Below are 144,179 nucleotides of genomic sequence, written 5' to 3' on the forward strand. Positions count from 1 at the left end.
AACCGGCCTCTACCCCGTAGCTCAGATGGGACTAGACCAAAATTACTAGAGTTTTACAAACTTAAGGCTTTCTCACTTAATAGGAGATTCCTTTTGAGTTCTACTCAAGTGAGTTTTCCCATTACCCAAGGTGGGATTTATAGGGAAAATCTCTCATGAGTTTCCGTCAACTTTCCATGTGGGAGAGTTGGTGAAATGAGAAAGTAAGCAATTAATTTAATTCCAAATAAAATTAAATAAGGTATACAATAGCCAAATGACAAGTGTCAACATGAGGGAGGGAGTGGGTAAGGACGACCACAAACCCTCAAACCCTCCCTTTGGAGAGCAAGCAAGCCCCGACAACCCCATGTGCACGACATGCCCCTAGCCTTGGGCCTCAAGGCATGCCGCGCTGGCAGCCTTGCCCTTTGGCTGGGCCTGCTTCGCAAGCCCAGCTCGCTGCTGGTGCTTGCGCCATTACGGGCTGGCCTCGCTGCCTGGCAGCGCACGCAAGCGTGCTGGGCTAGCAGCCTTGCCGCAAGCAACGGCTTACTGGCCTGACACACTTGTTGTGTGCTTGCAGGCTGGCGCTACTAGCTAGCCTGCTCACCCAGCTCGCTCAGCCAGCACACATGCGTGGTTGTTGGGCTTGCAGCCAAGGCAAGCACATGTCTAGCAACCTTGCTAGCCTAGCGCCTTGCCCTCGCTTGGCTAGGCCAAGTTAACTTGTCATTTGACTTATTTTCTCGTCTTCTCAATTCGTCGAATCGACTCAACGTTCGACGCTCTAAGATCACAATCCGACGTCTTAGTTCGTAAAATCTCTATCGACTTATTTAATCCTCTAGATTAAATTGTCGCCTCTCGGTTACACGTTTGGATGTGACCCGAAGGGTTCAGTCAAGTGCAAGCTGTATTATTAATTATAAATTAATATTATTGATCGAAAGCGGCCTCCAACTAGGCATTCCGATCACTTGACCTCACTGAATAATTAGTTTTCCTAATTAGTTCCGAACCCTCTATCGGAATAATACACTTAGCTTTTTTGAAGGACACTATTCCTTTCAATCTCCGACTTGTCCTTCCGGACAAGTGTACTGTTTGTGTATAGCCTATTTTCCTATGTCACTTAATGCCTTTTCATGAACTATAAGGTAAGATTCTTCGTCATCGATCCTTATTATGTCCAGAAGTGTTTCTCGATTTCCGAGTTCGACTGTCAATAAGCAGATGATTTCTAAAATCCATCTGAGCATTGCCATGCATTTTCACAGTCTTGCTCTTTGAGAGGCCTTGTAAACAACAAAGACATATTCCCTACTGTTAATAGGGGGACATTCTCAGTCTTGCATTGTTAACTTCCCTTACTAAGAGGCCCTAGCCGCCCGAGTGTTGCCTTTATAATCCCCTTGTATGGAAGACGTTTGACAACATCAAAACGGACTAGTAATCAAACAAGAGAACTAACAATACTCATGGTCGAGGAAAGAGGTTCCAATAGCCATAATGAGTAATATACTACTTATGATGATTGTTGAATCTCTTAAAGTATTCTCATAGGTCGATCCGGTACAGTTCTAAACTAATACCTGTGCAAATGATTTATGACAATCTTGTCCTTGTAACACAAGAAACGGTGCTATAAATCATACTACACACTAATCTCACATGGTCATTAGTCGTCCAACTTTCAAATGACCTCGATTAGGGATAGTCTCGATATGATATTCAACGTTCACTTAATAGGTGTTTCTTTATCCAAGACATTATCTTGATACCCTATTTTGAATATCGTCAAATCGAATGGACTCATTATTTAATTCTAAACCACAATTAAATAGTTTGTGGAATTATTAGTAAAAAAAAAAAAATGTATTCCACTATGAAACTTTTCAACGTTTCATCTTATGATAAATGCTTTTCTCTAAATGTTTGAAGAGTAATACTCTTTACAAAACATTTATAGAAATCACACCCATATCTAATATGCTTGATTTCTTTTATGCAACTGTGAATGTTGTGGTTCACTCATTGCATAGGTTTAGTTATCATTACTTTGCAAATCTTAGCATCTTCATTATCGAACACTTTTATAATAAGATAATAAAATTTGAGTGTGTTATGGATTACATGTGATCTAGGATTTATTGTCCAAGTGATGGCTCCCACTCATTTTCATGATTTGAGACCTTTAACTTGGCAACCTATAATCATCAAGTTCAATAACGAACTATCCATTAAACAACATCCCTTTTATTGCCTTTAAGGCAACAATGTTCTCAACATATATTTCAGAAGATTTTCTAATGATGCTTTGCTTGGATTTTACGCCAACCAATTCACAATGATTTGGGATCATTTGTGATTATGGAATTTTACCTTAAATTAAATTTCCGCACAGTATACATGGACATAAGTTCATGTTCCCATTCTCAAGCCACGATGCGTCTTAACCTCGTGCTTATACATGGCTTCCTCATTAAGGATCTAATCCTTGCTGAGGTTGTGCTTGAAACACCAATACTCAAATTATACTTGTTTCCATGCCTCAAAAACTCATTCTCTTACTTAACCAAGTACTTTGGATGTTCTTGATCATAATCCAACGATCCATTGCTTAGATTCAAGTCGATTGGTTATTTATACTTGTCATGCTCTAAGCATGCAGATCATGTGACGATTCCATATCGTAGCACACATGATAGATTCAATTGCAGATATATTTCCAATTTCATCCCATTGATATGACTTTTAGCTCATCCAGTTTCACCGAGTAGTCTTGCTAAATTGTTTGCTATATGATATGGTTGAAAGTCTGTTTGACTTAGTATTTGCCTAGCTTATACTTAGTTCAAACATTTACTTTATTTCATACATATGGGTCGAAAGCCTTTTCAGGTCCTTCATGTTTAACATAGTAAATTCCTTTACCCATTCAAACGTTTTCATTAAGTCTATTCAATAGATCTTAATTCCCACTATGTACTAAGTGTCGTCTTAGCTTGGTCCATTATTGAAAAATTCTTTTCAAATCTAAGCATTTAGTATTTGATAGTCATTTTACAATAGAGTTCGTAAACTTCTTATTGGACCTTACAAAATTGACTTTAACTCCCACTAAACTTCTTATTCAAAGAAATTCATGTTTCTTAATAAGTCAAACCTTATATTAACTTTATGAGAAAACCCATTCCAATTCCTACATGCTTCCCTCAATCCACCAATGGATTTCTTGAGCTTATATTCAAATCTAGCATTATTTTGATTCACAAAACCCTTGGACTATATCCATAGTCTCTTCTAAAATCCCATTTTTAGGAAGGCAGTTTCGATATCTATTTTGCCATATTTCATATGCCCAATTTTGCTAGAATAATCACGAAAATATTTAAGCATTCTGATTGGTGAATAGGTTTTATTTAATCAACGCCGTGAATTTAATTGTCACCTTTTTAACCAATCTAGATATGTATGCATATACATTTCCATATTTGTTAGTTTTCTCCTTGAAAACTTATTTGCGATTGATGGGTCTTTACCCTTCATGCAAATTAATCAAGTTTCAAACATGATTTTCAAACATTGAGGCCTCTAACCATTTCCGGAATTCAGATTTGTCGTAGCTATCTTACAAGACACTATTCCCTTACTATCCAATAGTAAATAATATACTTGTAAGTCTTAGGTTCATTTCTAACTTAATAGAAACTTTACAGGATTCAATCCAAGGCTTTTGGTGAATTCTGTATCTATACAGGGCAATTGCATCAAACACTGAGCCTCAAGGCGCTTCTAAAGCCCTTTGATTGTTTTGATCTTACTCCAACACTTTTAAAGTTTTGTAAGTAATGAATTCTCTTTAAAGCACTTGTAAAGTCCTTTGAGTATTCTTGATCAATGATTCTCATGAAGCCTTTCTAAAGTCTTCCGAGATTCTTAGTTTTGGTTTGTTGCTCGTCTCGATAGTTATCGAGTTCATTTTTCTCCCACTTGTCGTTTTGAAAATGTGTTACTTTCCAGAAAGATACCACTTAGAGCAACAAGTACCTGTTCTCAATTTTGGTTGTGGAAGTAATGCCCCTAGTCTCAGTTGAATGCTTACAAAGAGACTTGTATATTGTCTTTGGGTAAAATTTCGTTGTGAAACAAATAGTTAGCTCCCACTTGAGCTATCTTAGCTCTTATTGAGCCACTTAGCTTCCACTGAGCCAATGAGCTCCCACTGAGGCTAAGAGCCCTAGACATATACTTGAAAAGACGCTAGAAACTATTTCTATCCATAATTGAATATGGTTTCTTTTCTTAGCTTCGACAATTTTGTTTAGTGTAACATTAGTCATTTGTGTATATCTCTAAGAACGTTATAGGAAGGGATGTGATTCATCATTGTTCGAGTCATTTCCAAATGGTTTCGAAGTCTCTGTCAAGATATACTATATTCTTTGTGGAGTTGATTATGAAATTCCAATTTCATAACCTTGAGATTATCACTCTTGGCTCAAACAAACATCGCTCGATCTAATCTAGATGTTTTGATATCTTGCCACGTCGATTCTATACTTCACTAAACTTTTGAGCTATTCAAGATCCAGTTTGTTCACATTTGATGAATATATCCATATTCTTTAAAATTCTTGTGAAAACGTTGAAGTAATGGAATTCTCTTTTTCTTTCGGAGTCAATTGTGTATACCAAGCACAATAGCTTCTTCCTTTGTCGGTTTCAACAAGTAATACTTCCTTGCCTTAGAACGATTCCGAATCGATCAACTTTCAATAGTTTATCTAATAGAGCCTTGAGTATGTTCTTGTTGATGTAATATTGCTAAATATAGACGGAACACAAATCATGTCCATGACTTGTACCTTGTGAGTTTACGTTAGGAAATGTTTGTTTATAATCAAGCATCCTTGACTCATGGCCTAAACAACCATGCCATTCAAATAAAACCAACAACTATTGTTCTTTTTCTTTAAATGTGACTCTTTCCGTGTGTAAACAGAACATTTGTTGATTATGAAACACAATAACTATTATTTGTTTCAGCCTTAGCTTTAAAAGGTCTTTAAACAAAGCAGATGATCTTACAGCTGATGTAGCACCTACTTGCTTCATTCCAAGCTCGTAAGTCAATAACTTAGCTTAACGTCATTTGTTTTGAAGTCACTTCGAAAGTGGAACTCTCAAGAAGTATCTAATACTTGTGAAGATAAGTTGCTAAGTTTAACTACGATAACATGAACTCTTAGGTAGAATTGGAATCTCAAATTCCTTTTCTTTGTTCCTTGTTTCCTATATTTCTTATCATGAATCATCTCATAACTTTAAGAACCTTTTCTTTAAGTGTTTTAACTTTTACACTTTGTTAGGCATAATTAAATATCTAATGTGCCGTAAAACAAGGTTCCATCTTTTCCTTTAATACGTACTTGAATTACTACATCAATTAGTCCTACTCATTAGTGTATAAAGCGAAAAGATATGTTGGTTGTCAACTATTGACAATTTGAGTTTTCAACTCAATACTTCATGTTTATCAAAACTACCTAGTATTTTGAATACATGATGTCCAACCGTCCTTTCGGACTAAGCCATAAAAGTCATTTATGAAAAGTTGTATTTTAGAAATGCCTCTTCTTTCTTTGAGAACCATTCTCAGAAGATTTTCTTTTACTAATCGTTGGAAACATTATAATTTGATTTAGAATTCTACAAATATAAGTGCAAAGTATAACCATTTATCAAGATAACATAATAAGCATTGAACTACATGCAAACTAGCAATTTCAATTAACTTATTAACGTTCTATTCACACATTTATAAATTTGTCCCAATTAGGCGAGAATAAAACGATTCCAAGATCCTAAAAATCAATAAGTGATTAAGCATGCTTTGGCTTGTCTTAACACTTAATATTTTAAGGTAAGCAATCTAATTGCTAATAGCTCTAAACTATTCTCGGTTCAATAAATCGTCGCATCTAATGCTTCCTTGACGATTATCTCCTTTGCCACGACATCTAAGGACTCCTTACTGATATCATTGAGTTTAACCAAAACTGATGTGTATATGATGCCTTGCTTTAACAAGCCCACCAACATACCTTACTTCCCTAAGAAAGTGGTAATGCCTTTTTTTGGCATAGCCCATTACCTACTTTCAAAGTTTCGGTAAGTGTTATTCTGGAATGGCAAATTTCAACTCAATATTCTTTGGGACTTAGGGTTTCTATGTTGATTATTTAACTGAACTAAATTAATCATTCAACATTCGAAATCCTAAACATGCATCTAATATCGCAATTATATATAAACAAAATATATAAGGCATAAATAAAGATGTATTGGCAAACTAGCATGAGCCCCTTGAAACTTGAATCTTCAAATTTTCAAGGCCTTCATTTGCATCTTCTTGGCTTCGTTTTCTTAGAAACGCCGTCTTTTAGACATCACCACCAATTATGCAACTACTAGAAAAGCTAGAATTAATCTAAATAATTTAAGTACAAAAATACTTAACGGTCGGCCGGTTTCGGTGGTTAAGAGGGAGTAGCCGGCCGGTTTCCGGCGAGGTTAGGGGTGGGGTTAAGGTTCGACGGTGGAGAAAGGGTGTTGGGATTTTTTTTTTTATGTTTTAATTTTTTTTATTTTTATTTTTAATTTTGGACCAATCGCACGTTGACAGGTGTCGTGGTTACCTATTATAACAGGTCGTTGACTTAGTGTTGATCGGTTGGGACCATTGGAGGCAAACACATAGCATAGTTGGGATTTTTAGATAATAAACCTTAGTTGGGATTATTAAAAGTAAATCCTCCATAGTTGGGATTATTAAAGTGTATTTTTCCTAAGTTATTTAATAGATAGAAAAAAAAAATTGAAAAATAAATAAATTGAAAACTCACTATAAAATATAAGTCCACCTAAGTAAAGTATGACATGCTTTTGTAGCTAGAGATTTTATCTATTTTCTGTTGTTGTGGGAATCAAAAAACCAAACACTAAACTTAGAAAATGATGAAAATTTAATGGTTCTTATGATGGTCGCTTGACTTGTGCGCAAATCTAAGCAAATAATACATCCATGTCTATTGGTACAAGTAAATTATACTGCAATTCTTGAACTTGTCTCATGAACAATGGTCAACCTTGTCTTCTTAATTTTTTTAAGGAGGAATTTTAATTTTAATTTTTGTTATTATTATTTTTTAATTTGTTCTTGTTATGCTAGTCCTTAAATTGAAGGATTGATTTGTTGAATGTCTTAGTTTACTTCTTAGTTTTCAAGATTGCATCCACTTTCTTGTACTATTACCTCCCATTCATTACTTATTTTTCTACTTACTAAGTTCATGCCAATAAAAATCGAGAAAAGGAGCGAATAGTTGTGGCAAATAAGTCCATTTCTTTACAGGAAAATACAAGTTGATCTCTGAGATTAACAATTTTTGTTTATCACATGACATTTTTGTAAATAAATTAAGAACTTTTATCTAAAAATGGGCTTCACAGTGATGATAACTAGATAAAGTTGTTGATTTATTTACCAAAAGGTCCAAAATACCATGTGATAAACGATTTTTTGTTTATCACAGAGATTAACTTGGGTTTCTTCTTTGTTTACTTTTTAGATAAAATAAATAAAGTTGTTTAGAGACAATACCATTATTGTGGCAAATAGAGGATCAAGGAGTGGAAGGATGGTTAGTCCCTTCATCTCCCCCCCCGATGTGACCGGGGTTCGATCCTCACCCCCAACACCCCTCCTGTGATAGGAGGTGTTTCGGGGTTTTCTGATGTCCTGCGGGAGAGTTACAATTCCGAGACTGGAACCGGACGCCTGTACCTGCAAAACAAACGGATGCTCCGGATGATTGGAGATCCGCCTCCGACGGTCAAGTTAGTACTTGATTAAGGAGTAATTAATGCGGAAATTAAAGTGATTGGGTCTCTCTAGGTGAGAGTGTTTAATGTGTGTAATCTGCGTAATCTCCCTTAATGAGGATTAAGGGAGGTATTTATAACCTCGGGAAACGTGCCAATCTAGGTTTAGGTTAACCTTGGGCTGATTGGGCTTCCCTCGGAAGTTGGGCCTAGGTGGCCGACTTCTCCATTAGGCATGGAGTATGCCACGTGTCATGACATAATAGGTCCAAGGCGGACGAATAAGCGTGTGCCACGTGGCAAGCCCTGAGAGGTCCAACTGGGGAACACTTGGCAGGACCTGATTGGCCCACGTGGCGCATTCCGATTGGTGGGAGCAAAATCCCCTAATCATTTGCCCCTCACAGGTGGCACGTGACTGGTCACGTGTTACCTGTGACAGGTGTCGCCCTGTAACAGGCGACGGCCTGCACTCGGCGAGAGGCCGAGAGATTCTCCCGCCAAAATTTTGAATTCTAGAAGTGACCCTTCGCCTTCTCACTTTGCCTATATAAAGGAGTGTTGACTTCGGTCATTTTCACACTTGAAAACTTTGTGAGAGAACATTCGGACCCCTGAACTTGCTCTGACATTTTGGACCCTTTCTGCCTACCGCCTGCTCTGACAAGCCGACTGCAAAGGATTTTCAGAACTTCATCAATCGTCACTCGTTCAGGTAACCGTCGGTTCTCTTACTCTTAATTTTCTCTTTACTTTATTCTTTTTTGAAATGGCACCACGGAAGCACACGACACGACCTAGGTTAGTGATCAGCCGGTCACCGGGGACGGCTGAATCTAGGACTAGGAGTGCCGCCTGCCCTTTTCTGGACCCATCTTTGCCCTTTATACAAAGTCCGACTGTATCTGTGTCTATGCAGAGCATGATGGCCAGAACAAAAAAGACTGCCAGGATCTCAAACTCAGACGGATCCTCCCACAGGGTGCCGATTAGTGAAACATCTGACCAGGCGCCAGATGTGGAAGTGAAACAAAGCGGCTTGAAAGCCGGCAGTTCTGAGGGAGGAGTCAAAGTGACCCCTTCCCATTTTACAGTTGACAATTCTACATTCTCTCCTGCTCCTTTTAAAGGAGAAGAGGCGGGCCCCTCCGGGAGAGGGAGGAGTCGTCCTCTTCGGACTCGTCAGAGGACGAATCCGAGTCTAGCTCTTCTGGCCATGCTTCTCTGGACACAGAAGAGAAAAACAGTCGCCTACAAGAGGCGAGGCTTTCTCACGCAGTTGAGAAGGGGGACGATTGGGCGGAGCCATCCGCCTCTCACCGAGAGCAAAATACCCCCTACTACTGCACGGTACCTCGGGGCCGGATCACGGCCATGCAAGAGAAAGTGGGGAGCTTTATCGCAAACCACACAATGGGCCCCGACTTTTTAGTGTTCGTGCCGGATCCAGAAGACACAGTCGTCTGGCCGGCTGGTACCAGTTATGATGGCGCCTGCTTTGGCTGCTACGAGGCGCCCATCAAGGCTGGGCTGCGCTTCCCACTACATCCGGCTGTTCAGCGGATCTTGGATGGGTATGAGTTGGGGTTATGGCAGTTAGCCCCGAACTCCTGGGTCAACGTACTCGGCTATGTGGCCGGGTGCGAACTGCACGGGGTGGAGCCGAACTTCGAGGCTTTCGCCCACATGAACTACCTCAGCCGGACCCCTAAGGCAGGCGGTACCGGCTGGTATCAATTGACGAGCCACAGGGGCTACCTCATGACAAGAGGTAAAGCAAACAAATGGAAGGACTGGCGAAGCACCTTCCTTATCATTGAGAGTTCGAACACAGAGCTGAATAAGCGCTTCAACAGGTGGAACAGGAATCCGCCCCTTCTTGCAGGCGGCCGCAGCATGCCGCCTGTTCCCCCCAAGGCTAAGAAAGAGATCCTAGATAAAGGACTCTTCAAAGTAGAGTCGAAGGTGAACTCTACTTCAGGGGTACAAGAGCAAGTACCCCTGCACTGCGTCCCGAGCTTCAAATGGCTCTACGACGAGTACTTTTTGGCCGCCTGTGGCCTCAGCAGTCGGTGCTCAAGAGGTAGCCGGCCTGTCGAATACTCTGTTGTTCCGTGCATTTCTTGTTATGACTTTTATTAACTTTGCTATTTGTTTTTGCAGCGGACGCCATGAGCAAAATTACCGCTTCCAAGACTGCGGCGGCCATGTTGCTGGCCTCCATCATGCAACAGTCTTCAACCGACTCCCCCAACAAGGGGGCACCCTTGGTGGGCTTCGAACCTTTCACCCTCTTTTTGTAGTTGTGTTTATGCATATACTGACTCTTTTCTTCTTTTTTAGACGGGCGCTCCAAGAGCTTCTTCTTCCCAACAGCCGGACCCCAAGGCCCGGAGGACGACTGTTGCGAGCTCTCCTGGTTCTGCTAGGAAACATGCGGCGGCTGAGAAACAGCCGACCACTTCTTCTAAAACTCCAGCTGGGCCACCTAGAAGTATGAAATTATCCTTGTAAATTTTAGACTTGCTCCCTTCTTTACTAGGTCTAATCCGTTTGTTTATGCTTGATGCAGCCGGCCCTCAGGAGCCTGACTTGGTCGAGGTGGCCAAGTCTATGATCAAGGCCGTTCCTCCAGCTGAAAGGGAGGCGGTCAGGGGTGTCGGCACCCTTGACCTAGACGGGATTGCAGGGGTCCTTGCTGAGGTATACTTAGCATATTTTTGAGTATTTGAATTCCAGGACTCCTGTTTTCTTTTTTGTTTGGAAACTGACGCCTGTTCCCCTTTTTACTTAGGCCCTGCTCAGAGTGAACGGCCTTCGCAAGCCGCTTGACCGGAAGAACAAAGAGGTAAAGGCTGCAAAAGCTATGGCCGCCTCTGACTGTGATAAGGCAATGTTTCAAATTGCCCAAAATGAAGTTCTGACCATTGATATTCTTTATTATCAGGCGCAGGCTACCGCCGCTATCCGGGCTCAGTTAGAGGCGGCCCAGAAGAGGAATAGCGAGCTGGAGGCGACCATCAACAACCTCAAGGCCGAGCTGAGACCTCTTCGCCAAAAGATGTCCTCATACGAAACCTTGGAGAAATCCTTGGCGAGCGTAAAGGAACGCCTGGTGACCCAGGAGAAGAGTCTTACTCAGGAGCTCTCGGAAAAGGCCGAGCAAGAAAAGAAAGAGCTGGTCCGGGAGATGATGGAAGACTCTGCTCAAATCCAGCGCATGACTTGGGGCCGCCTCTTCCCCAATGCCGACTTTGCCAGCAAGAAGAGTGCTGACCAGGCGGCAGCTGCTAATATTGAAGATCTGCCCCCTTCTTAAGCTTTATGTCTTCTTTCCACGGCCTGCGTGCCGTTTGTTTGTATTTACCCGGCCAGGGGGCCGGGGCTCTGAATATTTTGCCGGTCTTTAATGACCGGCTTCCTTTTAATGAATATTTTTGTTTTGCTTCAAATTTGTTTAAGTATTGAATATTCTGATATCCAATTGTACACTATACCGACTGTTTTACATGGCCGATAGTTGCAGACAGGTACGGATAGTTAGTCACGCCGCCTATGCCCCTGGACGACTGGTTGTCTGTTTCCAGGCTAGACGATCAGTCGGCCATTTATCCAATCGGTATTCGAACCATTTTAAAGACTGGATCCCCTTTAGGCAGGCGGTCCTGTCATTTGTAAAATTAACCAAGTAGGAAAGTGGTTTCCTACTTGTCATGTTTTTAGGCTAGAGACTTTAGGCCGTCTAGGCCGACTGTTCCCCGCCATATTTAATCTAGTGTGAACAGGTGCTGTATGAACACCTTTTTAGTTTCATACTAAATTTTTAAGGAGTGACCAAGTAAACATGATTGTTACCTAGTCGCCAATTAACTGAGTAGTAGAGGTATCAAGCGGTGGGTACCGGTTGTTCCCCTTTATTCGCCAATGTTTGTTGGCTATTAACTCATAAAATACCAACTGTTCTTATCCCAAGTAGTTCAGTCGGTCGGTTGACCCGGATGGTTACTGCGAACACTTGCTTGACATGATTAGTCAGTTAAGTGAGATATCCTTGTCCGGGAAACGGCTACGTGGTTGTCTTGGTTAGACAGTCGTATAGGTGCCGTGTAATGATTTTATAGAACAATGTTCCACCCAAAAAGGGAGCTGCTCTTTGCGACGAATTTCATCCGGATGGATGCCGTCGGACGCCTGCTATAACGTTGGGACAGGTCGAATTGAATTTTTATATTTTGATCAGTTGGCTTGGCGCCTGGTCTGATCATTTTAGCCATGAGCCTTTGATAGTTCTTGGTGAACTGTATTATGGGAGTGTAGCCGGTTGAGTGAAACAAGCGGCGTGCCCCTCTTAAGTAAGAATAAAAATTAAACATGGAGAGTAGCCGACTGTTTGTCAGTAGGCATGCCCCTCTTAAGTAAAAATGAAAACTGAGTATGGAGAGTAGCCGACTGTTTGTTAGTAGGCGTGCCCCTCTTAGTACAAAATTGAATGAAACAGCAAACTTTAATTAAGTAGCCCTAGACTATTTACATCATTCAAAAGAAATATTTCTTAAGATTATCTACATTCCAAGTTTGAGGCAACGGTTGTCCGTCTGGTGTTCCCAAACGGTAGGTACCGTCCCTGACCTCTTCACAGATTCGGTAGGGTCCTTCCCAGTTGGGAGTTAGTTTGCCAGACTCATTAGCCCTACCAACTGCTTCCATTTTTCTAAGTACAAAGTCCCCCACTTTGAGTGGACGCCTGTGTACTTTTTTGTTGTATGATCTAGTCATTCTCAGGCGGTAAATTTCATGGCGCAAGACAGCATTGCCCCTCCTTTCAGGAAGTGAGTCGATGGCAACAAGTATGTACCTCCTTCCGCCTGTAGCAGGCGTATATGGACCCAGAATATCCATGCCCCACTTAGCAAACGGTAGTGGGCTATGAATGGTAGTGAGGTCAGTAGACGGACGGTGAATTAGTTTGCCAAACCTTTGGCACTTGTCACATTTTTTCACCATCTCCATCGCATCTGCTTCTAAAGTAGGCCAAAAGTAGCCCTGCCGCCTTGCCCGTTGAGGAAGCGTCCTACTGCCTATATGGGAAGCACAGTAACCAGAGTGAAGATCGTCCAGTATCTCTCGCCCCTCTTCTGGAGTAACACACTTTAGGAAGGGTTGAAGGTACCCCCTTTTGTGAAGTTCTCCCTTTATTATTTCAAAACTGGTTGCTCGTTTTTTCAGTGCTGCCGCCTGTTGATGATCATCCGGCAGGGTACCATTTGTCAGATATGCCCTGGGATCCATCCAGGTTGAACTTCTGTCTAAGATTCCAATAGGTTCTTCCTCAATGCTTCTCCTCTCCATTACTTCCCAAAAAACAGTTCGAGGAGTATCACAGGAGGCGAATGATGCTAATTTTGAAAGTGCATCCGCCTGGTTGTTTTCTGATCTCGGCACTTGGGTCAGATGGAAATCCTCAAGGGAGCCGACTGCTTGTCGGACCGCCTGTAAATACTTGATCATGGCCGGATGGGTTGCTTCGTATTCGCCATTGTACTGACTCACTATCAATTGTGAATCGGAACAGGCGTCTATTTTTCTTGCTCCTGCCGCCTTGCACATGCGGATTCCGGCTAGTAAAGCTTCATATTCTGCCTCATTGTTTGAGGCCTGAAAACTGAAGCATAAAGCATACTCGTACCTGTCGCCCTCTGGCGACTGACATATGACTCCTGCTCCACAACCATTTGAAGTAGAGCTTCCATCCACATATACCTTCCAGACTTGGTCTGTAACTTGAGAGTCAGGAGGACGAGTCATCTCAACAATAAAGTCAGCAAAGGCTTGCCCCTTCACTGCTTTTCTAGGCTCGAAAGTAACTTCGAGGCTCTGTATTTCTATGGCCCATTTGATCATTCGGCCTGACGACTCCATGATGGTCAGTGGCCGCTTGATAGGTTGGTCTGTATACACAACGACTGCATGTGCCAAAAAGTAGGGCTTCAATTTTTTAACAGCCATGAAGAGTGCAAGACCAAATTTCTCCACTAAGGGATACCTCAACTCGGCATTTTTCAGTACATGACTGACAAAGTAGACCGGGAGCTGACAGCCGTCTCTTTCAGCAAGGAGAACAGCGCTTAACGCATGATCAGAGACGGCCAGGTACATGTAGAGTACTTCTTTGGGCAAAGGGCTGACCAGCCTCGGCAAGGAATGCAAGTGAACTTTCAATTTCTGGAAGGCCGCCTCAGCATCCGGCCCCCATTCAAACCTTGCCTTTTTCTTAATTGCCTGGAAAAAGTATAGGCATTTGTCGCCTAATCGGCTTAGAAATCTTCCCAAGGCCGCCAGACAACCTGTTAACTTCTGAACCTCTCGGATGGTACGAGGCGACTGCATGTCGATGACCGCCTGCACCTTCTCAGGGTTCGCCTCTATTCCTCTCTGATTGATAAGGAATCCGAGAAATTTCCCAGACTCAACTCCAAAGACACATTTCTTGGGATTGAGCATGACATGGTGCCGCCCGAGTGTGGCGAAAGTTTCTCGGAGGTCCGACAGATGATCTTTCTGAAGTTTAGACTTGACAATCATATCATCAATATATGCCTCGACATTTCTCCCAATCTGATCAAAGAACACAGTGTTTATCATTCGCTGGAAAGTGGCCGGGGCATTCTTAAGACCAAACGGCATGACCGTGTAACAGTATAACCCCTGATCAGTGACGAAAGCCGTCTTCTCCTGATCTTTCTTCCATAAAGGAATTTGATGGAAACCAGAGTAGGCGTCCATAAAGCTCATCAAAGCATGGCCGACTGTTGAGTCGACTAGGTTATCAATTTTAGGCAGAGGGTAACTGTCTTTGGGGCACGCCTTGTTTAAGTCTGTGTAGTCTACACACATTCGCCAGGTGCCATTCGGCTTTTTAACAAGCACCACATTTGCAACCCATTATGGGAAGTAACATTGCCGAATGAACCCTGCATCAAGTAATTTTTTAACTTCGGCGGCTGCCGCCTGACTTCTTTCTTCGCCATGGTTCCGCTTCTTCTGCCGTACCAGCTTCTTTTTCGGATCCACGGCCAGTTTATGTACCGCCAGATCAGGACTAATGCCTGGCATTTCATGGACTTCGAATGCAAAGATGTCCTTGTATTCTTTCAATAGTTTGTGAAAGTCGTCACCCAGGTCCCTTAGAGCAGTCGTCCCAACCTTGATTGTTCTGTCAGGACGCGAGTCATCTAACATCAGGTCCGTATGCTCACCAGCTGGCTGAGGGCGGAATTCATCCGACCGCTCCTCTGCCAATGATTGCTATTTTCTGTCTTTTCTTGCGGCCCCTGTCTGGGATGCCTTTCTCTTCTTGCCGCCCGCTTCTTGAACAGGCGCACTCTCCTTGACATTGTCAAGGTCTATTTTTCCACCACTCGACCCAGTGGCCATAACAGTGGACTTGACATCCGAGAGATAGCACTCTCGGGCCATCCTCTGATCTCCCCTTAGGGACCCGACTGTTCCATTATCCCTCTCAAACTTGAGCAACATAAGAGATGGGATTATAACAGCCCTGGAATTATTCAGGGTTGGTCGTCCCAGAATCATGTTGTAGGCCGAGAGTTCTTCTACTACCAGGAACCGGACTACCATGTGTCGTCCTTCCCCTTTTTCGCCCAGGCGGATGGGTAAATCCACTCGTCCCACTGGGTGGACGACTCCTCCTCCAAACCCTACTAAAGGGTGGGATGCCGGTTGTATGCAATCAGTCTGATATTTTAGTTTCGACAGACATTTGCTACTGATGAGATCTGAGGAGCTTCCGGTATCTATGAGGATTCGGCCAACTCTCTGGTTGGCCACTTTACATTCAATAACGATAGGGTCGTCATGCGGCCCTCTTACCCCTCCTAGATCTTCTTCAGTGATGACAATCTCAGGAAATGAATATTTGGAGGGCCGTTCTTGGTGAACGGAATTTACATCTAACCGTCTGATATTGTCTTTGTTGCACCTAATAGTGGGGCCGCCTCCTGAGAAGCCGCCTGCAATGGTGTAGACGACTGCATCATCTGTATCGGAGCTGTCGGCCTGTTGATTCTTTTTGGTCGACTGCTTTTTCGAGGAAGTGTTCCCCGTAGATTTCTTGACATAAGTGTCAAGATCACCTTGCTCAGCCAGGCGGTCCAGATACCACATGAGACTGATTCATTCATTGGTGTGATGACCAACATCTTCATGATAATCACAGAATTTTTCTTGGTTCCAATTGTTTGCAGAACCCTTCATGGGGACCGGCTTCTCAATTGAGATCCGTCCCTTGATTTCCTTTAGGATAAATTGGCTATCCTTGTTAAACACATACTTTGGGGAGTATGGTTTGAATTCTTTTTTCTTCTTCTGGGACGGCTGTTTAGAGGAATCAGTTGCCCAGACCTCTTTTCTCTTCTCGTCTTTGTTTGACGACTGCTTCTGTCGTCCTTCTCTTTTGTCGGACCTTTTCCCGTCTGACTGTTTTACCGTACTACAAAGATCAGTCGCCTGTATATAGGCTTCCGCTTCAATCAAGGCCTCTTGAAGAGTCGCCACCCTCTTTCGGACCAAATCAAATTTGAAGGTCGACCCGTCTTTGAGACCTCTGAAAAAGTCAGTATAGGCTACTTCATCCGGTAACCCTTGAATCTGTATTCTCATCAGGTTAAACCGCCTGATGTAAGAATGAAGCCCCTCCTTCTCGCCCTGCTGAATTGTTCCTAAATCAAGGGTCGTCTTCTTCGCAGGGATGTTCATGGCGAAGTTGGAGGTGAATAAGCAAGCGTCTTGAAGTTATTTACACAACTAGTCGGCAGGTTGCCGAACCATTGTTGTGCGATTCCTTTGAGAGTCGCTGGGAAACACTTGCACCAAGTGGGATCATCCAACCCTTGAAGGTACATCAGGTTGGTGAATGCCATCAGATGGTCTTCTGGGTTAGTAGTGCCGTCATAGGCGCCTACTAATACATTTTTCACTTTGGCCGGCTGAGCGGCTTCAGTAATTTCCTTGGAGAAGGCCGACGGCTGTTCACCAAGTCTAAGCAACCGTAGCTGCCAGTCCACAGGTTGGACATTTTTTGCTGCATGTCCACCAAACGGAGGTGGCTGTAAAAAATACTGTTGTTGCGGTACAAACGGTAAGTTTGGTACCGCCTGGTCGCTATGAAAGCCGGACTGACGGGAGGTGCCGCCTGACTGATTCTCATGATACGACTGAGTATGCCTCATCGAGGTATTTCGCAGACTGTCTTGGAAGTTTGAAGTAGAGGCCGACTCTGACAATCGGTCACTCTTCTTCTGCTCTAGCAGTAGCCGAGCGTGCATTGAACTGGCCCACGTGCATTGAGTTGGGCCTAGGTGGCCGACTTCTCCATTAGGCATGGAGTATGCCACGTGTCATGACATAATAGGTCCAAGGCGGACGAATAAGCGTGTGCCACGTGGCAAGCCCTGAGAGGTCCAACTGGGGAACACTTGGCAGGACCTGATTGGCCCACGTGGCGCATTCCGATTGGTGGGAGAAAAATCCCCTAATCACCATGGACGATCCCCTTGTTCGGACGGACCAGGATACTGATAATGAAATCGAAGTCGAGACTCACACGGCCTCTAACGGGACCTTAAGAGCTCGACGCACCCGTCCCACCGAAAGGAGGGAACGGGAGGACCAGGCTGGACCAAGTCAACCAGCCGGCTTGCTGTCTGGTCATCAGCAAGCGACCGAGGGATCTGCCCCTATTACTAGGAACGAACTCATGACCCTTATGAGTAGTTTCAAGGGGGAGATCCAAGACTTGATAAATAAAAGGGCGCCTGTTTCCCCAAAAGAACAGTCGGCCAGAAGGTCCTCCCAACCTGGGAGGACGAAACCTGTAAAGGATCGTGAGGCGACCCCTTACCCAAAATCAAGGGCAAGGCACTCACCAGTGATCGACCTAACAAAGTACTGCTTTCCTTCTCCAGGGAAGAGGAAACCCATCCGTCTTGTTCATCCGGCCAGGTGTAACCACCCCCAATTGAAGTTAGATGCGCCTAGCATCACTCAATGAGTACAGCCGGCAAGATAGCAGCCTCTAAGCATTCGGCCCGGCAGCCGAGTACTACAAGCGTCATACGGCCGAATGTCAAGAGTCGTATGGATAGGTTTGTAAGCTATTGTTATCAAGTCATTATTACTCATTTTTATTAATCATTATTATGATTGTTAAAAAAAAAAAAAAAAAAAAAAAAAAAAAGAAAAAAGAAAAAAGAGGGAGCCGCCTAACTTACTAATTCTATGGAAAAACTCCACTTAAAGCCTTAGGTGGCAATCCACTACACAATTAAAAGCCTCTCATTTTGTACATTTAAGAGAGGTGTCAAAGAAGTGGAGCCCTTGGGATTTGACGCCTGTTTGCATTAGCTTATCAAGGCCACAATCAAGTTAATTTTTTATTTATGAGGCGGCATTTAGCCTAGCCCCTCATGATTATAACAAACAGCGGGCAGCTTCACAAATGGAAAATCGCCGGCATGCTCCACATGTAAAGCTCAAGCTAAGTGATTCTTGGGAGTATTCAGGGAGTCGGCCCTCCATGAGTGTTCAACCAGTGTAATGTGTCTAGCAAGCCACTAATAGAGCTCTCGGCAACGAATGGACAAGCATAATAGGCAACCGTATATCAAGGAAACCCGGTAGTACTGCTTGAGTGGTTGACCAGCTGCGCTAATAGGAGCAGCACATATAGGTGTTTGCAATGCTAATATCGAATGATTGTATACCGAGACGCTAATGCTCCTCTTTGATACAGCCGGCCCAAGCATTTCAAAAATAGGCGGCCAAATGCCGAGTTCGAGGCAAGAAACCGAGCCACACGTGAGAATTGAGAATAATCGTGCGGCACTCCAAGCATTTGGCCCTTTAAGAGCAAAGCACCATATGAGTCGACTGTACGAGGCCCTGTTTCAAGGAGAAACAGGCGGCACCTACCCAGAAAAAACAACCGCAACTACATAGCAACCAAAATCAACGCGCGGTTGGTTTAATACAATCGGCTCTATAATCATTCAACGACAGCCGAGAGAATTATTTTAAAATAAAGTGCTTATCTCATACTATCAGCTAGCCTACAAGAAGGATACCGGCCATTAAAACCATTCGCAAAGAACGAAGCGGCATTCGCAACCATTGATTATTAAAAGCATAGCTAAGCTCAAGTTCTTATAACCATGGAAGCAGCCAGCCTACTCCTCATGTAAGTTCAGGCTATGTGATTCTTGAATTTCGAAGGGTCATGGTCGAGTAAATTCAGGCTATGTAAGTTCAGACTACGAGTTTTGTGCTTGGACTGAGCAGGGGCTTGAGTAGGCGGCACCAGCCCTCATCCCAGCCAAAACATCGTTCAGCCATATTTTACCCTAAACATTCGGCTCTCCGCTATTGAAACTTGTAAGCGAGAGCTTGATGGCTCTCATCTCAAACACATACAAGCGTTAAATCAAGACTCGAATGGCTCGAAACAGCCGGCACTCTTTTATGGACAGCTACAAATATCTAATGGGAAGGAACGATACGGAACAGCCGTCACCTCATAAAAAAACCAGCCGGCCTTCATCATGGTTTTGTTACTTGCAAATTCTACCTAGCTTGCATTAAGAAAACTAGGCAAGTCTGGAGGGCCGAGCATCTCACATCTCAATGGCCATCGCAAAAACAGTCGGCTATGGTTTACAAGAGCCGTCTAGTTCATATAAGCAGGCGACATTCACAGCTAACTCAGTAAACGAATGCGGGACTATGGAATGCGTAGCATACTTCCCTACACATGGGAGTTTAAGAGTGGTCGCACAGGTTGTGATACGGCACTTCAAGGACAAGCGTCTCTAATAAGCAGCTGAATGGCTTCGCTCATATAAACAAGGGCTATTTGATGTAATTGTCTCTCCTAGACGCTTGATATATCAAAGCTCCCAAGCAGTGTGGGTCCTAGGCTCATAAAACTAAACCAATGAACCATTGAAATTGCATAAATTTGTGCCACAAGCTAGCAAGCAAAGGCACAGCAAGACAAGAGTGTGTTCGTTATGCATGGCAAAATTTTTTTTTAATCATAATACACAAGACGGGAGTGGACGTCTAATCTTGAGAGTTTGTAAATTTTCATAACAGGCGGCTCTCGCTACCATCACAAGTCAGGCTATACGGAAATTAAAAACAGCCGGCACATCACGGCAGAACCAGCCGGCCTTTGAAATCATTGACAAAGTACAAGGTGGAGCATGGGCACCTATGATTAAAGCATCCGGCAGTAGCACAAGCAAGGGGCGAAAGCCGTATGTTTGATAGACTCCTTGCTGAGTGGAAAACTGAAGATGAATTAGAAACACAAGCGGCATAATAAGCCACCTGTGAATATGCAAGCTATATACAAGTGGCTCGGCAATCGACATCATACAACAGGCGGCATGCCAAATGATTATTGAAAACACCCCCTCGTATCTTGGTGCTATGAGAGAGCCAGCTCTCTTTGATCAACCACCAAAGGAGACCGGCACCATGCTTGGCCGGATGTGAAGCTTGAGCAGGCGGCATGTAAAGCGTCGTAGCTCAAGCAGCCGGCCTCAAAACCCAAAGAGTAGTCGATTGCTTGTTCATTGCAAGCATGTGTGGGGCTTGACGCCTTGCATATCGTATAAAACCTGTCGCATGATTGTTCAGGAAGTCTCATCTTATGTGTGAGTTGTCACCATAAGCACATTATCATTATTATGATTGCAAAAAAAAAAAAAAAAAAAAAAAAAAAAAAAAAAAAAAAAAAAAAAAATTGCCTAAGGTTAGTAAAACCGGCTGTTTAGGCGGCACCCTATTGAAGACCGTCTCCCTTCTGTTTAGGCGGCACCTTACTGAAGACCGTCCTCCACTTATTTGTGTGACAATCTATCAAGCAAGAGAGGCGGCATGAATAGTAGTCGGCCCCCTATACGACGAAGTCTCGAAGCTATGAAAGCAGTCGACCCTCATTAATTTCACTAAGGGGCTAAAGACCGGCGGAAAATGTGTGGGCCGAACAGCAAGGTCGCAAACCACATTAAAACAACTGTTCCTATTCGAAGAAAGTAGAGTCACCAATCCTCCATGGAAGGGAGCTAAGTCCTCCATGGAAGGGAGCTAAGTGATCTATCTACTCTAACACTTGAAATTATTTCAATACTTGATACTAATTCAGAGGGGCATGTCGCCTGTACCTTTACAGTCGGCTACTCTCCATTGAGTATTTCACTCTATCATCAGAGGGGCATGCCGTTGTACCTCTACAGTCGGCTACTCTCCATTGATTATTTTACTCTATCACCAGAGGGGCATGCCGTCTGGACATATAGTTGGCTACTCTCCATAAGAAAAGGGTCGACTGGTTCCAAAACAGACAGCTACTCCACTATACTCAGTTCACCAAGAACTATCAAAGGCTCATGGCTGAAATGATCAGACCAGGCGCCAAGCCAACTGATCCAAATATAAGTTCAATTCGACCTGTCCCAACATTATAGCAGGCGTCCGACGGCATCCATCCGGATGAAATTCGTCGCAGAGAGCAGCTCCCTTTTGGGTGGAACATTGTTCTATAAAATCATTACACGGCACCTATTCGACTGTCCCCAAGGGCAACCACGTAGCCGTTTTTGAGACAAGGATAACTCTATCACTAACCAAACCGGTGGTAGCAGTTGACATCTGAGTCGGATGACCCCCTGTATTACTTGGGATAAATTCAGGGGGTACCTCTTGAGTTAATAGCTAACAAACATTGGCGAATCAAAAGGTTCAGCCGGCCTCCGCCGCCTGGTACCTTTACTACTCAAGCAGGAGTGACGGCGACTGAGTAACACCAAAGTTAACTCATAGTCACTCTCTCAAACTTAGTATGGAGCCCAAAAGGTATGAGTCGTCCGCCTGTTTTTAGCAAACAGGGGCTCTCAACCACTACTCCTGCTAGGTTAACAACCTTTGAGTTAATAGCCAAGAAAAACTTGGCGAATCAAGGGGACTATCCGGCCCCCGCCGCCTGGTTTCCCTACCACTCAAACATAATAGGCAGTGATTGACTAACCGCAAGGTTAACCAGTCGCCCTCCTTAGTACGGAACCTAAAAGGTATGAGGAGTCCGCCTGTTTTTTGGTAAACAGAGGTACTCGACCACTATTCTTACTAGGTTGGCTATACTTAAAGCTGTCGTCTGTAACCCAGCAGGCGTAGCTACTTTGGTTGGACGTCCTGTCTAACGCCTGCTTCTATGCAGCCACCAAAGCAGACGACCAGCCATCCCCCAACGAAATAAACTAAGTACCAAACTTAGTATATTGAATCAAAAGAGGCCAATGGCCGAATAATGCTAAATGCTTACCCCTTATGCAATAGTTGAGAGTCCACCTGATCAGGGGCTATCTGCATAGTGGGGCAAATAATCGGCATCTGTCTAGTTCGGCGGCAATCATTATTATGATTGATTAACTTTGAAAATGTCATACCGCCCAAGGTATCAAAATTTTCTAAGTTAATCAAGTCCATCTCCCATTAGAACTAGACAAGATGCCGACCTAGCAAAGCTTCGAGGGTCTAACTTTCGAAAGGAGCAATCCCTCCTGGAAAGAGAAATTACTCATTCCGAGGGGCAAATGTTTAGGGTAAAAATTACCCATGACAAATGGACCAATTCGGACCTGCCACGTGTCCACCACGTGGGCCAATCAGCGTCCGCCATTTGTCACCCTAAGAGGTCCAACATGGACTAATCAGGCCACGCCACGTGGCCTCCCATATGCCAAATAGGCAAAATGGCCACCAAGGCCCAAAGTCCGAGAGAAGCCCAATTTTGCCCTGGTTAACCTAAACCTAAAATTGGCACGCTTCTCAAGACTATAAATACTTAATTAATCCTCATTAAAGGGGATTCAGCAATTAATGACTCTCACCTAGAGAAAACCAAAACACATTGATCACTCCTCCCCTAGAGGAACCAGATCTCCTACCTTTACTTTCCGCATTTATCACTCCTCAAACAAGTACTAACTTGATCGTCGGAGGCGGAGCTCCTACCACAAGGAGTCTCCGTTTGTTTTGCAGGTACAGGCGTCCGGTTCCAGTCTCGGAATTGTAACTCTCCCGCAGGACATCAGAAAACCCCGAAACAGGACCCGCCGCCTAGATCCCCCCACCCCCGGCGACTTACTTCCACCGTTGGCCAACCCTCCCTATCCTCCTTATCCCCGCCGGCGACCACCACAAGTAAGCAATTTTCAATTTTTGGCTTTAATTAACTCAAACATGCTCAAATCAAGTCCAGATCAATTGCAATTTGCTTCTAACTTATCCTAGCATCACATACATACATAAATCAAAAAACCAAAACAAGCATCAATTGCAAGCAAGATGCACAAAATTAAAACCCCCCAAATCTATTCTTCTAGGGTTTTCGGACAAAATAATCGCAAAATTCGAGCAAATTATAAGATAAAATCAAAGCAAGAATACATTGATTGTGTAGGAGAGCTTGATTTGAAGCTTCCAAGAAAATCCTAGCAAATTTTGGTAGTGTGTTTGAGAGTGAAGAGAGAAATGAGAGTTAGAAGTTCGAAGGGAAGTGGAGGATTGCAGCGGGTTGGGGGTAAGGGGGAAAGGGGGGGTCGGGGGTAAGGGGAAAGGTGGGGTCGGCAGACAGTGAAGGTGGGTCGTCGGGGATAAGGGGTTCTAGGCGGCGTGGGGGAGGAGGGCTGTTGCAAGGGGAAGGGAAGATGAGGGGGGTGGCTGGCTGGTTGTGTGGGGTGATGGTTTTTGTTTTTTTTTTTTTCAAAATTAATTTAATTATTAAATGGTTCGGTGTGTGTTAGAGGATAATTAGAATAAATTAGAGGTTAATTAAGCGAATTAGAGGCACTTGGTTGTTTTCAACAAAAAAAAAACTTCACAATTAGGTTTTCTTTTGCCAAAATGCTAATTAGAATAAATTAGAGGTTAATTAAGCGAATTAGAGGCACTTGGTTGTTTTCAACAAAAAAAAAACTTCACAATTAAGTTTTCTTTTGCCAAAATGCTAAAAATCGGGTTTTTTTTGCCAAAAAACTTTTAAAAGGTTTTTTTTTTTTTTTTTTTTTTTTTTTTTTCCGCAAAATGGTGCATCTAAAAGGTTTTTTTTTGACAAATTCTCCTATCAATTTTAAGTGAAATTTATACTAAATTGTCATTAGAGGTAACCCCATGTAATATATGGTCAATTTTAACCACGTAGAACCGACAGAGAATACTAAGAATAAGAATATATATGGTCTAATTTCCCATTCACTACATACAATCCAATTAATCTTTGCATTTTTGTTATAAAGGAGGTAAAATACTTACCATGATTATTGCTTTGGAAGAATTTGACAAAGTATTCATACTAGCAAAAAAATTCTTCTTTTAGGGAAAATTACTCACCATATATGTCATACTTTTAGAATAGATTATATCCTTTGAAGTTTCCGTAGGGGGCGTATGAGAACAAAATGCGTTGATTTAAAGGGTTATTTATTATGTTTCAATGCACATTCCGTGATAATAAGCTTTACTTCAATAAGGATTATTGGGGTGTTGATAAATTGATATATCAAGAAATGTTCGAAACAAACACAACATTTTAAGACACCCAAAAAAGATTACAACTTTACAAGAGTATAAACATTACATGAAGAAATTTACTAGTAAATGAAAACGGAAAGTGAATAAAACTTTAAACGCGCCTTCAGTATACTACACTCATACACTATAATAATAAGAAATGATTATCGTACTAACTTCCACGTAAACCAAACAATTCTCACACTCCAGTCTCTCCAGTCGGTACATTGTTTGCTGGTCTTCGTCATTTAGCACATTATACCCAAACCCAAACCCAAACCCAAACCCTTCTTCATTTTCTCTCTCCTCCACTTTCTCTAAAAAAAAAATTTAACTACACTATTCAACTCTTCTTCTTCTGTAGTTAAATTCAAAATCTCAAAATACAAAATTCACCAAAAAAAAAAAACCCAGAAAATCATCTCCCACAAGATCTGTGCCTCCTAATATTCTCTCTTAAACTTTTTGTTTTTCTGTCTAATTTCACCGGATTTTCCCAGGTACCCTTTTTTTTCAATTTTATTTTCCATTTTCAGACACTTAATGTACCCTTAAATTGCTGCAAAACAATCCCAACTTTCATGGGTATCTTCCCGATTTGCTTAAGAATTGAAATACCCTTTTTTATTTTTGTTTTTTTGAAGCATTTGGGTCTTTACAATGAATTTAGCAAAAATACCCATTTTGATGAATTTTAGTGATTTTGGATTTTTAGTAGCATTTCCTTTTTTGGGAGTTGAGTGTTTATTAGATCTGGGATTTTATCTTCACTGGTTACTTTTTATAGAATTTGATTTTAAAAAAAATTTACCCAAGACAATGAAGAAAATTAGTTTAAATTTTATTTGAATTTGTTGTACTAACAATGCAATTATGTGATACGCATTTCAGTTTTTTTTTGGTGGTGTTGATATCTGAACTTCTTCGAATCGTTGAAAAATGGATTATGTCACATTTCGAATTTTGCCAGAAAACAGGTTAGATTTGTTCATCTATTTTTTGCTTCAAATTTGATTGTTGTATATTGTAAATTAGTTGAATTAGTAGAAAAGTTAATGCATATGCTTATTTGGGTTTTTTTTTTTCTTAATTAGTGTTTTTTTCATCATTATAATGATAAGATTATAGATTTTGGGCAGTGGGGTCAGTGAATTTATTTGAATAATTAGCTTTATGATCTGGAAAAACTTTGGTTACAATCAAATGTTTGTCTTTGGTTCGAGTTAGTGGGTGTCGAAAAAGCTAATGTTGCATTCAAAATTCAAAAGAAATGAGGAGAGTAAAGTGAATGATTTATGATTAATTGATTATGTGTCGGCAGTTAAACTACTGTTTTATTTATGGGACATCGTGGATTAAGCCGAATGTTTTAATTCGAGTTTTTATGACTACGAAACTGATCTTCGATTCAAGTAGTGTTGGATGTTGTGAGTTGATGGTATAAAATGTGCATAAAAATGTGAGGTTCATTCATAGAATTAGATCTGTAGTTCTTACTTAATGATGAATAGAAGAGTAAATGGTTTGTGTTTGATTTTTCGTACCATATGTTAAGTGTGAAACTTTGATGTTATAGCTGGAGATCATTGACTTTGGTTTATTTTGGGTTATAATTATTGGCAATTATGATCCGTGAATCCGTGATTGACTGGTAGATGAATTCAAATTCCAGTGAGATGTTTGACTAAGTCATTTGTTTTTTTGTTATGAATTGTTACTATAGTATTTATTCGACTACTTTGTAGAATTTCATCTAATATTAGTTGCCTATGCTTAAGGGTGTTTCATGTTGAAGTCCTAAACTCTGAACTTAAAGTGCCTGAAAGTCGAAGATATATCTTTCGTTTCAGGTATGGTGCATGTATATGTAGCAAAGAGGAAGAGGAAATGGTTGCAGACGGTCCTCTTGATCAACTCTTGGAACATCTACCCAGCATAAAGGATCAAATTGTGAAAGGATCTTGTGATAACTTCATACTAGTGTTACCAAATTCCGTTGGTGACAGGGGGTGGTTCACAAAAGCCACTTTAGCCAGGTCTTGATCTATGAAGTTGCTCGTTTCCTCTTTTTAGCGCTCTTTGCTCTTGCACTGATTCCAGTCCAGGGGCAATGTTTAAAGAATTTATTTTTGTGCAGGTTTCTTCAAATAATTAATTCACCTGATGCCCTTAAGAAATCAATCACTATCTGTAATGAGTTGTCCCAGTTGGAGGAAACGAGGAAGTTTCATCTTTCGTTATATACCCAGGTAATGTATACAACTTACAACTTTTTTTTTTTTACTTTGTGGCTGCCACTTGATTCTGATACTAATGTGTGCTGCAATGGCATTGTTTGCCTACAGGCTGATCGGGTTACATCATCAGATAACTCAAAGTAATTAATCTTGACCCCTAGTTTCTATTCATTGTTTTATTTTTGCAAATTTGAGTCTGGATTCGGAATATGTTTACTGAAGCATGTATGTGAATGCTACTGCTAGGAATGAATTACTTCGGGCAATGGACTCCAGAATTGCAGCTTTGACAGAAGAATTGGTTTCAACTTTTAACGTAGCAGCTGGAGCTGCATTATCCTATCAAGAAATGAATTGTCTCCAAGAATTTTGTCAACACTTTGGTGATGTAGATGTCAGGTATGTCATATCCCTCTTGTAATTATTGCCTCAATAGTGGAAATGCATAAAAATATTTAATTCTCATTTTACTTTGTTTCTGAATATTTATTTTTTCAGAACTCTGTTGTTAAAATTGTCAGAGAGAAGCCAAAAAGGTCAGACTAATGTCCCTGTGAACAATAAGAAGTCTCCTGTCCCAACGATATCAAAGAGTGACTATGAAAACAAGATTAATGCATTTATCCAAACAGCGGGACAAACAAATTCGTTGAAACCTGTACAGTACAATGCATCACCAGCAAAAGCTGCTGAACTTGAGAGGCAAAGTTCAACAGGGAGTGATAACTCGTCTTTCTCAAGTGAGGATGATCGGCCTTCTGCTACTGAAAGAAGTCGAACTCTTGTAAGATCTGCATCTCCACGAAGATCAGCATCTCCGATGCGAAAGGTCCAAATAGGTAGATCAGGATCTCGTCGGACTCCTGCCCTAACTATTAAGAGCCTTACACACTTTCCTGCCAGAGATAAAACCTCATCTTACAGGGACACATGTGAAGAGTCTGATGAACCAACTAAAAAGACTGAGATCAATGTGACTAGGATGAGTGTTCAAGATGCTATCAGTTTATTTGAAAGAAAACAGAGAGATCAAACAGATGAGGGTCAGAAAAAAACAGCAACTGATAACTCTACAAACCCAAACAAGGCGGTGTTGAGGAGATGGAGTTCTGGGATGAGTGAGTCTCAAAAGTCCATGACTCAGGACACAATGGAGCATACAGCTTCAGAGAATAATGCTGAATATGAGGACGTTCAAAGAAGTGCAGAAGTGAAATTGGATGCAGTTCCTGATACTGAGGATCAGGATATGGAGGAGAATATGAGATCAGAGGGGGGCAAAACTATTGCTCTGAATCCAAGTGAAGATGAAGGCCTAGTGTGTCAGACAGAGGAGACTTTTGAAAAAGTAGATTCAGCTGAATGGAATAGGCAAAAAGAGGAGGAATTGAACAAGATGCTGATGAAATTTGCAGAGTATAACATGAGCAACCATAAAATAACAGAGCCAGATAATAAAAAGAATCGTGTATCTCGCTTGGGGCAAAGCGGTGGAGTTAACAGTCATCACAAAGAGAAGAAAGACGAAAAAATGTCTAGGGAGAAGTCTGGAAAGAGGGTAGAGAAGCAGGCTGGCATTAGACCTAAGCAAAGAGTTCCAGAGAAGCCTAAGCCAGAAAAATCCACTGCTAAGGCTAGTGATATAGTAAAGAAACTCCCTGCAAGCAGAACTCTGAATGCTAACAAAAATTCGCCTGTTTCTTTGAATTCCAAAAAGGAATCTTTAAAACCAGCTGTGCCAAAGAAGCTTGCATCTAGGTCATCTTCCTTGCCTGCCACTAGGAAATCATGGCCATCAACGCCTTCACCAAGAATGACTGAAACATTACCAACTAAAAGTCCGACAATAACATCTTCAGTTACTTCAGTACCTCGTCAAAAATCCCAATCTCTAGCACCTCGTCAGAAATCCCAATCTCCTGGTCCAGTATCGCGTCCTAGCCCAAAGTTGGAAAAACCTCAATTGCAACAGAAAGATGTCAAGAAACAACAGATTGATACTAAAAAAAACTTGAAGAAAGTGGATGACAATAAAAGCCGTATGGTGCCAAAAAGTGGGAGATCAATGATTAAAACGATGGCTCCTGAAGAGGATGCTGCTGCTGTCAATCCAGCTAAAGCAGTCGTGCGTAAGAAGGTGACCAAGAAGAGTAGTGTGGTCCCACTTGAGGTGAAGCCATCTGTTCGCAAAGTTTCGGAAAAAAGCCCTGCAAAATTATTGGAAAAAAGTCCTACAAAAATTTTGGAAAAAAGCCCTGCAAAAAATTCAGCTAGTCGAAAGAGAGGGATTCTCCCTCAAGCAGAAGAAATTTTGAGCAAATCTGTAGATCCTCTTAATATCGCAGATAATGTTGTGACTGTTACTTCAGATACAGTTCATCTGGAGTCTGAAGATTTGCAGACTCAATATGATCATCTTGAACTTGAAATAGAAACAGAGGCAGAAAAACCTGAAGATAGCGGTGAAAAAGAGATTTCTGTTGAAGCCCCTGCTCAAGATGATGAAGTTGTTGACAGAATGTTGGAGTCACCAGCTAAGATTCAGATTCCACCTGCGCAAGAATCACTAATATCACCAGCTGCCTGGGAGGAAAGCAACCTGCCAGATGCGGCTGGTCCAAGTACTGACAGCACTGCTTCATCTCTTCCCAATCCTGATACTGTGGATTCGGGAACCAGAGTTCGTCATTCACTCTCACAGATGCTTCTGGAAGAAACCAGTGAACCTGACATAATTGAGTGGGGAAATGCTGAACATCCACCTTCCATGGTTTACCAAAAAGATGCTCCTAAAGGCTTTAAGAGACTTTTGAAGTTTGCTCGAAAGAATAAAGAAGCTAATGGAGGTACTTGGGCAAGTCCATATACATCTGAAGGAGAGGATGATGGAGATGAATATCGAAACCTTGGTAAGAGAAACTCAGACAATTTGCTGAAGGTTGCACTCCACTCAAAGAACTACGCAGAAGGATTTCTGTCTGATTCCGAACCACATTCTGGTAAGTTTGCAGCAATTATAATTGTCATCAATTTAATTCTCAATTAAACCTCACAAATGATAGGAATTTCAATCTCATGCTTTTAATGGTTTATATCGACAACATAGCTTGGTATACTACTGTTTCTGAAACATTGCTGTTATTAATTACAATTTTTTTCTTGTATGTAGCTCGATCAAACACAAGCAACACCTCTGCTAGAAGTTCAAATAAGTTTCAAGACGGCCATGCTTCTTCGAGAGGTAAGTCATAATCATACTTAAATAATTACTGCTTCTAAGCTGCTTCAACTATTTGCTAAATTATCTTTGCTGTTATTTTATTAGGTTCAAGATCTTTCTTCTCTTTGTCTGCATTCCGTGGAAAAAATTGAGACATAGCCTTGTGGACTTCAGGGAGACGCCTAATTTTGGGACAATCATTTGTTGTGTGGTTTACTCCCCTTTGTATGCTAAATATTTACCTTGTGCAGTTTATTAATTTGTATCAAGCAATGCAGTGTAATGTTTTGATTCAGTGGCATTCTTTGGGGATCTGGATAGGTCCAGGATGTATATGTAAAATGTAGAGCAAGCAACAATAGCGATTCTCTAGGACATAGAACAGTCTGTGTAGAAATTACATGTTTTCAGTTCAAAGTTACAGTACTATCTAAATAGTTTACGCCTTATTTTCATGCAAGGTAATATGTTGCATGTTACAGGCCATATTCTTCATTTCATTATTTTGATTACAACTGATGTTTCTTAAATCGAAAAATGGCCTGGCCAAAGAGAACAATGCATTGCTCAATCTTGAAAGATGACAATTCTCAAGAGGTATTATCCTGACACAGTGCGAATCGTTAGGTGCTTGTCCCAGGAGTCAATGTGAAATTGTTGTGGCCTTGGTGGAGCAAGTCCTGAGACCACCATCAACAGGCTCAATCCTCATCCTCTTTACCCTCTCTCCCCATTAGACGACTTTCATACCATGGTATTTTTGTACATAAAACAGAATAGCAAAAAAGGAAAAACTGTTACTTATAAGGCCACTCAAATTTTATAAAATACTCCGTATTTCTCTTTGATTCTCGTGTTTTTTGGGTCTAGTTTAGCAGGCCAAGCACTTGGAAGTAGAGGGGAGGGTAAGAGAATCCTTATCCCTAAGCACCCTCACTTGGTAGGATTTGAACCCTAGATCTCTAAGGTACGAGACTACGAAGGAAGAAATTTACCAAGTGAGCCAACACTTTGTTGGTAATGATATCAATAAAATAACTACTCCTTTTGTCAATACTCTTTGCAATTTGAAGAATACTCCTTACACTATTTCTGTTACAATGTCAATACTTTCTCTATTTTTTTTAATAGCATTTTTTTTTTTTTTTAAATTTTAATGGCTACCAATGAGAAATTCCTTATTTAATGGGCTACCTTCTTAAATTTTGGTTCTATTGATACCCACCCAAATGGACATTGGCGCCACGGTCAGTTGCTCTTATGCGCATTTTTCTCTACTTGCCACTCTTTCCCTCTACGAGCAACCCCCATCACCAACATGTGTTTATTCTCATTATACTACCCCCCTCTCCAACATGTGTTAATTCTCATTATATAAAAGGTTCGAAATTTACAATATACCGTATTAGGGGGAATATATTCCGCTATCACTATATCAGGTATGTGCCTAGATCACCTTGGTGTAGCTCAAGTGAAAACACTTTGTAAACTTAAATTTTGGGAGGTTTGGCTGTCAGATTGTGACAATCTATTACCATCCCATATTCGATATTCCCAAACCATTTCCTCCTCCATTACCATAGCTGATGCGCCGCGTACTATAGAGTTAACAATCATCCTACATCAATTTCAGTTAGTTTGGCTGGTGCTCTACGGGCCTACGCAATTCATAGTGTGCTTCTATTCACAAATTTACACAAAAACTGCACAGCAATTGAAAATAAACAGTTTGGATTACTCAACCAATATCGCCATATGAACTTATGTCACATGCACCAATCTTATCCACGTCTCTCCCCATCTCTGCCCCCCAGCATGAAAAAAAAAAAAGATAGCAGCAGCATAAACTGAGTTATCCAGGTACTGTCCTATGAGCATGCATTTGATGTATCATGATTTTCTTCCATCGGCAAGCTTGTGAACCACCCCCCCTTTAAGGTATTGCAGATATGGAAACATCAACTCTGCATGCTTCCCATAGTAGTTTGAGAATATTATATTCATCTGATGTACAGTATCTACAGCAGCAGAAGCATCACCCAAAGCTAGCTGTAGTGATGATAGCTTTACAAGCTCATTTCCGACAGCAATGTGACCAGGACTGTAAAGCTTCTTAAGAATCTGTGGGCAGAGAAGTAGAGAGGTCAGTTTATTAGAACTTAGATGGTATTCTAAACTCAGGAGCAATTTTTTCTTTTGTTTGAAAACATTCTATAAAAAGTAATGTTCCCATCGTTCACAAAAACCAAAAACTGACACTGATACCAAAAAGGTCCCAAATCTGTTCCCTCTTGGTCCAATAACTGCGCTTTACTTTGCATATTATACAAAAGGAAAAACTTTCTACTCCGTATAACATATAGAGCTTCACAAGGCATTTACAAACTTCTCAGTTGCTTTCTCATTGAATGAAACATGAAAGAAGTGCACTCAATTGTATGTCAATGAAAATAAATTTTAGGCTAAATTAGAAAATAACACCCAATAAAAACCCCGATTTTGATAATAATACCACTAAAAAAAAAAGTTTTATTATAACACCACCAAAAAATCCCAAAATTTTGGTTTCACCACCCACTAACGGATTTTTGGATGGAAACCATTAGTGGGACCCACTAGGGCCACGTGTCAATAAGGTATTGGCTTAAAAAAAAAGAAAGATAAAAAAAAAAAAGTAAAATAAAAAAAAAAAGAAAAACCCCTAAACCCTAACCCAGCCCCACCACCGGCGGCCGTCACTCCACCGCCGGAACCCCTTCCTTCACCGGCGAAATCACTGGCCATCACCCCCACCGACATCAGCCCCCCGCAGATCCCACCAATCAGTGGAAACTACCACCACAAACCGGCGAAAACAACCAATTCCGTTCGCCTCCACCGCGAAATCGATAGATCTGAGGCTTCTAAGGTCGATTTCGGTTGGTTTGAAGGTGAGGGGTAATTCCAGGGGTGGTTTTCGGCAAGGGGGCGAACTGGCTAGGTGGTTTTCGCGGGGGGGCTATGGTGGGTGGGGGTGATTTTTCGGGGAGAGGGAAGGGGGAAGGGGATTTGCGGGGGGGCTAATGTCGGTGGGGGTGATGGCCGGTGATTCTGCCGGTGAAGGAAGGGTTTCCGGCGGCAGTGGGGTTCTTCGGTGGTGGAGTCACGGCCGCCGGTGGTGGGGCTGGTTGCTGGGTTAGGGTTTAGGGGTTTTTCTTTAATTAAAACCAATAAACAACTGACACTTGTCCCTAGTGGGCCCCACTAACGGTTTCCATCCAAATATCCGTTAGTGGGTGGTGAAACCAAAATATTGGGATTTTTGGTGGTGTTATAATATAACTTTTTTTTTTTAGTGGTGTTATTATCAAAATCGGGGTTTTTATTGGGTCTTATTTTCTAATTTATAATGCGTAATTAACCGAAATAATTTAATTTCTGAATGCAGGCATTGGATATATGATTCATAAACTATAAAACGTTTTGCGAGAAACCTAAGTGGAATAAAAGTCTAACAAAGTGGCAAGGGAATGTTATATTTTTCTTCACACAGGAAGGAGAGTGAGGAGTTATGCAAATGACATTCATTGTATCTTATGTTGCAAACCAAGTGATGAATCTCTGCCTGGCACTTAGTTATTCAAACTCAAAATCACAAGCATTTATAGGCATATTGCTATTTTCAGCAGAGACAAATACTATAAACACAGATGAGTGCATGAAGAAAAAACAAAGTCATAGCCTGATAAAAGCAAATTCACCTGAATGGATATTGTACAGTGATCAATTGCTTGTTGCATCTCCCCAACTGAACAAAATACCTCAGCAAGAATATCTTCAGCCTACAAGAAGTCAGTTATTTCAATTTCGATGCTATCGTATTCGCAGAAAACTATACACAAGCAAATTTCCTATATATCTGCAAATATCCTTATTGCACAAACTAAGCACGAGTTGAAGTGGGCAAGAGGTGAAGTACATGATTCTCTAATAATATTTACTCCCACCATAGTGGATAATGCTATCCCTTTAATCAGGATTCCAAAACAGTAAGTCAGGTGCGGCCAGAATGGTTTCTAAATCGAGCCATGCAATTTAGTAGTAGAGAGAACCTGCTAAGTACAAGGGGGGATATGTTGAGGCATTCTCAAGGGAAAAAGCAGTAAATCTTACCTCCGCAAGTTTCTTGTTATATGAATGAAGCGTAGATTTCAGATCATTAAGGGAACTCAAAGCATTTGACAAGAGACCAGCAGAAACCTCATTAGAATTAACAGCTTCCTGCAAACTAGAAACCCACACCCCAAAGATTACCAATCAGAAAAAAGTGGATAGATTTAACATTTGCACTACAAGGCAACACTTCCCTTTCACTTAAGGTTATACCTTCGAAAATATGTATCAGCTTCATCAGTTGTCGCATGCAGATACTTCAGATCATTAGTGGAACCACATTTCAGGCAACATCCAGACTGAATCTCACGGCAGTGACTACTATGTTCAGACATGAGGCAAGCAACGTTCTTAATCTCATCATGCATTAACTTGTCAACCTTCATATTGAGGTCAAACAAAAGAATTAGAAATTCTGCAAGAAATTAGTAATAGTAACACGGTCCAATAAAGAGCAAATCAAATTATCAGAGAAAGCAAAGATAATATTCCCTAAGAAGTGAAGCACACTATACAACATTTTTTATCCATAAGATAACATTAAGTTACAATATTATTAAATCTTGAAAAAAAGTTACACAAACTGTGAAGAAGTTGAAACTATAGGCTTTCTTATTTAAGAACATAATAATTGGGCCCACTGATGATGATGCACAAATACTTGGTTGATTTGTTGAATGAGGTCAATTTTTTGTCTCAGTTTCAAGAAATCTCCATGTTATAGAAAGGGCAATTTGATTTTTTTACGAAGTCAATATGTATCCAAGCCTTTCAGTTCAAATTCCAGACTAGTCCATTCTGTTACTTTGAACCACAGGTTTGACAGTACATCAAGCTGGTCAACACCTTTTGGACATTTTTGTGTTCTATTCTCAACGACATTTAATTGCATAGATTGTTTTCATCATTTAAGAAGACACATTTAGTGTTTCATACTTCTATGGATCTTGCACATACCTCTCGTTGATGCTCCATACTGTGATTTTCAGGTGTCTCTGGTAAATGACAAAATTTATGTTTTTCATACTCCACCATAGAGTCATCAAGAACCACACCAGAGCAATTAACTTTAGCACACCGGAAAGCATTTAAGACAAGATCTGGAAGATTAGCTCTAGTACAACCATTGCATTGACACTTAAATGTATATCTGTCCAGTAGAAATTGCTGTCGGTTTCTGTGATCCCACTGCCCAACCTGCAAACACGTGTTGCAATCAGTTATTACAAACAAGGTAAATAATATTGAAAGAATATATATAACACTATAAGCAGAGAAACCACAATCTTTTGCAACACTGCATGAAAGAGAATCAAGAACCTAGAGTTGCTAAGAGGACATATAAAACAAAGCATAATGTCAACAAGCAGTCTGAACGTATCCAAAAAAGGATGAGAAAAATAGTACCTGTGGTCCATAAGACATCTCCAATGGACATCCACCGGGCACATATTCTGTGGCTCTTATCAAAAGTGTACGAGAAATGAAGTATGCATGGATATTAGGCATGCAGGAATGGTTAAACATACTGCCAGATAAGTATACTGCTTGCCCAACTCTCGCCTAAGATAAAAGAACAAATGGTACAGCCAGATTAGTATCAAATTCATTACCCACAAAAAAAAAAAAAAAAAAAAAAAAGAAAGAAAAAAGAAAGGTATCAACTTCCTTCGTTTTCATATAAATAAAGTATGAATTTGGATTTGCGTGAAGCCGTGAATAGTGTACTCCAAAATATACAGATAACCGATAAAAACGTATAGAAATTAGTATTAATAATAGTTGTTGTTCTCTCCTCATACCACCCCCTTCCCCCTCAAATCTTTACCATTGTATGGGGAAGGTTATAGTTGATACATCCAGCTATAAACTAGATTAGGGTTTAATTTCCCACCTGTTAAATAAATGGGATTAGGGGCTTTCCATCCTGTTTACTATTGACACGCACATGAACACAAACCTCACTCAGCAACTGACACAAGTTATTTGCCAGCTCTATCTTTCTGTTTAGCACCAAATACTTTAACTCTACACGACTACAAGCCTACAGTTACCAAAGTTGGCAATATAGCTACAGTTAAAAGAAACATGCATGGCACGTGGAAATGAAAGCAGGCGAGATTAGATGTAAAATAATATATAAGCCCCAAAATTTACATGATTGATCCGTGCAACATTCAATATATGGGCCACAACCCATAAAATTAAGTGTTGACACTTGACACCCCTTTTTTAATATCAAAATCTTCAATGTTCAAATCAAATGATGGAAGAACATGTCAGGCATATTGTTAAAATATACTTGTAAAAATGAAAACAACACCTGCTCAAGATTGCTTGTCATGCTATCTCTAGGTAAGGACAAATTTCCTGATTGCTTCGATGGATGATACATATCTGCAGATTTCATACGAACAATTGCCATGGAATTGACCTTTATTTGAGAAATAAGAATGATGGCCTGCAAAAGGATTGGGGCTGTTAAAGTCTTTGACTATGCATACAACAAAGAAAATAGAAAGAAATTCAAATCCGTTCAGACAAGCATTTGACTTGCATTGATATTGCTATTATTACATTATCACATTTCAAATTTTACAAGCAATCAAGGAAATGACTTCAGTTCAAAGAGAAATTAAAATAAAATCCACTTTTATTATGTCCATTCAACTATTCAAGCCAAAGAAAGTTGATGTTGCCAAATCTCAGAATTCTCATTCCTGGTATTCCAAGGATCGATGAAGGTTCAGATAACAAGAATAGAAATGGTGTTAATCCTAATTTCAAGTAGACATGATCTTTCTCAGTAACTTGTAATTTTTGCTATATTCACAAAATAAGCATTAAGCGATACATAGAAGCTTGTGGGATAAGGCAATACTCAACTTATATGGCTTAAAGCTCAAGCATATGCATAATTTCTTAGCAGTTGGGGAGGGAAGAGGTGGGGGTGCTTTAAGAAATAGAGATGGACCTTTGCAAAAATAGCTCCTTGCAGCTTGAATTTAGAACTACAATAAGAGTGAAGGCAGTAAAGCAGCACGATTGAGTATACATGCAACTCCACTTTGCTTTCTGGAGGGAGATGTACATAATTATGAAAAAGGTCCTGTTTAAAAGGTGAGCAGACATCACGTACCAAACTTTTTATCATGCAGGTTGAACAAGAATAAATTAAAGAATAAAAGCGTTTACAAGACAAGTTGAGTGGATACCAAATCTTTTGAATCCTCTTTTAGTTCTACCAACTTCATTAAAATCCGACCAGCTAATACCACCTGGGTTGGCAACACAACAGGCCAATTCACACCACAACATTCATGTCCATGTTCAGTAAAGCACTCAATGCCTGGATCCAAATGACTATCTGAAGTCACCTTTAAGTACTTGAAAGATTCACCAGAAAGAATATCATCACTTTCGTTGTTTATTACATGTTTTTTTTAAAACCCGTCCTCCTGACTGAAGTTGGCAATGATCAGAGCAGTACAGTGGTATTGAGCATGACGTACAGGGAACTTTGTCCGCTGGTAGTTCACTGAAACAAAAATGACAATGTGTATCTCTGAAGTTCTTCAATATGATCTGTGAAAGATGCATATCAGACAATTTATAACAGGATAAAACAGCAACCCCTTCCCATTGTATACATTAACAATCAAGTATAGGTGGCAACAGAAATCAACATTGAAAATAAATCTTATTGGTTATCTATAAGCATGGACACTCACATGCCTATGATTTATTAAAAACTACATAAAAGTCATTATCATTCCTTTTACTGATGATTGTAACAAATGAGGAGTTGGATAGGTAAAAAATTCTTCAAAAAAAAAAGAGCTTTGCATGTACACATATGTCGCAATAAAGATGCTTGGGACATCCCAAAAAAGGAAGCTAAAAGAATCTTCTAATGCAAAACAGAAAATTCTATACCGCAGCATAAGGCTCTTCCTTATGAACTAAAGTAGCCGAAGATATCTCAAAAAGTGAAGCCATGCCTCTCCCTTTGGTTGGAGTAGATACACACTGCAACTCCACTGGCGGCATCTCATCTATAGGGAAAAAAAAATCTCACAACTCAAGAAATGACAGTTTCTAAATTGACAAATCGATAAAATGGAACATTTCCCTTAAAAAAAAAAAGAATCATAACAAAAAATATGAGAAGAATAATTTGAAATTCCTAGCTCAAGAAGATCAAACCTAACAATCCCAAGAAAGTATGTTCTGGGCTGCTAGGCTACTTATATGTTTAAAATAAGTAGTGTAACAACTAGAAATTTATATTCCATAACATTAAGAAAAAAGAGAGTGCAAAGGAGGACAAGAATACAAGATGTCCTACAAGCAATAGCAAAATATTCTGGATAAACCTATTTCCTTAACATTTCAGATAATAATTAGTCCCTAAAAAGAGCGAAACACATGCAAGGAAGTCTCCTGATAAAATTACACAAATTCTGCTCTAACCAAGAACACTGGAAATTTACCAAGCTAATTTTGGTCTAGTGGGAAAGATTGCACCTTCCAACCAAAGTTAGAGGTTCAATCCCCACTAGGGTAACTTTGAGGGTGGGAATCCCTCACCCTTCCCCCTCACTCTCAAAGTGTCTAATCCGCAAATAATGGACCAAAAATACCTTGAGGGTTGAGGCCTGGTTAGGGTCTTTTTCCTTACCTTAAAAAAAATACATTGGAAATGTAACATGACAGCTACCTGTCACAATACCTTATATTTGGACACCCTAAACCCTGTACAATGGAAAAGAGGTATACCAAGACTCCTTACACAACCAGTGTTTGAAAAGGATCAAGGCACACTAAATCACTAAGGCAAAGGAGTGAAATTGTTTACTGGTTATACTTCGAAATCACTTATCTATAAATCCTGATGACATACAGGGGTATGATTATTGTCACTTCCAAAAAATATATTACTTCCCTCAAAAGCTTTTATGTACGAGTCATGCACAATACTGATTTCTGAAAGATAAATGCTAATTAAGAGCTTAAAATACAGCCAGCAGCAGTAAAACAAATGAAAATGTGAATGGCATTACATACCCTCATCAATAACAAGCTGCTCTTGCCTGCTGAGCTCTTGAAAGGGATTTTCAGACTTTTGGTTTTCCTTTTCCATTAACTTCAGATCATTTTGTATTTGTCTCTTTCCACTTGAAGTTCCTTCAAAGTCCAAGGCTACCATCAAGTCACAGATTGCATCTTCATAATTTAACAAAGAAGTGTTAACCTTGCCTCTCCTGTACCAAGCCTACAATATATTCAGATATAACTGTAATCAATAAAGTGAATCTGATTCTTAGTCCATCCTTAATTAAGGCCTTCAAGCCTCATGCCTATGCAAACAAAAGATCAAAAGAAGAGTGCAAACACAGAAGCTAAATATAGAAAGACTAAACATGTTTAGACAAACACAAAACCACATGTGATTTTGTCATAAATTTCCAGTTTATCACTATTTTGATAAGTATATTAATTAAATGCTATCCATAAGCCTTAGGGCTATGATTAGCAAAACCCAAATGAAGCAATTTCTCTCTTTAAGAAATCCATTAATTAATTTTCTCTTTTATGTATAACAGATAATGCAACTTGAATTAATGGATTGCTTAAAGAAAGAAATTGCAATTTGAAGAATGTATAGCAATTCCAAATGGTATAGAATGAAATTCAAGAATGTATAGCAATATCTAGCTTCACCTTTCATAACCATATAAAAGTAAAAGTTACTTTCAAGTTAACATCCTGGAAAACATTCTATGGAAGTGTCTGTATGAAATATATACACAGAAAGAGAAGCTGCTCCTATTGAGATTATTTTTAAAACAGACAGCTTGTGAAATTAAGTACTGGATGGCACAGTTGAATCACTCTTGTGCTACAAAATTGACAATAAACATTGTAATATATTCAAAGTGATAAACACCACATCATGCTGAACTCTTCAAAAACAGAGAGAAACAAGGCTTTCAAGTGAGAGATCTAGAACAGCAAGCTGCAAGCATAACAAAGGCAAGAGTTTTCACCTTGGCGTATCTTGGACTAATTGAAAGAGCTCGATTGCAATCTCGTAGGGACTCCTCCAAAAGACTCATTTTCTGGGGATAAGAGGCAAATTCAAAAATTTTATTGTTTGCATGATAGACAGTAGAGAAACGAAGATGTATATCGTAGAAGGAAAAGGAAACGCAAAAAAAAGAGCAAGCTATGACATTATGTTACATTAACCTTTCTCTATCTGGCTATTGAGACATCCTTGTCCCAATTCCATTAATTGTATAACCACCTCCCTCGACCTCCCACAAATGAAAAGCATAGGAGTTTCTTACTGCAAAATAGATAAGCGTTGACTTAGTACCATGTTGCACACTCCTTCAGTCAAAAACAATTTTCTAAAATATTCCCTCTTAGTAGAAAACAGGGAAGCATATGCTATATAGTTTCACCAATTGATGAATCTGAACAAAGACAGCTTAAAACCAACTAAACTACTTAGCTCTTCAATGCTGACATGGAATTCTACCAATGAAGGGCCCATTGGTGAACGATTGGTATGATTGGACATGGTTGATGGAAGGGACAAGGGTAGGAACAGAAGTTTTGTGGAATCTTTTTCTAATTTTTTTCGAAATTTATTATGTTTTACCTTATCATCCTGAGGATATTCTATCTTAATTTGTTTTAAGATGGATGCAACAATAATCCTTAAACAACATTTCATCTGGTCCAGGTATGGCCTCTCATTAAAGCTGACTTAATTCCACTAGAAACTAACAATTCTTCCATTCCTTTTGCATTGCAACAATTCAGTTTTTATGCAACTCAATGCACAGCTTTACCCATTAATATCATTAATTACCTATAAGTAAAAAAAATAAAATAAAAATAAAAAAATAAAAAACCCTCAATTGTTGCATAATGTAAGAATGAAGGAAGTAGTGGCCTTATACAAAGTATATTACAAAGTAGTTCAAAGCAATCAACAATTAAACATAGAATATCCATCTTAAAAACATGATTAAGAGCACACTAAGGTCACTAACACCATCAGTAACTACAAAAAAGGTCATCTTTTGTAGGTAGCAAGTAACATTTTATTCTTCAAACTCCTGAACACATGCTATAGAGTTCTTAAAGCATATGCCATGATTGAAATCAAATGTAAGCTCCAAGGAACTGCAACGCGCTCAGTTCTCAAGAAAACAATAACTTATTAAGAAATGAAGCACGGACAAATATATAGAGTTAAACTCACATGAAAAGAAGAAGCCCGATTCACAAACAAAGCTGCAACCAACTTGTTGCCTTTGTCAACAACATCAACAGGAGCAACACGTAAAGCCTATAGTTCACATCAAAAAAAATATTGAGTTAGCAATATACAAAACTATAGAGGCTATCAAGGAAAAAAAAAAGTAGCTTTTCACTCAGATAATTTCTCCATTATAAAGTTTCAAATTTTCAAGAAAGAGGATTCCAACATAGTTACCCTTTTTTACAAAAATAAATTCTTGGTTTAACTCTTGAAATACAATTTCACATTTAACCATAGGGAATTCATACTCCATTCACAAATACGTTTTTGATTATCATGTCAATCTTTGACCACCAATCAAATGAAAAAAGTAACTCAATGAATAATATGAGGATATCAACAATGAAGTGTTTAACTTTTACGTACCTAATGAACATAAAATAATACATGACCAACGATCCATTTGACATTGTCATACATTTAAAGGAGGGCTAGTATAGTAGTAGCCACACAAAACATCTTTGTCCATAATCATTTAACAAATTTACAGTCTCACATTAATGCATATATGTAATCAATTTCATCATCAAGATGCAATCAAACTTGGGAGGGTCTATGTTAGGGTGGGTTCGGCATGTACATGAATAGGGTCAAAAAACATTGGACCTAGATCTTTACCCTACCCAATACCACATAAATCCATACCTTACCCAGACCCATTGGGTCTAAATAAATAAGACTCATATCCTCATTATAGGGTAGAGTTCTAGACCCACTGCCTTCCTAAATGCTTAGTAACATAGTTTAACTTTTAGTCCCTCGATTCTATAAAAGTAAATTAAATTTTTTTGTCACTGTCTCCAAGATACACCTTTGATAATATATCTTTAGTGAAACATTAACAAAATAATTTTATTTTTTTTTTTGTTTAATAAAAAAAATGGAAAAAGTTTATACAAAAAATCAAAAATCATTGATACCCTTCATTAACATCCTGCATGTAAAATGCTACATACAAGTAGGATTAGAAACCCTTAATTTATAGCTTCTAGTTCATTCAAAATTTGTTAATGCAATATCTTCACTGCAATTTACACATAGGATCAAAGCTAGCTTCGATACTCATCGAAAACAAGCAACACCACCCAATTGAAATGTCTGAAAATTCTTATGCACACCAAGCGTATCTAGAATTAGGTGCACCCAAGAGTATTTTTTATAAACTCGTCTGCACAAAATTTAAACATGAGGAAAGTTAGCCATGGTGTATCTACTAGCTAGTGGCTACCTCTATGTGCACCCGAGTCCATAATAGAGGTTCTCCCTCCCAATAACTAAACCGAAAAGCACACATCATAAAACAAATACTATAATCACTATGATCAAAGGGTATGATATATGTTAATTTCCTTTAAAAACAAATCAAAAGGGGAAAAAATTGTTACTTGAAAATAGAAATGAGCAGCTTGGGAGTAATCCGAGGAAGAAAAGCAAGCATTTCCCTTATTCTTCAACTCCAAAGCAGTCTCCTTGTTCTTGGAGCAAAACCCCAGTTCAGGATTTGTCAAATCCTCAACCATCTACAACAACATTTCAAACCCAATATAAATTTCAGTTATAAATGGCAGAAATAATAATGAATTTATAAATTGAAATCAATCAACATTTCATAAGAAGCATTTATTTACTACAGAAAAATTGGGATGAAGAATTCTTACTGAGTGAAAGAGGGAAGAATTAGCGAAGAAATAATGGAGGGATGAAGTGGTAGAAGGAAGATCTTTGGTATTGCTTTGTTCTATCTTCTTCTTAATCTCAAATGGTATTATTGACTTCAATTTTTCCATGGATTTTGCCCTCTTTCTCTCTGAAAGTTGCTCTGTTTTTCTCTTGGTTTCGGTTATCAAGGAGAATCTAGAAATTCGCTTCTGCTAATATAGAAGTGAGTATTTTGCAATTACTCCCTCCCTATTTTATTGTCTATTTGACTATACACGATCTTCAAGACGCGTCTTAAAACGTCTATATTTTTAGGTCCATGCACGTGAAAATTATAAAAACATGATATTAATAAAATATACAACGAGACGAATCTAACAAGACCGCTCATGACTATATTATCGTTCATAAATTAACAGTAATTTATGGTTAAAGTTTTCAAAGTTTGACCCAAAAAATGGTAATGGGGCAAAAATAAAGGGACGGTGGGAGTACAAGTAGAAATAGAGGGTGTTGAGGAGAAAATCCAGTTTACGAAATTATCACTTAATAATTCTTTTTTATTACTCCGAATCAAGTAAATAAATAAGGGCTTTCTTGGCTAGAAACAAAAAAGGAAAATCGATGGATAATCCCAATTTTTGAGTGGGTATAATCCCAACATTAACCAAAATTTCTCAAAATGCTCTCGTTTACAGGTTACCGGCCAAACATGTTAGAAATCTTAAAATTTTCCTTTTTTTTTAATCCAATCTTCACACTCATCAGTCATCACCATCAATTATCATCCACTCATCAACATTTATCAATTATCCAATTCTCGCCGCCGCCGTCGCTGTTTCACGTCGTCGCCACCTGAGTCACCATAGCCGCTTCTCTTCTTTCTTTCTCTTCCTTAATTCTCTCTTTTTAAATAAAATTTTCTTGAGTTGATTGGTTGTGTTTGGGGTTTAATGGTTTATGTTGTAATTTTGGATGCGCAGCCGCCGTTTGCAGTGGTGTGGGTTGGACCGTCTTTTGTGGTGGTTTTATGGTGGGACTGGACGACTGCTGGTGTGTGGTTATGGCCTGTACTCTGTAGTGGTGACTGGTAAAGCAAAACATCTAGAAGCTAAAATCCAAAAATCACATACTGTTAATAAAAATATATTAAAACTTTGATTAATGAAATTAGAATCAATCACATGTATCTAATTAACCTTTCATACAGGTTACCATCCATTGCTAGTAGGTTACGGACTACTTTGAGCGAATTCACTGAAAGTTGGGATTATATCTAGTTAATTTATTTTGAGCGGAACGGGGGATTATTTCCATTAATTTTTCCAAACAAAAAAAAGTTAGGGGAATTGATTCAATAGATAATTGTTTGGTTGACTCAAAATAGAGCTGGTCATGGGTTGGACCTGGCCAAAAAAGTTGGCCTATTTCAGGCCAAGGCTTCGCATCGTACCCAATTTTGAGCCAAAAATTAAACTGTGCCCAAACTTGTAATTATTAAACCCTACACCCAAGACTAGGGAAATCTACCTACACCCTCTCATCCACACTCTCCCGCACCCAAGTGACTAGTAATGTCAAAACGGTTTGACAGTTTGGTTTCGGTTCGGTTTGAAATCGGGTCGGTTTGAAATCGATTCAAGTGTCTTACGGGTCGGTTTTAGTTCGGTTTAAATCATTATCGGTTCGATTCGGTTTCGGTTTATTCTTGAACGGTTTTAATTCAGTTTGGGTTGTAAACGGTCCGGGTAGTAAACTGTTCGGTGCAGACGAGTTGCGGTTTGTTAACGGTTGGGTGTAAACGGTTTTTATCCCAGTTTAAATTCAGTACGGGTTGTAAACGGTCCGGGTAGTAAACGGTTTGGTGCAAACGGGTTGCAGTTTGTTAACGGTTCGGTGTAAACGATTTTTATCCCGATTCAAACGATTTCGGGTTAGAAATGGTTCGGTTCTTCTTTGGTTCAGTTTTATTTTAGTTCGGTTTATAGCTGGTTCGGTTCGTTAACGAGTTCGGTTCTTCTACGGTTTAACATTATTCGGATCGGTTTTATTTCAGGTTTACTAAATTTTAGTTCGGGTCTGTTTTTGATTTTAAAAAATCGGTTTTTTATCGAGTGGTTTGGATTTGGGCAATTAAATGGTTTTGGTTTGAAATTTGATACTACTTTCTAACTTTTTGCTGGTTAACAAGTTTTATATCAAGCCGAGACTTCATCACTTCATATTGAGGCATCATATTATATGCAAATTCTCATTAATTTTATAAATACATATCATGTTATGTTTCAAGTTTACCCATACTAATCATACTAGTTTATTACGAAGTAGATTATAAAAGTTTAGTGCATTAATAATGTATTATTGTTTTACCATCAGATTATTATCTGCTTCTTATTTGATCATTTAATTAATAGTGTCATAAATCATAATCATGATTTAATGAGTTGTTGTGACATCGAAATTTGCAATTTGGTATTCGATACTTAATTAGTCAACAAGACTGATAATTAAGGATCGTCTATCATTATATATTTGCATAAAGTTATATATGAAGATATTACAAAGTAGTTTGATTTGTATAATGAAAGAATTTAAAACATTAATGATTAAGAAGGTAATATTGATTCTTTCAATCGATTATACATATACATAACATCTAACCATCTCATATTCTCATAGTTAAATATTTATTAGTATAAAGTGATGAGAATCATAAGATTATTATATTTTTGTATATCCTTTACTGGTTTACCCCTAAGGCTTAAGTCACTAATTCGTAATTGGTAATTACTTAATTAGACTAACAAGTTAATAAGAAAGAGTAACTTTTAACTTGAGTCTAATAGATCAAATACTGAAATGCTATTAGTATATTACCGAGTAGGATAGTCTAGTACGCTGTTAATCTGTTATGCAACTATGCTAAATTGACAATTGCTCATATAGTCATATTAGTCAATCACTCATATAGTCATATCTAATTAAGTGATTTGTATTTATGTACTAATCTACTAGTCAATTCTATCATTTATAAGTTTATTACACGATTACAAGTGTATTGCTTACAGACACAGCTAAACTGATATAAATATAATCATATAACAAATCCGTAGTACTTCTAACTCTCTAAGATATGACGTCATTATATTATTATACGGTCTTCGATTTTTTTATTAATCACAACGCTAGACATTTACACACTAAACGATTCACATTTTATAATTTAAATAACTTAATAAGTTAATGTGTGTGTTAACAAAAAAAATATAAAAGCTGATACTATGAAGGTATATATCGTTTTATCGGGATTCGAGAAATGTAATTAATTTTTTTTTTTGAAGCCATGTAATTAATTAATTGTATAAAAGTTTGTTTAATGATATTAAAATAAAATGAAAAATTTTGATTTTTACAAAGTGGAAAATTGATTTCAATTTTTTTTGTTTGACAATTTTGTCAAAATATGAATGGTGGGAAATTTCCCTCCAAAAACCAAAAGGCAAAATAAATTTTAGATTTAGAATTTAGATATTTTGATTGTTAAATAATTAAATAAACATGTGGTTCATATATTATGCAAAAAAAAAAAAAAAAAAAAAGGTGAAACTGAATTACTGAATTAGGTTAGGTCCACTCATCATTCTCTCTGCTCTTCAACTCTTTCGACCTTTTCTCCCATTTTCTTCACTCATTCTTCGGTTCTTCACATCTTCATCCTCAAATCGAAGCCGCTGAATTCTCCATTCTCATTTGAACTCTCAAGTTCTCAACTCTCAAGCTCTCAGCCTTCAATAGCTCAAAGGTAATTTTTAGTTAATTATTTTTGTTTTCGTTTCGATTTTTTTTTTCGATCTCAAGTTCTCCATTCTCGATTTTTTTTTTCGATCTCCAGTTTTCCATCTTCAAATCTTCCTCTCCTTCAAGTCGTCAAATCTCAAAGGTAATTTTCTGTATTTGATTTTTTTTTTCGATCTCCAGTTCTGGTTTTTTTTTTTTTTTTTTTTTAATACAGTTTAAGTATTTGATTTTTGTTGTTGCTCTTGCTTGATAATAATCTTAATATGCCTAAAATTTTTGTTGTTAATTTCTATTGTTAGTTTGTAATTTTATTATATATATATATTTTTTTTTTTCTTTTTACGGGAAAGGGTAGATTTGTTGTTGATTTGTTGTTTGACGGGAAAGGGTATTTTGCATGGCTTTATTTTTTGATTTTTAGTTCTGATTTATATTGTTGTTCTTCATATAATTTCTGATTATATTGTTGTTCATGTAATTTTTATTTTATATTGTTGTTATTGTTCATATAATTTCTGATTTTTAGGTATAATTTATATTGTTGTTCATGTAAATTTTAATTTATATTGTTGTTCTTGTTCATATAATTTCTGATTTTTAGGTTTAATTTATATTGTTGTTCATATACTTCATGTGACGGAGGTGGTGACAAAGATCCTGGAGATGCCTTGGAGATGGTCTAGAGAGGCCTCTCCAGACAAGGCCGCGGGCACGGCGTTCAGCGAAGAGGGCGCGGCGAAAGGGGTACGCAACAGCCCTTCTCCTTGCTTCTTCCCCTTATAAAACGCAACAAGCAACTTGAGGCAACGGTCACAAAATCTTAGTTTAGGCTTAGATTTAGTTATAATCTTAGTTTGTAGTTATAATCTTTGTTTTGTAATCTTGTTTTCCTAGATTGTAATTTAGATTATGAGTTTAATGGCCTAGTGTACGGGAGTGATCTAGGTTGTTAGTCAATTCTACAATTCTATCTATTTGACTAATTAGACTATCAATAGTGTTTGTTTGCGATTGATTAGTGCTAGTATTGTGGTGTGTATGGTTAATTCTAAATGAATTGGATGTGCTCATTGAGGTGTGTTTAATGCTTGCTTTCACTTTGGCTAATTGAATGCATGATCTAATTAATTAATAAACATGTGCGCATAATAATTATGTTTCAAATAAAAGAAAAAAATAAAACACATATGTGCATAATTAGATTTCATTTAAAATACCTTTTAACTTGGTTTTAATCTTTTCTTTATAGTAAGTGGTTTGTAAACGGTTCGATTTATAAGCGATTCGGTTTATAAATGGTTCGGTTTATAAGCGGTTCGGTTTATAATCAGTTCGGTTTATAAACGGTTCGGTGTAAACGGTTTTTATGCCAGTTCAAACGGTTTCGGGTAAGAAATGGTTCGATTCATTTTCGGTTCAATTTCCTTTCAGTTCAGTTTAGATTTGGTTCGGTTCTTAAACGGTTTAACATTACTCGGATCGGTTCGGTTTCGGGTTTACTAAAATGCGGTTCGGGTCAGTTTTCGATTTCAAAAAATCGGTTTTTAATCAGTTCGGTTCTCATTTGGGTCGGTTGGATTCGGGAAATTAAGCGGTTTCGGTTTGAAATTTGACGGTACTACAAGTGACCCAACAAACTGCTACCTACCCCAACTTCCCAAGCCACATAATTTTATTTTATAAAAATACACACAGTTAATCACCACCATTTTCTTTCTCTTTTATTTTTTCTCTTTCAAGCTAAATTCATATTAGGAAATAAACTCTTTCTATTTTGATCAGTTTTTTCTTTCCTTCTTTCTTTCTTTTTTTTTTTTATATTTTATTATTATTATTATTTTTTTTTTTGCGAACTTTTGGATCAGTTGAATATGTATCAATGGGAGGCAATTGCAACAAATTAAATTTTTGGTGTGTTATTATTAAATAAGAAAATTGTTGGACTAAAAATTGAAAACAAAGTTCAATTGCCTCAATTTTTTGATAATTTGATGATTTGTTTCGTATGACTGTAGAAAGGTAAATTTAGTTCAGAGTAGTGAAAGTTCCTTTTCACGAAGGTTAATTTTCAATTTGATAAATGTTCATATAAATATATATATATATATATATATATATATATATATATATATATATATATATATTAGCTAGTACAGAGTCATTCACATGTTAATCAATGATTAATATAAATTTTCATTTGTATATCTGTTTTATAGTTTAGAATGGAAAATTCTTTTTATGAATGTTCATTTTTATATAGGTAGATGTTCAATCACATCATAGTATATGATCATTTACACATTAACATACGGTTATTAGAATTTTGATAAATCTTTATATTTTTGTCATCTTCTTCTAATATTTTCTAAAGATCTAATAGGAAATGGTCAATTCTAATATTTGTGATTACTTATAGTTTTCAGGGAAGTGATTCTTTTTACTATTACAATTGAATTATATTAATTTGTGGTGTGCTCTTATTATTTTATTAAATTATTCGCCTAAAAACAAAAAGTTGAGAACAATTGTCTAGATTTTTATAAGTAAATGGTCAATTATTGCTAGATATTCATTCTCTTTTAGAAAAAAAAATGTTCATTTAAATATTGATATATATTTTGATCGCTCATAGATCGATGTACATACATTCTCATTTAGTTAGATCTTCATTTAATATTAATATATATTCATTCACATATTATCAAATGATTATTCAAATTTTAATATATTTATATGTTCATTCATATTTTAAAAAATGTTCATTCACATATTGAAATATATTCACTTGGATTATTGTTCATTTTCACATTAAAAAATAACGTTCATTTCAATAAGTTTGAAATTCAATGTATGTTCAATCTCATATGAATATATGGTCAATCACTTAATGATAACTTCACAATTTTATTCACGTATATATTTCATGTTCATCGATCATTATCTGTCATGGTCATTTCCAAACTGATAAATGTTCATATATATATATATATATATATATATATATATATATATATATATATATATATATATATATATATATATATATATATATATATATATATATATGTTCATTTTCATAGGAAAATTGGTTCATTTCAACACTTATTTTTTTGGTTCAAATCCAATATTTAATATGTTTTGTCTATCAATTAGAAAAAGAATCGTGGATATAGTGAGTTGGACCACTCAATAACAAGAAAAAAAGGAAAACGACAAAAAGAAAATAAGCCAAGAAGACATGGAGTCACCAAACAACATGAACCGATAACATAAGCTTGAATTTTTTTGAATTTGGATCGAAAAATTTATTGTGTTTGATATTAAATATATACGGAATTGTATTGTATATATTGATATATATCTAATCTTTCAATTTTTGTCATTTACAATTTCACTTTTATTTTATTAAGAAGGAAATGGAAATATCCTTTTTCTTGAGTACTACTATGAATCATCACATCCTTCAGATGCATACATTTTGCTAATATATATATATATATATATATATATATATATATATATATATATATATATATATATATATATATATAAAATGTTCATATTAGAAAAGTAACATGTTCATAAACAAATAGCTAAATGTTCAAAACAACTTAAATTGCATTGGTGATTGATCATTAACATAAGTTGTCAATTTAAAACCTCCACGACTATATTAGAATATTTGATAAACAAGTTATACTTCATATGTTATAATTCAATTCATACATTAGTATGTAGGTATTAATTATTGTTTAGGGTTCATAGTAGAAAAGTAACAATATTGTTTGCCGGATATTATTGTAAAATTGTTAAAAAAAAAAAAAAATAAAATTGTAAACTATATAAAATTATATTAAAATGACCACGTTCATTATCACATCGATCATTACTAGTTTATTGAAATCTCAACACTATGTCATCTCTTTTAACTATATATATGTTCCTTACCATATCACTAAATGCTCATTAACAACACAATAACAAAAGGTACGCCTAACTATAACATTCTTCTTAATTAACCCTTTTTTATTAGTAAAATTTATCGTAAATCATACACCCAAAGAAAGTCATATCAAATACTTCGTATATATAATTTTAGGGAAAAAGATGTCGCAAAACCAGATTCATCAACAAAAAAAAGTGTTCAATTTTGTATTGATAGTTATTCATTTTCATTTTGATACATAAGTAAAGATCAAATAGTAATTAGAAAAAAGGAGGATTGTAACAAAAAAGAAACCAAGATTGATCATGCATAAAATTTATTGAACTATTAAAAGGAACATGACTAGTAAATTGAGTTGATACTTTCTTAAACCTTGAATGAGATTTCCTCTAGCAATAGGAATATCTTGAATGTTCATTTACAAATTGTTATATGTTCATTTGTAAAATTTATATACCCTTATATATTATAAAAAAAAAGGAAAATTGACTTAAAATAAACCAACTATTAACGGTGTGTGCAAAATAATACGAATTCAACTATTTGCTGTTAGCGATACCACCTTTTGTACTGTATGTGCAATATAGTACGCCGATCACTGAAAAAGTATTTCGTGAAATATTCCATCTGTATTTATGATTATTTTATATTATTTTATTAATTTTCTGTTTTTTTTTCAAAATACATATTATGTTAACAATTTCCTTTATAATCTAAATTAATAATGCCCCACCCCTTTGTTAGGCTTCTTTTTTCTTTTTTTTTTTTAATTTTTTTTATTTATGAATTTCAATATGTATTGTAGTAATTTCTACTATCACACAATAGTAAATAGGGTATATAAATGCATTATTATGTTAATATAATTAGTTCCAGAAATCCAAAATTTCCCACATTCACCAACCAAAATACTGTGGGAAATTTTTTGGATTTTTTTAACAATTATTTAAACTAATTATATCAAAATAATACTGCATTTAATTACCCTATTTATTATTATGTGGAAGTAGAAATTACTACAGGTATTTTGAAAAAAAAAAATTTAAATACATATTGACAATTAAAAAAAAAATCCAATCATAGGGGTGGGGCATTATTGATAATATTGATTGTACTGTTAAGGAAATTGGTAACATAATATATATTTTGAAAAGAAAACAAAAAATTAATAACAAAAAAAAAAAATACTCTATCTGTTTCATAATGTATTTACATATATCGATGCAAAACCTTTCTCAAATATCTTTAATCTCACACTAGAAAAAATTATAAAAATTAGATATTAATAATGTACTCATCAAAAAGAATAAATTAGATCTTATATAACTATGTTTGTTTTTATATAGAGAGAAATTCAGAAAATTTCCTCTAATTTTTAATAGTCTAAAGATCCTAAATGAGACTAACATTATGAAACGGAGGATCTAATAGATATAGACAGAGTATTCCTCGCGATACTTTTTCGATGACCGGCATACTATTTTGCACATATAGTACAAAAGGTGGTTCAGCTCATAGCAAATAGTTAAGTTCATATTGTTTTGCACACACCGTTGATAGTTGGTATTATTTTAAGCTAATTTTCCAAAAAAAAAAAAGAGTTATATAATCCCTGGTAAAACCACAAACTTCACTAATGGAGATTTGATTGAGCTTCACTCTTTATTATTTTCTCTCCTTCTCAATCCTTTACATTTTCCCTCTCTAATAACCCACTCAAATTCAGCCTCAACCACAACAATCATCGTTTCTCGTTGTCGACGCTGCCACCGCCACTGTTGCTCGGCACCGCCACTGCCACAACAACCACCATCATCTCGCCATCACCGCTGCCATAACAACAACAGCAACAACATTGCAATTTGTTGTAATTGATTCGATTAGGCTTGCAATTTGCTTATTCAGTTGATTGCTTGTGAGTTAGGATCATCAATTCCTTTATTAAGATATTATCGTGAAGCGAGAAATAGCGGGGTGTACAGACGTACAGTGCGTCGTTTTGAGGGGGCGTAGGGAGTTTTGCCTACACAAGTGTGTCAGTAAAAATTTGTACCAAACTTGCTATTTTGGGCCAAAATTCAGTCTGAGCTATATTTTTAACTAAAAAGAAAATTTTGAGCAGCCTAAAACCCATAAAAATTAAATCAGGCCTAAAAAAGTTGCTTAATTTTCAAGTTAGGCTACATTTAATCATGTTTAACTCAAAAGGTAAAAATGGAGAAAGTAGATTAGTAAGACATGGGATATAAATTACCAAGACCCCTTGGTTAATCAAAATTCATAAGAATTCAAATATCCTTGTTTATTAAATAAGTTAAGTAAATTCCTAAAAATTTTGTGAGGGACACTACTTCTCATGAATACAGCTTCATAGGAATTTAATTCCTATGTTAACCAAACAAACATTGAAAGAGACCAAGGGAAGAAGGGATAGTTGTGAAGTTTTGAATTGTTTGAATAATCTTCATGGCACATTTTACTTCGGTAAAAAGAATAATTCTAACTTTCATTGGGTCGATAGATTGATAGAAAAATGTTTTTACAAGCTCATTACTTCAATATGCTTGGTTATTTTAAATCCAATTGGATTATTTTAATAGAGTAAATCTGATTGGTTTATTGAAACAATGTTAGATTGATGACATGGCAAAAATCATCTACTCCCTCACATGTTCAGCCGTTATTATTGCTATTCCTTTCCCAAACAAAAAAATAAGAGGAAAAAACAAAAACAGTTATGAGCTAGATTGTACTTTAATGTTAGATTCCTTAGATACTTCTTTTTTCTTATTTTACGTGATTGATTCCATATGAGACTAACTAAGTATAACAGAGGGGTACCTTGAATTGATTTTCTTACACAAAATACACTACATTATCTTGAATTGATTTAATCCATATTACAAATTGCTAAATTCAATAAACGTCAAAGCTTAATTCTCATTAATGACTTCCAAAGAATATATAATACAAGGTAACCCTAATGAGATAGGATTAGATAACAAAAGATACTAAAAAAATATTTCCTAAGATTTCCGAAAATATATCCCCAATACTCCCCCTTAAGTTGGAGCATGAGGATAAAAAATGCCCAACTTGGAAAGGAGATTATCAAACTGAGTCTTCCCAAGTGCCTTTGTGAAAATATCCGCTAATTGCGAAGAAGTGGGAACATAAGATGGAGAAATTAAGCCGTCTGTAATATCATCACGAACAAAATGACAGTCAATCTCAATGTGCTTTGTTCGTTCATGAAAAACTGGAGTTTTAGAAATATGAGAGCCGATTGACTATCGCAAAATAATGTGATTGCCTTAGGGTGATTCACCCGTAAACTCAACAATAGAGCTTTCAACCATTTCAACTCACATGTAACAGAAGCCATAGATCTATACTCGGCCTCAGCAGAAGACAATGATACTGTATGCTGCTTCTTAGTCTTCCAAGAAATAAGAGAGTGACCTAAAAATACGAGCCACCCTATCAACGATCTACGAGTTATAGGACATGCCACCCAATCTGAATCACACCAACCCTACAGAGTAGATCACTGTCTGCACTCAACAAAATCCCCTAACCCGGGGTACCCTTCAAATATCGAACGACTCGCAGAGCTGCTTACCAATGCTCACTACGGGGTTGTTGCATAAATTGAGAAAGAACATGCACATAGTAAGCTAGGTCCGGTCGTGTGACCGAAAGGTATATCAACTGTCCTACCAGTCTTCGATAGGAATCGGGATTTGCCATCAATTCACCATCAGCAAGACTAAGCTTGTGATTTTTCTCAATCGAAAAAACCGCATGGCTTAGCCCCCAACAAACCGACTTCCGAAATAATATCCATAGTGTACTTTCTTTGGCACAAAAATAAGCCGGAAGAACTACGAGCAACCTCTATACCCAAAAAATACTTCAAAGGACCAAGATCCTTCATTTTAAAACAATCACAGAGATAAGCTTTGAACACCACCAACGCAGCAGAATTATTCCCAGAAACAATAAGATCATCAACATACACCAATACAATAATCTGAATGTCTCCGTTAGTGTATGTGAAAAGAGAATAGTCAACCATACCCTTTCAAAGCCGTAACTAGCTTTGCAAACCAACATCTCGGAGCCTGTTTCAACCCATACAAAGACTTCTTCAAACGACACAACAACGAAGGGTCTGAGCTCTCAAAACCGGGAGGTAATTTCATGTACACCTCCTCATCTAGATCACCATGTAAGAAGGCATTGTGAACATCCATCTGATGAAGTTCCCAATTCTTAGAGGCTGTAATTGTAAGAAATGCCCGAATTGTAGTCATTTTTACAACTAGAGCAAACGTTTCACTGTACTCTATACCTTCCTGCTGATGATTGCCAAAAACCACTAGCCGAGACTTGAGACACTCAACATGTAATACCCCGTATTTTTATACGTATTTTAACTTAAATAAGTATTTCTTAAAGTATTTAAATAATTCGAAATGAATTATTTATGGTGTTTCATTAATTTAAAAAGAATTATTTTAATTAAAAGTTTATTTTTAATTATTTAACAATCTTGAAGATATTTTATTTCATGATTTGGAAACTTTGGGGCATATTATTTTATAAAAGGAAATTTTAAAGTCAACGAGTTTTTAAGGAAAGTCAAAATGTTAGGTTGAATAGGAAAGGGATCATTAAGGGTAGAAAGAGGAAGTTAAGTAGGAGGGTTTAGGGAGGGGGTATAAATACCCATCACATGGGAAAATTGAACCTTGCCCAAGGTGGAGAATACCCAAAGGTAACTCTCTCTCTCTCTCCTCTTATTTTCTCTCTTTTTCTCTTATTTTACCCCTTCCCCCTTTTTTTTCATTTTACACACCCACACACACTCGTGGCCGGCCGGCCACCACCGCAACCACCACCGGCCGGTCACCGCAGCCACTAAGGAATACGCCAGCAGCCGCGACAACATTGGCAGGCGCGGCAGCAGCCCAGCCGTGTGCCGTGGCTGTGTGGTGTTCGAACAAAAAAAAAAATTCTTCCTTTTTGATTTTAGTTCAATCCACCCTTAATCTAATTATTGTTTTTAGGTTTTGTGATGATTTTTATGATGTTTGATTTTAATTATGATGTATATAAATTTTCAGATTTGGTTTTGAGTTAAAAAACCCCAAATTGTAAACCCTAGGTTTCTAAGTTTATGTATATTGATGAAAATTGTTTATGGGTGATTTAAATTATTGAAATAAGTGTTTTAAAACACAATTACAACAATTTTAGATGATTTAATAAAGCTGGAATTTTTGTATATAAGCTACAATTAAGTTTCTTGAAAGGATTTTTAATTACCCATTAATAGGGAATAAAATTAAGGGTTTTAAATTAAAATTCAGCTTATTTTAAAGGATTTATGAGTGATTTAAGGAGTGTATATATTGCTGGAAATTTGTGTGGAATAGGTATTAATGCCTCTTTGTAATTTTGGTTTGTAAGAGATTTCCAAGTGAGTGATTTTATTTAGTCATGGCGATTTTGAGATCATATTCAAGGTATGTTCCATACTTGGTAATTATCTGAATATGTAGAAGAATGCTAGGCTTGATAAATTAATTCCAAGTAGTATCATAATAGGTGTTGGTTGGAATTTGTTGTATGATTGATGTTGGTGAATGATTTGTGATGTATGAATTATTTATGATGAATTGGTGATTGGAATTAGATATGTTGGCAGGTTGGATATGAACCACACTTTTATTATTAGCATGATTGAAGGCATGTTTGGTTAAACTAAAGGTTTAATTTAGTTTGGAATATGAAAAGGAAATTTTATTATGGTTCATATAATTTTTATTGATGCTTTAAGCATGGGAATTAAGCTATCAAGTGTCTTAGTACACAAGAATAAATTATATTGCGGTACTTATGTGCACTTAAGGTGTTTCTAACACCGATTTGCGGTGCATTATGCGTTTAAGATGTCTTTGACACCGAGTTAGATTAAAAAGGGTTCAACTATTAAAAGTTATGTGGTCACTAATTATTCAAGAATTTAAAATTGGTATGTTTGATTGCGTGAATGATTATAATGTTGGGTTGTGTTATGGTTGAGAGTCATCACCAAGTCTAATAATATGTAGATAACATAAAGTGAAAGAGATTACGCACCAAAACTCTTGGAACGTATATACCTCAAGTATGAACATATGGGGGGAGTTGCGTGACTTTATATTTGACCATAACTTCTACTGGGAGTACAGGACGCTGTATTTTCCTTTTTATTTATTTTATGCGCAGGACGTCCAGTCACTTGATGTGACATTTGCCTACCCGGTTAGCTCCTGGTGTAGTTTACCTTAATTTATTTGGGGCAGGGATTTGGTTGGAAACCTGTTCGATGCGTAATCAAATTAAATGGACATTGGTATTTGTCTAGTTAAATGTTGAGTGTCTTGTATGCTTGTTTACAGGTGTAACAAGGTAAGTTGTGTGATGATAGGATGAAAGCATATTAGTGTGTTTTTATTACACTTATGTACCCAGCATTGCTGATTGTGTGTTTTATGTTTGTTTGGCCCTTGTCTTTAACTTGGCCCTACAAAAACCCATTTCTAATGGCGAGTAGTGGAGACAAGTAGAGAGAAGTTTTTCAGGTGATGAAGCATTATCATGATGGGCATGAGTGAAGAGTGAATCATGCTTAGTTTTCATAGGAATATGATGTGCTTTATTTGCTTTGAATATTATTTATTTTATTATGCTCATGAGACTAACGTAAAGGTTTTTAGTATTGTTTGGTTTTAAAGGCCTACAATGGTTTCAAGTTGTAGGTTGACTTCGTTTGAATTTGGTTTGACTTTACTTTCATTTGTTTTGACTGGGTTGACTTGTTTTGAATGGTTTAAAGAAAGTCTGCTGCTGTGTGTCTTTGATATTTGCCTTAGCCGTTTTCACGGTGGCGGTAATGTCTTAGATTTTCCTATTTCGTATTTTAAAAAGGGAAAAACAGGTATTTTAAAGGAAAAGAATTTCTAGGTATTACAAAGTGGTATATAGGAGCTTTGGTTGAGAGTTTTATTACCACAAAAGCCAAAAATGTGTTTTAAAGTGTTTTGTTTTACACTTGGTCAAGTGCTTATTTAATCAAGTTATTTTAAAAAAGAGTTATTTTCACTTATTTTAATATTTGGAAACCGAAAAATTTATTCATTATTTTTTTAAAAAAACATCCGAAATTTTTTTTATTGTAGGAAATCCGATTTTTTTTTTATGAAGGACATCTGAATTTTTTTTTATTTTATTTTGGGGTGTCTGAATTTTTTTTTTTTTTTTAATTTGGCCGAATATTGGGCCTTTTTCGGAGCTTATTTTTGAAAAATTTATTTTAAAGAAGAGTCAAAAATATTTTTCAGTTTGTTCATTTTGCAAGAAAATAAGGATTGAGGTAAGTCTTATGTGTTAAAAGCTTTTAAAAGCATGTTGGTGAGCTTGGGTAGGAAAGAATTTGGGCACATAAGTTAGAAATAATCATGTTCTTGTATGCATTAAATTTTAGGTTGTGATGTTTGATCATGTGGATTGATTAATTGAAAGCATGTGATTATGTGATTAGGAATAAGTGAAATTGTTTGATTGAACATTAAACCTAATTCATGCAAGAACTGTATTATTTTTATTTTCTTTGGGAAGGAAATTCTTTTCTAAGCCTTTTCCTTTACAGGATACCAATTCTTCCTAGCAAACATTCCCAAATTGGTACTCTAGTTAAGAAAAACAATGAACATCCGTTTGACTATGTTAAGAAAATCCAATTATATTGTTCCCACATGAGCGATGTCTTAGGAGACGAGCACTATGATCTTCCTGATCGTGTTTATGCTGATTATTCACTGTCTTCCAGATGAACCCCCATATCTTGCTGTCAAATCAAAGTTCTCTGATTTTTATTTACTTGGGGACATCCCTAACTACTCTAAATACAAAAATTTTTATGGACAATGGTACCCTGACTACAGATACTTGATTTCTTACCTCGTTAAAGTTGAGAAAGATCATTGCGAGCACTTACACATTCCATATCCTAATTACTACTATGAAAATCTAGCAGGGGATAATTCCCCTTCCACTAGTTATCAGTTAGGAATTAATTCTCCCACTCAAGGTAATCAAGCAGGAACAAATGGAGGGCAAGAGGAAGGAGAGTTAATGGATGAGAGTAACCATACTGTTGATAGTTCCATTATGGAAATTCCAAATCCAAATCACCCTCCAACTCCAATTATAATTGATAGTTCATCTGACAATGAGTAAGATGAATAGTTTGTCCAAGTAGAGCAAAAACCAGACTCACCTGAATCAATGGAGGAAGAAGATGACCCTGATTTCGATCTTGGAAGCTACAAACAATCTACCGACAATAAAGATTATGTTCGAAAGGACTAGATTTTTGTAGTTTCATTTCTTTTAGGATTCTTAGATTCGTTTTTGCATTTTAATTATTTCAATTTCAGTAAAGCAATAAGCGGCATGTCCACATTGAGTCAATAAACTTATGTAGTTGCATAAGTTATTTAAACACATTTTATTTCAGTATTCCATTCATTTCCTTACTCAGCAATAAAATTTCATTTATTTCCTTGTCAACTAATTCATTTTATTAACAAATAATTCCTTTCGTTCCCAAATCATTCATTTCGTATCACTATTCCAAGAAGCCATTTCTTACTAAAAAATATTCCAATAATTCATTTCTAAACTCTGGGAATCCATGGAAAATATTTTTATTTATTAATGTGACGCTTTATTAAATGTGTAGTTGGTTAGCAATCAATATTTGGTTGACAAAGCTGCAAATTTTGGGAATTTTAACTCTTGCAATCCCAATTTGTTAGCTAAAAATTTAATGTGTATGCTTCAAGGGTATTATCTAGTTAGATGGGTGTCTAACTTGAGAGCTAGTCAAGACCGTATTTAACAAAGACCCTTTGTTTTAATTCAGGCAAAGAAAGATGGCAGGAGGGAGTGGTAACAACAACAATGGAGGAGAGCTAAGTGAAGGTCTGAGGCAGTTGGCAGCTGTTGCCCAACAATTAGCAAGGAACTCAACCAATAATGTAGATGCTCAGGGAGAGCTATTTAAGAAGGTGGCGCAGAGCAAGCCACCAACCTATCAAGGAGAGCCTGATCCAACTATACTGGAAAACTGGTTGAGGGAGTTTGAGAAACTGTTTGGGGTAGTAGGGTGTCCGGAAACTTCAAAAGTAGGTTGTGCTACCGATTACCTCAGGGGTGAAGCTGAACTTTAGTGGCAGCAAAATGAAGCTACCATTAAGGCACTACCTGGATTCAACTGGACGATGTTCCAAAAGAAGATTAGGGACAAGTTTTACCCTAGTTTCTTACAGAAACAAAAAGCTGAGGAATTTTCTAACCTTGCAATGGGGAATATGCAGTCACTAAATACTACACCAAGTTTATTGAACTGTCGAGGTTCATTACAGAGTATGTATCTACCGAAAATTCTAAGGCTAGGAAGTTTGGGAGTGGACTGACTATTGATTTGCAGTTAAAGCTGTGTGGGCAAGTATTTGAAACCTTGGATGAAGTGTATAAGGGAGCTGCACACCTATATGCCTTAAGAAAAGGAAAGAGATAGCTGAAGTGGAAGGAAAGGAAAGAGAAAAGAGGTGGGACGGAACTCTAGAAACCCGCAAGGTAACCAGAACAACTTCAAGAAATAGAAGTACCACCATAATAACAACAACTTCCACAACAACAATAATTTCCAAGGCAACAATCCCCAAGGTGGTCGGAACTTTAATGGTGGAGCTAAGAACTCTACCCAGGGAAATAATAGAGGAACAAGAAATTTTTACTGCAAGAGGTGTAAGAACGATCACCCTGGTAGGGATTGTGATGGAAATTTGGTTACCTGTCGTGCTTGCAACAAGTTAGGACACAGGGAGTATGAATGTTTCTCCAAGGATCCCAATCGAAACAAACAGGGCAATAATCAAGGAGGGGCTCAGAGAAACTTTCAAGGAAGCAACAACTATTCTGGGAATAAGGGGACACATCATAATGCGGCGAAAACCAACAATAATAATGGAAATAACCAACAGAAAGGTGGAGCTGCAGGAAAGTTGAATGTACTGAGTAGGCATGAGGCTGATTCCACGAAAGATGTCATCACTGGTACCTTTTCTGTTAACTCTATTCCTGTTAAAGTCTTGTTTGATTCTGGTGCAACTTTTTCTTTCATTTCAAAGGCCATTGTTTCAAAATTATCAAACTGTTTGAAAACCGTAGATGAGGTAGATTTGCCTATAGTTATTCCTGCGGGTGGGGTAGTAAAGTGTAACAAGACCTTTAAAGATGTACCTTTAGAAATCGAAGGAAAAGTGTTTTATTAGATCTCATCGAGTTTGAATGACTTTGATGTCATTTTTGGAATGGATTGGTTAAGCAATTACAATGCGGAGATTAGTTGTCGATCACAGAAAGTAAAAATGAGTACAGTTGATAATGAGTTAGTGACATATTGGATGCATGGTGAAATCAAGTGCCCAAGGATCATATCTGTGTTAAAATTGACAAAGTATATTAAGAAGGGGCATCCAGTGTATTTTTGCAGAGTGAGGAATATGGAACATGAAGAGACAACACCAATAATAAATGGGTGAGAAATAAATTCATGAATCATGCTCAATAGATTCTAATTTTAGCTCTTTAATTCATATATAAGCCTTGCTTATTAAATATATGCCTTCTTGATACTTGTAAATAAAAAATACTTTCATGATTCATACATATCCAACTTGTATCATGCCTCAAATAACATATTCACATGCTTGCATGACAATTCATGCTCAACCAACATCAATTCCACGCATATAATCAACCAAACACGCTACTAATTCATCACTTAATTCATACTTTACAAATCCTAGCATGATACTAAGCATACACAAATATTCTTGTGCACATACGGACCTTGAATAATGCCTAAACTCGGCCACACTGGCTAGTAAACACCTACCTCGAAGCTTCCTACAAATAAGAATACGTAACTATAATTAATCCACTATTCTCACAAAATTCCAGCAACTATAATACACTTTAAACCTTACTAATTAACCCAATTTAATGACATAAAAGCCATAAAACCTTTTCTTTAAGTGGGTACTTCAAATCCTTTAAAAAAAGAATTAGTTTTTATGTCTTAAATAAAATTCCAGCATACTTATTTAATATAAAACATCACTAATAGACTAGGATATTATATTTAAATCATTAAAACCTTTTTCCCTTTTATGGATAATCAAACCCTAACTCAATAATTAAAAAGTAGTGTGCATAAATAAATTCCAGCATTTATTTAATTCTATTATTGTTGTTTTTCACTCCATTCTGCTGTGCCCCCTTGTTCCCTGAATTGTTGTTGTTTCCCTAAAAGTCCTTTGAGCCCCCTCCTTGATTATTTCCCTACTTGTTTCGATTAGAATTTTTGGAGAAGCACTCATACTCCCTGTGTCCCAATTTGTTGCATGTGCGACAAGTAACTAGATTTCCCTCACAGTCCTTATTAGGGTGGTCGTTCCTACACCTCTTGCAGTAGAAATGCCTTGGTCCTTTGTTATTTCCTTGGTTAGAGTTCCTGGATCTACCATTAAAGTTGCGCCCACCTTGGGGATTGTTACCCTGGAAATTGTTGTTGTTGTGGAAGTTGTTGTTGTGGTTATGGTGGTACTTCTTCTTCTTAAAATTGTTCTGGTTACGACCTTGTGGGTTTCCAGAGTTTTGCCCCACCTCCTTTCTCTTTTCCTTCCTTTCTATCTCAGCTAACTCTTTCTTTTTCTTCAACTCCAACGCATAAAGCTGTGCAGCTCTCCCATACACTTCATCCAAGGTTTCCAACACTTGTCCACACAACTTTAGTTGCAAATCAATAGTCAATCCACTCTCAAACTTCCTAGCCTTTGACTTTTTGGCCGCACTAGACTCTTTGGCAAATCGTGATAGCTCAATAAACTTGGTGTAGTACGTCACTGACATTTCTCCCATTGCTAAGTTAGCAAATTCCTTAGCCTTTTGTTTCCGTACGAAGTCAGGATAAAACTTGTCTCTAACTTTCTCCTGAAACATAGCTTAGTTAAACCCAGGTAGCGCCTTAATTGTAGCCTCATTTTGCTGCCACCAAATGTCAGCTCCACCCCTGAGGTAATAGGTAGCACAACCTACTTTCGAATTTTCTAGGCAGCCAACTACCCCAAACAGTTTCTCAAATTCCCTTAATGAGTTTTCCAACACTGTTGGATCAGGCTCTCCTTAATAGGTTGGTGGCTTGCTTTGTTCCAGCTTCTTGAATAGCTCTCCCTGAGCATCTCCATTGTTGGTCGAGTTTCTTGCTAACTGTTGGGCGACCACTGCCAACTGTCTACCAACCTCACTAGCTCTCCTCCATTATTGTTGTTACCACTTCCTCCTGCCATCTTTCTTCGCCTGAATTAAAATAAGGGGTCTTTATTAATTATGGTTATGGTCAACTCTCAAGTTAGACACCCATCTAACCAACTTATACCCTTTTATACTTACCCAATTAATTTTAAGCTAACAAACTGAGATTGCAAAATTACAATTCCCAAAATTTGCAGCTTGATCAACCAAATATTGTTGCTAACCAACCATACATTTAATAAAGCATCACAATAATAAAAAAAAAGAATTCCCAGAGTTTAGAAATGAATTATCGGAACATATTTGAGTACGAAACGGCTTATTGGAGTAGTGATACGAAATGAATGATTTTGATAACGAAATAAATTAATTGGCAATAAAGTGAATTATTTGATAAGAAAATAAATAGAATTTTATTGCTGAATAAGAAAATGAATGGAAAACTGAATGAAATGAGTTTGAATAACCTACGCAACTCAATAGGTTTATTGACTCTTGTGGACATGCCACTTATTACTTTACTGACAAAGGAATTACTTAAAACTGCGAAAATGAAACTAAGAATCCTAATAGAGCGATGAAACTACAAAAATCGAGTCCTTTCGAACGTTGTCCTTCTTATCCTTCGATTGCTTGTAGCTTCCAGGATCAAATTCAGGGTCATCTTCCTCCTCCATTGGTTCAGGTGTCTCTAGATTTTGTTTTACTTGAATGAAATCTTCATCTTCCTCATCGTCAGATGAAATATCAGTCATAATTGGAGTTGGGGGTGGATTTGGATTTGGAATTTCCATAATGGATCTATCAACAGTATGGTTACTTTCATCCATTAGCTCTCCTTCCTTTTGCCCTCCATGTGTTCCTGCTTGATTACCCTGTGGTGGAGAAGAATATCCTGATTGATTGCTAGTGAAAGGGGAATTATTCCCTACTGGATTATCATAGTAGTAATTGGGATATGGAATGTGTAAACGCTCGTAATGATACTTCTGAACTCTAACGAGGTAAGAAATCAAGTATTTGTAGTCAGGGTACCACTGTTCATAAAATTTTTTATATTTGGAATAGTTTGGGATGTCCCCAAGTAAGTAAAAATCAGAGAACTTGCTTTGACAGCAAGATATGGGGGTTCATCTGGAAGACAATGAATAATCATAGCTGAAACTCCATCAGGAAGGTCATAATGCTTGTCTCCTAGAACATTGCTCAAATGGGAACAATAGAAACGAATTTTCTTGACATAGCCAAAAGGATGTTCATATTCTTTCTTAATTAGAGTACCAATTTGGGAGTTTTTTGCTAGGAAAGATTGGCATCCTGTAAAGGAAAAGACTTAGAAAATAATTCCCTTCCCAAAGAAAATAAAATAATACAGTTCTTGCATGAATTAGGTTCAATGTTCAATCAAACAATCTCACTTATTTCTAATCACATAATTACATGCTTCCAATCAATGAATTCACATGATTAAACATCACAACCTAAATATTAATGCATACAAGAACATGATTATTTCTAACTTATATGCCCAAATTCTTTCCTACCCAAGCTCACCAACATGCTTTTAACACATAATTCTTACCTTAATCCTTCGCTTTCCTGCAAAATGAACAAACTAAAAATATTTTTAACTCCTCCTTTAGATTAAATTTCGAAAATAATTTCCAAAAAGGCCTAAAATTATTCGGCCATTATTATAAAAAAAATTCGGACACCCTATTTTTTTAAAAAAAAAATCGGATGTCCTTAATTAAAAAAAAAAAAATTGGATTTCTTCCCAAAATAAAAAAAATTTCGAACCTCATAAAAAAAATATAAAAATAAAAAATAATATTGGTCCTCTTAAAATTAAAATAAATAAAATAACTCGTTTTAAAATTACTTTATTAAATAAACACTTGGCCAAGTTTAAAATAAAATACTTTAAAACACGTTTTTGGCTTTAGTGGTAATAAAATCTCAATCTAAGCTCCCAGATACCACTTTGTAACACCCTAGAAATTCCTTTCCTTTAAAATACCTGTTTTGCCCTTTTAAAATACGAAATAGGAAGTTATTAGACATTGCCGTCACCATGAAAACGGCTAAGGAAAATATCAAAGACACAGAGCGGAAGACTCTGTTTAAAACCATTCAAAACAAGTCAACTTAAAAAGTCAAACCAAATGAAAGTAAAGTCAACCAAAGTCAAACAAAGTCAACCTACAACTTGGAACCCTTGTAGGCCCTTAATAAAACCGAGATAAAACATTTGAAAACCTTTACATTAGTCTCACATGCAAAATATATAATAATTAAAGCAACAAAACCACATCATATTCTTATGAAAACTAAATATGATTCGCTTTTCACTCATGTCCATCATGAATATGCTTCTATACCTGAAAAGCTCCTCTTTACTTTGTCCCCATTACTCGCCATTAGAAATGGGTTGTCGTAGGGCCAAGATAAAGACAAGGTCAAACAAACATACAACACACAATCAGCAATGCTGAGTACATAAGCGTAAACCGTACACACTAACATGCTTAATCCTATCAACACACAACTTACCTTGTTGCACCTGTTTTCAAGCACGCAACACAACCAACAAATAAATAGACCACTAAATTGCTTATTTAATTTGATTACGCATCGAACGAGTTCCCCACAAAATCCCTGCCCCAAATAAATTGAGGTAAACTACGCCAGGAGCTAACCGGGTAGGCAAATGTCACATGAAGTGACTGGATGTCCTGCGCATAATATACAATAAAAAGGAAAATACAGTGTCATGTACTCCTAGTAGAAGTCATGATTAAATATAAAATCCCATCACCCCCCATATGTCCATACTCAAGGTATATACGTTTCAAAAGTTTTGGTGCGTAATCTCTTTCACTTTACGTTGTTTACTTATTTTTAGACTTGGTGATGACTCTTAAACCATAACAGAATCAATCATAATAAATCATTCAAGCAATCAAACATACCAATTTAATTCTTGAATAATTAGTGGCCACATAATTTAATGTTGAATATTTTTCAAACTTCCTCGGTATTAAATAACACCTTAAGTGCATAAGGCACCGCAAATCTTATCCTTCGCTGTTTAGAACACCTTAAGTGCACGTAGGCACCGCACAATATTTTATTCCTATGTACTAAGGTACTTAATAGCTCAATTCCCATACTTAAAGAATCAATAAAAATTATATGAACCACAATAAAATTCCCTTTCTATATTCCAAACCAAATTTAACATTTAGTTTAATAACTAAACATGCTCTCAATCATGACAATAATAAAAGTGTAGTTCATACTCAACATGCAACCATAATTAATTTCAATCATCAATTCACCACAAATAATTCATACTTCACAATTCAATCACCAACATCAATCCAATCAACAATTCCAACCAACACCTATCATGATACTACCTTGGAATTAATTAAACAAAGCCTACACTAGGCAAAAATTGCTAATCAGCACCGGTTCAAAACCCCCATTTCGCACCGGTTTTGAACCGGTTCTGATTTGAGGGATGCCAAATCCCAAGACTTTTCGCACCGATTCTTGATGTGAACTGGTGCGAAAAGTCTCCAAAAATATTAAAAAAAAAAACTTTTAGCACCGGTTCTTGCTTTGAACCGGTGCAAAAGGTGGCCAAAATTTTTTTAAAAAAAAAAACTTTTAGCACCGGTTTTATTCCAAAACCGGTGCCAAAAATGCCCCAATATTTTTTTTTTTTTTTTTTTGCATTTTTTTCACTTAAATTGACATATAAACACTAACATATATATAAAGTTACATGTTTTCATTAAAAATAGACAAGACAACATTGTAAGTGGCTGCAAGGGCTCAAGAACAGCATACTGTTTTAGTGACTGTTATTTTTCTTCAGTTTGGCTACTGTTCTGTGTTGCTCTCCTGTTCCTAGTCTGAGTTCCAGCAGGAGCTGTCCTGGTCTTGTGCTGGTGGCTGCTGTGTTGGCTGCTGTGTTGTTGTGTGTTCAGGCTGACAGGCTGCTCTGCTGTTTGATGTGCTGCTGTTTCTATTCTGCTGCGCTACTGTACCTCTGTCATGTTCAAGCTAGCTGGGCATCTGTTCTGCTTCTGTGGCTTTGTTTCTGCTCTGTTCAGGCTGGCTGGGTGATCACTTAAGTGATCACACCAAGGATTACAGTTTTCAACCAAGGGGACTCACTTCTAAGCTTTGGCCCTCTTTGATCTCTCTCTTTTTCTTACTGCTCATTTTCCTCTTTAAGTAAATTACTCTCTTCAGCATCATAGTCCTCTACTTTAGCCCTCTCTGACCTCTCTTTTTCTACTCGAGCTAGCAGTGAGGACCTGCTTGATTTTATCCATAATTGCTCAGACTTGACCTTCATCCAAAAGAGTCCTAGATTTAACCGTAAATAAAAATAGAGGGGGAAAAGTCACATGTTACAATAATAAAGATTTAACTGTAAAATAAACAAACTTCATTCAACAAGAGCAAGGAACTAAACCCATATAGCATCAACTCTCTTTCTCTCTCCCCCCCTCTCTCACACGCACACAAATACATGCACATTGACACACACACAAATACCATAAAAATTAAGGCAAAATACAAAAAGAAACATTTGGAGCAAGTGCATCTAACAAACAATCCAGTAATCTTGAAAGCCTGAGGTTTATAGCCAAAAAGCATGAAAGGTACCTTTCATCATCGGAATCTTCAATATCATTATCAGTCTGCAGAGGAGATGGTCACATCAGGTATAAGCTAAGCAGACTAAAGAAGAAGAAGAAGCATAACACTACTCATATAAGGAAGGAAATCCTGCCTTAAAACAAGCCAGAAAAAAATCATAATAACAAGCCTTAAAACAAGTTGTGTGCTCATATAGATAGCAGATATAGTAATACACATTATATAAGACAACATTCTGTTTGAGTAACATGTAATAAAGCAATCCTCCAGATATCACAGCACTTCCCCTCCTCCAAACTTGGAATGGTACTAACTACTTAAACTTTTTCTTTAAGCCTGATCTTTTCTCTTGCTGCCATTTCCTAGCTTCCATAATTGCTGGGTTTCGCTTATTTGGAGTAGTTTCACCTCGAGGAAATAAATCAGGAAAAAGAAAAAAGCAATTATATCAGGAAATTACGTAGACATTGCTGTCAATTATCAGGATCAAAATTATGCAAAGCAGTTTACCAAAAGTTCCATTACTTTCCACTGTAAGAGATCTGACAAGTTTTATCAATTCATTTGGTTCTTTCCTGGTCACTTGGTCAGAGAAAGCATCTACCAACATCAGCATACAACTCCAAATTGAAATGCAGCAAATTAGATGGTATAATTATCATCACAGAATTAAATGTTAAGCAAACTGATCAAAAGACTATAAATGCCAGACAACAAGGATGAGGAATAAGTTGATTAAGTTAATTGCTGTCCTGCAGCCACTCTCCAGTACCAATTATGTATGTGATATCCTTAAGTATGCTTTTAAAGTATTTGCATTGCTATTTTGAGATAAACTATTCTTAAGCTTGCTAATATAGTTAGTGTAGTCATACAAGTTCAAATGTTAGACATCATAGATCTAATAAAGGCAATAAGTGGAAAAAAAAAAAACAGGAAACAAAACAAAAATTGAAGAACAATGAAAGAACAAGAAGGGATTTGTCAAGCCTAATCCAGTAGAGAATGATAGATCATGTAAATCTGCATCCCCCCCCCCCCCCCCCAAAATGGTCTACAAGGTCAGAGGATCAATTTTGCATACCCAATTCCATACATAGTAAAACTAGCATAAGGATAAAGAACATCTGAACATACCGCGGACTCGGCAACTCCTTAATCTCCCTCGTTGTCAGGTTTACCAACAACATCTTGCTTTTCTCGTCACAAACAAAAACTAAACCATCACAACAACACACATTATTAACAAGGGTCGAACCAAAACGATGATCATAAAAAAAAGAGCTTAGTATCAAAAGTGGTAATTTCGTCGAACAGGCGGTGGGCATTATTCAAGTGGGTAGAATACAAGTAATTGGATTCCTCTGAAATAAGGATTAGTGATTCTTATAGTAACAATTCTATGCTCAATCGTGACACACAAAGCTAACAGAAAATTATTCAAAATTTGTTGAATTATCCCAAATTTTCCTCACAATTAAAAACCCTTAATCTCGAATCACAGAAAAAATAACTTAATTAGTAGAAATCAAACCGAATTGAAGAAAAAATCATACTTAAATAAGCAGGCAACAATTAAAGATTAATAAATTCAACCAATTAAGGAGAGAGAAATTTGAGTATGAGAATGAAGTAGAGCTAAATTTGTAGTGCTGTATTGAAATTTCTACTATTGCAATAGAATATGAAGTACAATGGACCAACAGTGTATGTTGGAGAGTAAATTGAAATACCAATACTAATTTTGCGTAGAAAAGACATGAATATCACAAACAAGAAGAATAGTTCAAATGAGGACTAAAAACCACTCTCATGATTTGAACCCCATAAACAATTGCCCAAACATAACTAGTTTTGGAGGGCAACAATCTTATAAAAACCAAGATCCCACACTAAGCTAACACACTGAACTACTGAAGTGCAGCCAAGAATATACCTTTTATCTTCTCATACTGCAAAAAGTAAGCTGTTTTTCTATGAATTCATAAGTCTAGCATTCGCAGATGCAAATTATAACTCTTCCTATCATCTCTAAATTGTCAAAGTAAAACCGAGTTCCATTTTACTTCAACTACTATATTTCAATCTAGACTAGACTTCATAAGTCTTTAGCAATTGGTATTTTAAAGCACAAATTAAGAGCCAAGTACATGGAAAATATAGAATCAAGCACAGTTCAATAGAGCAAAGACAATTACTTTTAATTAGCAGCAAACCACAAACTATCAACAGCTAATAACTCTGGAACACAAGAAGATAAAAAAACATAAACACTACGAAGTCAAAAATATGACCTCACCAGCAATGGTATCCCACATCTCCTGCATCTCGGGATCACCCTCATCGCCACACCTCAGAATTACCACCAGCAATGGTATCCCACATCTCCTGCATCTCGGGATCACCCTCATCGCCACCGCTTTTCTTTCGCCTCAAACTCAATTTCAGGAGCAGGCTTCTTATCTTCATTAAAACCGTTGTTACCTCCATTGTTGTTGGTATCAGTTTCTCCAACCATCTTCAACAAATTTCAAACAATGTTACATCAATTAAACCCAAAATTTCAAAGCATTTAACATGAATAATTGGACCAAAAGACCAAAATATAACGCAAAGCTAAATAACCCAGAAACCCTAACCTAGAATTTCTGATTTTTGGTTCGAAATTGATTCGAATTTGTTGTTGTTGAAGACGCACGCACATCGAATTGATTCAAAATAGACGCACCCAGAAACCCTAACCTCCAATATTGTAGAAAGAGAGAAGGAGAAGGAGATCGAAAGAGAGAAGAAAGGAAAGGGAAAGTGGCGGTTATGGAGAAGGAGATCGAAGGAGAGAGAAGGAGTTTGAGGAAAATGCTGAGAGAAAGCTCAAAAGCCCCTTCAATGGAGAAATTCGAGTACGCTTCAATGGAGGAGAGAGAGAGGCAGATCAGATGAGAGAGGAGGAAAGATCGAGGAAATGAAAGAGAAAGAAAGAGTATATCCGGGTTTTTTTTTTATTTTTTTATTTTACAATAGATTTCGCAAAATCCCTTTCTCCCTTTTTTTTTCTCTCTCTTAAAAAATCTTTTTCGCACCGGTTTAATAGGAACCAGTGCGAAAAGTCTTTTTCCCAATCACGCCCATTTCTTTTACCATCGGTTTTCAAGAACCGGTGCGAAAAGTGCGGTGCCTATTTCACTTTTTCTACTAGTGCTAGCATGCTTGTATACACTTAAATAATTACCAAGTACGCGAACGTACCTTGAAAATGATCTCAAAATCGCCACGACTACACCAAGTCACTGACTTGGAATCTCCTACAACCCAAAATTACAAAGAGACATTAATACCGGTTCAATATAAATTTCCAGCAATATATACACTCTTTAAATCACTCATAAACCCTCTAAAACAAGCTGAAAATTAATTAAAAACCCTTACTTTTATTCCTAATTAATGGGTAATTAATAATCCCTACAAGAAACATAATTATAGCCTTCATTAAAAATTCTAGCTTTATAAAAACATGTAAAATTGCTATAATTATATTTAAAAACATCTAATTTAATAGTTTCAATCACCTACAATCAATTTCCATCAACATACATTAATTTAGAAACCTAGGGTTTTCAATTTGGGGCTTTTTAATTAAAAAAAAAAAAAAATCTGAAAATTATATACATAATAATTATAATCAAACATCATAAAAATCATCACAAAACCCAAAAATAATAATTGAATCAAAGCTAGAATAATTTTAAAACAAAAGAAGAGTATTTTTTTTTTTGTTTTTTTTTTAAAAACACACGCACAACAAGGGGGAGAAGGGAGGGTGGCTGGCGCCACCTCCCACGGCTGCTGCTACTGCCGGCCCTGTGCTGGCGGCGGCGACCGGCTGTGATGGTGGTGGCAGCCGGCCACCGTGGTGGTGTGTGTGGTGGTGGTGTATGAAAATTTTAAAGGGGAGGGGGAAAATTAAAGGAGAGAGAAAATAAGAGGAGAGAGAGAGAGAGTTTACCTTTGGGTATTCTCCACCTTGGGCAAGATCTAATTTGCTCATAAGATGTGTATTTATGCCCTCTTTCTAAAACCCTCCTAAGCTTAAATTCCCTTTCTACTCTTAATGATCTCTTCTCTTATTCAAAGTAGTCCTTTGACTTTCCTTAAATACCATTGACTTTAAATTTCCTTTTATAAAATAATATGCCCTAAAGTTTCTAAATAATAAAATAAAATATTTCCAAAACAATTAAATAAATAAAAACGGACCTTTAATTAAAATAATTCTTTTAAATTAAAAAAATACCATAAATAATTCATTTCAAATTATTTAAATACTCATAAAATAATGATTTAAATTAAAATACGTGTAAAAATACGGGGTATTACAAAATTCTACTCCCCCTCAACTTCTTCCTTTGGGGTTAACTTGTTGGGCTCTTAAGTGTCCTTAAATTTCCAACAAGTTGATCCAACTATTTAAATAAAGATGACCTAATTCAAAACACTTTTATTGTCTCAATTAATGACTCATATTATTTTACACACACTTATATAATATTTTTAAAATAAAATGAATCATTTTGATTTATAAAAATAAATAAGTTATATATATAAATATTATAAAAATATAAATATTATAAAATACGGAGTACTACAACTTGTTCTCAATATGTCCCCGTTTCTTGCAATGGTTACACACCTTATCCGATCAACAACTAGATGTCTCGTGCCCAACCTTCTTGCATTTGGCACACACTGTACCTGACCCTTCACGGCCCCGACTTGCGGCACCTGTACGGACAGCAAACCCCACGGCCTGTGGAGGTTCTTCTCAAACCCGATCAAACCCTCGTACAGGCTCCTCTTGAAAGACTTGTTGATAGGCTTTATTCAACGTAGGCAGAGGGTCTTGTGCTAAAATATTGGACCTTGTTTGAGCATAATACTCAGAACAAAGGCCTAGTAAAAATTGTTGAAGCCTATCATCCTCACGCCGTTTCTCGTGTTGCCTACCTACGTTACAAGTGCACTTTCCACATTTGCAATTAATTAAAGGTTCAAGCTTAGCAAGTTCATCCCACAAGACCTTTAATTTTCCAAAATAAATGGCAACAGTCATATTTTTAGATTGTTCTTAACGATTAATTTGAGCCTTTAATTGTTGAATACGAGGTCCATTCACTATACAAAATCGTTGTTGCAAATCATCCCACAAACGTTTTGCATTGTCATAGTTGGAAAGCATAGATTTTACCTCCGGGTCGATCGTGTTCATAAGCCATGAGACGAGCATACAATGTACCACAACCCAATCTTCCTTGGTTGCGGGCGGCACGAAATCTGTGATGGTTCCATCAAAAAACCCAAACTTTCTTCAAGAGGAGAGAGCCACGTATATGGCGTGAGCCCAAGCATCAAAATTATCTAGCTTTAAACAAATCGGTGTTATAAAATCACCTGGCCTATCATGCGCCCCTTGATAAAAAGGCAAATTGGTTTCAATTTTTGGTGGTGGTGTTTCACTGCCAGCCATGACTGACGTTTATGGAGGGAAAAAAATATATTAACCTTGGCTCTTATACCATGCTAAATTCAATAAACGTCAAAGCTTAATTCTCATTAATGACCTCCAAAGAATATATAATACAAGGTAACCCTAATGAGATAGGATTAGGAAACTAAGAAAAGATAACAAAAGATATTATTAGCTACCAAAAGATACTAACAAAATATTTCCTAAGATTTCCGAAAATATATCCCCAATACAAATACATTACAGTAACTTCAGTTGTCCAAGCAGGCAACCATGTAAACCAAGCAATTGACAGATAAAGTTCCTAATCAGTACCACACCAATAGTTTAAGACTTTGATGTAACATTCATACATATGAAAAAAATACAGCAATCTACATATGTCACATAAGATTTTCTACAGAATTACAGAGTAAGAAGTATTAAACAACAGAATAGAAGAAATCACTCCAATATGCCTTGTCTAGTTCTGATGATGGCCATTCTGCTCAGAAACATATCACCACAGAGTATGTGGTATTACACCCACTGACGGTGGGAGATAGAGTTCCTGAGGGCTTGTAAAGGGTATAAATGATCAAAAGAGTTAGACATCTTTATCTTTGTGATCTAACAGGGAGAAAATTTACCCTTTTACCCGTATTAAAGGACAAGAGAAAAAAAGTAACCGCATTGCAATCTTTTCGGGTGATGTCAGCTAACTACCTGTTAGATATCTAGCCTGAATCAAAGATTTAGCAAAGTCCAGTTATATCTTACTGCGTAATGAACTCTGAAATGAGCCCTGTATCTGCTGGTGTCTGAGCTACTTGTCGATTTGGCAATGGTTTACAACAAAAACCTTGTCATACACGTGTGCAAGCAAGTGCAGGGAATGGTGATCAACAAGTTCCACCGGCTTTGATTAGAAAAAACTGTTACTGATTAACCTGCATCAGTATTACACACTAGTTACAATTAGCTTAAGAATGTGCAAATCTTTATAAGATTATTTCACTAGAAGCCCAAAAAGGGTTAATGCTATATTTCTGTTATGGTTAATCGAGTTCGCGCAAAAGAAAATATAAAAACACTATGGTTCCTATCAGCAAAAATATTTGATAAAATGAAGGAATACACTGTAATAGCATTTTTCAGAATGTCCCAAAAATTCATTTTTGACAGGCATTTTTGGAATTGTGGACAGGTATTTTGTACCAATAAGCAGGAAAATAAATATAAAGAGCTTATCTCATACTAGTTTAAGCTGTTTTTTAGCTTCAGTGCCAATTGAAACTGCCAACTGTGCTCGTTCAGATATAATATCGAAGTCTCCTCGAGCAATTGCTTCTTTTTGAAAAATCGCATCTGACAGCACTACTGCGGATGCTCCTCGAGTTATGAAGTCTGCTACTAGACCTTCAGCATATGAACATTAACATTTATTAATTATTAAAAACAAATTTACACTACCATCTTCTGATTAATGTTGTAGCTTCAAAAACATACAGAAACTACAAAATACTACATAACAGAAAAACTTCTGATCTTTGCAGGCCAACAATACTACTGTGTGTATGACAATCTTAGAGCTGTTATCAAGAGGCAATAGCAGTTTCCAAAAACCACAACCACAAATTATTATAGCAATCATAAGATAAACAAATTTGATTTTGGACAGTTACCCATTTTAATTCCTTGAGAAGCAACCATTGGGATGTAATGAAAAGGCTTCTTAACTGCTGATATATACTCGACACCACCCAGTGCAGAAACAGGATAAACCTGATCAAGCCAAGAGCATAACATCGGTTATGTAATTCTCCTACCCCATACTATTATTTCATACAAATGAATACAAAGAGAATGCCAGAGATGCCAAATAGATATATTCAGAACAAGAAACATGATAAACCCTACCTTGACAATCCTTGCACCGGCATTATAAGCAGACAGTATCTGCAAATGGACAAAAGTAAAATTAGGTTTTAAGTGTAAATGATCAGAATCAGGAACAATTATTAACTGTTAGGAAGAAATGGAGACAGGATATAATCATACTTCTGTTGGAGTCATGACACCGGGTATGTATAAAACTTCATGATCTTGGATGTCAGCAAGTATATCCTGTAGATAGGAGGGTCAGCTGATAAAACCTCGGATAAGTACTACATGAATTATCCTTTTAAACATAATCATACTTCTATAATCATGATTGGACGAATATTGTATTGTGGCCTATGAGTCTACCCTTGACAGAAAACCAAATATATTGACAAACAAAATAATATTCAGAACGTTATAATCTATTAAATATGTGTGACTTAATGATATTTATCTCCTTGAGTCTACAAAAGAAAGTGGTTATGGAGACTACTAAAGCTTTCAAGTACCTTGATCATTGCAGGACTCATAAGAAACTTAGCACCAACCTTCTTTGCAACTTTAGCATCTTCGGTGTTTAGAACAGTTCCTACCTAAAATATTAGATTAAGTTCAATAATAAACAACATAACTGTCAGAAATCTATGCATCAGACAAACAATATTGAAATTTATTAAGACATCTCTAAGAGCCAAGCAAGTCAGGAACACAATCCATAGAGAGTGCAGAAAATATTGACAATTAAATGGAATTGTAAACAAACCTAGCACAACTACTATTCCTCGATTGAACCAACCTCTAATCTCTAATGCTTACATAAAGGAACCAACTTCAGTCAATTTCTAAGAATATATCTACTGCAACATACATAAACACCCTAAAATAATGAGATATGGAGATTGGAAAAAAAAAATAGAGGAATAAGTTCTTGAGGACATGATCTTACTCCTAAAGTCATTGTTGGATACTCCAGCACAAGCTGTTGCAAAACCTACAACAAAGAGGCAGGAGCAATGAGAATGAAGTCAATTTGCAAGCAGAATTAGAGAGAAAAAAAAAAAAAAGAACTTTAACCGAACAACCTCAAACACACCTGGAGTGGTCATCACAACCTCCAACTACACATTAGGATGTAAAGCAAATGTGTCAGAATAATCACGAAATTACTTATAAAAATTACAGGGTGCAGTTCAAGCAAGGGGAGATGTGATTTAGAAGCATTTAGAAATGCCTATATATCAGGCTAAATTCACTCACTTCCAGTAAGCATTAGCAGGGAAAAAAATACAGTATGTAGCTGTCAAACTGTTCAGAGACATCTAGATTTATATAGGAAAATCGGAAATCAACTTTTGTTGCTCCATAAGGGACACATTTGTAGGCAGGTAACTCTTAGCAAATATTAAGAATGCAATTGATGCAAGTGACAAACAGATGGAAATGCTGAATGCATTATCTTAGAGATCAGAATGGAAATCTTTTCATATTTTGTGTTTCTTCCAGGGTTTAAGAGATTCGATGGAAGCTCAGACATATGAACACTAAGGACAAAAATCAAGGTATTCAATATGAAGGTCATGAATCCAATAACTAGAGTTAGTTGCAATTAATAGAATAATATACTATGTGTGATGGTAAAAGAACCCACTTGACACAATATTTAAGCTTTGGAATCAAAATCACTTACTACTTTGATGCCACCACGTAGTGCAGCTCGTGCAGCTCCAAGCGCTAGCTCTGCACTGATATATTTAAAATATTCATAATTGAAGACTGAATCTTATATAATGAACTTCTTAACTCTAGTAAAGCTACAGAAAGACAATGAAAAACAACACTGGTTATCCAATCTCTTGACTCATCAGTTGTCATCACAGGATCTCAAATTTTGATTGTTTTAATGAACATGAATGAAGGAAACAAAAATTATATATGCACACATCAGAAAGCTTTAAGACTTAAACTCCCCAAGCTATTAACTATGCCAAGATACTTGATCACCTTGTTTACCAATTGATAGACAAGAATATAGTTATATTCAGCTGTGTACATGAATATTGACTATACATAATAACATTAACACAATTCGAGGTTTTACCATTATCCATGCAAGATTGCAAGTTAATTATAACATTTCAATAACGCAATGTTCCATCCAAGTAGCCATGACTTCATTTTATTAAGTACTACTCGTACAGAACTTCTACTTGGTCTAGGGACTTACACTAGGTGGTATAAGGATTAAGGAATCCGTAAGGGAAAAAAATGATTCAAGAGATATAACTCATATAAGCTGATTGGTTCAGTACTAATGCTGCATAAGAGTACTAAACAAAAACTGGAAACATAGGGAAAAACAGAAACGCAAATTCATACAATAATGAAACATGGAAACACAAAAATTAAAGCAACAAATCAATAATTTTGCTTAGCTTGTTGTTCTTTATAAACAAAACTGCAAATAAAGAGGGTATTAAAGTTAGTTTTGTTTATTTAAACAAGTATTAGAAAGAATAGGTCAATTTGTATCACTAAAGTTCCTTAAGGGGGTTATTGAAATGTTTATCAGGGCATTAAAATGTTTATCAAGTGGCAAGTTCATTATAAAATTGAAAAACATACCCTCGAAATGACTGAATGAGCATTGTGTGTTTTGACTATATAAATTTGCATCACTTTGACTTTAATGCATAACTTTGACCATCGATATGTTTAATTATATGAATATTTCTTTTCATATACTTCTTCTAATTCATATTAGATGTCATAGTTTAACTTTGTGTACTATTCACATAACTAACTTTGACTTCATTTTGTGATATCGTGTTGAGAAAAAACATAGTCATGTGGGTCGTCTCCAACATCTATTTTTCAAATATCAAATTTTTTATAATTATTGCTGATATATAATCAAGGATATTTGCATTAGAAAGTATGTATTGGCAAACGTGCCTAAATGAAATGTGTCATCTAATATAAACAGAAGAATATTATACTTTAGCCAAAAAAAAAAAAAAAATCAAGGTAGGTACGTACATAGTACAAAAAGTCAAAATGATGCGAGTAATCTAAGATAGGTAACTAACTACTCCCTCTGTTTTTTTTATAGTCTAGAGTTTGATTTGCACATTTATCGAGATATAACTTTGACCATCGATATCTTTAATTAGAGGTTAGAGAAAATTACGAAAAATTTAATTTATAAAAGTAGACATTATGACAAATCTTATATGATTATATTTATATATTATATATTGGTAACAAAATTAAGTCATAGTACAAAATCCCAACTCTAGCTTATAAAAAAAAAAAAAAAAAAACGGAGGGAGTACATGAAAACAGTAACCACCATATTCAATTTCAGGATAAGAATTCCTAGAGTTTCCCAAGCAAATAACAATATCCGAAGAACTAAATCTTCAGAATTAAACACAATATCCTTAAGAAATCCCTGGGAAAAAAAAAAAAAAAAAAACATGTGAAGATTAAAGAAAGAGAAAGAAATACCTAGGAGCACGAAGGCAAGCAATGATACCAGAACTATGAATGTCAGAAATGGTTTTGAGAAGTTGAGGAGAGAGAGAATTGCATGAAGATGATGATGATGAAGCTTTGAATTGAGATAAACATGGTGAACTTCTAAGCATAGGAGGATTACATAATAAGCCAATACTTCCAGCAGCTGCCATATCCACTGTACTCTTGAAACTGATTTTTTTTTTAAGTTGCATTAACAAGCAGTCAAGCATTGTTGTATTGTTGTGAAATGGTCCATTCACTGCATAGGCGAATATTTCCAATCCGTTCCTTTTTTATCGCAACGTTTGGAGTCGTGTTTATCATTAATGTGTAAATTTTACAATATCAATATCTTTAGGTGAATTTATGAGATTAAATCTTCAAGACCTTGCAAATGATAGTTAAGGTATTAGTTAGTCATTTTATTTATTTATTTATTTTATTTTATTTTATTTTTTTTATGGTAGGTAAGATGAAGCTCTCTACGAAGCCAAAATACCTAACGGGTCAAACCGGCTCAGATTAACAGGCTAGACTAATTTGGGAGAACGAAGGGGAATGACCGAAGGTAAGGAAATTCGACCCCCAAATTACCACTAGTTCCTTTCCCAAATAAGGTTCGACCCTCCTTGTGGGTCGAGCTGAACTTAAAATTTTGATTTCTAGGTCTAGCTGAGATGATATATTTAGTTCGTCATTCATCAAGGGTAATGGATTGTAGTTGAGTTGACTTAGCATCAACAATAGAAAAATCAAGATGTGATTTTAGGGATGAGAATCCAGTAGAGCTGCAAGTTGGCTGGCAAGATCTCCCTTGGGCAAGTTGGCTTGTACTAGGTTTTGGTGGGGGTGTAAGACGAGCATCGGTAAACTCCTTGATTCCTTCACGAGTGCCAAGTTATTCATTACATTCAGACTAAATTGTAATTATAAATGGTTACCTCAACCCTCAAACATATATAGTTAAAAGGCACCAGGATACCATGAAGCGAATGCTACAATTATTCACTACCATTATTCGATTCAAGTAGCCCCAGGCAAACTTTTCTTTTTATACAAATTTACTGAGTTTGGAGGCCGCTATCAAAGGAGAATGGGAGAAAATTCCAACCCTGGAGTAATGAGACTCAAACTCAGATCTTCCAGCAGTCGGATCTTGGACTTTGGGTAGTGTAACAATAGACAAATAAATACAATATATGAACAGTTATAGACTACCCTCAACGGACTTGTTTGGCTTGCACATTCTATTCACAAACTTCAAGCTTTGGCCTACGTCTCCGGCAACAAAATGATTTTCAAGTCTAGGGCTCCGGAAAATTTTAACCCAGGCTTGAACTTTGAAGGTATAGAAGATCAAGCAGCGCTTAGACAATTTTCCCAAGTTCCATACTTTGAGCTGAAGGTCCCTCCACCATTCTGTTGTGCATACTCACAAATGACAGCCCGAGCACAATCATCCCATGTCCTTGCTATCGCCTTGAGAGACATCGGCTGAGAAAGACTTCGAAGAGAGATGCTAAATCTTGACTTCGCTTTCACTGAAAGATCTTCATACTCGTTACTACAAAACGACAATGGAACATTTTAATCTCAAATTACTGGATAACGTTATAATTTGACTGATTTTTTTACCATAATGACTATTGAAAAGAGGTAAACATACCCAAAATGCATAATCTATTCACGAATTGTACTTCAGATAATTAGACCACAACTAAGTAGCTTGTGCACCATACAGGAACTATTATTGTCATTTAAAGGAGTTATTAGTTACCGTCTTTATGTGCTTTATGCAATTGTTAATGGTGAATATATTGTTAAAAATCAAATACAACACAACCGGCCAAGATGAATACGTTTGGTGAACCTATTGTATATTTGCCACCTTAATTAGTCCAAAAGAAGAGATACTCATCAGCCTATATGGTAAGTGGTGAAAAGACACCAGAATACAAGAAATTTCAGATCTGTTAAAGCTCACCTAACATCAACTGGTAACTTGTCCAACAAAATGGGGGAACAATTTGGATAATTTACAGGAACCAGCAATCTCAACAGTTGAATTGGTGACTGCATAAAAAATAAATAAAAAATATAAAAAAGAGCATATAAAGTCACGAAAAGATAATGATAAAATGCCATAATGGTATATTATTGTTAAAAATGAGTTACAAGAACTTACCATCTGGGCTGAAGTGTAGTGCGACTTCAAGTCTGGACTCAGAGATATAGCACTAAAAGAGCACCTGACAATGGTTCCTTCACTGCCTTCAGAAGCTGAAGCTGAAGCTGCTACCGAAGGATCCATATCTTCATCACTGACATCAACAATAGTATCTATAAGACGGTCATTAATATCTCTGATTTCTTCCAAAAGGGCATGATTAACCTGCAAAACAAATCATAAATCTTAACTATAACAAATTGAAATAGCACTCGAGCTCTTAAATGGAGAGGCCTAAACAAATATCCATATAAAAAATCTTCCAGTAGTCTCAATTTGCACTTTGCAGGTTAAACTGTTAAAGTAATCCTAATAACTCATATCACAAGTCACAACTGACATAAGAATAATTTACCAATCATTTATATCCAAAGAGACAGATGAATAGTGGGCATAACCGCATAAGTGCATCACACATGATCAGTTCATTAAGACAAAAAGAATGCACAGTTGGGAGGACTTGGTAATTCAATATATCATTTACCCACATAGTGTACATTCTTGAAACATTGTAGTCTCAATATAAACATATTTGTTCAACTAGGAATCTACCCCACTCCGGATCCTGAAACTCTGAAAGCCTACATCATCTTTCCAACAAAATATGTCCCAATGTTTAATACTTCCCTCATCCTCGGAAGAACGTCATATTTCCTTTTATAGAATGTCCCAAAATACTGGTCATTTATTTATACTGATATAATTAAACATTTAATTTATTTCTGGTGGGACACTGTGCTTTGTTGAAACGCAAAAGAATACGGGAAAGCAAGATAATAAATGATGTTTACTTAAAAAATTGGCTTTCACAGCAAATGACAAGTAAATAAGGATAGCGGAAGAATCAATAACTATATACTAAAAGCAAACCAGGAATGACACGTGTCATTTCCTGGTTACAAATTTTCCCGCCCATTTTACTTTCCTTTTTTCGTAGATTCTTCAAGGATTTTATTTTATTATAATAATTCAAATTAAAATATCTTTTTTCCAATTACGATTCTTAACAATAATACTTTTCCATATACACTCAACTAATATATTTTTATACGTAGTATTTTATATTAGGTATTTTTTTTGTTAAAAAAATGAACATATATTAGGGAAGTATTATTAAACTATACTACTCTGTATCAATAATCAATCAATAAAATAATATATATATATATATATATATATTAATTTATTTTATTATTTTTTTATTTTTTTTTATATATATATATACACTAAAAGATACCATATTAATGTAGTAATTATTATATTTAAAATTTAAAAAAAAAATAAAAAATAAAAAATAAAAAAATCCACAAATCTTTTGAAAAAAAAATGGGCAACTATAAACCAAAGATTATATTCTCAAAATTGGGCAACTACAACAAGAAAAAAGATTGCTTAGATTTTTTGCCTACTTTTGTTTTAATTGTGTATTAGAAGCTACAATTAAAAAATGCAAATACCAAATCAACCTATCACATACTTTTATTATTCATCAACTAATTTATGATTATAATACTTATCAATCAATAATCTATAACTTTATATAATTATAGATCACCGTGCATGGCGCAGGATTTAACCTAGTGATAAAGAAAGTGTGAAAAAATATTCCCATCCAATAACCATTTTGGCATAGAACAAACAAAAACCACACTATAATCGGCAATACAACACACACATTACCTCAAGTTTAGCCTTCTTCACATTAGATGTTGCAGTTGATTCTAGATCAGATGTCTCAGATCCAGTGAATTGCTTGAAGTTATCATTCATGCTGCCAATAGTTGCTGCAACATTTAAGGGCATTGCACTAGTATACCGGCGCATTCTTTTTGTTCCCGTACTTCCATCTTGGGTTTGAAAATTTCTAGCTTGCAAGCGACACTTTGTCATGGCCACTAAGTCCTCACCAACTGTAGCTCTAGAACCATTACCAGGAGCTGATCCAGCAATTAGATCAATCATGCTGACAACTGAACCAATGTCACAGACTGATGCATTTAATGCTTTAGGGGATATTGACTTTACCTGTTAAAAAAATTATAAACAAAAAATAAATTATCCGTGAAAATCTTTTTTTCTCCATAAACCAAGACATACTTCCTCTGCTTTTTTTTTTTTACTTGCAAAACAACACTTTGGCACACACTTAATGACGACATTAGACTAGGTAATTGGACAAATTAATTAAAATAAGTTTACCACCAATAAAAAGAAATTTAAAGTTGTTAAGGTTTAAATTAATTAATTTGTCCATTTACCTTTTCGAATCATTTTCTCAAATAGTGTGCCAAGGTCTATTGCAAGTAATAAAAACAGAAGTATCTCCTTATTTGTGAGAAACATATAAGCCATTCTACTTACAGCTTTCAACAAGCGATCAAGTGGTTGCTCTGTTAAACTGGATTTCCCAGAAACAACTGCAGAGTTATTACCATGAGCACCATCTGGCCCAGCACACTCGAACAAAGGAGATGGCGATATCCCAGGAGTTCCAATTGAAAGAGATTGAGTAGCAGCAGGTGCACCACTTTGTTGATTTCCGATATTTGCAGCATTTGAGAGTGAGGAAACAGCAGGTTTCTCAGCATCACCAGGCATAGGAGATGGCGCCAAGGGGGTTGACGGAGAAGGAACATAGGGTGAGTTAGCTGATTGCAAAGGGGTTCCACCTTTGGAGATAGATTGCAGATTTTGCTGATCAATTTGCGGGGAATTCTGGTTGATTTGTGGCGACACGGCCTGAAACAATTGAGGTGAAGTAACAGAGAAAGTAGCCCCAGGCTTTAACTGCTGATGTGCAAACCGCTGAGCTGATGAGAGATGCTGTGGGAAAGCACCTGATCTTAACCCCTGTCTCATCTTGTCATTTACATCATTTTGATGCAGTTGAGGCATCTGATGAGCTGAAATTTGTGAAGCTTGTTGTTGTTGTTGTTTTGCTTGTTGTAACTGCTGTTGCTGTTGGTACAGCTGCTGCTTTTGTATCAGCTGCTGTTGAAAATGCCTATTCTGGAGATGCTGTTTCAATTGCTGGCTTTGCAGAATCTGCTGCTCCTGATGCTGCTTCAGTTGCTGGTTTTGGAGCATATTTGAATTTGATTGATGAGAGTTAATGTTCGGCTGTAACATACTGACTCCATTCTGTGATTGCAACGAATTAACATTTGCCTGCGGAGGAGCACTAACCGGATTCTGCTGTAAAGACGCTATTGCAACTTGCTGCATAGAACTAGGTGCACTTCCCTGTCCAGAATTTATATTGGGATTGGCCTGTAATGAACTCGCCATGCTCTGCTGCGAGGATGTGACACCAGATAAAGATGGGACAGAACCATGCTGCAAGCTTGGCACATTGTTCTGTTGTATTGTGGCAGCAGAACCTTGTAGATTCATAGACTGCAACTGTGGATTGACACCGACCACATGTGATTGTGCTTGAGAAATTTGAGAATGAGGCTGCTGTGCTTGTTGCAAATTCTGCATTTGAGGAGGGAGGATTTGCCCTGGTTGAATTGGCCTCCTAGGCCTGTTTGTACTAAGTAACCCAACAATCTGCTTCTCAAATGATGGCAATTTCTCTCTATGAGTTGGTAGAATACTGTTTTTTGCTGTTTGTAAAACCTGCATTAACTTCTCCAACATATTTTTAAATATTCTGAGCTTATCCGCCTGGTCCGTCTTTGGTTGTTGAGGGAGAGATTCATGCTGTTACAAGTGAAATGATTGGAATCAAATTAGCAAAAAGTAACAACAGCGATAGACAATTCTTCTGCAAAAAAAGGTGAATATTCCTTAAAGTGCCTACTACAACTTAATTTTGAAAAAAATAATAATACGTTAAGCAGAAAAAAGCCAAGAGTATATTGATCCTTAACAAGATGGAAATGGACTAGTTAAATCTTGTGCACATATCATATTTTGATCAGGTTTTACATGGTAATAGGACACACAAGGCAATAAGATTAGCAAAGATAAAAATATATAATAAAAAAAAATAAAGCTCAATTAGATTTCATAATTAGAAGGTCAGATACCTGTTGTAGTTTCATAGAAATTTTTTGGTGCATCTCATTAAGATCTGCAAGGTACATGTCCTTCATAGCTTTAATCTGTCAATCATCACCCAAGAAGATGATAATCAGCACCTTATTTTAGTAACTAGTCAAAAGGATCAGCCACAGAACAAACAAAGCAAGAAAAAAGTAAAAGCATATACCAAGAAGAAACACTTTCACCATATTATCGCAAATTATGTTTTCGGCTTTTTGCATCTTCAAAAAACATAAAGCATATAGAACTCATTGAGACAACCCTTTTTTTTTTTTTTTTAAAGAAGGTATTGTCAACCAGAAAAATATTACAAAACCACTGAGTGAAAATCTCTTATAGTGAATTAACAAGGTAACTCCAACCCCACATTTTATAGACTTCCAAGTTTTAAGTATCGCCTCCATCCCAATATGAAGTTCCATAATTATTTTTTGGGATGCCTTCTATTTTTTAGGGTGCTTGCGGTTGGGTATTTTGATGGCTTTCATTCCTTTATATTGTTTGGAGGGAATATTTGGCATTGGAATCTGATACTGTAGGGCATCAAGCACTAACCCCCCCCCCCCCAACATTTTATAGACTTCCAAGTTTTAAGTATCGCCTCCATCCCAATATAAAGTTCCATAATTATTTTTTGGGATGTCTTCTATTTTTTAGGGTGCTTGCGGTTGGGTATTTTGATGGTTTTCATTCCTTTATATTGTTTGGAGGGAATATTCGGCATTGGAATCTGATACTGTAGGGCATCAAGCACTAACCCCGCCCCCCGCCCCCCCCCCCCCCCCCCACGCCCAAACTTCATTTCTACCTAATTCCTACCAGTTCTGATCTCAAGGTTCAAAACCCAATTTGCTGCACAAGATAGAAAGAGAGAGGCAGAAAAGCAACGCATCACTCTTCTCTGATTCTGTTGACGCAAACTTAGGTGATGTACCTTTTTTCCCAGCTCTATTATGGTTTTCTAGCATAATATAGTGTACAAGAGTTTGTAATTTCCAATGTTTTTTTATTTCCTTCAACTTTAATTGGTTCCTGATTTTTCTAACATGGCATGCAACTTGATTTTAGTTCTGAGATTTGTTTTTGTTCAATGTGCTTAATGAATTTTCCTTGCTTATGTAGAATTTTTATAAGTGTCCCTGATGTTTTGGGTCTAACATCAACCATTGCCCTCCTCCCCGCCGCCCCCCCCCCCTCTCTGTACCTCCAATCATAACACACAAACGTACACACCTTTCACTAATTGGACACTGGAGTAATACATGACTTTTGCAAAGGCTATGTGAAGGGAAAAGTTTTCACTCACATCAAGTCACATGACATTCTTAAAATCAGTGTAAACAGGAAGATGAACTTATTTCAGAATATAAGGAGTAAAGCACGCAATATATAGATTTGAAAACCAAATTATAGCAGGAGATCAGCAGGGGTAGGCAAATAGTCACCTTTTGATAGACCTCTTCTTGCCAGTCACCAACACCTGTACTATCAGTCTGAGCAGTGGAATCCAAAGAACCTATTCAAAAGGCATTAGTGTTAGCTAATACACAAGGACTACAGAATCTAAATAAGTTGGATAGGATGATAGATAAGTGAAAATAATTCAACCCCAAAAACAGAAATATAGCATCAGATGACAAGAACTATAAAAGATATGAAGCATTAATGTTTTCTCCTAAAGCAAACATCCAAAGCATGGAAAAATCAGTAAGGACCATTAAAATACTTACTAACCTACCTAATATCAGTGAGAACATTCAGAGACAGCAACCAATACAACATGAAATTAAACTGTCTAAATGTGTAATAGACCCTGCAAGCTCTAGGCAGAGTAGGCACCATGTTAAACAAGAGGAAACACTAAGATTATTTGGTGAGAAAAAAGTATTGTACTAGATACTATCCTTCAAAGTACTCAATGTAGAACACAAATTAAATGCAGAAGAATATTGCACAAGCTGTAGAAGAGAAAATAGAAGGCATAAATTTCTCAATGCATAGTAGTTCATGCATAAAAGCAAGAAGATAGCATATAGGGGAAAAAATTATGATCAAAATCTACCCAAACCATCACAGAAGAAAATTAAGGTAAGAAGAAAAAATACTTGATGGTGCCTCGGGAGGAGCTCTTTGTGGTTGGAACTGCTTTTGCTGATCAATCATATTTTGCTGCTGAAGCAAAGAATTTGGATTTTGCATCCGAGGCTGCATATTATGTTGAACGGAATTTGCCTGCTGCTGCAATCCCAGTTGCTGTTGTAGACCTGACTGAGATTGGAGCTGTGACATCAATTGCTGCTGTGACTGTGATTGTGGCTGTGCTGGCTGCCCACCACTTGGCAATAAAGGAGTATTTTGATTCTGTTGCGGAGTCGCAGCCTTGGGTTGTTGCATCATGTGAGCTGAGTGTTGATTTGACTGCATGTTAGCATTCCCCGACTGTGTTCCCATCAGTTGCTGCTGTGAAAGTCCCCCAGCATGACTTTGATGCCCTAATTGTTGCTGATGCATGTTTGAGAGATTGCTTTGTTGACTCATCATATGTTGCTGCTGCATGTTCTGATGTGATGAAAGATTTTGGAGATTATTCTGCTGTCCCAACAGTCTCTGTTGCTGTTGCTGCTGCATATCAGAGATATTACTCTGTTGGCCAATCAGTTGATTTTGTTGCATATTGGCAGCGTTTGGTTGCTGTCCCATTAACTGCTGCTGCTGTTGGCCCTGGGATGTCATCATTGATTGCTGGGATAACTGCGTTTGCTGTTGCTGAATTATAGGAGTCTGTTGTGGCTGTTGCTGCGACTGTTGTTGCTGCGACTGTTGTTGCTGCCTGGCCACTGACTGTTGATGCTGCTGAAGCACAGACTGAGATGGCTGTTGAATAGAAGATTGTTGGTTTTGCTGTAACCCAGATATCATAGAAGGCTGCATAACAGATGAGGTTTGCATGATCGGTTGCTGATTAGCCTGTAGCAAGTTTTGCTGAGACTGTGATGGTGTTTGTTGTTGCTGTGATGGTGGTGGTTGTTGCTGTAATGGTGTCTGCATAATTGGTTGTTGGATATTTCCCGGCTGTAACTTCTGCTTCATCATCTGTTGCTGCAATTGTTGCTGGTACATGTATTGCGAATTATTTTGGGACTGCTGCTGCTGCTGCTGCTGCTGGGAAGCAACCTGTTGGGTATGTTGTCTACCTTGCAACTGCCTTTGGGAATTTGTGAACATAGTGGATGAAACTGCCTGATTCATCGTATTTCCCATTGAGTTTTGTGGGATGCCAGAAATACTCTGCATGTTGGTATTCTGAGGAACATTTGGCATGTTCTGTGCCAATCCATTGACAGATGGCAAAGAATTTGGCAAGCTGGCAGTAGTTTGCATGCCTGTAGATCCTATGTTGTTTTGCATGTTCTGAGCTAAAATCTGCTGCCGGGCTTGAGACTGATTAGACGCCATCTGATGGGGAACAGATTGACTCTGATTCTGCACTTGGGACTGCATATTTTGAGAAGGTACTGAGGAAAAAAAAAAAACCGAAGTGGACAAGTGAGTGGGGTAAGTTATAAACACATTTGTCACTAATTTCAGAAGCTTTAGTGAGTTTGAATGACAAATCCAAGAGAAGACAGCAACAGCCACAGTAGAGGATAACAGATTCCTAAACTAATAGCAGTAAGAATCATGGTATATGCAGCCATTATTCATTTATTCACTCTAGATTTTTTCAATTCTTTTTGTAAATAGTAGAATTTAGTACAAACAAACACTAAAAAAATGTTAAGATATCATTTTAGCAGCGTACAAACTACAAATATCCACTAGAATCACCTAAAACAGTCTAAACACTGACATGACCTCACAAAAAGAACTTTGGTAGCATCAAGAATACATTGAACATTATCAGCTGGTAGTCTTATTACAGTTGCATATATGATATGATAAACCAAGGTATTACCAAACCACTCTGCAGACCACAAAAACAAGCAGACAATACAAGATTATGAAAGAATTAGCTCATTGAATATAATTGAATTACAGAAAGTATGGAGCCCCTATGTCAGCCAAAGTAGGATATACTGACTACTGAGTAACTGCATAGAATAATTCTCAAATTCGTGAAGTGGCTAATGACCAGGTTTCACTGAAACAAACAAGAGAAAGAGGACTTATATACATGGGAAACAGGGTAGAAAAGTTTAGGAGAACAAGACTATGAGTCTATTCTATAATATGCATGTAAGTTTTGGCCATAGACGCATAACCTTGCTCTCCTAAACAAAGTAATCATGGCTTTTATAATTATTTCAACAGATGCTTGAGCCTTCAGATTTTTTTTTATTTTTTTTTCAGAGGGGTGGGGGAATACCGGAATATGCTTAGTGTGGGAGGGCAATATACTAAGTTGTTCAGTTATCATTATTCAACGAGACATGAAAGGCCTTTGGTCTAATTTGAAAAGCAGAAGACAAGCCAAAAACAAGTTAAGAGAATACAAGATTTACTTCATATCCACAGATGCAACTATTGAAATTATTGACTGTCAGTATATCCTTTTCCATCAATCGAAAAGCAACAAGTTCTGATCTTTATTATCCTACTAAGCAAAAAATTCAAAAAAAAAATACATTAAAAACCTACCTTGGAGAAACTAAGCAAAAACCAGGAGAAGAAAAAAAAAAAAAGAAGAGAGGGGGGGTGCAGGGGGGATCAATGATAAGCTTGCTAATATAGGCATCAATTAACAATGTTTTGACTTAACACAATCTATACAAAAAAGAATAATTCTTCAAAATATGAATACCTGAATCCTGAGGATTTCTGCTCATACCAGAAGAGTTGGAAGGCAAAGCATTGGGGAGTGAATTCTGAGATTTTGACTCCATTGTGAGCATCTTCAATGATATCTTCCTCAGATAATCAGACTGAAATTGCAGTACAAGAAGAAATAAGAAGTGATACCCAAGGATTGTCAACAATGTCTAAAATGTGATTACCAAACGCAAAAAATTAACTATCAAGATTAAGATATAAGCAACCACTTGAGATGCATAAGATACCTGGCTCGTAGCAGCACTATATATCTTTTCTTCAAATCTTATGGCAATCTGCTTAAGTTCTTGCAGCCCTTCTTGGCCAGAAAAGGGGAGATGTCTCTTCAAAGTTTCCATTCTACAATTGCAAAGGATATCAATTTAATAGTATCACAACCAATTCTTAGTTGATTATAATACATAAACCTACAAGAAGTAGCCCCTTCCAACTCTCGAATCAAAGTACGCTACTATACCATATGGTTATAACATATACCACATTTGACTGTTTCCCCTCATGGGCAATCAAATATTAGTAAATAAAGCTAAAACTTCAATAAAGATCACGCTGACAATGAAGTAATTTACAGAAGCAACTTTAGCAGTAGAATAACTCAGAATCAGAGGTAGTTGCTAGTTTGCTACTACAACGTCAAGAATCTAGCATTCACCATGTACAAGTATCTACTATTGTAAACCATGTTTAACCACATTTCATTTCTACGGAATTACTTAACGAAAAGAATTACATTCACCTAAATTAATTACAGCATTCCTCAAAAGGGCTCTAAAATTTTTAGGAAGCAAGAGTGATTTGATGGCCTACATTGGTGAACCTGGTGGCTACAGCAAAGTGATTCAAAATTATATCCACCTATAAAAATAAATGGGGATATTGTTCCTACAATGGGCTTTTAGCTGTTGATTCATTCGTCCGCAATAATATGTTACAAGGTATAAAAACCAATAATCATGGTTCAGCTAGGACAATAAAGGTAGTGACCCTGTGCAAAAATCACAAGAATCTGGAGTATTGGTACTAACCAATAGTAGTTCTGCATACGTTCTTGTATTACCATGATCCGTCAGCTTCAATTTCTTTCTTTTTATACTGGTCAACTATTGGCACTAGCCTTAGTTATTTCATAAACAACTGCTAATATTTTAGTGATATAACTGTATTTTATGCTACATGGACTCGGAAGTCCGACGCGGGTACGTGTCCAAGCGTCTGACTTGGCTATTATGTGAAAAATTCCATGATTTTGACCTAAAAATTCCAGTTTTTTTACATTACCCACTATCAAAAGAAATCACCCATAAAATATCTAGACCTGGCAGCTGCTATTTAAACCATTTTCCAAAATGCGGGCCCCAATTTTGCTACAGAGAAAATTTCTTGGTTGAATCAATCGAGCAACAGTGTACCCATCTCGTCCAATGTAACAGTACTAACCAAATTTCACCCGATAAACACTAACTTTAACACAAAGCTGGTAAAGTTTAATCCATCATCACTGGTAGCTTCAAGTTCCCATCCAACCTCCGTTTGTACTCGTATACATACATTTTGCCTATCCAAAACCAACTATACATTTAACCCTAAAGCCATTATGGAATGTCAAAATATTCAAAGTTACAGAGCAATCACTTTAATGAATCGGATTTCTAATGAGAAGAACAGGTACCTAATATAGTGAGCTAAATGCAATCTAATTGCCTTGAAAATGTTTAAGGGCTGTAGATGACTTTATTAACTATTAAGAGCAGGCTATTGAGAAATCAAAGATGCTCTTATATATATATATTCATTTTTATGGATAAGTATGCTCATACATTAATCAATTTGGAAGTCATGAACTTCACTTGATCATCTTCAATCAAATCAAAAAGAACATGCAACAAATTATGATTACTACACCACATGTTTCATATACAAAAATATATTACTAGTCTAAATTTCACCACAAATATATTGCAGATACTACATATTTTGTTGCTTTTTTATTCAGGAGGTGAACAAAGCCTTGATTCGAGCTACATCTAGAAAATCATAAAAGATAGAAAGGTGAGTCAGTGGCAAGGCAACTTGGGAAGTCACGTGAGTAAATGGCTTTATAATTTATGAGCCAAAAAGTAATCTCACTAAAAAATAAAAACCACTTCCTCCCTCTACCCCCCCCCCTCCCTAGCTACATGCAACTCTAGCCGTTGAGCCGGCGGTGAACATCCATTCATGCCGGAAAATATAATGGTGAACGTGCATCATGCCAGTGAATAAAAGCCCTATGCTTTCAAGCTTCATAGCTGTCTCGAAGTACCTCAATTACAGAATTAGGGGATTTCTTTTCTTTTCTCCACAATCGAAACTTCACTTCCTATACACCCAACTTGACACCTCCCTGGCGTGTCTAGTGTCATAACATATACCATAATTATTCATGAATATCTGGAAAAACACCCTTCAATATATTTCAACTCGCCTCAAAACACTTTCCACTCTCAATTCCCAAAAACAAAAACTAAGCTTTCTTTTTTCCTAACAACTCAATCACACCCCTAACCCATTTATAGGGGAGCATACTTGTGACATAATAAAAATAACATGGGCAGAGCAAGAGATCAAAATAAATACAACAATTTTTCAATCATTTACTGATATATAAACGTTTCATATTATTTTTTTTTTTTATTAAATAAAAAAATTGAATTTGCCAAATTAATAACATGACTACCAATAGCATTGAAAGCCTCCATCACTCAGCAAAGAAACAATAAAAACACAGAATTCACTAGCCATAACATCAATCTCATTTAATAACCTAACACAGTTACATCAACAATTCTGTATATAAACCCCAATTCTCAAACACACAGAAAGAATTCATCAAAAATAATTTATATCATATATACGAAGTATAATATAAAGTTTGATAGCAAAATAACTCACATCTTATTGACAATTCGTTGGCGGGACTCCGGCAGAAGTTGACTCCGCCAATCGCCACCATCCATTGGAGGTGGAGCTTCATTTTGAGCAGGTCGCCAATTATTCGAATCCATAGCTATAAATCAGATATAAATTATTGATTAATTTAAATAATTGATTAATTGCAGCTCTAATTGAATTCAATCAGCTGAAACCCCCAAATTCTGGGAAGAAACATATGAAGTTGATGATCGGAAATCGGAAAGGAAACCCTAGAAGAAGAAAGGTGGTGTTGAAGTTCTTGGAAGAAGAGGAGAGAGAAAATTGGTGATTTAAATTATGGTCAAATAAAGGAAAAACGAGAAGAGCATCTTGTCAAGTATTGCTATTTTATACAATTGCTAAATGAAGGATTGGAATTAATTATGTTGGCAGGTTGAATATAAATCACACTTTTATTATTAGCATGATTGAGAGCATGTTTAATTAAACTAAATGTTTATGATTGAGAGCATGTTTAATTAAACTAAATGTTTAATTGAGGTTGGAATATTGAAAAAAAAATTTATTGTAGTTCATATTATTTTTATTGATGTATAAAAATGAGAAAGGAGCTATTTAAGTGTCTATGCACACGATGATTAAATTATATTTTGGTGCCTAAGTGCACTTAAGGTGTTCTAAACACTGAGGGATAGGATTTGTGGTGTTTTATGCGCTTAAGGTGTTATTTAACACCGAGGTATTTTAAAGGAATTCAACATTTAATTTATGTGGTCACTAATTATTCAAGAATTAATTTGGTGTGTTTGATTGCTTGAATGATTTATTATGATTTATTGTATTATGGTTTGAGAGTCATCATCAAGTCTTAATATGTAAATCACGTAAAGTGAAAGAGATTGTGCACCAAAACTTTTGGAACGTATATACCTCGAGTATGAACATATGGGGGAAGTTATGCAACTTTATATTTGTGTAACACCCTAAAAATTCATTTTCTTTAAAGTACCTGTTTTACCCATTTTAAAATACGAATTAGGAAAATCTAAGAGATTACCGCCACTGTGAAAACGGGTAAGGCAAATATCAAAGACACACAGCGGAATTTTAAAAACTCAAATGAAATAAAGTTCAACAAAATCAACCCTTAAAACCAAAGTAAATATAAACATTAAGTAATATTAGTGTCAACAATTACATAAATAATTCTATACAATAAATAATAAACAAAGAAACATGTAACCCTCTTCGCCAACCCCATCATGCTTGATATGCTTCATCACCCGAAAGCTTCTCTCTACTTGTCCCCACTACTCGCCATTAGAAATGGATCGTCGTAGGGCCAAGGTAAAGACAAGGCCAAACAAATATACAAACACACAATCAGCAATGCTGAGTACATAAGCGTAATAAAACACACTAACATGCTTTCATCCTATCAACACACAACTTACCTTGTTGCACCTGTTTACAAGTATACAAACATTCAACACTTAACTAGACCAATAGCTAGTCCAATTATTTAGCTTGATTACGCATCGAATGGGTTTCCCCCTAACTTGCTCCAATAAAGGGGTACTAACACGGGAGCTAACCGTGAAAGTATAAAATAAACTACTCATAAGTGACGAAATTCCTGCGCATAATAAAAAAGGAAATACAGCGTCCTGTACTCCAGTAGAAGTTATGGTCAAATATAAAGTCGCATAACTCCCCCCATATGTTCATACTCAAGGTATATACGTTCCAAGAGTTTTGGTGCGTAATCTCTTTCACTTTATGTTATTTACAAATTATTAAACTTGGTGACGACTCTCAAACATAACACAACCAAACATTACAATTCATTCAAGCAATCAAACAAACCAATTTAATTCTTGAATATTTAGTGACCACATAAATTTAGTGTTGAATCCTTTTTTTAACTACCACGGTGTTAAATAATACCTTAAACGCATAATGCGCCACAAATCCTATCCCTCGGTGTTAGAAATACCTTAAGTGCACATAGGCACCAAAACATAATTTAATCCTCGTGTACAAAGACACTTAAATAGCTCCTTCTTCATGCTTATAGCATCAATAAAAATTATATGAACCATAATAAAATTCCCTTTTCATATTCCAAACCAAATTAAACATTTAGTTTAATTAAACATGCTTTCTAACATGCCAATAATAAAAGTGTGGTTCATATCCAATATGCCAATATAATTAATTCCAATTACCAGTTCACCATAAATAATTCATACATCTCAAATCATTCACCAACATCAATCCTAACAACAAATTCCATCCAACACATATCCCGATACTACTTGGAATTAATTAAACAAAGCCTAGCATGCTTCTATACACTTAAACATTACCAAGTACGCGGACGTACCTTAAATCATCTTTCCAACTAGCCACAATGCTAGAAATTACTCAACTTAAAGTCTCCTATAATACCAAATATATAAACTCAATTACTCCCTTGATTACACAAATTTCCAGCAACTTTTAAATACTTTAAACCCTCTCTAATAAGCTGAAATTTTGGTTTAAAACCTTTAAAACTCTTTCTTTAAGTGGGTAATTAAAACCACAAAGTAAAAACTCATTCATGGTGTTTATATAAAAATTTCAGCACACTTTTTAAGATTTAAACCCCTCAAATAAATCTGAAAATTAAATTAAAACATTAAACCTTCGTTAAAAATAAAAAAAACTGTCCGAAAATCATATTTAGAGGTTGAATTTGGCCACGAGAGGGTGGTGCTCACTACTAAAGATAGTGAGTTTTGATTAAAACGTCGTTTACACACGAAAAATACTATTTTATTGTAAAAATCGGACGAGTTAGAATCTAAATGTGATTAAAAAAAATTAAGAACGGAGATCAGAAGTTGATTACGGAAAATTTGTTTCTATGCTTAATTAATATATACAAATTCAATAGGAACAAAAGCCCCTAATTAATTGATCATTAGAACCCTAACAATCACCACTTTAATAATTAAAACCCTAACTTTTAATACTTTATAAAATTTGAAATTTAAAATACTTTATAATATGAAATTTATACTCTTTAATCATTAAAACACATTTATAAAACATACTAATTATATTTATCAATCAAAATTCAAAAACCTAAAGTATAAATTATAGGAATAATAATTAAAACAAGAGGAGGGAGAAAGAGAACCACCGTGGTGGTGGCCGACGGGTCGTCGGCGGCTGAGTGACGTGGCGGCAGCAAGGTGGGTGCAGCCTTGGGTATTATGTGTGGGTTTTCACGCATGAAAACTCCACCCAAAAGAATGGTCTTCCATATCATCCTCAGACTAGTGGACAAGTTGAGGTGCCTAATCGTCAAATCAAATTAATTCTTGAAAAGACGGTTGCTAGGAATAGGAAAGATTGGTCAGACAAGCTTGATGATGCTTTATGGGCCTATAGAACGTCTTTTAAGACTCCTATAGGCACCACTCCTTACTGCTTAGTTTATAGCAAATCTTGTCACCTTCCAGTGGAGCTTGAGCATCGTAATCATTTGGCTATTAAGAAGATCAACTTCGATTCGTCCAGTGCGGGAGAACAACGGTGGCTTGACCTTCATGAGTTAGAAGAGCTTCGCTTGGATGCCTACAGTTGTGCTAGCATTTACAAATCCCGATCAAAGCAGGTGCATGACAAGCTCATTGAGAAGAAAGAATTCAACGTCGGTGACAAAGTTCTCCTCTATAATTCAAAGATGAAATTATTCCCCGAGAAACTTATGTCTCGTTGGAGCGGACCATTAATTGTTCAAGAGGTTATCTCTAATGGAGTTGTAGAAATTGTTCCTTCGGATTCCTCAACTTCATTCAAAGTCAATGGCCATAGACTTAAACGTTATTACGATGGAGTTTTTGTCGGCCTTGTTCACAAGATGTCTCTCTATCATCCACCTTGAAAGGGTGGAGAGCGTGAAGCTAATAACGTTAAACGAGCGCTTTTCGGGAGGCAACCCGAATTTCTAACCTTCTTTCTCATTTTTCTTTGATTTTTGTTTATTTTTCTTCCTTGGTGTTTTTGGTTTAATTGATTTCCTTCTTATTTTTCTTGATTTTAGGTACTTACGAGTTGAAGAAAGTTTGATTGCCAACAATCTTAGTGCCATTTTTTAGATTGGAAAGTTTGTACACTTAGTTTGAAGATTGGAGTCGGAATTGAATCTTGGTGGGTACATAATGCGCTCTCATGAATCAGGGATGTTGAACCCACCGTTAAGTAGCTACGAAACTTCCATGATTAGTGGGTATAACATTCCCGGGATGAGCTAGTTCCTCGTGCCCACCGATGCACCCACAAGCTGCTTGCATCGCGCGCGACCCAGGTTTGCGCGGGTGAGCAGCACTGCTGTACGCCCCCTTAAGTCGTGCATCCTCTCTTTTCTTTCACTCTTTATCTCTCTTCTCTATTCCTTTATTCTTACTTCACTTAATTTCATGATTTTTATTGCTTCATTTTATCACATCATCATTCTTAATCACTAATTCAATTAGTTTACTATTCCATAATCCTCTTTCTTGTTCTATTTTTTATTTCTCTCTCCTAAATTTGGGATTTTTGGGTACTTTAGTTTGAGGGTTTGGAACTTACATTTGGAGTCTATACTTGTTATTTTGCATCATTATTTCACTTCACTAAGGGTTTTTTAATCACTTAAGGTATGATTTCTATGATTATTTGATTTCTCTTGCTCTACCTTTTACTTAGAAATCCTTAGTTTATGCTTAAATGGTGGTTCTATTTTGTTTGTTTCATTTCCCTCTACTTTGTGTGGATGATGACTATCGATGATTGCTTGAAGCTTTATTATCATGATTTTGCTTGATTGTTTGCAATTTTGCTACTACCATTTTTGGTCATTTTCTTTTTCTTTGTGTATGATTAGTAGTTTTATTTCTCACTTCACCTTTGATTGGAAAAATGTTGCTCTTAGAATTGTGCTTAATGCTTCATAACTTCTTTCCATTATTATTTGATTGAATGAGCCTCTATATTTGTTGTGCTTAAACTTTCTCATTTCATCTTTGCTCTTGGCTATTGGTTATTACTAATTCTTCAATGATATTCTTTGAGCCACATCCCTTTGATTTGAACTCTTGAATTTTCGTGCTATAGATGGAACCACTCCGTCGTCCTAAGAGAGCCCGTGGTTCCCTTAGTGCCTCTTCTAGACTGGTTGTACCACCTCCCTCACATGTTAGCGAGACCTATATGATTGAATTCACATAGCAAAAGCATTGGGATAACTTTGTACGACTCTCTTCTAGGAAGCTACTTTCAACACGGTTTTATGATGCTTCAACCACAACCAAGCTTGGAATTGATGAGGATGTTCGGCGGTTTGCTAGAAACTTGGGCTTAGAAGATTTCATTGGTCTAAATGCCCCTACCTATGCCCGATTGACCTTCGAGTTCCTTTCCTCACTTGAGATTCATGAAACCGAAGAGCATGGCATCACCGTTCAAACTCTTCCTTTCAAATCTTCAACAATGACCATGTGGTTCCAGTTTCTTTCATTAATAGAATATTCAAGTTCCCTTCTCCGGTGGATGATAAGGAGTATATCTATCCGGTTTTTGACCCATTGCAAAGCGATCATGGTTATAAGGAGCGACGATGGTGGAGGCATATTTCGGTTGAGTATCGTTATAGACCTCAATACTCAAAGGCGGCCTCCATCATTCACCCCGGTTTGAGATATTTCAATCTCTTGCTTACATATGCCTTCTTCTCTAAGGAGTCTCTTGGTGCTATATCTCGTGAAATGTTAAGTTGGCTATGGTTGGCGGACCGACCTTTTGGTGAGATCGAGGTCATTGATTTTGGGCAACACTTGCTAGATCGCTTCATTGATATCAGTGATGGTATTTTTCTTTCCGGGAGCATACAACTTGGTGGTTTGATCACGATTATTGCTCTCTCTCTTAACAAGAATACGATCGCATGCTTGTTGCCCTTGAACCTATTGATGATCGTCGTGAGAAGACCTCTTCCCATCTACTTAATGTGTATTTGGAAGGTTTCTAGGACGACCGATTGGTTCATTATTCCACACCCGGAAGCTACCGCTCGTCGCTTGAACACTTCCCTTCCTTGGCGACCTCCTAAGTGGCCCGTTGATCCAGCTCTCAAAAGATCTCCTCTACCAAATTTTTGTCACAATCCGGATGCTCCTAATCCTACTCAATTTCAAGCTTTTCCCCCGAGATCTCGGGGAGATACTCCTACTCTTTCTACCTCTTCTTCTTCCCCTTCCCAACTTGACTTGCATAGTTTACATGCCAAGATTGACTCTATCACTAATGTCTTATCCTCTACTCTTGGACATGATTTTGTTCTTGGCTATGATTATCATGCCCGTCAGGTTTATGATTTTCATGTTAGGAGAGGCGAGATTCAACCCTATTTGAACTACCCTTATATCTCGGTCCAACAAGGACCTATTCCTCAATGGGTTCCCTTTGATCCCAACCATGGACCATCTCTTTGTTATCCATATTGGGAGGGGCCTCACTTGCCTCCTACTGCCATTTGTGGGACCACCACGACTACTTATGGCTACAAGCGGCCCGGGGGATGCTACTTTGACTATGACCCATCCAACCCTAAGCCCTTCCCTAACCCCGAGACCTTTGGTAGGTGGGGGCTTTTTGGTGAACCTATTTTGGATGATTGGTCGCATTTCTTTGAGGAGGAAAAGGCTAGGAGAGAGAGTAGTTTGAGGGGCAAGGCACCAATGAAGGTGGGTGCTTCTATGAGCTCTAGTCGTGTATTTTCGGATATTGGCGAGGGGAGTACCCATTCAACCCCTTTACCATAGTGCCGAGTGATTCTTTCTTAGCTACCCCTCTTACTTGCTTGTTTTACTTTGGTACTGCTTATTACGCCTACTTGATGTTATGATTTAAGCTTGGGGGACTATTTACTTGTTTTGATGTGCTTCACTCCTTTTCCCCTTGCTTTTATGGTTCACTTTGGCTACTTTTATGAGCTCTTGTTTGGTTGGTGATTGTTTAATGGTTGGTTGGTTGTTGATGTTGTTTCTTGAGGTTGATTGTTTTCTTGGTTGTTGAGTTCTACTATCCCATTGAATCCCATTAATCCAAATCCCTTTAAATCCAAATTTGTTTAGTTTAGCATCGCTTTCTTTCTTTTATCTCTTCTCTTTATTTTATTTTTCATGAAGTTACTTTCTATTTTGTATAGTTTTTCTCTTTCTCCTTTTCTTGTCTCACGTTCTAGGTTCTTTGTTGGAGCATATGTCACATGGAAATAGTTCGAGTTTCCTTGTTATCACATTTGTTCTTTGCGCTCGGGATCGCTCGGTGAGACCTTTCTATATTCTTCCCTCTTTTCTCCTTTTTTTTTGTGTGAATAGTTTAGCTCTAGGTTAGGAGAAGTTGAACGGTTCGAGTTTGTATGCTATTCGCACCTTTAGGGTGTTTGGGCCATTGGCGTTGTTGTCAAATGGCCATTGTTTGTCGATTGGGATTTATTTGTTTTAGCTTACACCTTTTACTTTCTACTTCTCCCTTTTTCATTTATTTTCTTTTCATTTTCCTTTTCTTTTGAATTTATATATCATTTTAAAATACAAAAAATTCTTTCTTTGAGGCAAAGTTTTGTTTATATCCTGTATTTGCTTCGCTTTGGACTCAGTAGCTTTTCGGACTTGCATTTATGGATATTACCCTTCCTAAATGATAATGGTTTGCACGGTTTGAGATTATGTTCGGTTGATTATAGGATCGGGTATGCTAAGATAGTTTGTTAAGAACTTTCCGAACCTTGAAGCCCTAATCTACTTGCTTGTGGTAAGAAGGTGTTGCTTCCTCTAGAGAATTTGAAGCCGCGAGTTAGTTTTTGCCACATCCTTGTGAGGTCTCCCTTTTTTAGCCTTCTACCTATCTTGTTTGAGTGGCATGGATCCTTGACTACCGCTTTCTCTTATCTAGAACTTGACTTTTCTCTCCCGAGATCGCGACCGAACCATTTGGGAAGGACAAAGACATCTTTTCGGGTTGGTTAATTTTCATCTTCCAGGTTTAGTTTCAACATTTTTAATTTTGGGTTTACATTTGCCTCCTTGCTACCATTTGAGCCTTATACCTTCTTTTCAAGCCACATTACTAGCTATCTAGCCATTTGCTTCATTTTTGTCTCCATTCTTGGTTTTTGTGAAGCATGTGGTCCTTTGTTTGTTGGTGCTTATGGTGAATAGGTGTGGATATTTGGTTCTTTTACTAAGCAAGCATGTGTTGTTCATAGTTTGTGAATAAAGGCAAATCCTAGTTGAAAAATCCGTCCATAGTTAAAAGAGGCGTGGACAAAACAATAAAAATAATGAGCAAATGCTAATCCTTCAAAAAAAAAAAAAAAAACAAAAAAAACATTTTATTGTGGTCGTGACTTCCCTAGTTTTACAAGCATTGAGGACAATGCTTTCTTCAAGCTTGGGGGAAGCGTTCCTTCACTCTTTATGTATAGTTTAGTGATGTGGCATTGAATAAGCTTGGGGGGGGGAATGTTGGTATTTTTGTTTGAATTTTGGATGATACCTTGGTTATGGTGTTAAGAACTGGCCATTCTTTGCTTCACAATTTAGGTATACCACCAAGTTTCAAATTATTTAGCCTACCATTATCCCTTATCGCCCTTACGTTACAACCTTCAAAGCCCTTTTGACCTTTATGGTTGAGTCACAAGTCGGTGGAGGGAGATAGGAGTCAAGCCTATGGAGCGAGTTTGCATAGTCAAGATGTCGGGTAGCCCTAAATCTTATCTTTTCTGATTCCTTCGAGGAATCATTGAGATGCTCACTTGAGGTGGATTTGAAACTAGTAGGGAGAACGCAGTAAGATTGTTTGGGATGAAGGTGAATTGTGTTTTTTTAGTTCTCTATGCTTAGCATATTTGATATTTCAATCAACCTTGGATATCTTGGAACTTGCAACCCCTTGCTTGTTTAGAATGTTTTATATCTATTTGTGTTTGTCTTGTCGTGAAGGTCCATTTCGAAAGCATTTGTGTTCCTTTTGTTTTAGTTTCATGTTCCTTTTATGCTTTGCCTCGTTTTACCTTGAGAGTTATTGGTTAAGCTCTTTGGAAACCCTTACGAGACCTCACTCGTCCTCATTGGCGACTTTGGTGTTTTACGGGCTTTTTGTAGCTAAAAACAACCGTGATTCCTACGTTAGTGAGTCTTAGTGTACATTCTTGTCTCCTTTGTTTCCTTTTTCTTATTTGAATAAGTCTTTCATCCTACTCCTACTTGCTTTTGTTTTTGCTCGAGGACGAGCAAAAGTTTATCTTGAGGGAGTTTTATGAGTGCCATTTATGGCACTCAAATGACATTTTTTTGGGATGATTTTAGTTGCTTTAATAGCTTTGTTTATGCTTTTCCCCTTAGTTTTAGTCTTTTATTCTCTAGTTGGTCTCATTCTAGTCTTTTCTACCTTTTTCTTGTATTTCCGTGGATTTATCATCTTTTCCCTTTTACTTGTTTTCCTTTCTTTATTTTCAAGGCTAAGGTGAAGTCCAAGGCCCTTCATGGTGATTCCTCGGGTTAGAAGATGCTCAAAGTAAGGTGGAAGCTCTCATATAGCTCACAAAGCAAGGGATGACTTACTCCAAGACTTGATGCTTGCGCCCTCATGCTGCGCTCACATGAAAGCATGGTGTTGAACCCACCGTAAACTCATTTTGGGACTGCCATCCCCAATGACGATTAAGAGGAGCGTACCTGTTGCATTGATGGACGCACGAAGGAGATCCCTTGCTCTAGGGGCATGGGCGCGTAGGCTGGTGGCGCGGGCGCGCCACCTGAGTTCCTAATTCCGTATCCTTTTCTTCGCGGCCGCGCATTTCGGCGTGAGGGCGCGCATGTACGGGTTTCTTTTGGACGTCCACTTTATTTCCCCTTAGTTAGTTATTCTAGGGAGAGAATTATTCATTGAGTTCTTTAGAGAGGCTAGAGAGAGAAGTTTTGGAGTTAGTTTTGGGGGAGCTTTTAGATTTTAGAGAGAGAAACTCTTGAATTTTGATTTGTACTTCAACATTTGCTTCAATCAAGTTTGGATTTCCTTTAATCAATGATAATTAGTGAGATTTTCTTCTTTTAATTCCTCTCCATTGCTTGATTTTGCTTTTGATTCCTGATGATTGTTTGATTTGTTGATCTTTTGGTTAATAGGTTGATTGATTTGAATTTCTACTTGATTTAGTTTAAGATGATGATGATTGTGATTTATGTAGTTTTGTTCTTCAATTTCAATATGCTTAGTTAGTAGACTCCTTGCTAGGGAGATGGTGAAGCATGCATGAATGATGGATTATTGCTAATTGATGGATTTTGATTGGTTGAATGTTGTGATTAAATTTGTTGATAGAATTGTGCATGTGGTTGAATTGTTGAGGAGTGATCAACCTTGATTTTCAAGCTAGATTGTATTGTAATTTCTAATGACACGAACCATTGATTTAGGGATTGCAATTATTGATTGAATTTTATTTTTGATTCTTCTTGCTAGCCATTCATAGAGGAAACCTTGTTTGACTATTAGGAGATAACCCTTTGAGTTCTCTTGATTGCAATTACTATCCTCCTTTACAACGTTTGGTTGATTGATTTCCCCTTGATTGGCATAACCATCATGATTGTATGTGGATCCTAATCCCTAGTGCTTTTGATATTTAATTCCCTTTTTAGTCTAATTGTTTGAGACCTTAGTTAGTCATATTCAACATCCTTCTTATTCTTCAAAATAGCTTGACTTTAGGATATAGTAACCTTTCTCCCATTCCTCGTGGTTCGACCCTTGACTTACCCTATACTTGGTTTAGGATTGGTTGAGTGTTATAAATTTTGTTGATAAGGTTTTAAGCATTTAACGACGTGGTTTGACCCTCTATCACTTTTACCACCACATTTCCAAATATTTTCCTATCCTTAACCTTAGCTCCATTACAACCGAATAAAAGTCCTTTTTGATTTTCCATTGCACTATTGGTCTCCGAATGGCGGAGGGTTAAATTTTGTGTAAGTCTTGACGAGGGTCATCAAACCGAAGTGAGACTCGAGCTAAAATTGTTGAGCATCCCTAGGGTGGATTCAAACATAAGGGAAAGAAGCGGTAAGATTGATGGGTTAATGAAGGTACAAAAGTCTTGGTTTGTATCATGATCCATTCTTGTTAAATTTGACATCAAAATAATTTGTGAAAGAAAATTGAGCTTACACTTAGAAATAATTTATTCCGTTAATTGGTTTTGAATTTCACTTGATTGTAAGTGTTGAATTTGTTCGAGGGCGACCAAAGAATAAGTGTGGGGGAGTTTGATAAGTGCAAAATATACCATATTTTTAATCCTAATATTAGTCTTATAATTGTCTTGAATTAGTGATTTTATGAAATTATTTACTTTAATTATTTTAGACTTTATTTTATTCATTATTTTATTTGATAGCTATTTTTATAATAATTGATACTTAATAATACATTGTTTGTTTTTGGTAGGAAAGAAAGTGGAGTATGAAGTGGATTTGGCTAATGTAGAGCATCAAAAGAGGCCCAAATTATGTGGTTATCTAACTCACATTCACGTGCCATCATCATCAAAGGAAAACAAAACAAAAAAAAAAGAAAAAAAATATAAGAAGAAGATAAGGAGGACTTAGGCGTGAAAGTCAGTAGAAAACCCCAAGAGCAAAGCAAAGATACTCATCCAAATGCCGTAAATCTTGCAACTTCTTTCTAAATCTTTCGGTGAGTAGTATGATGAATATATCATAATCACACGATAGAGTTTTGGTCATGAAAAATTCGCAAATTCAGTTCATGCAATTGGTTATAAATACAGCCCGTTTTTCCAATAAAGCTACACAACTTAGCCAAAAATTATACAAAGAGGAAGATAGTTCGAGTGATTCCGTTATTGGGAAATTGGTGAAGAGAAGATAGCCATTGGGGGAAAGCTTAGTCTCGAAATTTAAGGTAGAACAAGAACGAAGGTGAATTACGGGGTCGAAGCCGGGTTTATTCGGGTGTTCTTGGGAGTATACTTCATAAGTCTTCTTCTTACTTAAATTGTTCCATATTACTGTTAATTTGGAGTATTTTGCTAATTTGATGAAATACTTTTATTGGATTATTGGTATTATAATTGATTTCTGATTATGTTATTTTTCGATTTAATGGGTATTTGAAATTTGCTTGTTCTTGATTATTAAATTTTCAATTTGACATTGATTGTTATCTTTCAAGTGTTTAGTTTTGAATTATTGCTATCTATATGGTTTAGCTTAGTTTAAATCATCTAGTAAAGTAGTCCCTAATTTTATATTGAGTTTGCGATTATGGTTTGGTTTAAATTAGGTGGCAAATTTAATCTGATTAATCTGACATCTAAATGTTTAGATTAGTTAGGACTAATGAGGTTTCCAGGTTATTAATGCTTCCGTATTTAACCCATGCAAGTTGCGAAATATTTGTGTTAGTTAGATTGGTTTAGAGTCAATTTTGGCTTAGTTCGGAATTGGTTTCAAGTAAGGGTGATAAGGAGTATTTGTTACTAAAGTCTCTACAATTAGTCTAATCATTAAATTGAGTAATTTTGCAGAGTCGGTCAATTATTATTATCAACAGTCTAATTTGAGTAAAGTTATGAATGAAATTGGTTAAGTGTGTCATCACTTGTGATTAGTAGATTATTATTTAATTCTTGTTAGTTTAGTTGCTCGTTCAAGTTAAAACCCCCCATTCTCATGAATATAGTGTTAAATAGTGTTCTTATGTGTATATAGTTTATTTTTCGAGTTGACTTTGAATTTATAGAGTTAATTAATCTCCTCATAAGATCGACCCTTACTTGCCCTTTTTACTAGTTTTTAATATTTTTGAAGGTCTAAGTTGGTATTTAATTAATTAATTTGGTGTGGTAAACGACTCGTATCAGTGAACGTTGAATATCATATCAAAACTATCCCTAATCGAGGTCATTTGAAAGTTGGATGACTAATGACCATCTGAGATTAGTGTGTAGTATGATTTATAGCACCGTTTCTTGTGCTACAGGGACAAGATTGTCATAAATCATTTGCACAGGTATTGATTAAGAACTATACCGGATCGACCTATGAGAATACTTAAAGAGATTTAAAAATCGTCATAAGTATATTACTCATTATGGCTATCGGAACCTCTTTCCTCGACCATGAGCATTATTAGTTCTCTTATTTGAGTACTAGTCCATTTTGATGTTGTCAAACGTCTACCATACAAGGGGATTATAAAGGCAACACTCGAATGGCTAGGGCCTCTTAGTAAGGAAAGTTAACAATGCAAGAGTGGGAATGTCCCCCTATTAACAGTAGGGAATATGTCTTTGTTGTTTACAAGGCCTCTCGAAGAGTGAGACTGTGAAAATGCATGGACGTGCTTAGATGGATTTTAGAAATCATTTGCATATTGACAGTCGAACTCGGAAATCGAGAAACACTTCTGGACGTAATAAGGATGACGAAGAATCTTACCTTATAGTTCATGAAGAGGCATTAAGTGACATAGGAAAATAGGCTATACACAAACAGCACACTTGTTCGGAAGGACAAGTGAGAGATTAAAAGGAATGGTGTCCTTTGAACAAAAGTATTATTCCGCTAGAGGGTTCGGAACTAATTAGGAAAGTAATTATTCAGTGAGGTCAAGTGATCAGAATGCCTAGCTAGAGGATTAAATAAGTCGATAGAGATTTAGCGAACTAAGACGTTAGATTTCGAGATTAGAGCGTCGAAGCTGAGCGTTGAACGTCGAGTCGATTCAATGAATCGAGAAGACGAGAAAATAAGTCAAATGACAAGTCAACGCGCAAAGACCTAGCCTCGCATAGCCTCGCATTGGCCTAGCCAAGCGAGGGCTAGGCGCGCTATAGCCATGTGCTTTCCTTGGCCGCAAGCCCAGCAGCCATGCATGTGTGCTGACTAGGCGAGTTGGCCGAGTAGGCTAGCTAGCAGCGCCAGCCCGTAAGCACACAACAAGTGTGCCGGGCCAACACGCCATTTCGTGCGGCAAGGCTGCTAGCTCCGTACGCTTGCGTAAGCTGCCTGGCAGCGAGGCCAGCTCGCAATGGCACAAGCACCAGCAGCGAGCTGGGCTTACGAGGCAGGCCCAGCCAAAGGACAAGGCTGCCAGCGCGGCACGCCTTAAGGCCCAAGGCTAGGGGCATGCCCTGTACATGGGGTTGTTGGGACTTGCTTTCTCTCCATGGGGAGGTTTTGTGGTCCTTACCTACTCCCTCCCTCATTTTGACACTTGTCATTTGACTATTGCATAGCTTATTTAATTTAATTTGGAATTAAATTTATTTCTTACTTTCTCATTTCACCAACTCTCCCACATGTAAAGTTGATGAAAACTCATGAGAGCTTTTCCTTGTAAATACCCACCTTGGGTAATGGGAAAACTCACTTGACTAGAACTTAAAAGGAATCTCCGTACCTATTAAGTTAGAAAGCCTTAAGTTCGTAAAACTCTAGTAATTTTGGTTTAACCCCGTCTAAGCTATGGGGTAAGGGCCAGTTCGGTAATCGAGGGTGTGAGACGTTGGAGGTCTTGCATTTGCGGGCCGGGGCTTCAAGTTTTCCAAGTCCGAGCTTGAGCTGCGAGCGAAGCACGCGTCAAGGGTGAGCTTCTTTCTTTCTCTTCTCTTTATGTGTTTGTGTTTTCTTTATTTTCAAGCTATTTTGTTATGTTGTAATAATTATTCATGCGATCCGATTTACCGGGTTTTGTTTCCGTGCGGTGTCGGACACCGCAAAACCCAACAGATAATTTATCTATTATTCATTACCATCTATAAAATATCGTATATTTTAAATTTGGCATGAGATAGAATCAAATCTTATTTTAATATGGAAAGATAAATCATATTTATTTTTCATGATTATCCTAACTTATTTAGGAGATTCTATCCTAATTACTTGCCAATCAAATAATTTTAAAATCAATTAATCCCTAAAATAATTATGGAATAATCTCATCATTTAAATCAATTATTATCCTTTTGGAATATGCTCAAAATATCTCATATAAATCCTATCCAAAATTAACAACTTTAATTATGAATAATTATCAAAATAAAAACTTTTGAAAATGATTTTGAAATATTTTTCAAATAAAAATAATTTTTTTTTTTGAAAAACCGTACTACAGGTTGTTGGTCACCGTGGTTGGCTATTTGAAGCTAGCCACGGTGGCTGGCTGCTTTTCAGCAGCCACTACCGCAAGGCAACAGTAGTGGCAGCCACAGCAGCAGCGTGCAACTCTTGTACAGCTGCTGCCCAGCCACCCCAGACCATCTGCCCTCCCCGCTCCTCTCTCTTGGACAAGCGGCGGCGACAACACCGCGGCTGCACCATCTAGCCGTGGCTGCCGCCCTTAAATCATCCTCAAAATATTTTTTTTTAATTTTTAATTTAATTAAAAACAACACTTGTTTAAATTAAATTAAACTAGTCCAATATTAAAATCAAATCCCAATTCAATTTTAAAATTAGGGTTCTTCATGAATTTAATCCTAAATTATTTTAACACTTAAAATAATTAATTAATCATGTAAAATTCATAATTTAAACATTAAATCAATGCTATTAAAATCATGAAACATATTTAAATAGAAATCGAACAAAACAAGCACATAAAATCAAATATTTAAGGCTTATTAGGTTCGTATTTTTCGAAAATATTAGGGTTAGTGTTTGAAAATTTCGAATGAAATAGTGTAAATATTCGGTCCCATCCTTGATGATTTTGAGCAAATTAAATCATATTTAATCAATTCCAAGAGTTATATCACACTTAATATAATAATTGAACCATAATTAAATTAATTCTCCCTTTTAATTGATTATAAAATTGTGAACATAGACTTCAGATAACTGTATTATTATAATCATGCGTGTTCAAGCAAGAGGCTAACTAATACCACTGTAGGGATTTAGGTACTCTAAGCGAAATTTCATGAATCATATTCATACGCACCTAAAACAAGATCGCATGCATAACACACAACAATCACATAATTATACCTTTGAAGCGTGATTTCCAAATAGCAAATTGTTTGACAATTAGGGAGAGAATAGAGCCCCAAGCGTTGCTCCTCTACTTAGTCCACGGAATTTGAATGAGACGTCCACCAATACTAGATTGGTCGAGTGAAGAGGAAACACCACGATCACCACCTATGTGGACAACCGGACACAACCACGAACCACCACCACCATCGAGCACCAAGCCGACGCAAAGAGAGAGAAAGTGTTGTGAGAGAGAGAGAGAGAGTTTGAGGGGTTTGGTCTCGTGTTTGCTAACTCGGGTTTTTGATTAACAATAAAACTGTATATATAAAAACCTAGGCACCTAGTCTATTTATAATCCTATTATAATTAGACTAGGAGCAAAGCCCAAACCCTCTGCACTCTCCATGTGGCCAGCCAGCTAGAAGGAAATAGGCCCATCATGGGTCTCTTCCTCTTATGCTCAATCTAGGCCCTTTGTGTGACCTTATAGGATCCGTTCAATTGGGCTTTAGACTATTTTACTAGCCCAAAGATCGTTGGTACCTCAAGCTATGATATAACGATGACCCAAAACAGTGAACTTAATTATCTCCATAATTTGATCTAGTATATATCTAGTAATTGTACTTGACGAAAACATAAATCCTTCAGTTGGGTGGGTTTTTTCGAGGTTGGGATGGAGTTTTCGGGGGTTTTAAGCAGTTAGAGGGGGTTTTCGGCGGCAGGGTGGGGTTTAGGGTTGTGGCTATGGTGGTTATGGTGGTTTCGAGGGTGGGATTTGGGTCAGGGGTGTTTTCGGGGGTTGCTTTTGGTCGATGGGGGTGGTTTTTGGTATTGGGGGGTTCCGAATGGCTATTTTAAGGGTTTATGGTGGCGGCCAGCCGGTTTTTAGTGGGGCTAGGGTAAGGGTTAGGGTTTCACAGTTGGTGGGGGTGACTGGTGGGTTTTTTTTTCTTTTTATTTTCTTACCTATTTTTGTTTTTGTTTTTAACTTTATTTATTCATACCAATTACTGAGCGACACATGACTTTAAAAAAATAAAAACATTTTAACCTTTTTAACAAGTTGTAGGTAAAAATGTCCATTAAAAGAAGATGGCATACCAAGGTGGGATTGCCTCGTACTAATCAAACGGTAGGATTGTTATTGTCAGACCACGCAAAGGTGGAATTTTTTATTTCCATTTTTCCTTATTTTTTTGACGAGAAGAAATAATATCATTAATGAATAGGTCATACCACATCTACAATAATAATAAAAAGTAGCATAGTGCTCGTGCGATGCATGGTTTATAATCAAATTACTGATCCCGTAGGGAAAAAAGGATAATTCAATTAGTAATAAAGGGCTCATTTATACAAACAAATTAATTAATATTTTTTTATTCAGAAGCAATAATGATAGATACAAAAATTAAGAAATGTGTTTTGAATAGTATTTATGTCATTTACATTAATTCTTTTATTTTATTCCCTTTTATTGTTTTATAATATTATTTATTAATTGAAAATAAATGAATAATGCACCGCATAACTTTTAGGTGAAATAGACTAATTCAATTCTTATCTCCTATTGAAAATCAGAAAAACTAAAATTATCTTGTCATACCATTTTCTCTAGTAGCTATATAATAAATACCTATTTTACCCATCGCATTCAACAAACCTATATATCACTTATATTTTATCCACTAGTATATATATTTTCCTAAGCTAAGCATTGTGTCAAATACATACTATTACACAATACTCATACAACCAACAAATGACTGAATGTACAACACAAGTATATAGGCCAAGTATGGATATTGATAATTTTATAAGAATAAAAGATATTTATTAAGATTTATAAGAATAAAAGACATAATTCATCAACTAACCAATCATGTTTGTAATGTTTTTTTTTTTTTTTTTTTTTTTTTTTTTTTTTTTTTTTTTTTTACGGCCATGCATACTTATAAGTATGTGTTTCGGGATTTTTGGAGTCCCTCGGGAGAGTTACAATTCCAAGAATGCGCGTCAAACGTTTGTACCTGCAAAACCACGGAAACTCCGGTTGGGTGGAGTTCCGCCTCCGACGATGAAGTTAGAACGTGTCCGGATGTATAAAAGTGCGGAATGTAAAGGTTTTTCTCTCGGATTCCGAGAGAATTCTGCAATTAATATTGCTCGGGTTTTGTGTGTATATTTATGAATGTGTAATAAATGAGGATTTTTCTCTATTTATAGTGAGAGGAGATCAGTTCTCCTTTCATAGGTTAGAGTGCCACGTGTCACCAGAGGGTTGGTTCTCTCAGAACCTCTCTGGTGCTGACACGTGTCAGTACGTGATTGGTCCACGTGGATAGGGTATTTTAACCCTAAACATTTTCCCCTCACAGGTGTGACGTGGTTTGCTACGTGGCACCTGTGACAGGTGTCATGCTCTGAGAAGGTGACGTTTCGCCTCTTTCCCTCTCTTCTTCTTCTTTTTTTTTTTTTTTTTTTGTGAATTCGAATTTTGAATTTGAACTTGGGAAGGTGACGGTTCGCCTTCTGGGGTCCTTTATAAGTAGAGACCCCCTCCTCTCATTTTCACACTTTGCAAATTTTTGTTGAGAAATTTTTCTGGGAAAGAGAGCTCTGATACTAGCTGCTAGTTCTTGCACAACCGTCTTCCTTTTCTTCACTCAACCGGTCACCGTCTAAGTGCTCTTCATTCAAAACTTGCTAAAACTGCCTGAAGGTCTTTTGTCATCCCCCTAGCTTTCAATACACCCGCAGCCGGTCAACTGTCTGGGGGTCTTTGGACTGGTTCCCTTTGCTTTCAATACACCCACAACCGGTCAACCGTCTAAGGTACATCAAGCAACACTTCAGAGGAAGGGTTGGGTTGTTCAACAATTTTCAATTGCTCTTGAAGAGGGTATATCCGGGCAACCGTCTGGGTATCTAGCAAGCAACACAGATATTTTCGGCTGCTGATCCGGATAGCCTACTTTCTCCACACTCAAAGCATCTTCAAGGTACCGTCTCTACCCCTTGCAACTTTTTTGAGTTTTTCCGGTTGTATAGCTTATAAAGAATAATGGACTCACCCAACACACATACGGCACGACCTAGGAGAGTTGTCAGCCAGTCACCGGATATGGCTAAGTTTAGGACTAGGGATGCCGTCTGGGGGTGTTTGGACCACCCTTACTCTTCTGCGAATCCGACCGTCTCTGTTCATGTGCAGGACATAATGGCTCGGATGAGACGGACGACTGTAGACCCCGAATACCAGTCAGACGGCTCAGCCAAAGCTCCGGCTGACATTGTACATTACGACCATCCAGGTGTACCTAGCACGCCCAATGATGATATCTTGGAAGAGTCCGAGGGTGCAGGTCGTGAAGAGACCGTCCAACAATCAGACTCTTCAGAGTCTACCATAGAACCGGATGCCCCCCAAAAGGATGAGGCACATATAAATGGTCAGTCTTAACGCTACCTTACCCGGATTTTTACAAAAGCGCCCGGTTGGGCAAGGATGGGAAATTGTGGTGCCGCCTGTAGAGGCAACCGTCGTCTGGGATGACGACCTTAATCATGTTGACGACTATTTCGGCTGTTATGTGGCAGCATTTAAAGCCGACCTCCGGTTCCCCCTCCATAATACAATAAAAGCCATTCTAAGAGGCTACGACCTTGATGTTTGGCATTTAACACCCAATTGTTGGGTGAATATATTAGGATACATTGCCGCCTGCGAGATGCAGGACATAACGCCTAGCTGGGAGGCGTTTGCACATATGCACTATCTCAGCCGTGCCCTAGGCGGCTGGAATGCATGGTATACATTGACCACGCATCCGGAATACATGATGACGCTTGACAATCCGTCAAAATGGAGCAGCTGGAAGAGCAAGTTTTACTTGGTTTCTTCCCCATCGTTGCGCCTAAACCACCGGTTGCATTACTACAATAAGCACCCTGCTCTCCTTGGAAAGAAATGTGCCCTTCCTAGAGTACCGGAGGAGGCTTGGGCGCAAATAATGGAGACGGGGCTCTTCAAGAAGACCTCCTTGCCTTTGGATGATGGGACTGAAGTCATTGTCCCCAAGAACTGAGTCCCTCATCCAGACTGGCTAAAGGACGAGGTGTTCCATTTCCGCCTGTAGCCTTAGCACAATGTTTAGCAGACGTATGTTGACTGATGACCGACACTTTTTGCCGTCTGTATCATACTTGAATGGAATTTGAATTTTTGATTTTATTTTTGGCAGAGAAAGGATTAGAGATGGTGCCTCCAGAGAAGACACCCGCTAAATCGCCTGCTCAGATCCGGAAGGATCAGTTGGAGAAGAAAAGGGCCTAACTGGCGGCCAAGGATGATGGGGTAAGCTCCGGCTGGTATTACCGTCTATATAGTTTGATGTTAATTCTGATATTAACCGGTTGCTTTGTTGCTTTTTCAGACGGGGAACAAGAATGTTCCTCGCTCCCTAACCAAGATGCTGAAAAGACCGGGAGAGGAGCCCTCCCAGCCTCCTTCCAAGTCTAGTAGGACTCCGGCTGCCCCTACCTCTTCTGGCAGGCTGCCTGTGCCTGAGAGGCCCACCTCAGCAGGCAATAGCCTGAAAGACCTTGGCCTAAGCATAGGGCCGGCTGAGGTTGAGACGAGGGAGCTTGAAACTCCCTCAAGCCGGTTGCTTGCTGTAGCGTCCGGTTCGAATGTGGCTGGGGGTGGGATGACCCCTCAGCCTGAAAATGAAGGTATGGCTCTCACCTTTGATCCCCCCTGGTCGCTTGGGCCTATGTGAGTCAAGTCCCAAGCTACCCAATCAGGGGATTCTTCAAGCAACTGGCAGAATGTAGGTGCCGCCTATGCTCAATACTTAACAAATAAATCTGTTGATGCAGATGCCTTTTCTCGTCGGCCTGACCTCTAACAATATGCCAAGAGGATGTTGTGGACCCTCACCCGGTCCGAGAAGGAGGCGGTGCCGGGTGTGCACCAGGTTATCATTGACCGCATCAACTCACTGCTCGCTGAGGTAATTGGCCGGTTGGGGTGCATTTGTACTATTTTACTCTTTTGCCGGTTGTAGCATAATTGAGAGACTAACCCTTTTTCGGCTGGTTTTTGCAGGTGATGTTAAGAGTAGACGGCCTCAAGGTTCCCTTGAGGAAGAAGCAAGAGGAGGTAAGAGACGCCAATAGGCGGGCGGCTGACCTTATTGATGTTACTCTATACAAAACTTTACTGTATGAAATACAAACTAAAAGCCGGGAGATGAAACAGGAGGAGAAAATCAAGGAGCTCACGGCTGCTGCTTAGACGGCCAACAAGAAGGCAGCTGATTTTGAGCTGCAAGTTAAAAACCTCCAGGCGGACGTCAAGGCGCTAGGGGATGCCGACAAGGAGAACACCCAACTGAGGGCAGACGTCTCCCGGTTGAAGAATGAGCTGGCCCAGACGCAGGCTGATCAAAAAGCCAAGCTGGAAGCCGAGCAGGACCGGCTGGTTGCTGAGAACGAGCGGGACTGCGAGGCTCGCATGAAAATGGCCTGGACCCACATCCACTCGGACACCGAATGGGAGTTTTTCAACCTGCGGTACAAGTATGCCACCGAGGTGTACGACGCTCAAACCCTTGGGCTTGAGAAGCCGGCTCCCTTCGAGGAATGGGCTAGCATTGTCGAGGAAGAGGAGGAGCAGGCGGAAGAACGAGCGTTAGGTGAGGCTAATGAAGCTCAACCCCAGCAAACTCAAGACGCTCCTCCATCCGGCCAAGGCCAGACGTCTCAGCCTCACCAGCAGCAGTGACTTGATTGTTTTCGTTTTTATCTCCGGCCTACGAGCCGAGTATTTCATTTTTTCTACTTTTCCCTGGATGTAGCTCCGGCTGACAATGATATTTAATTAATAGAATTTACCGACTGAGTTGGTTTTGCCTTTGATATAATTTGCTTCAATTTTTGCAATTTTTCTAGTTTGCTCGTACAAATTTGACTCAACACATGCGGTATGCCGGATGCATTGGCTTTACCTGCCCCTGGATGGTTGTTTGCTTAATATTTCCCAACCTTAAGCAGGCAGCCGTCCAAAAAAGTATCCGAACGGATAGACAGGCGGTCATTGACCGTATTAAAAGAAGAATTATTCAAGTTGGATTAGAAGATGGTGCCGGCTAGGGCCAACCTAGATTATTTGTTTAACGCGAGTTACCCTTTGGGTAACCTGCCATCGCCATTTGTTAGGATGCAGGCGGCCATTGGTCGGGCTTATGCATCATCACCAGGATATGAATTAACTGCCAAGGTTTTGACCTTACTTAATTTGGGTTTGTAACCGGCTGTAGTGCCTTTGGGCAAAGACCGGTTATATTTGACCAAAATATCAATTACCGTTTGTGCTGCTTTGAAGCAACAACCGGTTGTCCCTAGGTTTCAATTAATTATTCTAACGGTCGTGAGTTAACTTTAACCTAGACAGTCGGTTAAAGCCGCTTGAGTTATGATTTATAGAACAATGTACCACCCAAATGGGAGATGCTCTCTTTGACGAATTCACCCAAATGGGTGTCGCCAGTTGCCTATTCATGTTGGAGCTTGCGGTTTAAAAACTAATTGGCCATTGGCCTTATAAATAGCTGCTAAGTTTGATACTTAGCTTATATCTACTTTGTTTAGAGCAGACATTTTCCCGGTTGTGCATTGCACAGACGGGACTTTGTACAAGAAAATAATGAAAATAAAGCATTCTTTGATTAATATACTCTATTTACAAAGATTTACAAGCCTTTAGAAGTAGTACTTTTTCAAGTTATCTACATTCCAAGTTCTGGCTAGCTATCTGCCGTCTGGAGTTTTCAGGCGGTAGGTGCCACCTCTAAATTCTTCAAAAATCCGGTAGGGGCCTTCCCAATTAAGGGTTAACTTTCCTCGTTTATTGGCCCTACCGGTTGCCTCCATTTTTCGTAACACAAAGTCCCCCACCTTTAGGGGCCGTTTGTGCACTCTTTTGTTTTAGGCTCTCGTCATTCTCAGACGGTATATCTCATGACGCAAGGCGGCATTGCCCTTGCGCTCTGGAAGTGAATCCAATGCTAACCGCATGACCTCTCAAGCAATTAGCCTCTTCATCATAGAGCATGATTCAAAGTGTTGGCTCGTAATGTTTAATAGGCAGGACGTCTTTAGTGCCGTATGTCATGAGAAACGGGGTTTCACCAGTTGCCCCTTTTTTTCAGTTGTTCTGATGGCCCATAGGATATGAGGCAACTCATCTGCCCATAGACCGCCAGCTCTTTCAATTTTCTTTTTAATGCCGTTTGAGATGAGCTTGTTGAAGGCTTCAACTTGGCCGTTTACTTGGGGACGGCCGACTGATGCAAAATAATGTGAGATCCCTTGATCTCCCAACCAGCTCTTGAGGATAGACGTTTCAAACTGAGGGCCATTGTCAAAGACCATACACATAGGTACCCTAAATCGGGTGATGATGTTTCTCCAGATGAAGGAGATGACATCCTTTGTCTTGATGCCCTTGACTGCCTCTGCCTCAACCCATTTGGTGAAGTAATCTACAGCAACCAAGATATACCTCCGTCCGCCTGTAGCAGGCGTATATGGACCTAGGATGTCCATGCCCCATTTTGCAAATGGAACTGGGCTGTAGATAGCCGTCAAATCAGTGGCCGGACGGTGTATGAGCTTGCCAAATCTTTGACACTTATCACACTTTCTCACTATTTCCATGGCGTTTGCCTCAAGAGTGGGCCAAAAGTAGCCCTACCGCCTGGCCTTTTTTGCTAGAGTTCTGCCGCCTATATGTGATGCACAAAAGCCCGAGTGCATATCCTCTAGAACTTCTTTCCCCCTTTCCGGGGTAACACATTTCAGCAGCGGCTGGAGGTAACCCTTCCTGAAGAGTTCTCCATTATGGATCTCAAAACTTGAGGCTCGCTTCTTCAATGCAGCCACTTCTGAAGGTGTATCCGGCAAAGTGCCGTCTGCCAGATAAGCCTGAATGGCATCCATCCAAGTCGAGCTTCGGTCAAGAATTCCAATGGGGTCATGTTCAATGCTTCTTTTTTCCATGACTTCCCAAAAGACTGACCTAGGCGTATCACTAGAGGCGGATGATGCCAACTTAGATAGAACATCCGCCTGATTATTTTCTGACCTGGGCACCTGACTTAGATGAAATTCGTCAAGTGTCCCAGCCTCGTCTTTGACCGCCTGCAGATATTTGATCATAGCCGGATGGGTGGCCTCGTAGTCACCATGGTATTGGCTAACGATCAACTGAGAATCAGAGTAAGCGTCAACTTTCCTTGCCCCTGCCGCCTTACCACCACCGGATTTGCCAAGAAGTATGGTTTCAACTTCTTGATTGCCATGAAAAGAGCAAGGCCAAAATTTTCAACTAAGGGGTACCGCAACTCAGCATTTCAAAGAACATGGCTAATGAAATAGATTGGGAGCTGAATGCCGTCTCTCTCAGCTAGGAGAACGGCACTGAGGGCGTGATCTGAGACGGCCAAATACATATAGAGAACCTCTCCTGCTAGAGGGCTAACCAGCCGTGGTAATGAGTGGAGGTGCTCTTTCAATTTCTGGAATGCCGCCTCAGCATTTTTCCCCCATACAATTCTAGTCTTCTTTTTTATTGCCTGGAAGAAGTAGAGGCATTTGTCACCAGACCGGCTGAGGAATCTCCCCAATGTCGCCAGATAACCGGTAAGTTTTTGAACTTCCTTGACAATGCAGGGTGACTTCATGTCAATTACCGCCTGTACCTTTTCCGGGTTGGCCTCTATCCCCCTCTGGTCAATTAAAAATCCGAGAAACTTCCCAGACTCAACACCAAAGACACACTTCTTGGGATTAAGCATGACCTTGTGCCACTTGAGGGTGGTGAATGTTTCTCGGAGGTCAGCAAAGTGATCCGTCTGTAGCATAGATTTGACTATCATGTCATCAATGTACGCCTCTACATTCCTCCCAATTTGATTAATGAAGACTGTATTAATCATTCGTTGGAAGGTAGAAGGCGCATTCTTGAGCCCAAACGGGATCACCGTATAACAGAATAACCCTTGATCAGTGACGAATGCCATCTTCTCTTGATCTTTTTTCCACAAGGGTATCTGATGGAAGCCTGAATAGGCATCCATGAAGTTCATCAAGGCATGACCGGCTGTAGAGTCGACCAGACTGTCGATCTTTGGAAGTGGATAGCTATCCTTCGGACATACCTTGTTTTGTGTAATCAACACACATCCGCCAAGTACCATTCGGCTGTTTAACAAGGACAACGTTTGCTACCCAATCCGGGTAGTAGCATTACCGAATGAACCCGGCATCCATCAGCTTCTTGACCTCGGCGGCTGCCGCCTGAGATCTTTCCTCGCCGTGATTTCTTTTCTTTTGCCTAACTGACTTCTTTTTTGGATCCACGGCGAGTTTGTCTTTGAATTCTTTCAACAGTTGGTGCAAATCTGCGCCCAACTTGGCAAAAGCAACCGTCCCCACTTTTACGGTTCATTCCGGACGGCTGTCATCTAGAGCAATGTCAATATTTTCACCAGCCGGCTGGGGACGGAGATCATCTGACCGTTCCCCGATCAGTGATTGCTATTGCTTCTCTTTTTTTACGGCCACCAGGTGGTCCGCCTTTCTCTTTTTGCCGGCTGCCTTGGGAGCAGGCGCGACTTCCTTGAAGTCATCAAGGTCAATAGGCTCCTCGCCTTGGCCGGCTGCGGCCAAAATAGGCTTGACGTCTGAGAGATAGCACTCCCTTGCCGTCTTCTGATCCCCATTCAGGGAACCCACTGACCCATCATCCCTCTCAAATTCGATCAGCATGAGGGATGGGATGATGACTACCTTGGACTCGTTGAGGGTTGGACGGCCTAAAATCAGATTATAGGCGGTCAATTCCTCGACCACCAAGAACTTGACGAACATGTGCCGTCCCTCCCTCTTTTCTCCTAGCCGGATGGGTAGGTCAATCCTCCCCACCGGATGCACTCCCCCTCCCCCAAAACCAACTAAGGGGTGAGAGACTTTGTGCATGTTGCTAGGCTTGTACTTGAGTTTCGCAAAGCACCGATAGCTGATAAGGTCAGACAAGCTCCCGATATCAATGAGGATCTGGCCCACTCGTTGGTTAGCAATCTTGCACTCGATGACTATAGGGTCATCATGAGGCCGCATGACCTTGCCCCGATCCTTCTCAGAGATGATGACCTCAGGGGAGGTGTCTTTCGATGCTAGGCCCTCATCTACTGAGTTGACCTACAACTTTCTGATGTTTTCCTTGGTGCCCCGAATGGTAGGACCCCCCTCCCGCGAAACCGCCTGCTATAGTAAAGATTTGCTCTTCATCAGTGTCAGAGCTTATAGCAAGGTTGTCAGGCTTCTTGGACGGTTGTCCACTATTTGTTCTGGGGTTACCCTTGGACTTTAGAATATAGGACTTCAAAGCCCCTTCACCAGCCAAACGGTCCAGTAACCGCCTGAGGCTATAGCAGCCATTGGTGTCCTGGCCTTATCCTCATGGAAATGATAGTACTTGCTCTTGTCCCGGCTTTTCATGGGACTTTTCATTGCAGTCGGTTTCTCAATGGTCAACCGGTCTTTAATCTCCATGAGGATGGACGAACAGTCCTTGTTGAATTCGTACTTGGGGACGTACGGCTTCATCTCTTTCTTTTTCTTCTAGGACGGTTGACCAGAATGATCCGCCACCCAGACTTCTTTTCTTTTCTTTCTCTCTTTTTTTTGGCCAGCTAAGCTAACCGACTCTATTTTTTGTCGGACTTTTTAGGGTTTGATGACTGCTTGATGGCACAAAGCTCCGTCAGCTGTATATAGGCTTCGGCTTCCATCAATGCTTCTTGGAGGGTAGCCACCCTCTTTCTAACTAAGTCGAATTTGAAAGTCGACCCGTCTTTCAGACCCTTGAAGAAGTCTGTGTAGGCAACTTCGTCAGACAGCCCTTGAATCTGAATTCTCATCAGATTGAACCGCCTGACATAGGACCTTAGCCCTTCTCTATCTCCCTGTCGAATAGCTCCCAAGTCAAGACTTGTCTTTTTGGCTGGGATGTTCATAGAGAAGTTGGACGCGAACAGGTATGCCAGCGTCTTGAAGTTGTTGATGCACCCGGCTAGCAGATTGCCAAACCATCGTTGGGCTATGCCCTTCAACGTAGCCGGGAAGCATCGACACCAGGTGGCGTCATCCAACCCCTGTAAGTACATGAGGTTGGTATAAGACATTCGGTGGTCTTCTGGGTTGGTGGTACCGTCATAAGTACCAACCAACACGTTCTTAACCTTGGCCGGCTGAGCCGCCTCGGTTATCTCCTTGGAGGACGCCGACGGCTGTTCTCCAAGGTTTAGCAGCCGAAACTAGCATTCCATGGGTTGGACATTTTATGCCGCCTGACCCCCAAAGAGGTCCGGCTGCATGTATGGTGATCCATACGGCATGTATGGTTGTTGGGGTACATACGAAGCCGGCTGGATAATCTGAGGGCCAGTACGTGCGGTCATGTCGCGTGACTGACTCTCTCAGTTTGTTTCCGAATTCTTCATTGAAGTATTTTGGAAACTGTCTGGGTAAGTCGACGTTGAGGCCGACTCATACAATTGCTGACTTCTCTTCTGCTTGATCAACATCCGGGCATCTGAGTAAGTCCTTTTTGATCCATCTGGCTGAACTTGCCGGATGGCCTTCCTTTTCCCTGATTTAGGGAAACGGAGCTTTGAAAGGTCGATCATGGGCCCATCCGTCCCCTTTGGTTTAGGGTGAGGAGTAAGCACACGATCCTTTACACGCTTCTTCCCTGAGGGAGAAGGCTTCTTGGCTGACTGACCCCTATAGGTGCCAGTTCACTTGTTTATCAGGTCCTTGATTTCCCTTTTGAAACTCATCATGAATTTCATGAGTTCGTCTCTTGTAATGGGAGTAGCACCCTTCGCCGCCTGGGGTAGCCCAGCCGGCTTGACGGTTGGGTTTCTAGGACCAGTTTTGTCTTTGCCCCGTTCCCTTGTTTCCTTGGAACGGTGCGTCTTGTTCAGAATGACCCATCTGGGGCCACATAGGTGTCGACCTCAAGGTCGTTACCACTATCTTGGTCTGTGTGGACCTTGGCTTCGGCCGTAGGCCGTTTTCCTTCAGCAGGCAGTATAGACTCTGATGCCATATTTGAAGTACTCTCCCCACAGATGGCGCCAAATGTTTCGGGGTTTTTGGAGTCCCCTGGGTGAGTTACAATTCCAAGAATGCGCGTCGAACGTCTGTACCTGTAAAACCACGAAAACTCCGGTTGGGTGGAGTTCCACCTCCGACGATCAAGTTAGAACATGTCCGAATGTATAAAAGTGCGGAATGTAAAGGTTTTTCTCACGGATCCCGAGAGAATTCTGCAATTAATATTGCTCGGGTTTTGTGTGTATATTTATGAATGTGTAATAAATGAGGATTTTCCTCTATTTATAGTAAGAGGAGATCAATTCTATTTTCATAGGTTAGAGTGCCACGTGTCACCAGAGGGTTGGTTCTCTCAGAACCTCTCTGATGCTGAAACGTGTCAGCACGCGATTGGTCCACGTGGACAGGGTATTTTTACCCTAAACAGTATGAATGCCATAAAACTCTTAACATATACATATTATATATAACTTATTTAAATTTGAATATAAGTATTACATTAGTAGGGAAATATGAAAATCTATAACTATACTAAAACAAAGGACGCTTAATCTACAACTTGACACATGTCACTATGTGGTTAAAAATATTCCCGCTCAATTTTTTCAACCCTAGATTTACATCTAAATCTTATTGTGATATTGGATTTACTATATGTATATTCATATAGGGACAAAATAGAGTATAATATAATAATATCAAGGATATTTTTGATTTTAACATCTGACAAAAGCATGAAAATGTTTAACACCCCCCCAAAAAAAGTTTAATTTTAACACCAGACAAAAACTACAAAAATGGTTTTTACCACCACTTAACTGATTCCGTTTAGGAATTCGTTAAGTGGGGTCATGAGCCACGTGTCGCTTTATTATTGGCCAAAAAAGAAAAAAAAAACAAAAAATAAAAAAAAATAAAAAAAACCTAAAACTACCCGGCCACCCTAGCCCCACCACCGCCCCACCACTGCCACCTTCTTCTTCACCTTAACCCACCACCGCCGACGCAGCCACCGGCGCACCACCTCCCCATCCCTCACTGACTGACCTAAACCCATCCCCACCCTTTTCCCACAGCCCTAAACCACCCTCTCAATCACAACAGCTCCACCTCTCCCTTCTCAATCACCTCACGCATAAACCCAATAGCAGCCCTGCACCACCGCTGCCTCCAATCGTCACCAATAATCGACCGAACAACCACACAACACTCGCAGCCTCTAGCCACAGCAGCTGCAGCCGCCACCTGCACTCCGTCGCCATCACCAGCCACGAATTTCGATTTGCTCTGATTTTCGATTTACTATAAGAAAACCAACGATTAGAAATCAACAGCTCACTCAAACTAACTCGCAATGTTCATAAACTCAATGAGTTAAGTTCTGATTAATGAAAACAAGTGTTATAGGCATGCAATCTCATGCCCAATTGGATAAACAAAACATAAAAATAACCCTAAAGTAATCAATAAATCAATAATTCATCTACTTACTATAATTTCGTCTGTTTAATATTAAATGACACATTTCATTTACGCTTAGTTGCCAAGTCATACTTTTAATTGTAAATAGTTTTAATCACCAGTTAGCAAAAATTATAAGAATCTGATACTTGAAAGTTAAAAGTTGAGACGAATCTAACAAAACCCCACGTGATTTTGTTTGTAGACAATTAGAAAATAAGTTTTCGGGGTTTTTTGAAATCCCTTGAATACAACCGGACGGCCGCGGACACCTGCAAAACAATGAATGTTCTGTGTGACGGAATATTCGCCTTTGACGATCAAGTTAGTGATCGAAAAAACGAAAATTTTTAGAGAGAGAAAGTAGAGAGAATTTAGAGCAATTTGCTTGTGCAACAAATGATATGTCTCAATTCACCCCTCCCATCATAAATGATTGGGGTATATATAGGGGTGGGAATGTGTGCCCCTTTAGGGTTGGTGCCCTAAAAAGTAGGGACCTAATTGGCAGCACAATCGGGTAAGGACGCGTGTCCTTTGGGGGTGTCGTTATGGCGCCTTTTTTGGGATTTGGGCCTCCTGATGTATGGAGGCCTTCTCTTTTTTAGGTGCTCTTTTGTTTGCCACGTGTCATCTTCTTATTGGGACATGTGTCGCCTTTTTTATTGGGCCACGTGTCTCTATAAGATTGGACCACGTGGAGGGGTAATTTTACCCTTAACATTTTCCCCTCAGAAGGGGTGGATCGTAACATATGGGCCGCCTCCTCTGATTATCGCTCGTTCAGGCATGTTCGAGTATCGGGCTGTTTAAGCATCGTTATTGAAAGGGGCGGAGTATATCGTCCGTCTGAAACATGGGATTATCCTTTTGGGCGAATTGCCTTGAGCAGTCCGCTTGATTTCATTTTTGGACTTAAGTCTTGAAATCTGTGGGACGAATGGTGCCGCCTGGTATCAGGTGAGACACATGTTTTCCGTAATTTCCAGACCAATGGTTTGAATCTGCTGACCTGGCCGTCTATTATGAAGCCCCGTTTGGGTAACGTACATCTTACCCGTCTATATTGACGGAAAGGTTAAATTATCTGTTTGAGCTACTAGGTTAGATTTTTCAAAAATAATCATTTGAGCATCTTAGGCGGGAAAAGCGATTTTACCATTTTGCCCCCATAAATTTTGCCTATATATAGGACTCGTTTGACTTCATAAATTCACTTTGGAACTTTGCGTTTTTTAGAGAGAGATCAAAGCTTCTAGAGAGATAAAGTGATTTCCTTTCCAATCTTCAAGAGCTCCGCCGTGACTTTGAGTTTTCCATTCGATTTCTTTGAATTTTCCGATTAGTTCATAAAGACCTTCTAAGTTTTCAAGTTTTCTACTCCTACAGAGGTAACCGTCTGCTTCTGTTTAGTTTTCCCCTTTTCTATACGTCTTTTTATTTTAAACACGAACTGGCACAACACTCGGATTCGTCCGTTTCTCCACATGAGGTCGGTCGTTCGCCTGGGACCGAGGAGTCTAGAGTGGACGGAGACGACTCCTCCTCTCTTTGGAGTGGGTGTATTTCTAGTGCGTACCAACTCACCCCCACCTATTCTTCTCTGTCCCTGCAATTGAACATGACGCGTACAAGACAAACGTACAACCCAAATGCAGCAAGAAATGCGGACGACAGCCTGGTCGATCCTCTAGTCCACTATAAACCAAATGATACGGATGGGGAGAATACAGACGCTACACTCAGTGGTAGTTCCTGTTCAGTAGTGGAGGCGACTGCCTCTTTGTCCCGACAACATGTCCATCTAGATACTACTTCCCTGTCTTCCTCAAGATGGACCAGGGAAGGAGAGACTGTGGCGTCGGGGAAAAATCAAGCACAACGCCTTTCCCAATATACCAGCTCAGTCCTGATGCAGTCCGAGCTGCTATCGTTTGAGAGAGCTTCTTCAACATATAAGGCGGACGCTAGGTCTGACCAAAGGGGGTCGTCCGACCAAAATCCCCAACAACCCTCAACACAAACTACCAGTCGGCCAGGCTTAGGACTGGGATACATATTTCTGAACCATCCGACCTGCCCCCTTGCAGGGCCCCTACTTCTAGAAATCAGGCGGCCGCTAAAAGAGGGAAGAAAGATAATGGCACAAGGCCCTTGGTGCTTGAAGGCACCATTGTTATTGAGGCCGGCCATGGCTCCAGGGGGGGAGGAGCTCGGCCGAGGCTGCTGCTTAGGACACAATGTTGTTTTCAGAGTTTGGTTTAGTTAGAGAGCCCAAACCATAGTCTGCCAAACAAGAAGCCGAGAATCCGGACACCGATTAGGCGGTTGAAGAAGCCAATGCCATAAACTTCATTGATCCATAAGCCTGCATTTTCGGCAAGGCATTGCGCTTTCTGAACAACAAATTCAAGGAGAGTTTAAGGAATTCCTCAAACTTGGAAGGGGTTACCACATCTTGAACCCAAGGCCCTCGTACTCAATGGCCGCTTAGGAAGGCGAGTCACAAAGGAGGAAAAGTGTTAGTGTCTACAGAGCGGCCTTGGAGGTGGGACTCCGCTTCCCCTTGCATCCATTCGTCCAGGCCCTGCTAGACGAATACACCATTGCTATCTTTCAACTGGCGCCGAACAGCTGGGTAAATATATTTGGCTACTTGGTGACGTGCCTCAGGCAAGGCATAAGCCCCAACGTCCCGATCTTCTACGAAATGCACTCTACGGTGCGGCCGGATGCAGAGACGGACGGATGGCTCATTCTAAATACCCACAAATACTACCTGGTAGTCATGCACAAGCCATCTAAGTGGCGTGATTAGAAGAAACAATTCTACCGCATTAACACTAAGGACGTGGAGTTCAACCTGCGGATGAATCACTTCAATGTCGAGCCAATCCAACTCGGCCGGAGGATTCATCAGCCCACCAAGACATCCTTCCACCCGGACAATGAATACCAACTTGAATATTTGAAATTTCGAAAGGTGGTCAGGGACGGGAAGTCCGTAACTGTTCAGTCTCATTGGATTCCACTGGTCGACTGGCTAAGGGATCCTGTGTTAATGTCGGCCTGCGGCCTATACCAGAACTATCCCTAAGGTGGAGCCTTGTGACTTGCACGTTGGAATGTTTTTTATGACCAGAAAACAATTCTAACACTTGACTGTTGTTTTGAAGCTTTCTTGAAGCTAGACGTCAAGTAGAAAGGGGAAACGGACATGTCTTACTTCAGCATGGAGCATTATAAGTTTTGTCAACAATTGTACGAACAAGCTCGGGAGGTATTAATCACTTTTTTTTTTTTTTTGTTTGCCGAGCTGGTATGTTGGGAATTTTTTTTTTGTTTGCCGAGCTGGTATGTTAGGAAGGGTATCCTTTCGAGCTTTGCTCGAACGCAACTTTTTTCAGTGTATTGTCGAGTTGGTGTGTTGGGAAAGGTATCCTTTCCAGTTTTGCTCGGACATAACTTCTCACTTAACTTCATTTTGTTTTGTTTTTTTTAGGCATCTACTCCCAAGACAAAGAGGAAGTAATCGGCCTCTGCTTCCAAGGACAACCAGACGTTTAAAACTCGAAAGACTGTGGCTGCCAAAGCTAAGTCTTCCCCTCAGGTGGCTAAAACGACGCCGCAGATTGCATCTAAGCAGTCCAAAGGAGAACAACCCCAGCTCTCACAGAGTGAGGGCTCCAAGTTCGTGGATCCACAAGCTGAAGCGGTCCACGCTGAAACTGTCCACATGGGCAAAGGGGGAAAGTTGTCCCCACCAAAAACGACCAGTAATCTTGCCTCGACTCCGTATGTCAAGGTCGTCACCATGTCTGAGTGGCTGGAGCAGCAAGCCTCTCAGACGGCCGAGGCGAAGCAAGAGCAACCCCAAGAGACGGGGGATCAGTCGTACCCTGCTCACTCGGCTAAATTTCGCATACCATCTCCTCCATCTTTTTCGGTAGGTATATATGGCTCTTGCATGTTTAGTACTTGTTCTTTTGATTTCAATAATCTAACTTCCTTCATGATTTATTAAGATTTTGTCGAAGAAATGGAGATGAGGCTACCCGGCCAGTCGCTTACTACTGTTAACCAGAAAGCCATTAGGGAGGCCATGCTGCGGGCCGTCCCTCAGGAGCAGCGGGAGAAATTCTGCGGGATTGACGAGGGAGAAACTCTGTCTAAGCATCCATACATAATTTGTTTTCATGTTTTGTTCTTGCTAAATTGTTTCCGTCTGAATGCAGCTCTTCCGTAGGCTTAGTGCCTTCTTAGATTGGCGGTCCAAGGAGCAGGAGAAGATTAAGACCTCCTGGGCCATGATAAGGAAGGTCTAGGACGAAAACACCGGCCTACTGGCGATCCAAGAAGTCCGGCACAAGACCGCCATCAACGCCTTGTCAAAGAAGTCGGCAAGGCAAACAGAGGACATTGTCGAAATGGGTGATGCCTTTAAGCAGGAGTAGTTAGCTCCGGAGGCCCTTCATAAGGAAAGGGATGAGGCAGTTGCTAACGCTTCTCAGTGGAAATAGGGCTTTGAGGTCTATAAAAAGCTAAGGACCTAGATGGACTCTAACCACAAGGCTCTTCTAGCGGTCGTGAGTGAAGTGGCCTCCGTCAAACTTGAGGTTGAGCGTCTGAACAAGTACATTGCGGACTTGACTGAGTACCTTAAGGCGCCGCGACTGATTGACCCTTAGGAGGCGGTCCAGCTTTAGCATGCAGCCGAGGAGAGGCAGAAGAGCCGTTTTAAGGAGGCGTTCGGCTTGATGTTCGACGTTAGCGAGGTAGGCTACTACCATGAGCGCTTTTTCCATCGTCTGATCCATGTCTCCCTTAACGAGGATGCCAGGCTGTCGGACTATCCCCTCCTAAATTCGTCGAAACTCCCTCTCCTCTTCCAAGCGATGATGAGGATGAAGTAGAAGATGCCGAGGAGGAGAAGGAGGAAAAGAAGCCGGCCGAGGAAGAGGAGCCAGCCAAGACGGACGAGGTTTCCAACGTTGATGGCGACAAGGCGCTTGCTGAATGAGGAGCTCTGGTCCCTTGCTGTAGTTTTAAGCCTTTTTTGTACTTAGCTTTTTATTTATTCGTTTTAAAAAACATCAATTCCTGCCGCCTGTTTTGAGCGGTTTTGTATCGTACCTATTTTTATTTTGCCGCCTGGTTGAGCGGCTTTTACTAATGAGAATTTTCTTTTCTCTCTTCATTCACACTTAGTATATTTTTGCAATTTTTCCATGCCTTTATTATGCATTTTTATGTACAAATGGTTATTTATTGGGGGTATGCCCCTTTAATCGGCACTTTGTCTAGTCTATTTTCAAAGAGGTTTGATTAACTTAGTAGATTTTATACCTTGAAGGGTATGACGACAGTAAGTTAATCAAATCATAATAATGATTGCCCTTGGACTAGGAAAATGCCGAATGAATTTTTAAGTATGTGGCCGTTTTATTGGCTTTTTAATCTGCGCTGAGTCGTCCTTTGATACTATCTCTTGGACATACTCATGGAATTTCTGGTGTAATCTCAACCTGATAATTTCTAAGTATTTGTAAGGCTTGATAGCTTAGGTATGCCCCTGCCTGATGAGTGTCATTTAGCATTTTAGGTCGTTTTTACTCTCTTTTATAGCTTTTCTCTTTAAATAATGCTTTAGTTTCATTCATTTGTGTTTTAGTATCTTCGTTTCCCTTATTTTATGATTTCTTGAGAATTAAGGGTATTTTTGTCTTTTCCTCTCTGCTCGCTTTACCTTTTTTTATTGTAGGTCTTGTTCGGGGCTCGAGGTTTATTTTAGAAGATTCTCCAAGTCTTTTTGATGCTCGGGATAAGATCGCATACCATTCGGATCCCTAAGGATCAAGTAAAGGAGCAAACTCTTACTCAAGCCCTTATGCTCTCATCCACGCTCTCATCGCATCTATTGGTCATGAACATGCAAAATTATTTGAAGGCTGCCCCCCTCGTGAGCATCATATAAGAGCGTTGGTGAGGAGCATGCATGTGAGCGCAAACACCAAGGTATGGCCGAGAGTGCAAGTTGTGTGTTGCTGCTTGTGTGTGGGGAGTGTGCGGGCTGGTACTGCCATGCTAGGCACACACCCTGTGGTGCGTGCGCACCACAGGCCAAGCCTAGCTCCTCCTTTGCTTAATATATATAGCTTTGTTCCTTCTATTTTTGGGGCATGACGTATTTTCTAATACACTTTTGACATTTCCAAATTTAGAGAGAGAAACACTTAGATTCTTAATTTGCGCTTTAATTTACTCTAATCAAGCTTGGATTTCCCTTAATTAATCAATATGAGTGAGAATATTCTTTCTTTTAATTCTTCTCTTTTGGTTTACTTTTAGCTTTAATCCTGGATAATTGTTTGAATTGGTTTAATTTCTTAATTAGTTGCTTAATAATTTGATTTTATCTTTTATTAGTTGAATATGATGATTATTATGATTAGCTTTATTTTGTTTCTTCAATTCAATGCTTAGTGAGTAGATTATTTGCTAGCTTAGGGTGTAGGGGAAGCATGCATGAATGATGGATAATTGTTAATTTAGGGATTTTGATTGATTGAATGTTGTAATTAAATTGATTAATAGAATTCTGCATGTGTTTGGCTTGATAGGAGTGATCAACCTTGATTTTCAAGCTAGATTGCATTGTAGTTCCTAATGACATGACCACTTGATTTAGGGATTGCATTTATTGATTGATTTTGAATTGTGATTCTCGTTCATTAGTTATTCACAAAGGAAACCTAGTTTGACTTCTAGGAGATAACCTTTTGAACTCTTTCGATTGCGACTATTAGTCCTTGCAACATTTTGAATGATTCGACCTCCCTAATTAGCATTTCTATCTCAATTGCATATGGATCCTAATCCCTATAGTGTTTGTGATATCGATTTTCTCTAGGGATTTAGTTTCTTGGATAATATAAGATATAGCTTGCACACCAAACACTATCTTTGCTTCGAAGTAGTTTGATCATAGACTTTAGCCATCGACTCCCATTCCTCGTGGACCGACCCTTGACTTACCCCCATACTCATGTTAGGAAAGTAAAGTGTTTACAAATATTGTTGATATAGATTTGAGCATTTAACAACGTGTCAAAATCCTCTACCAATGCCTTAAGGGTTAAATTGCCTTAGACAAATTTTAGGCTACCTTCTTTCTTATTCGTCCGACCAAGTTCATGGTCGGATGAATTTAATAGCAACCTGACCATTGTGGCCGAGTTTCTTTGCTGGGAGAAACCTTTGTTAGGCATTTTTCCCAGTCGTTCAACCCTGCCCTGTTTGAGGGCCGAGCTGCTATGTCGCAAGCAACCTTTGTTTCAGTTTCTAGGCGACATTTCTGCTTAACATTAGTTAGACTTACGCAGTATATATGCGAAAAATTTAATAACAATGTTTGACTTTCATTAATTTTGTCAAAATTACATTGTTTTTGGTTGTACGGCCTTGATTACATTGCTCGGTCGCTAGACCTAGTTGTATACACAACTTTATGGCTAAGTACAAAAACTTTATACATAATATTTTTTTTAGGTTGTCCGTAATCCATGCACGTGGAATAGAACGGCCATCCAAAGCTTCAAGACGGTAGGTACCATCTCGCACCTCTTCTTTAATTCGGTAGGGACCTTCCCAATTAGGGGTTAGCTTGCCATCTTCTTTTGCTTGGCCTACTGCTTCCATTTTTCTCAAAACAAGATCTCCCAACATAAACGGCCTCTTTGACACTTTTCGATTATATGCCCTTGTCATTCTTAGACGATATTGCGTTGCGCCTAGCTTATGGAAGGAAGTCAAGGGTGGTCTTCATGGCCTCCCAATTGGCCGATTCATCATATAGCATCACTCGTAGAGTGGGCTCGTACATCTCAATTGGGAGCATGGCTTTTGCACCATAGACCAGAAAGAATGGGGTCTCTCTTATTGAACTCTTAGTTGTTGTTCAAATGGACCATAGAACATTGACCAACTCATCAGCCCATAAGCCGCCTGCTTTCTCAAGTTTCTGCTTAATGCCATCAGAGATCAATTTGTTATATGCCTCAACTTGGCCGTTAGCTTTTGGTCGGAAAACTGAAGCAAAGCAATGTGCTATGCCTTGGGATCCAAGCCAATCTCTAAGGTGGTCGGTCTCGAATTATGGCCCATTGTCGAACACCATTGATTGTGGAACACCAAAACGTGTGATTATATTCTTCCAGATGAAGGCAGATACATCTTTCTGTAGGACTTTAGATACTATAAGCGGAATTGCATGAATTATATTCATAAACCAAGATTTATGCATAACACACAAAGAACATATAATTATACCTTTGAAGCGTGATTCCACGTGTGATCGAGCAAGAATAATAAGGAGAACTAGAACCCCAAACATGATTCCTCTACTTGGTTCACGGGCAAGGATTGAACCTCCACTAATGCTAGTTAGTTGTGATTGAAATCTACAATCAACCTTCTACGGAGAGGAGAGGAACGAACAAGCTACGAATCACCACACCACCACTGAGCACCACCTTGGCCGGCGTCCGTACTGTACGGACAGGGAGGAGGAGAAAGAGAGGGGCGTGCGTGAGAGAAAGAGATTAGGGTTAGGGAGTTTGGTTGATTGCTTCACAATTTACTGTATGGGTAAATTATGACCTTGTTTTTAAAACCTAGGCAAGGACTCTATTTATATATCCCATACATAACTAGAGTCCATGTGAAGCCCAAACTCCTAATCCAATCCCATCTACTTTAGCCTTCCTACTCACATAGCTTGTCATTGTCTCATGAGGCCCATTAATGGGCTTCATACTTGTTCAATCCAATACCCTTGTGTGTGACCTCCATTCTATTAGGCTTTGGTCTATTTGAATAGTAGATCATTTATCATATCTAGCAACAGATAATGATGTCCCAAAAGAATGAAATAACTATCTCCATAATATTGATTCTTGATATATCTAGTAATTACACTTAACGAAGACATAATTCCTTTACTTTCCACTTGATCCCTCGGACGGCCTCAGCCTCCACCCACTTCGTGAAGTAGTCAACTGCTACTAAAACATATCGTCGTTGCCCTGATGCAGGAGTATACGACCCCAATATGTACGTGCCCACTTTGCAAAAGGGAGTGGACTACTTATGACCGATAGGCTATTTGTCAGACGATGGATGAGGGTTGCGAATCTCTGGCACTTGTCTCATTTTTTCACCATTTCTCTGGAATCCGAATTCATGCTCGGCCAGTAATATTCCAGATGGGTCACTTTTTCAGCTAAGGCTCGTTCGCTTATATGTGATCCACAATGCCCCTAGTGGAGGTTGTCCAAAACTTCATGCCCCTGCTCGGGCGTGACACATCAAATATGGCTTGACAAATGATTTTTTGAACAAGTTCTCTCCTTTCATCTCAAACCATGTTACCTTTTTCTTCATCACCCAACTCTCCTTTGGGTCGTTCAGAAGAATTCCAACTTTGAGATAAGAGATAATTCCGTCCATCCATGTGAAGCTTCGGTCAATGACCTGCACAAGCTCGGCATCGATGTTGCGCTTCTCCTTTACTTCCCAGAATACAGATCTTGGAGTATCACATGATGCCGAGGAGGATAGCTTGGACAGGGCGTCCGCTTGATTGTTCTCGGACCGAGGAACTTGCTGCAACTTGAAATGCTCTAGTCCCTTAGCCTCTTCCTTCACCATTTAGAGATATTTCATCATTGTCGGCTCCCTAGCCTCGTAGTCATCATTTATTTAGCTGACTATTAGGTGAGAGTCAAAACATGCATCAATTTTTGCTGCCCCGACTGCTTTACACATTCTAAGGCCGGCCAGAAGGGCTTCATACTCGGCCTCGTTGTTGGAGGCTTGAAACTGAAATTTCAAAGCGTACTCAAATTTATCTCCTACCGGAGATAGACAAATGATACCAGCGCCACATTCGGTCGCTGTTTCACTTCAATCAACAAACACTTTCTAGATCTGATCCCCTACCGGATGCAGGTTCGACCGTGTCATTTCAGTCAAAAAATCTGCAAAGGCTTGAGCCTTGATTGCTTCTCTAGGTTCGAATGTAATATAAAATCCTCTCAATTCTAAGGCCCATTTAAGCATTCGACCACTGGTCTCCAATGTTGTGAACGACTTCTTCAATTGTTGGTCCGTGTAGACCACAATCGAATAAGCACGAAAATATGGCTTTAACTTCTTTGATGCCATGAACAATGCTAAGCCGAACTTTTCAATGGGTGGATACCTAAGTTTGGCATTGTGCAATGCATGGCTAATGAATTACACGGGGATCTGGTGGGCGTCCCTTTGAGCAAACAGGACGGCATTTAAGGAGTGATTAGAAATTGCAAGGTACATGTATAGCCTTTCATCTTTGAGAAGACAGATGAGCCGAGGGAGTGTATGCAAGTGATTCTTCAGCTGAACAAAGGCTTCCTCGGCATCTTCCGTCAACTCGAACATAACATTTTTTTATTGTTTGAAAAAAGTGGCAACACTTATCCCCTGATCTTAACAAGAAAACGTCCGAGGGTAGCTAAATACCGGTCAATCTTTGAACTTCTTTTATGGCTCTTGGCAATTTCATGTCTAAGACCGCTTGGATCTTCTTAGGGTTGGCCTAAATACCGCGCTAATCAATTAAAAATCCGAGAAATTTGCCGAACTCAACACCAATACACACTTCTTTGGATTTAACATCATCTTATGCCGCCTGAGTTCTGTAAATGTTTCTCGAAGGTCACTCATATGATCGGCCGGCTTCTTTGATTTTACAATCATATCATCAATATAAGCCTCCATGTACCGGCCGATCTAAGCTCTGAAGACCGTATTCACAAGTCTCTAAAATGTGACCAGGGCATTCTTCAGGCCGAATGACATGACTTTGTAATAGTACAACCCTTGCACGGTCACAAATGTCGTTTTCTCTTGATCTTCTTCCCACAAGGGGATTTGATGGAAACCAAAGTATGCGTCCATAAAGCTCATCAGGGCATGCCTGGCCGTTGAATCGACCAGTCGGTCGATTTTTGGCAAAGGGAAGCTATCCTTAAGACATGCCTTGTTGAGATCAGTGTAATTCACACACATTTGCCAAGTTCCATTCGGCTTTTTGACCAAGACTACGTCATCTCTGAATTCTTTCAACAAATTCACTAAGTCATCTCCAAGCATATTCATGGCCATAGCGCCAACCTTGACCGTCCGATCAGGCTAATCTGGGTCCAGCACTATGTCCGTTTGATCGTCGGCCGGCTGAGGCCTTAGTTCTTCTGGTCGACCAACGGTCATTAATTTCTATTCCTACTCTTTCTTGACCGACTTTAGCTTCTTGCCAGCCTGATATGCTTGGAGTGACCCTTCTTCAGAGTTTTTCTCGGACGCCCGTTTGTGTCCGAGTGAAGTTGGCTTCATGGTCAGCTGATAACAACCCTTTGCCATCACTTGGTCTCCTTGAATGAAGCTTATCTTCCCATCCGACCGCTCAAAATTCATCAACATTAAATGAGGGACAGTTACAACCTTTGCTGAGTTCAAGGTCGGACGACCGATGATGACATTATAGCCTATAAGCTCTTTGACAACTAAGAAACGGACGACCATGTCCCTTCCTTCTCTCTTTGACCCAAACCGGACTGGCAAATCTATCCGGCCCACTGAGTGGATAATGCTCCCACCAAACCCAACCAGTGAATAGGAGATATCCTTCAACACATCTTCTGAAAACTTCAAAATTTTCAGACAAGCTAAACTGATTATGTTGGACGAGCTGTCGGTGTATATTAGCACTCATCTAACCTTCAAATTGGCCACCTTCAAAATGAATACCATTGGATCATCATGGGGAGTTCTAATTTTGCCTCAGTTTGCCTCGCAAACAGTCACCTCTAGGAATGGCTCCACCTTGACATTCTCCGCATGCATTACCTTTCCGGATTGCCGGATATCCTGTTTAATTCCCTTCATGGTTGGGCCGTCTGCAGCAAAGCCGCCTGAGATGATGGCCACAAACCTTGAGTTTGTGTTATTTCCATCTTCATCATCTTTTTTCTTTTCCTTCTTCTTCTCGGACTTGTTGTCCGAACGAGAGTAGGTGAGTTTTGACTTCAGAACGTACGATTTTAGCATGCCCTTCTCGGCCTGCTTATCCAACAACCTTTTTAGATTATTACATTCATTCGTGCCATGCCCTATATCCTTGTGTTAATGACAATACTTGTTTACTTTTTCTGTAGTGGGCAGATCACCACAAAGGCTGGGGCTTTTCGAACTCGAATTTGTCCTTAATTTCCATTAAGATTGAATAACAGTCTTTGTTGTGTTTTTACTGTGGTTCGTACATCTTAGCTTTTTTGGACTTGGTATGTTGGCAATCAGCCACCCAGAATTCCTTTCTTTTGTTACCTCCTTCCTTCTTTTTGCCGACCGAGTCTTGCTGAGAAGATGGTTTCTTCTCGGCGCCCTTGGTCGGCTCTTCCGTTTTTGTAAGTGAATAAAAGCTAGCTGCCTCTATGTATGATTTGATCTCCTGCAGAACACCTGCGGATGTCCGAATCTTTTTCCTGATCAAGTCAAACTTGAAACCATTACTCCTTAAGCCTCGAAGAAACTCCGAGTAGGCCATTTCATCCGACAGATTCTAAATTTGTGCTTTCTCCATGTTAAATCTTTGGACGTATGAATGCAATCCCTCCTTCTTCCCTTGTACTATGGTCGCTAAGTTAAGACTAGTCTTCCAGGGTGGTATATTATAGGAGAAGTTTCCAACGAATAACAAGCTGAGAGTAGCAAAACAACAACCAGTCTTGAGCCACACCCTTAAGGGTGGCCGGGAAGCATTTACACCAAGTGACATCATCCACATTTTGCAAGTACATCAAATTTCTATACGAAGAGATATGCTCTTTTGGGTTGCCCGTACCATCATAGGCACCCACAAGTACACTCTTCACCTTTGGAGGGTAAAGAGAGTTGAGAATTTCTTGAGAAAATGGAGGCGACTTGTCACCAAGAGTCAACAAGCGCATTTGCCAATCAATAGGCTGAGGTTGTGCAGCCGGTACGACCAGGTCTGCTGCCTGATCGTATGGCTGGCGGTATTGCCCGTACACAAGGGGAGTAGGTGGCTGAATTGCACCATAATTGTGGGGCATTTAAAACTGAGCTGGTTATGAAAAAGGAACTAGAGTTGGAGTACGATGAGCTAGACTTTCGCTGGTCCTGACCGAGCTGGTATGCTGAGAGAGGGTATGGTTTGACACTTCATCCGGCATGGTAGGAGTGGAGGCAGTGTCCGAGTAGTAAGACTGTGCTCGCTCCTGCCGCTTGTACCGAAGACAGTCTCTAGCATCCTTCCAGAGCTGGGACGACTCGTTTAGCTTCCTCTGAGGATTCTTGGTTTACCCCCCAACCGACTTCGACTTATCCAGAAGCCTCGACCAGTTCGTCCGAGGCACACTCGGGGACCTCATGTGCCTCCTGAACTGGGTAAGCCCTGTGTCCTCAGTGTTGGTCGTCATGTCTTGGGGTTTTTTTTCCTGATGCCCTCTCCTTCTCTTCTGGCGGTTGTCTAGAAGAAGAAGGTATCTTACCCTCAAGCTCTTTTCGAAGCTTGCTCAAGGCGGCCTGCAAGGATCCGGTTGTTACAAGAGGATCCTCGGCCTCATGGAATGTGGCGGTCAGAGGATCATTACTATTGATGTTGACATCAATATTCTTGACATGGACATCCTGACCAAAAACGGGTGTCTAACCATCTTTAGCCATTTCAGACGTGTATCCCCCACAGACGACGTCAAATGTTTTGGGGATTTTTGGAATCCCTCGGGATACAAGTCTTGAATACAGTCGAATGGTCGCGGACACCTATAAAACAACGAATATTTTGTTTGACAGAATCTTCGCCTCCGACGATCAAGTTAGTGATCGGAAACGAAAGTTTTAAGAGTGAAAAAGTAGAGAGAAGTTAGAGCAATTTGCTTATGTAATAAATGATATGTCTCAATCCACTCCTTCCATCATATATGATTAGGGTATTTATAGGGGTGGGAATGTGTGCACCTGATTAGCGGCGTAATCGGGTAAGGACGCGTGTCCTTTGGGGTTGCCGTTAGGGCACCTTTTTCGGGATTTGGGCCTCCTGATGTAAGGAGGCCTTCTTTCTTTCAGGTGCTCTTTTGTTTGCCACGTGTCATCTTCTTATTGGGACACGTGTCTCCCTTTTTATTGGAACACGTTTCGCTATAGGATTAGACCACGTGGAGGGGTATTTTTACCATATACAAGTTTTATAAGAGTAATATAGTTTTTTTTTTTACACACTCATATATTTTTAAATAATTTAACTAGGGTATCTTTTTTTATAAAGCATACATAGCTTTTATCATAAAGTTTCATATCTGGCTAGCTAGCAACACCGTGTGGCTGATGTTACTTAGTCAAGGGTTATTTGGTCGATCAGGGGTTACTCGGTCAGGGTTATGTGGTTAGGGGTTACTTGATTGGTCAGAGGTTACTCATTCAAGGGTTACTCAATCAGGGGTTACTTGGTCAATGTTTTGGTGTGTGTCATTCAGCCACACGGTGTGGTCAACCAGAAAATAAGATGGATGACCACACCGGTGTGCGCGAGGTTACTTGGTTAGGGGTTACTCGATTTGTTAGGATTTACTCGGTCGATTTGGGATTTCTCGATCGGTTAAGGGTTACCCAGTCGATCAAGGGTTACGTCTCGGTCAAGGATTACTCGATTAGTTAGAGGTTACTCGGTCACCCGGCCAGTGTTTTGGTGTATGTCAGTCGACCAAACGGTGTGGCCAGCCACTCAGAAAACGCGCTAAACTTTTATTTATATCGGGGTGGCTTTGATTTATCTTAAGTAACTTTTGATCTTTCATTTCAGGGAGATTTTTTCAACAAATTTACAATATTTATTATACACTGTATTTTTTTTTATTTTATTAAAAAAAATAGTCCGTGGCTATATCATGGGATGTAGAGAGTATATTTTATTGATTAAAAAAAGTGCACATGAAGAGAAATAGATGATCTATGTGAATGTGCATAACTCATTATGATCTAAAATGATAAAGCATGACCTATATATTTGAAGGGCATAACTTAAACATTTATCATATAGCTATTTCTAAATTTTTTTATTCAACATCGAATTGAAAACATGATACGGAGTGCTGTGATTGATGATTAGATGTGTACAAATTATTGTGATTAAAATTTTTATAAAATAATGAATAATCAATTAATGTACACTAAAAGATTTCGCTATTATATACTATGATAGCCAATAGTTTAGATTATGTGAGATTTAATTATTGAACTTTCAAACTGTGCAATTGCACGGGTACTATACTAGTTTAATGGTTATAGAAATGAGAATATTTTTCATATAAATTTCATTAGATATCTATGTTAATAAAAAAATAAAATAAAGTTGTACAGTACCGAATCTTTGATTATTATTTTATATATACAACATTAATTTTTGGCATAATATTTTCTAGGAAAATATTTTTAATAAATATTTCCTAGAAATAAATTATATAATTAATCTATGTTAATTTAATTTTACTTTAGCTTTGCTAGTCAAAAAATTGTACTTTACATTTGTATATTCAAAATTTGAAAACTCTTCTCGTCAAAAAAAAAAAATCGAAAACTCTATAGCAATCTAAAATTAAATTAGATATATAGTCTAAATTACATTAGATATATAGATAGTGATTACATAAAGTGTAACAAAAATATAAATATATTGTTGAAATTAAATAAAAAAAAATAACCAATTCATAAATATATAAACAATGAAAAAATTTATCATGTTGGAAATGTAATCAATTATGTAGAATTAATATAATTTATATAATAAAAACTAACCAAAAATATGCAATTAAATATGTCAAGTCCTTTTTAGAGATAATATTACATATATGTAGTATAAGACAAGCGAATCACAGAGTGACACTTGTCAGCTCCACATTGATTCACTTGTCTTATAGTATAATATATTGATAATAGATTGATTGATTGATTGATGATTGTTGATTGTTGTTGCTGATTGCTGATTGCTGATTTGTAGATCACAAAAAGCTAACGTAACTTTTACAATCAAAATCATAACAAATTTGCATATTTTGCATAATTCACATTTCACCGCTTCAGGCTTTGACGAGAGTAGTGATTTTCGATGTTTTTGCATCTTTCCAAGTAGAGGCCTTCGCAATCAGCGTTGATGTTTTAATCGTACGGCTGTTGACAATGAAAGGAATGGTGTCCTTCCAACACGTGTATTACTCCGATAAAGGGTTCAGAATTATTAGAAATCTAATTCTTCAGTAAGGTCAAGTGATCGGAATGCTAGGTGGAGGCCGCTTCCGATCAGTAATATTAATGTACAATTAATATTACAGCTTAATCTTGACTGAACCCTTCGGGTCGAACCCAATCGAACGACCGATCCGAGACGACGAATCAATCCGATGGATTTGATGAGTCCTCAGAGTTTTACGAACAAAGACGTCGGATATTGAGCTTAGTGCGTCGAGACCGAGCGTCGCAAGTCGAGTCGAATTTAGAATTCAACGAGACGTGAAATCAATCAAATTACAAGTTCGAGTTAGGCCGTAGCCTCGCATTGGCCTAGCCATGCGAGGGTTAGGCTATCCCGAGCTAGCATGTGCATCGCAATGCTACCCGCAAGCCCAGCATTGACGCACCAAGCAGCACGCTATGCCTTGCCTAGCTGTAGCGCCCAGCATGCGTGGCTCGCTAGCAGCACGCATGCACTGGCTGGCTGCGTATGCTTGCGGTTGGCTGTGTGTGTGTGCTGGTTGGCTAGCCAGGCTGCCTAGCCTTGGTGCTAGGCACCAGCTGGCAGCCTTGGCAGCCAAGGCAGGCTGCCAGCCAAACACTTGGAGGGGAGGGCCAGTTTTGCTTGTGGAGACCAAGGGTTGGAGCTTTGCCTTGGGGAGTAAGGCTATGACCCCCCCCCCCCTAGAAATGGTCCTCACCTAATCTCTCATTCTCCTTGTGCCACTTGTAACTTATTGATTGCATTGCAATTTTATTTTTGTTTAGATTAAAATAAAATGGAAAAATTGCAAATCTCCCACATCGATTGTGAATGGGAAATCAAGGTTCATTTCCCTATAAATACCAAGGTTTTGGGATTTGGGAAGAACACTTGAGTGGAACTAAAAAGGAATCTCCTTAGAAAAGTGAGAAAACCTTAAGTTCGTAAAACTCTAGTTTTTGTTGGTCGGGTCCCGATTAACCTTCGGGATTTGGACAGTTCGGGTCGGGTTCGTGGGTACGAGTCGTCGGAGACCTTCGCATTTACGGGGTTCAAGTTTTGAAGTAAGAGCTCGGGTTTGAGCGAAGCACGTGCCAAGGATAAGATTGTCTTTTCTTTCTCTCTCTTAATTGTTGTTTAATTTGTGATTACATGCTTAGTTGCCTTAATTAGTGGGCGGGTCTTGAGCGGGTTTCTCTTCCGAGTAAAGTCGGACTCTACAAAACCCAACAGTTGTATCAGAGTCACGCTCACTTTAATTATTGTGACTAATAATTAATTAAGGTGATTTAAAATGGATAAATTTCTGGTTGTGCTTTCTAATTGGATTAGAAGCTCGTTTTAATTAGTTTTAATCTCGTATTTTTTTCTAATTTTGGCTGACAAACCCAGATTTTGACTCAAAAATAGTGATTTTTGGGTGGAATCGATGTTCTAAATCGTTTTTGATCTTTTAAGATTGTCCAAAAGCCAAAATCTACCCAGAAATATGTTTTTCGAGGGTTTTTTTCGTTTTTAACGAAGTTTTTTTAAATCTTTTAACCTTGATTAATTATTGCATGTTGAAGGTAGATTAAATGTATGCTTGCATCCCTAATCTACTGCTATTATAAATCTCATTAAGCATGTTTATGAAGTCATAATTGGTGCTTAATTTGGTGTGTTCATTTTTCACATAAACTTAAATTTTTCACATTGTTGCAAATAAATTGCTTCAAGTGTGAATGTTTATGGTGAACTTGCAATTTCGAAGCCCCTAAAATTTCAAAGATCCAATCTTTAATTGTTTATTTGGTTGGAACTTTGATTGCTAAATTCCATGTTGAACTAATTTTGGATGTAATCATTTTTATGTTGATTAAAGTCCTTAAAGTTCAAAACTTGTGATTGAATTTTGATTAATCTTCATATTGGAAGATGTAATTTTTCAATTTTACACAAGTTATTGTTGGGAAATTTTTCATTGGATGAAAGGGTTTAATTTTCCAACCCCTTTAATTTTGTCAAATCTCATTATTAATTTACATTTGATTAAATTAATTATGAGAGTAGCCCTTCAATTCTGAAACATCAAGATAAACCTAAATTGATTTAAAGAATGGTTCTTGAATAATTTAGGCTTGTGCACTATTTAAATTGAATTTAATTAAGTTGTTATTTTAATTTTTCATTTTGCTCTTAATTGATTCTAAAATAAATTTCGAATTAATTTTATGTCACACGTATATCGGGATTAAAATTCCGAAATAATAGCCTGCAAATCGAGGTAACATCACCCAAACGCCACCAAGGCTAGCCGGGTTGCTCACGCAGCCCACATGTGGCTGCCTTGGTGCGCATGGTAGTGCTCCCACCTCGAAGCGTTGCGGCTGTGTGGCAGGGCTAGGAGTGCGCAAGGGACATGCTTAAGGCTTGTGGTGCGTGGCTGCTAAGATGCTCACAATGCTGCTTGTAGGCAGCGAGCCCCAAGCAGGCCCAGCCACACCTGCCAGCACGCATGCTAGCATGCGCAGCATGCTGGTGCTAGTAGGCGTAGCAATCCCTTGCTAGGAATGCTGCCTGCGCCTAAGCAACCCCCCAGCCGTAGCTTTGGTGCCTAGCAAGCCTAGCCCCATGGCTAGGATACTAGGCACTCGGTTTAGAGTAGGCTGATTTTTCGATGCGCGGGCTATGTATTTTGCAAAATTTTGCCGTTTTAATTTTATTTAATTATTTTATGAGGCTAGGCCTCGGTTTTTTAGGCATTTGCAAAATTTTAATTTTGACAAAATTTGAGTTAACCAGCTTAATTAATTGGATTAATTAAGTTGGATGCGGAATTTAGTGGGAGCTTCGTTAATTGCATGAACTAATTGCATCGATCTTAATCACATAAAATGTTAATCAACTTTGACTAGTTTTAATTAGGCGCATTAATTGGATTAACCACCTAAGTTAGTTACTAGTTCGAGCGCGTTATGCATTGTTACTTGTTTTTCGTTGTAAAATACATGGGCATTCACATATAGTGAATGGATGAATGGAATATATATTGTTTCACAGGTTTCGTGAAAATGGCAACTAGTGGGGCCCGATTAGGTTAGTAAATACGGACTGCGATCCGTTATGTATTTTTGTAAATCTAAATACGGTTTGCGTACCGTTGCGTATTTTTGTACCTTAATATTTAGATTAATCCTAATCGTAGTAGCTAGTAATTTTATTTTGGCGGAGATGTCTCAAGACGGCGTTTCTATGAAGACAAGCCAAGATGAAGACTCTTGAAGATTTGAAGATTTCAAGGGGTCATGCTAGTTGCCAAATGCATCTTATTTCATGTTTTCTATATATATAATTGTTCTTATATATGTAAATGATATGTTAGGTGCATGTTTAGGATTTCAAATGTTGCGATGATTAATTAAGTTCACTTAAATCAACCAACATAGAAACCCTAGGTCCCTAAAATATTGAGATAAAATATGCCATTCCAAGAACAACACTTACCGAACTAATGCGCGTATGTGATGGGCTACGCCAAAGCGAGGCATCACTACTTCCCTAGGAACGTAAGGTATACTAGGTATACAAGTTGTCTTGGTTAAGCTCAATGATATCGGTAAGGAGTCCTTAGATGTCGTGGCAATGGAGATAAAATGTCAAGGAAGCATTAGATGCGACGTTTTATCGAACCAAGATAGAGTAGCTTGGAGCTATTAGCAATTGGATTGATTACCCTAAAATATTTAGTGTTAAGACAAGCCAAAGCATGCTTAATCACTTTTTGATTTTTGGGATCTTGGAATCATTTTATTCTCGCCTAAAAGGGACTAATGTTAATGTGTGGATAAAATTCTCAATAAGATTGAAAATTTGCATGAACGCTTTAAATTTCAAACTTATTGGTTTATGAATGGTTTTTCATTTCAAATTCTTTCAATTGTAGAAACATGTCTGCAAGTAACTCAAACAACCAGTTTTCATTACACTCAATTCTCGACAAGGAGAAGTTGAGTGGGCCAAATTTTCTTGATTGGCAAAGGAATTTGCGTATTGTTCTCATGCAAGAGCAAAAGGAATACGTCCTTGATGAGGAAATACCCGACACTCCAAATGAGGAGGTCACCCAGGCTACCCTTAACCGATGGCAAATAAGTGCCAATCGGGATGTCAAGTGCATCATGTTGGCCACTATGTCTCCGGACCTCCAAAAGACTTTCTTTGATAAGGAGATGGCTTTTGAGATCATTTCTGAACTTCAGAATATGTTTCAAGAGCAGGCCCGAACTGAAAGGTTCGAAACCCACAGGCAGATCCTTGAGAGCAAGCTCAAGAAAGGAGAGCCAGTCAGCCCGCATGTTCTTAAAATGATTGGATTGTTTGAGAACATGGAAAGGCTCGATGATAGGTATTCGACCGAGATGGAAATTGACATCATTCTCCATTCGCTGCACAAAGGCTATGATCAGTTCAAGATGAACTATAACATGCACAGCATGGAGAAAACTCTCACCGAGCTTCATGGTATGTTGAAGCAGGTCGAGCAAACCCTCAAAGATTAGGGAAAGCATGACATGCTTATGGTGAGAAAGGGCAAGCCATTTAAGCGCTCGAGCAAGAAGAGAAGCTTTAAAGGGAAAAAGAAGAAGAATTTTCCGCCTAAGTCAAGTGCTGCTATGAGTGGCAAGGACAAGAAGGTAGCCTCTTCTAAATCCGATTTCGAATGTTTCTATTGCAAGAAGAAGGGACATTGGAAGTGGGATTGCCCCAAATTCAAGGAAGATAAGAAGAACGACACCGTTGCTTCTTCATCAGGTATTTTTGTTATAGACTTAAACTTCGCTAGCAAAACATCATGGGTATTGGATACCGGATGTGGCTCACACCTTTGTTCCAATGCTCGGGGACTAAGTATAAATAGGAGGCTAGAGAAGGGAGAGGTCGAGCTTCGGGTCGGCAATGGAGCAAGGATGTCTGCCGTATCCGTTGGAAATCTCAGTTTGTCTTTGCCCTCAGGGCTTGTTTTAGAACATGACAATTGCTATCATGTTCCTAGAGTTACCAAAAACTTTATTTCAATTTCGGCGTTGGACGCCAAAGGTTTTGAATTTCGAATTAAGAACAATAGATGTTCATTTTATTTCGATAATGTTTTATATGGTAAGGCATATTCAGAAAATGGTCTTTATATGCTTTCTCTAGA

General features: G+C 38.3%; 6 protein-coding genes across 19 annotated transcripts; 2 read left to right on the top strand and 4 right to left on the bottom strand.

The window, feature by feature from the left end:
- The first annotated feature begins 24,635 nt into the window (after positions 1 to 24,635).
- Positions 24,636 to 30,488, top strand: LOC110727094 (serine/arginine repetitive matrix protein 1-like). Its single transcript, XM_021906636.1, has 9 exons — positions 24,636 to 25,019; positions 25,411 to 25,496; positions 26,370 to 26,555; positions 26,657 to 26,768; positions 26,865 to 26,896; positions 27,003 to 27,155; positions 27,255 to 29,755; positions 29,926 to 29,997; positions 30,082 to 30,488. The coding sequence occupies exons 2-9, from the start codon at positions 25,459 to 25,461 to the stop codon at positions 30,126 to 30,128; spliced, it is 3,141 nt and encodes a 1,046-aa protein (XP_021762328.1). The 5' UTR covers positions 24,636 to 25,019; positions 25,411 to 25,458; the 3' UTR covers positions 30,129 to 30,488.
- Positions 30,489 to 31,094: 606 nt separating this feature from the next.
- On the bottom strand, positions 31,095 to 43,336 carry LOC110727095 (SET and MYND domain-containing protein DDB_G0284059-like). The gene is given in 16 exon segments (XM_021906637.1): positions 31,095 to 32,097; positions 33,717 to 33,797; positions 34,129 to 34,243; positions 34,342 to 34,508; positions 35,086 to 35,325; positions 35,536 to 35,691; positions 36,452 to 36,589; positions 37,103 to 37,237; positions 37,344 to 37,572; positions 37,574 to 37,713; positions 38,065 to 38,183; positions 39,196 to 39,403; positions 40,179 to 40,250; positions 41,408 to 41,494; positions 42,853 to 42,987; positions 43,126 to 43,336. Coding segments are annotated over 16 exon segments (2,382 nt in total). The 5' UTR covers positions 43,255 to 43,336; the 3' UTR covers positions 31,095 to 31,866.
- Positions 43,337 to 46,407: 3,071 nt separating this feature from the next.
- On the top strand, positions 46,408 to 48,009 carry LOC110727030. Its single transcript, XM_021906564.1, has 4 exons — positions 46,408 to 46,413; positions 46,750 to 46,928; positions 47,019 to 47,066; positions 47,526 to 48,009. Exons 1-4 carry the CDS (start codon positions 46,408 to 46,410, stop codon positions 47,605 to 47,607), a joined length of 315 nt encoding a protein of 104 aa, XP_021762256.1. The 3' UTR covers positions 47,608 to 48,009.
- Positions 48,010 to 67,027: 19,018 nt separating this feature from the next.
- Positions 67,028 to 70,702, bottom strand: LOC110727096. 13 transcript variants are annotated; one of them, XR_002512475.1, is made up of 5 exons: positions 70,625 to 70,702; positions 70,280 to 70,503; positions 69,123 to 69,201; positions 67,992 to 68,026; positions 67,028 to 67,688 (listed from the first exon to the last, which is right to left on the bottom strand). XR_002512475.1 is itself a non-coding variant. In XM_021906638.1 (5 exons), the coding sequence occupies exons 2-5, from the start codon at positions 70,394 to 70,396 to the stop codon at positions 67,531 to 67,533; spliced, it is 384 nt and encodes a 127-aa protein (XP_021762330.1). In that variant the 5' UTR covers positions 70,397 to 70,503; positions 70,625 to 70,702; the 3' UTR covers positions 67,028 to 67,530. The 13 variants fall into 13 exon arrangements, 1 of the variants encoding a protein (XP_021762330.1); XR_002512470.1 differs by adding an exon at positions 68,496 to 68,567 and having other exon boundaries at positions 67,992 to 68,393; positions 69,123 to 70,503; XR_002512471.1 differs by having other exon boundaries at positions 67,992 to 68,567; positions 70,285 to 70,503; positions 70,625 to 70,701.
- A 2,964-nt stretch (positions 70,703 to 73,666) lies between these two features.
- LOC110727099 (putative KHG/KDPG aldolase) lies at positions 73,667 to 79,737 on the bottom strand. Its single transcript, XM_021906642.1, has 10 exons — positions 78,877 to 79,737; positions 77,057 to 77,111; positions 76,452 to 76,487; positions 76,316 to 76,360; positions 75,879 to 75,962; positions 75,547 to 75,612; positions 75,406 to 75,444; positions 75,171 to 75,270; positions 74,744 to 74,904; positions 73,667 to 74,435 (listed from the first exon to the last, which is right to left on the bottom strand). The coding sequence occupies exons 1-10, from the start codon at positions 79,116 to 79,118 to the stop codon at positions 74,424 to 74,426; spliced, it is 840 nt and encodes a 279-aa protein (XP_021762334.1). The 5' UTR covers positions 79,119 to 79,737; the 3' UTR covers positions 73,667 to 74,423.
- Positions 79,738 to 79,872: 135 nt separating this feature from the next.
- Positions 79,873 to 93,268, bottom strand: LOC110727098 (mediator of RNA polymerase II transcription subunit 15a-like). 2 transcript variants are annotated; one of them, XM_021906640.1, is made up of 11 exons: positions 92,927 to 93,268; positions 90,223 to 90,334; positions 89,994 to 90,087; positions 87,271 to 88,680; positions 86,611 to 86,681; positions 85,150 to 85,224; positions 83,477 to 84,820; positions 82,796 to 83,140; positions 81,074 to 81,280; positions 80,873 to 80,961; positions 79,873 to 80,452 (listed from the first exon to the last, which is right to left on the bottom strand). In XM_021906640.1, exons 1-11 carry the CDS (start codon positions 93,037 to 93,039, stop codon positions 80,245 to 80,247), a joined length of 4,068 nt encoding a protein of 1,355 aa, XP_021762332.1. In that variant the 5' UTR covers positions 93,040 to 93,268; the 3' UTR covers positions 79,873 to 80,244. The 2 variants fall into 2 exon arrangements, with proteins under 2 accessions (XP_021762332.1, XP_021762331.1); XM_021906639.1 differs by having other exon boundaries at positions 89,967 to 90,087; positions 92,927 to 93,267.
- Between the last annotated feature and the right edge of the window lie 50,911 nt (positions 93,269 to 144,179).

Source organism: Chenopodium quinoa, unplaced genomic scaffold (genome assembly GCF_001683475.1).
Source record: "Chenopodium quinoa cultivar QQ74 unplaced genomic scaffold, ASM168347v1, whole genome shotgun sequence".
Classification (NCBI taxonomy): domain Eukaryota; kingdom Viridiplantae; phylum Streptophyta; class Magnoliopsida; order Caryophyllales; family Amaranthaceae; genus Chenopodium; species Chenopodium quinoa.

Excerpts from the sequence above, each read along its gene's own strand:
- LOC110727094 (XM_021906636.1), top strand. The coding sequence starts at position 25,459 with ATGGATTATGTCACATTTCGAATTTTGCCAGAAAACAG. Across the intron at positions 29,756-29,925 it reads TGATTCCGAACCACATTCTG|CTCGATCAAACACAAGCAAC; the intron begins GTAAGTTTGCAG and ends TCTTGTATGTAG. Across the intron at positions 29,998-30,081 it reads CGGCCATGCTTCTTCGAGAG|GTTCAAGATCTTTCTTCTCT; the intron begins GTAAGTCATAAT and ends TTATTTTATTAG.
- LOC110727030 (XM_021906564.1), top strand. Across the intron at positions 46,929-47,018 it reads CAGCCTTCAATAGCTCAAAG|TTTTCCATCTTCAAATCTTC; the intron begins GTAATTTTTAGT and ends TTCGATCTCCAG. Across the intron at positions 47,067-47,525 it reads CAAGTCGTCAAATCTCAAAG|GTTTAATTTATATTGTTGTT; the intron begins GTAATTTTCTGT and ends TCTGATTTTTAG.
- LOC110727096 (XM_021906638.1), bottom strand. The coding sequence starts at position 70,396 with ATGAGGGTGATCCCGAGATGCAGGAGATGTGGGATACCATTGCTGGTG. Across the intron at positions 69,202-70,284 it reads GATGTGGGATACCATTGCTG|TTTTTGTTTGTGACGAGAAA; the intron begins GTGAGGTCATAT and ends GTGATGGTTTAG. Across the intron at positions 67,689-67,991 it reads GAAGATTCCGATGATGAAAG|GACTCTTTTGGATGAAGGTC; the intron begins GTACCTTTCATG and ends GGTTAAATCTAG.
- LOC110727099 (XM_021906642.1), bottom strand. The coding sequence starts at position 79,118 with ATGCTTGACTGCTTGTTAATGCAACTTAAAAAAAAAATCAGTTTCAAG. Across the intron at positions 76,488-77,056 it reads TACGTGGTGGCATCAAAGTA|TTGGAGGTTGTGATGACCAC; the intron begins GTAAGTGATTTT and ends CCTAATGTGTAG. Across the intron at positions 74,905-75,170 it reads TTCTCAAGGAATTAAAATGG|GTCTAGTAGCAGACTTCATA; the intron begins GTAACTGTCCAA and ends CATATGCTGAAG.
- LOC110727098 (XM_021906639.1), bottom strand. The coding sequence starts at position 93,039 with ATGGATTCGAATAATTGGCGACCTGCTCAAAATGAAGCTCCACCTCCA. Across the intron at positions 81,281-82,795 it reads TGAAGAAGGCTAAACTTGAG|GTTAATCATGCCCTTTTGGA; the intron begins GTAATGTGTGTG and ends TTTGTTTTGCAG. Across the intron at positions 80,962-81,073 it reads ACTACACTTCAGCCCAGATG|TCACCAATTCAACTGTTGAG; the intron begins GTAAGTTCTTGT and ends TTTTTTATGCAG.